This window comes from Ochotona princeps, chromosome 16 (genome assembly GCF_030435755.1).
Source record: "Ochotona princeps isolate mOchPri1 chromosome 16, mOchPri1.hap1, whole genome shotgun sequence".
Lineage (NCBI taxonomy): Eukaryota > Metazoa > Chordata > Mammalia > Lagomorpha > Ochotonidae > Ochotona > Ochotona princeps.
The window spans coordinates 31,954,764-32,098,942 of record NC_080847.1 but is presented as its reverse complement, the minus strand read 5'-3'; positions in this window follow the sequence as shown (position 1 = coordinate 32,098,942).

The window sequence follows — 144,179 nt, the reverse complement described above, 5'->3', positions numbered from 1 at the left end:
GATGATGGGGCAGCGTGGTGCTTGTGTGAAAACAACTCCATTGATATTTCTGTCTTCACACAACTTCACGATTACACCCGTTTCCTACAAAGTCCAGGTTTGTCACTCTGCGCAAAATAGCCGTAGAAAGTGTTGCTCTGAAATAGAGCTTATTGTGCTTTCACTCACACAATGCTGTAGCTTCTCCTTTAAAAGGCAGCCAACTCCACCTTCAGAGCCAACATCAGTGCCTAAGCCATTTTCAGCTGCGCTTGAGAAACAAGCCTCAGGCTCCACTTCCAGCATTAAGTACATGTTCGCTACAATGACGCAACTCAGCATGTTTATAAAGCTTACATTCAAGATGATTGGAAAGTGTGGTGCTTCTGTGAAACCAATTCCATTGAGGTCTCTCACATCACACAACGTCACGGTTACACTCGCTTTACATGAAAACACACCTTGGTCACAGCGTGCCTAATGGCCTTAGAACTCATTGCTGTGAAATTGAGCTGATTGAGTCTTCCACTCATAGCAATGCTCTTGCTGTTCCTTTGAAAGGCAGCCAACTCCACACCCAAAGAGAAATTCAATGCCAAAGCCATTTTCAGCTGCGCTTCAAAATCCAACCTTCTGGCACCAGCTCCATCAAAATGTACATGTTCGCTAGAGGGTTGAAACTCAGCATATGGATGAAGCTTATACTCAAGATGACTGGACAGTGTGGTGCTTCTGTGGAACCAACTCCATTGAGGTATCTCACCTCCCATTCCTTCATGATTCTACCCTTCTCCCAGGAAAACCCAGTTTTGAAATCTGTGTGTAATGGCCTTAGTGTGCATTGTAGTGAAATAGGGCTGCTTGAGTCTCCAAACAAAGCAATGCTCTAGCTGCTTTTTTGAAACGCAGCCAACTCAACGCCCAGAGAGAAATTCAACGCCTAAGCCATTTTCAGCTGTGCTTGAAAACCAAGCATCTGTCTCCAGTTCCATCAAAATGTACTTGTTAGCTATGGCGATGAAACTCAGCATGACCGGGCAGCGTGGTGTTTGTGTGACACCAACTTCTTTGAACTCTCTCCCTCACACAACTTTCTGATTACACCCATTTCACATGAAAAACCAGTTTTTCACAATCTGCATAATGGTCATACAACTCATTGTAGTTAGTTAAGTAGAGCTGATTGAGTCTTCCAAACAAAGCAATGCTCTAGGTGCTCCTTTGAAAGGCAGCCAACTCCACGCTGGCAGGGAACATCAGCGCTTAAGCCATTTTCAGCTGCGCATGAAAACCAAGCCTCTGGCTCCACTTCCAGCACTAAGTCCAGCTTCGCTATAGTTACGCAGCTCAGCATGTCAATGATGCTTATACTCTAGATGACGGGGCAGCGTTGTGCTTGTGTGAAACCAACTCCATTGAGGTTTCTGTCTTCACACAACTTCACGATTACACCTGTTTCCTACAAAAGCCCAGGTTAGTCACTCTGTGTGAAATAGCCATAGAAAGCGTTGCTGTGAAATAGAGCTTATTGTGCCTTCACTCACACAATTCTCTAGCTGCTCCTTTAAAAGGCAGCCAACTCCACCTTCAGAGAGAACATCAGTGCCAAAGCCATTTTCAGCTGCGCTTGAGAACCAAGCCTCTGGCTTCAAATCCAGCATTAAGTACATGTTCGCTATGGTGATGCAACTCAGCTTGTGGATGAATCTTGTATTCAAGATGACAGGGCAGTGTTGTGCTGCTTGTGTGAAACCTACTCCATTGAGGTCTCTCACATCACACGGCTTCATGATTACACCTGTTTCCTACAAAAAACAGTTTTGTCCCAATGTGCGAAATAGCCATACACAGCAATGCAGTGAAATAGAGCTGATTGAGTCTTCCACTCAATGCAAAGCTCTTGCTGCTCCTTTGCAATGCACTCAAGAAAACGTTCAAAGCAATCTTCAGTGCCAAATCAATTTTCAGCTGTGCCTGAGAAGCAAGCTTCTGTCTCCATGTCCAGCATTAAGTACATGTTCGCTATAATGATGCAACTCAGCATGTGGATGAAGCTTGTATTCAAGAAGACAGGGCAGAATGGTGCTTCTGTGAAACAAACACTTTTGAAGTCTCTCACTTTACACACTTAGAAATATGCCTGCTTCGCATAAAAAACCAGTTTTGGCACAATCAGCATAATGGCCAAAAAATGGATTGCAGTGCAAAGAGCTGATTGAGTCTTATACACAAAGCAATGCTCTAGCGGCTCCTATGAAAGACAGCCAACTTCAAGTTCAGAGGGAACAGCCACGCCTAAGACATTTTCAGCTGCATGTGTATATGAACCCTTTGAAAGGCAGCCAACTCCACGTTCACGGAGAACAACACCAACAAAGCCATTTTCAGCTACGCTTGGAAACAAAGCCTCTGGCTCCAGTTCCAGCACATGTTAGCTAGAGTGAAGCAATTCAGCATGTGGATGAAGCTTATTCTCAAAATGACACGTCAGCATCCCGTTTGTGTGAAAACTACTCCATTGTAGTCTCTCACCTGAGAAACACCTTCACGATTAAACCCGTTTCACATGAAAATCCAGTTTTGTCATACTGTGCATAAGGGCTATAGAATGCATGCAGTTAAAAGAGCTGATTGAGTCTTTCACACAAAGCAATGCTCTAGCTACTCCTATGAAAGGCAGCCAACTTCAAGTTCAGAGGGAACAGCAATGCCTAAGCCATTTTCAGCTGCGTATGTATATGAGCCCTCTGGCTCCAGTTGCAGCACTAAGTACATGTTAGCTGTAGTGATGCAACTGAGAATGTGGATGAAGCTTATTCGCAAGATGACAGGTCAGCATCAAGTGGTGCTTGTGTGAAAAGAAATAATTGAGGTTTTGCACCTAACACGACTGCACGATTACACCCTTTTCGCACGAAAACCCAGTTTTGTCCCACTGTGCATAATGGACACAGAACGCACTGCAATGAAAAGAGCTGACTGAATGTTTCAAAAAAAGCAATGCTCTAGCTGCTCCTTTGAAAGGCAGCCAACTCGACGTTCAGAGAGAACTTCAACACCAAACCCATTTTCAGCTGCGTTGGAAACCAAGCCTCTGGCTCCAGGTCCAGCACTAAGTACATGTTAGCTAGAGTGACGAAACTCAGCATGTGGATGAAACTTGTACTCCGGGTGACAAGTGAGCATGGTGCTTATGTGAATCCAACTCCTTTGAGGTCTCTCACTTCACACAACTTCATGATTACAATCGCTTAGCACGAAAAAACAGTTTTGTCCCAATGTGCAAAATACCCATAGAACACATTAGAGTGAAACAGAGCTTATTGTGCTTCTACTCAAAGCAATGCTCTAGCTGCTCCTTTGAAATGCAGCCAACTCCACGTTCAGAGATAGAATGTCAGCATCAAGCCATTTTGGCTGCACTTGAAACCAAGCGTCTGCAACTAGCTCCTGCAAAAGTTGTATGTTCACTGAGGGATGAAACTCAGAATGTGGATGAAGCTTATACTCAAGATGACAGGGCAGCGTGTTGCTTGTGTGAAACCATCTGCATTGAAATCTCTCACTTTAAACAACTCACAATTACACTCGTTTTGCACGAAAACCCAGTTTTGTCCCACTGTGCAAAATGGACACAAAAGACATTGCTGTGAAAAGAGCTGACTTAATCTGTCACACTAAGTAATCCCCTAGCTGCTCCTTTGAAAGGCAGCCAACTCCACATTTCAGCTGCACTTGGAAACCAAGCCTCTGGCTCCAGTTCCAGCACTAAGCACATGTTAGCTAGAGTGACGCAGCTCAGCATGTGGATGAAGATTATTCTCAAGATGACAGGGCAGCGTGGCGTTTGTGTGAAACCAACTCCATTGAAGTCTCTCACCTGAGAAACAGCTTCACGATTACACCTGATTCGCATGAAAATCCAGTTTTCTCATATTGTGCATAATGGCTATAGAATAATTGCAGTTAAAAGAGCTGATTGCGTCTTTCACACAAAGCAATGCTCTACCTGCTCCTATGAAAGGCAGCCAACTTCAAGTTCAGTGGGAACATCAATGCCTAAGCCATTCTCTGCTGCGTATGTAAATGAACCCTCTGGCTCCAGTTGCAGCACTAAGTACATGTTGGCTAGAGTGATGCAACTGAGCATGTTGATAAAGCTTATACTCAAGATGACAGGGCAGCGTGGCATTTGTGTGAAACCAACTCCATTGACGTCTCTCACTTGACACAACTACACGTTTACAATCGCTTAGCATGAAAACCCAGTTTTGTCTCACTGTGCATAATAGACACAGAATGCATGGAGTGAAAATGCTGATTCAGTCTTCCACACAACGCAATGCTCTAACTGATCCTTTGAAAGGCAGCCAACTCCACATTCAGAGAGAACTTCAGCGCCAAAGCCATTTTCAGCTGGGCTTGGAAACCAAGCCTCTTTCTCCAGTTCCAGCACTAAGTACATGTTAGCTAGAGTGACGCAGCTCAGCATATGGATGAAGCTTATTCTGAAAATGACGGGGCAGCATCGCGTTTGTGTGAAACCAACTCCATTGAAGTCTCTCACTTTAAACAACTCATGATTACACTCGTTTTGCATGAAAACCCGGTTTTGTCACACAGTGAAAATAGACACAAAGGCTTTGCTGTGAAAAGAGCTGACTTAGTCTGCTACACAACGCAATGCTCTAGCTGCTTTTTTGTTTTTTTTTTTTAAGATTTATTTATTTATTTATTTTATTACAAAGTCAGATATACTGAGAGGAGGAGAGATAGAAAGGAAGTGGAGCTGCCGGGATTAGAACCAGCGGCCACATGGGATCAAGGCAAGGACCTTAGCCACTAGGCCATGCTGCCAAGCCCTCTAGCTGCTTTTTTGAATGGCAGCCAAATCCACGTTCAGGGAGAACATCACCACCAAAGCCATTTTCACCTGCGCTTAAAACCAAGCATCTGGCTCCAGTTCCAGCACTAAGTACATGTTAACTGTAGTGATGCAACTCAGCATGTGGATGAAGCTTATACACAAGATGACTGGGCAGCGTGGTACTTGTGTGAAACCAACTCCATTGAGGTCTCTCACTTCACACAATTACACATTTACAATCGCTTAGCACGAAAAACAAGTTTTGTCACACTGTGCATAATAGACACAGAATGCATGGAGTGAAAATGCTGATTCAGTCTTCCACACCACGCAATGCTCCAGCTGCTTTTTTGAATGGCAGCCAACTCCACGTTCAGAGAGAACTTCAGCGCCAAAGCCATTTTCAGCTACGCTTGGAAACCAAGCCTCTGGCTCCAGTTCCAGCACATATTAGCTAGAGTGACTCAACTCAGCATGTGGATGAAGATTATTCTCAAGATGACAGGGCAGCGTGGCGTTTGTGTGAAACCAACTCCATTGTAGTCTCACACCTGAGAAACAGCTTCACGATTACACCTGATTCGCATGAAAATCCAGTTTTGTCATACTGTGCATAATGGCTATAGAATGCATGCAGTTAAAAGAGCTGATTGCGTCTTTCACACAAAGCAATGCTCTAGCTGCTCCTATGAAAGGCAGCCAACTTCAAGTTCACTGGGTACATCAAAGCCTAAGACATTTTCAGCTGCATGTGTAAATGAACCCTCTGGCTCCAGTTGCAGCACTAAGTACATGTTAGCTGTAGTGACGCAACTGAGCATGTGGATGAAGCTTATTCTCAAGATGACTGAGTTTATTGTACTTGTGTGACACCAACTCCATTGAGGTCTCTCACTTCACACAATTACACGTTTACAATCGCTTTGCACGAAAAACAAGTTTTGTCACACTGTGCATAATAGACACAGAATGCATGGAGTGAAAATGCTGATTCAGTCTTCCACACAACGCAATGCTCCAGCTGCTCCTTTGAAAGGCAGCCAACTCCACCTTCAGAGAGAACTTCAGCGCCAAAGCCATTTTCAGCTACACTTGGAAACCCAGCCTTTGGCTCCATTTCCAGCACATGTTAGCAAAGTGAAGCAACTCAGCATGTGGATGAAGATTATTCTCAAGATGACAGGGCAGCGTGGCGTTTGTGTGAAACCAACTGCCGGAGTGCAGCTCCAGCCGAGAGTTCAGAGCTCGGGAAGGGTGCGTGGAGTCGGCGATAAAGAAAGACACAGACACTGACACTTGGTGCGTTCTCACAACAGCCCAAGAAAAAGCTGTCCTTTTTATTTACTCAAAACCTCACAAGCTTCTGCACAAGCAACTAATTGTTCTATTTTTTTACTTCATGACTAAGGGGCCATGTACAGACATTCGGTCATTCCGTCTGCACTTCAGGGCTAAGCCGATGTCCGCAGAGATAATTCTTTAAAACACTTTATTCATATTCTTCAAAGCAAGCCATTATTCATTCTTTAACAGTAGCCATGGAGCGGCAGCCAGGACTCCAAGGCCAAGGCACATGCGATTACCTGCTAATCAGTAGTACATTCCTACCAAATTTCTATTTCTACAACTTGCCCATTATTCAATGGGAAAATAGTTTACAAGGGAAAAAATATAATTCTAAAAACAAAAATTACAAATATTAAATCCCCCTACAACTATAAGCTCTACAACCCCATACACAATAAAACAATAATCAAAAGCACTTTTCTTTAATAAAAGCATCCTTAATTCCTCTAGCTAAAAATTATAAAAGCGGATAAAACAGCTACATTTTCTATACTCCAAAAAATTGCAAAAACAGGCTAGCCTATAAGATAACAATAACTATATTTATTGCCACAGCAATTTCAGCTCTCACTCTCATCACTTGCATTAATATTTAGGATATTTTCAAGCCCCCTCCCAGAAGGAGTGCTGCATGTCTAGACAAAATTCTGAGGCAATGGTTAAGTACCCAATAAAGTGTTTTAAAATGGCATGGGCTTAATTGTACTCCCGTGTGTAAATTGTCAAAGGACCACTCACCAAGACATTATCAGTGACATTAACCCTCAAGCTCACGTTGGTGGCAAAAGCCATCCCACAGGGGCAAACGATGCCTCAATAGATTACAGAATTCTTAGTGGGGTGCTTGAGTTTCCATGTAAAAAGGTGGTGAGACTGATTCAAGGTGGTCAGAGAGAAATCCGCCGGGCCCTGCCAAACAGCTGGAAGCTCCCCCGGGCCCTGCCAAGCAGGGGAGCTGTTCTCTTCACACCTTCGTGCCATCCACACCTACTGCACGGACCCCGGCAACCAACTCCATTGTAGTCTCTCACCTGAGAAACAGCTTCACGATTAAACCCGTTTCACATGAAAATCCAGTTTTGTCATACTGTGCATAATGGTTATAGAATGCATGCAGTTAAAGGAGCTGATTGAGTCTTTCACACAAAGCAATGCTCTAGCTACTCCTATGAAAGACAGCCAACTTCAAGTTCAGAGGGAACAGCAAAGCCTAAGCCATTCTCAGCTGCGTATGTATATGAAACCTGCTGCTCCAGTTGCAGCACTAAGTACATGTTGGCTAGAGTGATGCAACTGAGCATGTGGATGAAGCTTATTCTCAAGATGACAGGGCAGCGTGGTGCTTGTGTGAAAAGAAATAATTGAGGTTTTGCACCTAACACGACTGCACGATTACACCCGTTTCGCATGAAAACCCAGTTTTGTCCCACTGTGCATAATGGACACAGAACGCACTGCAATGAAAAGAGCTGATTGACTGTTTCACACAAAGCAATGCTCCAGCTCTCCTTTGAAATGCAGCCAACTCCACGTTCAGAGAGAACTTAAATGCCATAGCCATTTTCAGCTGCATTGGAAACCAAGCCTCTGGCTCCAGTTCCAGCACTAAGCACATGTTAGCTAGAGTGACACAACTCAACATGTGGATGAAGATTATTCTCAAGATGACTGTGGCAGCTTGGCGTTTGTGTAAAACTACTCCATTGAAGTCTCTCACCTGAGAAACAGCTTCACGATTACTCCTGATTCGCATGAAAATCCAGTTTTGTCATACTGTGCATAATGGCTATAGAATGCATGCAGTTAAAAGAGCTGATTGAGTCTTTCACACAAAGCAATGCTCTAGCTGCTCCTATGAAAGGCAGCCAACTTCAAGTTCACTGGGTACATCAAAGCCTAAGACATTTTCAGCTGCATATGTAAATGAACCCTCTGGCTCCAGTTGCAGCACTAAGTACATGTTAACTGTAGTGATGCAACTCAGCATGTGGATGAAGCTTATACTCTAGATGACTGGGTTCGTATTACTTGTGTGAAACCAACTCCATTGAGGTCTCTCACTTCACACAGTTACACGTTTACAATCGCTTAGCACGAAAAACAAGTTTTGTCACACTGTGCATAATAGACACAGAATGCATGGAGTGAAAATGCTGATTCAGTCTTCCACACAACGCAATGCTCCAGCTGCTCCTTTGAAAGGCAGCCAACTCCACCTTCAGAGAGAACTTCAGCGCCAAAGCCATTTTCAGCTATGCTTGGAAACCCAGCCTTTGGCTCCATTTCCAGCACTAAGTACATATTAGCTAGAGTGACGCAGCTCAGCATGTGGATGAAGCTTATTCTCAAAATGACAGGGCAGCATGCTGTTTGTGTGAATCCAACTCCATTGTAGTCTCACACCTGAGAAACACCTTCACGATTAAACCCGTTTCACATGAAAATCCAGTTTTGTCATACTGTGCATAATGGCTATAGAATGCATTGCAGTTAAAAGAGCTGATTGAGTCTTTCACACAAAGCAATGCTCTAGCTACTCCTATGAAAGGCAGCCAACTTCAAGTTCAGAGGGAACAGCAATGCCTAAGCCATTCTCAGCTGCGTATGTATATGAGCCCTCTGGCTCCAGTTGCAGCACTAAGTACATGTTAGCTGTAGTGATGCAATTGAGCATGTGGATGAAGCTTATTCTCAAGATGACAGGGCAGCGTGGTGCTTGTGTGGAAAGAAATAATTGAGGTTTTGCACCTAACACGACTGCACGATTACACCCTTTTTGCACGAAAACCCAGTTTTGTCCCACTGTGCATAATGGACACAGAACGCACTGCAATGAAAAGAGCTGATTGACTGTTTCACACAAAGCAATGCTCTAGCTGCTCCTTTGAAATGCAGCCAACTCGACGTTCAGAGAGAACTTAAACGCCAAAGCCGTTTTCAGCTGCGTTGGAAACCAAGCCTCTGGCTCCAGAGCAGCACTAAGTACATGCTAGCTAGAGTGACTCAACTCAGCATGTGGATGAAACTTATACTCAAGATGATTGTGCAGCGTGGTGCTTATGTGAATCCAACTACTTTGAGGTCTCTCACTTCACACAACTTCATGATTACAATCGCTTAGCACGAAAAAACAGTTTTGTCCCAATGTGAGAAATACCCATAGAACACATTAGAGTGAAACAGAGTATATTGTGCTTCTACTCAAAGCAATGCTCTAGCTGCTCCTTTGAAATGCAGCCAACTCCACATTCAGAGATAGAATGTCAGCATCAAGCCATTTTTGGCTGCACTTGAAACCAAGCGTCTGGCACCAGCTCCTGGAAAGGTTGCATGTTCACTGAGGGATGAAACCCAGAATGTGGATGAAGCTTATACTCAAGATGACAGGGCAGCGTGTTGCTTGTGTGAAACCACCTCCATTGAAATCTCTCACTTTAAACAACTCATGATTACACTCATTTTGCATGAAAACCCGGTTTTATCACACTGTGCAAAATGGACTCAAAGGCATTGCTGTGAGAAGAGCTGACTTAGTCTGCCACACAAAGCAATGCTCTAGGTGCTTTTTTTGACAGGCAGCCAACTCCACGTTCAGGGAGAACATCACCAAAGCCATTTTCAGCAGCGCTTGGAAGCCAAGCCTCTGGCTCCAGTTTGAGCACTAAGTACATGTTAGCTATAATGTCGCAACTCAGCATGTGGATGAAGCTTGTACTCAAGATGACTTGGCAACTTGGTGCTTGTGTGAAATCAACTACATAGAGGTTTCACATTCCACACAACCTCATGATTACACCTGATTCACAGGAGAATCCAGTTTTGTCTTACTGTGCATAATGGCCATCGAATGCATTGCCATTAAAAGAGCTGATTGAGAGACTCGGACTGAAAAAGATGGCCGACTGCAGAGAGCTGGTGTAGGGTAGAGTAGGGAAGGAGGGGAGCCGATCCAGCAGAGAAACAGGCCAGGAGGCGCGAAACTGTAGGGGGAAGAGCAAGAAGGTCACTGGAGTTCACTAAAGCAAGAAGATCTACACAGCGTGAAGGAACAGCCACAAAAAGTAGGAAAGAAAATACAGCACGCTGCGAGAAACCTGGTGAGTCACGATCCCAGGCAGGGGGAAGGCGGCAGAGGCTCAACCGCCCCAGGGAAAACAGAGGCGGCTGGAAGGATAGGCGCCCACACCGACAGGGGCACCAGTCCCCTGGAAGGCAGGAGCCCCCAGAGGAGGCTACTGGACGGATCATTGGGTGCATTATCCCTGCAGAAGTGGAGGAAAAGCAGGGGAGATTTCCCAGAGGCTTGCCTACCCGCTGCTCAGCGGCTTTGGGAGAGTGCAGAGGGAACAGGAGCGGCGCTATGGGACTGGGGCTCAGAGATCCCCATATTGGCTCCGAGCTGTGGACTGGCTGCGGGAGAGTCCGTGGATCTTGTTGCTGGACTCGCCCGGAGCCCCAGAGGCTGGGCAACGCTCGACAGGGCCTCACGTCCTGGGCAGAGGAGCAGACTAGTGGGGGCACGTCTCACCTGAAGGGCTCTGTGCCTCTCAGAGATCCGCTTCCACCCTTGAGAGAGTGCAGCTGAGGAAGTGGCTTCTTCAGGGCAGAGTCCCCAGCTGGGCTCAGCTAGAGAGGCCAGACCAGAGCCAGCTCAGCTGAACTGGCCGGACAGGTTTTCCCAGCAGGAGCCCGCTCCGAAAGACCTGCCCACGGTGTTGCAGCCCTCTGCGGAGCAGCCCTTCCGAGTTTGGCACTGGGGCTGAGGAGATCTCCAGCCCAGCACAGGCCGGGGTTGGGGATTTTAGACTCCGAGCAGCAGGAGCCCTTGCTGTGCTAACCTCAAGCCCTGAAGGAGAGTCTCGGCTCAGCACTGAGGCAGAGACCCCCGCTATATTAGCCTTGTGACCCAAGCCCAGGCGCGGCTCAGCAGAGTGAATCTGTAGGGCACTGCCTTTGAGAGGGATCCACAGGGGAAGGGGCCTGGCACTAGGGCTGGCCCACAAAGCCTCCTGACCCAGCTCGGGGCTGTGATCTACAGACCCTGAAAGCAGCTGGTGACTCAGGCAGTAAGCCCTGCTGGGCTCAGCCGGAGACCCCAAACCAGAGCCGGCTCAGCTGAATCACCGCTAAAATCTCAAAACAACAAGAAGCAAAAACACAATGAGGAGAAGCATCAGAAAAAGCAATGACCCAGAGGAAAGATCAAGCACTCCCTCCCAATACAACCAAAAACTAATCCCAATATCTGAGATGCAAGATGAAGACATAGAGGAACTATCAGATAAGGACTTTAAGAAGCTAATGATGAAATTCGTCAGAGAGAGTGAAAAGCGCTGGGAAGAGTCTAAGGCATTCGAAAACCATATCACTGCAGAAATAAATCAAGTCAAAAAGGGAATCCTCGATATAGAGCACAAAATTGAAAGCCTAACCAACAGAATGAACACAGCAGAGGACAGAATATCAGAATTGGAAGACAATCAGAATGAAAGGCAGCAGCTCATCAAACAGTTGGAGACAAATCTAGAGAAAGCCAATAGGTCCATACAGGAAATGAAAGACAACCTCAAAAAATCAAATATTAGAATAATAGGCCTTCCCGAAGGAGTGGAAAAGGAGACAGGCTTGCAACGGGTGCTCAATGAGATAATACAGGAGAACTTCCAGAATACTGGAAATATAAATCCAGCACAAATCCAGGAAGGACAAAGAACCCCCAGTAGATACAACCCAAACAAATTGTCTCCCAGACATGTGGTCCTCAAGCTACCTTCAAGTGAATACAAGGAAACCATTCTAAGACAAGTAAGAAAAAAGGATAAGATTACTTTCAGGGAAAGGGAAATCAGGATCACAGCTGACCTATAAGAAGAAACGCTCCAAGCAAGGAGAGAATGGGGTAAAACCTATCAAATCCTGAAACAAAACAACTGCCAACCAAGAATAATGTACCCAGCAAAGCTCTCATTTATATTTGAGAATGAAATCAAATACTTCAACAGTAAAGAGAAACTCGAAGAATACATCAACACGAAACCAGCTCTGGAAAATCTCCTCAGGAAGGTGCTAAACCCAGAAAGAAAAAATACAAACCAAAATCAAAGATGGCAAATGGGAAGACCTCCCCACTAAAATCTATACAAGAAAAGTCAACCAATCAGAAACTCTAATAGTCGCAAATACACACTTGCACACTTACACTCATGGCAGCCCAAAACCAATTCCTCTCAATATTCTCTCTAAACACAAATGGCTTAAACTCACCAATCAAAAGGCATAGATTAACGGAATGGATCATCAAACAGCACCCAACTATATGTTGCCTACAAGAGACACATCTAACCAGAAAATCCTGTAAGAAATTTAAAGTGAAAGGATGGAAAAAGACATTTCATGCCAATGGACGAGAAAAAAAGGCTGGTGTAGCTGTTCTAATCTCAGATGACCTAGACTTCAAGCTGACAGACATCAAAAAGGACAGAGAAGGACATTATATATTGGTGAAGGGACTGATCCATCAAGAAGTAATTACAATCGTGAACATATATGCACCTAATTCCAATGTGCCTAGCTTCGTGAAGCAACTACTTACGGACTTAAGGGGAGACATAGTTACACACACAATAATAGTGGGCGACCTTAACACCCCGCTAACAACTATAGACAGATCAACAAAACAAAAACTCAACAAAGAAACAACAGAGCTCGTACAAACATTAGAACAACTAGACTTGGTAGACATTTATAGAATTTTTTATCCTAAGACCACAGATTATACATTTTTTTCAGCAGTGCATGGCACCTTCTCCAGGATCGACCACATGATAGGACACAAAGCAAATCTAAATAACTTCAAAAAGATAGGAATCATACCATGTACCCTCTCAGACCACCACGGAATGAAACTGGAAATCAGCAATTCAAAATGCCCAAGGAAATACAGAAACTCTTGGAGGTTGAACAATATGCTATTAAACGAACAATGGGTCAGGGAAGAAATTAAAGATGAGATCAAAAAATTTATGGAAACCAATGAAAACTCTGATACAACATTCCAAAACTTGTGGGACACTGCCAAAGCAGTGCTACGGGGTAAACTCATCGCAATTGGAGCTCATGTCAAGGCCCAAGAAAGTCGCCAAATACAGGAACTAACCACACACCTCCAGGAATTGGAAAAGCAGCAGCAGATGAGCCCCACACACAACAGGAAACAAGAAATCATCAAAACAAGGGAGGAAATCAACCAGATAGAAATAAAAAAAAACCACACACAAAATCAACGAATCAAAAAGCTGGTTCCTTGAGAAGATAAGCAAAATAGACACCCCGCTGGCCCGTCTGACAAAGAAAAAACAAGAGAAAGCAAGAATTAACAGCATCAAAGATGAAAAAGGCAACATAACAACAGACATTACAACCATTAAGAACATAATCAGAAATTACTACAAAGCACTGTACTCCAACAAATCAGAAGACCACCAAGAAATGGAAAAGTTCTTAGACTCACACAACCTGCCAAAACTTAGCCCAGAGGCAACAATCAACCTGAACAAACCCATAACTGAAGCAGAGATTGAATCAGTGATTAAAGACCTCCCAACAAAGAAAAGCCCAGGCCCAGACGGCTTCACTCCAGAATTCTACAAAACATTCCGAACAGAACTAACCCCAATCCTCTACAAACTCTTCAAAACAATAGAAAAGGAGGCAACACTTCCAAACTCATTCTATGAAGCCAACATTACCTTAATCCCAAAACTGGGCAGAGATCCTACAGAGAAAGAAAACTACAGACCTATCTCTTTGATGAACATTGATGCTAAGATTCTCAACAAAATCCTAGCCAACAGAATTCAAAAACACATCAGACAGATCATTCATCCAGATCAAGTAGGATTCATCCCTGGAATGCAGGGATGGTTCAACATTCGCAAATCCATAAATGTGATACACCACATCCAAAAACTGAAAAACAAGAATCACATGATAGTATCAATAGATGCAGAAAAAGCTTTCGACAAAATTCAGCACAACTTCCTGCTAAAGACTCTAACCAAGGTAGGCATAGATGGAAAAATCCACAACATAATTAAAGCCATATATGAAAAACCCAATGCCAGCATCATACTGAATGGAGAAAAACTGGAACCCTTCCCACTGAGATCTGGAACAAGACAGGGATGTCCACTTTCTCCGCTGTTATTCAACATAGTTCTAGAGGTACTCGCTGAGGCCATAAGACAAGAAAAAGAAATCAAAGGAATCCAAATGGGAAATGAAGAAGTCAAGCTTTCACTATATGCAGATGACATGATTCTTTATATGGAAGAGCCAAAAGGCTCAACACAGAGACTACTAGAACTTGTACGAGAGTTCGGTAGAGTGGCAGGGTACAAAATTAATGAACAAAAATCAACAGCCATAGTGTATGCGAACAGCCCCAAGATGGAAAAAGATATAACCAGCAAGATACCATTCAAAGTAACAAAGGAAAGCATGAAGTATCTGGGAATTAACCTAACCAAAAATGTAGGAGACCTATTTGAAGAAAACTGCAAACTACTTAAAAAAGAAATTGAACAAGATCTAGAAAGATGGAGTAACATCCCATGCTCCTGGATAGGTAAAATCAATATCATTAAAATGTCTATACTGCCAAAAGCAATATATACATTCAACACAATCCCAATCAAATTGCCCAAAACATTCTTCACAGATCTGGAAACAATGATTCAAAGGTTCATCTGGAAACACAAAAAACCACGAATAGCTAGAACCATTCTCAAGAACAGGAAGTTAGCAGGGGGAATCACAGTTCCGGACCTCTGGACATACTATAGGGAAGTGGTTATCAAAACAGCCTGGTGCTGGCAAAAAAATAGAGAAGAAGATCAATGGAGCAGAATAGAAACACCAGATGGGAACCCACAGAAATACAGCCAAATAATCTTTGACAAAAAGACAAACGACAACCCAGGCAAATGGGAAGGTCTGTTCAATAAATGCTGTTGGGACAACTGGTTGATAGCCTGCAGAAACAAAAAGATAGACCCACATCTTTCACCATATACTAAGATCAAATCCAAATGGATAAAAGATTTAAACCTACATCCAGAAACCTTCAAACTTTTGGAAGAAAATGTTGGAAACACACTGCAAGACTTAGGTGTAGGCCCTCACTTCCTAAAAAAGACTCCAAATGCAGTAGAAATCAAGACCAAAATAAACAATTGGGACCTCATCAAACTAAGAAGCTTCTGTACAGCTAGAGAAACAATCAACAAAGTAAAAAGGCAACCCACAGAATGGGAGAAGACCTTCGCACACGACTTAGGTGATAGAGGGCTAATATCCAGAATATACAAAGAGCTACAAAACAACCAAAATGTCAAAACAAACAAGCCACTCAAGAAATGGGCATGGGAAATGGGCAAACATTTCACAAAGGAACAAACCCAAATGGCAAATAAACATATGAAAAAATGCTCAAGTTCCCTGGCAATAAGGGAAATCCAAATTAAAACATCAATGAGGTACCACCTAATGCCAGTAAGACTGGCCCACATGAATAAAAGCACCAACAACACTTGTTGGCGAGGTTGCGGGGAAAAGGGAACCCTACTCCACTGCTGGTGGGGCTGCAGGCTGGTACAGCCTCTATGGAAATCAGTATGGAGAACATTCAAACAACTCAAATACAACATACCGTATGACCCGGCAATAGCACTCCTAGGAATATATCCAGAACACTTGTTTTATGAGAAACCAACATGCACTCCTCTGTTCATAGCAGCACAATCAGTAATTGCAAAAACATGGAAGCAGCCAAAATGCCCATCAACAGAGTATTGGATAAGAAAGCTATGGTTCATCTACTCCATGGAATACTACTCAGCTATTAAAAAAAACAAAATGCAGTTCTTTGTGGCCAAATGGGCCAAACTGGAAACCATAATGCTAAGGGAAATGAGCCAATCCCAAAAGGTGAAATACCACATGTTTGCCTTAATTTAAGATGATATGATCTTATGTATAACATGTTATGTTTTGAATGTTATATGTTGTGTATAAACTAAATTGAAGTATAGGTGAGGTGGTCACAGAAGGTGGCTGGGAACTCGCATTTACTTTTAACATATTGGTTACTCATTACTATGTCAATTAATTCCATGGTGATGTAAATTTTTGCTGATGGTATGTTGGAGCTTTTAATTGATCGGGATGATACTCTGCTGGCTCTGTCTTCAGACCAGAGAGTGTATACCTAAGAAGCCTTTGAACTTGACTGGACAATAAGATGCTGGACTCTATGTTTGGTATATGCTTGCAATGGGGGAATCTCAACTGAACTTGAACTGTGGTTATGCAACAAGGTGGAGGAATCCACCATGGTGGGAGGGTTTGGGGAGGGGTGGGGAGAATTCCAGTACCTATGAAACTGTGTCACATAATACAATGTAATTAATGAATTTAAAATAAAATTAAAAAAAAAATAAAAGAGCTGATTGAGTCTTTCACACAAAGCAATGCTCTAGCTGCTCCTTTGAAAGGCAGCCAACTTCAACTTCAGGGAGAACATCACCGCCAAAGCCATTTTCAGCAGCGCTTGGGAACCAAGCTTCTGGCACCAGTTCCAGCACTAAGTACATGTTAGCTAGAGTGACGCAACTCAGCATGTGGATGAAGCTTATTCTCAAGATGACTGGGCAGGGCGGTTATTGTATGATACCAACTCCTTTGAAGTCTCTCACCTGGGGAACAGCTTCACAATTACATTCATTTCACACGGAATACTAGTTTTGTCCCACTGTGCTAATGGCCATAGAATGCATTGCAGTAAAATAGAGCTGATTCAGTCTTCCACACAAAGCAATGCTCTAGCTAATCCTTCTAAATGCAGTCAACTCCACATTCAGAGAGGACAGCAGTGCCAAAGCCATTTTCAGCTGCGCTTGGAAACTAAGCCTTTGGCACCTGCTCCATCAAAAAGTACACGTTAGCTTTATACGGATGAAATTCACCATGTGAATGAAGCTTATACTCAAGATGACTGAGCAAAATAGCTGAGAAATAGCTTTACGGTTATACTCATTTCACATGAAAATCCAGTTTTGTCACACTATGCATTATGGCCATGGAAAGCATTCTAGTGAAAAGAGCTGATTATGTTTTTCACATGAAGCAATGTTCTAGCTGTTCCTTTGAAATGCAGCAAACTCCACCTTAGGAAGAACATCAGTTCCAAAACCATTTTCAGCTGTGCTTGGAAACCAAGCCTCTGGCTCCAGTTCCAGCACTAAGTACATGTTAGCTGGAGTGTAGCAACTCAGCATGTGGATGAAGCTTATACTCAAGATGGCAGGGCAGGGTGGTGCTTGTGTGAAACCAAAACCATGAAGGTCTCTCACTTCACAAACTTCACGATTACAATCGCTTAGCATGAAAATCCAGTTTTGTCACACAGTGCATAATGGCCATAGAATGCATTGCAGTGAAATAGAGCTGATTGAGTCTTTCACACAAAGCAATGCTCTAGCTGCTTTTTTGAAAGGCAGCAAACTCCACCTTAGGAAGAACATCAGTTCCAAAACCATTTTCAGCTGTGCTTGGAAACCAAGCGTCTGGCTCCAGTTACAGCACTAAGTACATGTTAGGTATAGTGACGCCACCAAAAGCATGTGGATGAAGCTTATTCTCAAGATAACATGGCAGCGTGGTGCTTGTGTGAAACCAACTCTAATAAGGTCTCTCACCTCACACAACTTAAAGATTACTTCCGTTTTGAACGACAGCGCAGTTTCGTCATAGTGTGCATATTGGCCATAGAACGCATTGCTGTGAAAAGAGCTGATTGAATCTTTCACACAAAGCAATGCTCTAGCTGCTCCTTTGAAAGGCAGCCAACTTCAAGTTCAGGGAGAACATCAGTGCCAGAGTCATTTTCAGCTGCGTTTCAAAACCCAACGTCTGGCTCCAGTTCCAGCACTAGGGACCTGTTACCTATAGCGAAGCAACACAGCATGTGGATGAAGCTTTTTTTAAAGATGACTGGGCCGCGTGGTGCTTATATGAACCCAAATCCATTGAAATCTCTCACGTGAGAAACAGCTTCACGATTACCCCCATTTCACACAATAAGCCAGTTTTGCCACACAGTGTCTATGGCCATGGAAAGCATGGTAGTGAAATAGAGCCGATTGAATCTTTCACACAAAGTAATGCTCTAGCTCCTCCTTTGAAATGCAGCCAACTCCAACCTCAGAGAAATAATCAGCACCAAAGCCATTTTCAGCTGCGCATGAAAACCAAGCCTCTGGCTCCAGAGCAGCACTAAGTACATGTTACCTAGAGCGAAGCAACTCAGCATGTGGATAAAACTTATTCTCAAGATGATTTTGCAGCGTGGCGTTTGTGTGAAACCAACTCCATTGAAGTCTCTCACCTGAGAAACAGCTTCACGATTACACCTATTTCGCATGAAAAACGGGTTTTTTCACACTTTGGCTAATGGCCATAGAATGCATCTCTGTGAAAAGATCTGATTGAGTCTTTCACACAAAGCGATGCTCTAGCTGCTCCTTTGAAAGGCAACAACTCCACGTTCAGAGGGAACATCCGCGTCAAAGCCATTTTTACCTATGCTTGAAAACCAAGGCTCTGGCACATGCTCCATCAACATGTACATGTCAGCTCTAGTGACACAACTCAGCATGTGGATGAAGCTTATACTCAAGATGACTGGGCAGCAGAGTGCTTGTGTGAAATAAACTCCATTGAAGTCTCTCACCTGACACTACTTCACGATTACACCCGATTTGCATGAAAATCTAGTTTTGACATTCTGTGTATAATGACCATAGAACGCATTGTAGTGAAATAGAGCTGATTTAGTCTTCTACACAAAGCAGTGCTCTAGCTGCTCCTTTGAAATGCAGTCAACTTCACGTTCAGAGAGAACATCAGCGCCAAAGCCATTTTTACGTATGCTTGAAAACCAAGGCTCTGGCCCATGCTTAGCCAAATGCACATGTTTGCTATAGGGATGTAACTCAGCTTCTGCATGGAGCTTATACTCAAAATGACTGCACAGTGTGGTGCTTGTGAAAAACCAACATCATTGATTTCACTCAGCTCACACACTGGCACGATTCCACCCGTTTCGCAGGAACACATAGTTTTGTCCCTCTGTGCGTAATGGGCATAGAACGCATTGCAGTGAAATAGAGCTGATTGAGTCTTCCACACAAAGCAATACTGTAGCTGCTCCTTTGAAATCCAGCCAACTCCACGTTCAGAGAGAACTTCAACGCCAAAGCCATTTTCAGCTAATCATGAAAATGAATTCTTTGGCACCATATGCAGCACTAAGTGCATGTTAGGTATAAGAAACACACTCATCTTCTGGTTGAAATGAATACTGAAGATGAATGAGCGGAGTGTTTTTTCTAAGAGACCAACTCTATTGAGGTTTCTCACCTCACACATTCAGAAGTACATCCAACTTTTTTGGAAAGCCATGGTAGTAATTCTATGTGTAAAGCCCTTGGAACACATTGAAATGAAGCTTCTTGAGATTCCCGCAGAAAAGACTGCTCCTGCTGCTCCTTTTTAAATGCGTCCAACTCAACATTCATAGATAATTTCAGTGCCAAAGCAATTTTAGCTATCCTTAAAAACCAATGGTATGGCACTATGTACAGCACGTTGAACATGTTAATTATTGGAAATGAACTATTCATGATGGTTGAACATATACCAAAAATGAATGAGCAGAGTGTTTTTGTGTGAGACCAACTCTGCATTCTGAAAGAACTTCAGTGCTAACGCAAATTTCAGCTAGCCCTGAATATCAATGCTTTTGACCCATGAACAACAGTGTATACTAAATAGCTATTGGGAATGAACTCATCATGTTGGTGAAGGGTATATTCAAAACGTATGGGCATTTGTTCTTATGTGAAATGAACTCCATTTGGGTTAGAAAACTTATAAACCATTGCAATTACTCTGAGCATTTGTGGACACCCTGTTTAATCTTTTGATGCCTAATGTCCATGGTGGGCATTTTCTCGAAATGAAGCTTGTTGAGCTTCCCACACAAAGGAAAACGGTAGGTGATCCTTTGAAATACAATCAGCTCCACATTTGGAGAGAATTTCAGCATCAAAGGGATTTTCAGGTAGAATTCAAAACCAACGCTTTGGCACCACATACAGCACTATGCACATCTTAGCCATAGGGAAGGAACTCAGTATGTTGGTGAAGGTTATATTCAAGATGAATCTGCAAACTGGCTCCTGTGTGAGACCAACTGCATTTGGTTCCTAACTTCATACACCATCAGGCTTCCAAGCAGCTCTCATGGGTACCACGGGTTTGTCTCTCTATGGTAATGCCCATTGAGGTATTTGTATTGAAAGTAAGCTTGTTGCACATCCCACACAAACGAATCCTCTAGGTTCTAATAGGACATCCTATCAACTCCTCAATTATACAGGTCATCAGTGCTCAAGCAATTTTCAGCTAGCCTTGAAAACCACAGCTCTGCATCACATACAGCACCTTGTACACATTAGCTACAGGTAAGGAACACAGCAAACTGGAGAAGAGTATATTCAAAATGAATGTACAGAGTTGTTCTTCTCTGGAATCAACTCCTTTTGTGTCTCCAAATTCACACAAAATCTGGCCTAAAACCAACTCTCATGGAAACACATTTTTGTCACTCTATGTGTAATGCCCTTTGAGCACAGTGTATTGAAATGAAGTTTGTTGAGCATTCCACACAGAGGAATTCTCTAGCTGCTCGTTTCAAATGCATCCAACTCCAAATTCAGAGAGAACTTAAGTCACACCAATTTTCAGCTAGACTTCAAAACCTATGCTTTGGTACCACATACAGCACTATGTACATGTTAGCTACAGGGAAGGAACTCAGCATGTTGGTGAAGTGAATATTCCAAATGAATGAACAGAGTGTTTTTTGTGTGAGGCCAATTCCATTTTGGTGCGTAATCTCACACCCCATCTCGATTGCATCCCACTCAAGGACATCCAGTCTTGTCATTCTATACCTAACGCCCATGGAACACATTGCATTGAAATGATTATTTTTTGAGCATCCCACACAAATAGTCCAGCTGCACATAGGCCATGCTACCAACTCCTCAATCAGAGAACCTCAGTGCCAAATTGATTTTCTACTAGCCTTGAAAAGGATTGCTCTGATACCATATATTGCACAATATACATAGTATCTTTAGGGAAATAATATACTTTTTTCTTGAACGCTATATTGCTGAATTTTCAGTGTTTGTATGTGTTGCCAACTCCATTTGGCTTACTAACCTCACACACCATCCCACTTACAAACAGCTGTAACAGAAACCCAGTTTTGCCACTCTATGCCTAATGTCAATGGAGCACATTTTGTTGACATGAAAATTGTTGAGCATCCCACACAAACGAATGCTCTAGCTGCTCACAAACCATGGTCCTCAGTCCACATTCAGAGAGAACTTCAGTGCCAAAATAATTTTCAGCTATCCTTTAAATCCATGGCTTTGGCACCTCATACTGCAGTAACTACAAATTAGAGACAGGGAATGAACGCAGCATATTGGTGAAGTGTAGACTCACGATGAAAGAGCAGCATGGTGTTTGTGTGACCCAAGTCATTAACCTCACACACCTTCATGATTATACCCAGCTCTCACAGAAACCAAGGTTTGTCACTCTGTATAGTTCCCATGAGCGCATTGTATTGAAATAAAACTTGTTGATCGTCTTACACAAATGAATGCTCTAGCTGCACGTAGGCCATGCTACAACTCTTTGCCTGCAAGCAATTTTCGGCTAGTCTGGAAAACCAATGCTTTGGTACAACATATTGCATTTTGTACATATTAGCTATAGAACAAAACTCAGCATGTCATTGAAGGGTATATTTTAGATAAATTAACAGAGTGTTTCTTGTGTGAATCCAACTCTTTCTGGGTGAGTAACCCCCCACATAATCATGATTATAGCCAGCTCTCAATCAAACCCAGTTTTATGATTTTATTTCTAATGCCCATGGAGTGCATTGTATTGAAATGAAGCTTGTTAAGCATCCCACACTAAGGAATGCTCTAGCTGCAGCTTTGACATGCAATCAACTCCACATTCAGTGAGAACTTTCAGAGAGAACTTTCAGCTTGCCTTGAAAACCCATTCTCTGATTTAGTAGAGTGGCAGGATACAAAATTAATGAACAAAAATCAACAGCCATAGTGTATGCAAACAGCCCCAAGATGAAAGAAGATCTAACGAACAAGTTACCATTCAAAATAACAGAGAAAAAGTATGAAGTATCTAGGAATAAATTTAACCAAAAGCGTAAAAGACCTTTATGAAGAAAATTACAAAACACTTAAAAAACAAATAGAACAAGACCTCAAAAGATGGAGTAACATCCCATGCTCCTGGATAGGCAAAATTAATATCATCAAAATGTCTATACTACCAAAAGCAATATATACATTCAATGCAATCCCAAAGTACCCACAACACTCTTCATTGAACTGGAAAAAATGATACACAGGTTCATCTGGAAACACAAAAAACCTTGAATAGCTAGAACCATTCTCAAGAACAGGAAGATAGGAGGGGGAATCACAGTCCTGGACCTCTGGACATACTATAGGGCAGTGGTTATCAAAACAGCCTGGTGCTGGCATAAAGATAGAGAGGAAGATTAATGGAACAGAATAGAAACAACAGAAGGAAACCCACACAGATACAGCCAATTAATCTTTGACAAAAAGGCAGACAACAGTTCAAGCAAATGGGAAGGTCTGTTCAATAAATGCTGTTGGGACAACTGGTTGATAGCCTGCAGAAACCAAAAGATAGACCCACATCTCTCACCATACACTAAGATCAAATCTAAATGGATAAAAGATTTAAACCTACATCCAGAAACCTTCAAACCTTTGGAAGAAAATGTTGGAAACACACTGCAAGACTTAGGTGTAGGCCCTGACTTCCTAAAAAGGACTCCAAAACCACTAGCAATCAAGACCAAAATAAACAAATGGGACTTCATCAAACTAAGAAGCTTCTGCACAGTAAGAGAAACAATCAACAAAGCAAAAAAGCAACCTACAAAATGGGAGATCTTTGCACACTACATAGGTGATAGAGGACTAATCTCCAGAATATACAACGATCTCCAGAGAAACCAGAACACCTGAACAAACTACTCAAGGAATGGGAATGGGAAATGGGCAGACATTTCACAAAAGAACAAACCCAAATGGCAAACAAACATATGAAAAAAATGCTCAAGTTCCTTGGCAATAAGGGAAATCCAAGTGAAGACAACAATGAGGTACCACCTAACTCCAGTAAGGATGGCACACATACAAGAAAAACTACCAACACTTGCTGGTGAGGATGTAGGGAAAAGGGAACCCTACTGCACTGCTGGTGGGACTGCACACTTGTACAGCCTCTATGGAAATCAGTATGGAGAATACTCAAACAACTGAAAATCAGCATACCATATGATCCAACAATAGCACTCCTAGGAATATATCCAAAACACCTGGTACACAAAAAACTAACATGCACACTTATGTTCATAGCAGCACAATCTATAATTGCAAAAACACATGGAAGCAACCAAAATGCCAATCAACAGAAGACTGGATAAGAAAGCTATGGTTTATTTACTCCATGGAATACTACACAGCTATTAAAAAAAATGAAATGCAGTTCTTTGTGGCCAAATGGGCTCAACTGGAATCCATTATGCTAAGAGAAATGAATCAATCCCCAAAGGTTAAATACCACGTTTGCCTTAATTTCAGATGAAAAGCTGTCAATCTGGAAGATAGTACCTGTATATTATAATATTGTTGCAATCTCTAACAGCCTGTATCCAATGCAGCAAGATAATGCGATGTAATCTATAAATCAACAATTAATGTCAGACTGCTTATGATCTACATTGAAAAACTGTAAAACCTAAAACACCCTTAATACCCTATGTTTCTCCGTAAAGGGGAGGGAATGCAGGGAAATCTTCCATATCCCTAAAATGAGTGAGGAAAAAGTATAATATAGCTTATCAAGATCAAATCTGGTAATTCATAGACAACAGACTCAAATTGGCACTAGACAATAGTAAAGCTACTATACTAAGGCATGAGGCGGGAATCGGGAGCGATCCTGACAGCCTCTTAACAGGAGGTCAGGTGCGTGGAGCAGGGGTGGTACTCCAGAGTGGAGCAGGTAGACAGGAGGCGGCTCGGATCCCAACCCTGAAGACTCCCAGATCTTCACCACAGATTATCAACACGAGCAACAAGGACAATATCCCAACTGCCAAGGAGGCCATGCGGAATTGGAGTGCCCTCAGAAGCCGAGAACTCTGAGGTCACCCACCCCCAGCCGGAGCTTCCGCAGGGGATGGAAGAAGTCCTAATACTACCGTGCAGAAACCAACGTCATCGGAATGACAATCAGAAGCCCTGAGCGGTTTGCCAAAACAGAAGAATAATAAATGTCCTTTGGGACCAGGGGAGGGGAGCTTTATCTGGTCCTGGCCTGGTTCTGGCTCTGGACCCCCACCCTCCCTCGCAGTGACCATCGGGATCACTCCGGAAACCCCTCAAAACAAACATACAAGCAAACTAAGAAAAACCTAGAATAAATAGACAAACAGCAACAAGTAAAGCTTAGAATCAGATAGGAAAGAGCTAGCATGGATTTACTCATACCTCACTAGGTGGGACACAAAGATTAGTCACTTCTCACCATGGTATTGAAGATTTCTCTGCACACCTCTCCTAAAAAATGCTCTGCACCTTAATTGTTGACAAATGTCTTGTTAGAGTTATAAGCCAGTTTAGACTATCCTAAAATTCGCCAAGTTCAGCAAAATTATGCTTCAACACAACAAACGGCTAAATACTAAAATGAAAATAGACACAAGACAACTGAATAGTACCCATAGCCATTTTTACGGGTATAGCAGCCAGTTCTGTATACAAACTAAAATTGAAATATCAATGAGCTAATCACAGGATGTGGCTAAGAACTTGCATTTTTTTAACATATTGGTTACTCAAAATCATGTCAATTCCATGTTGTAAATTGTTGTTGACGTTATGTTGGGACTCTTAATCGACTGGGATGATATTCTGCCAGCTTTACCTTCAGACCAGAGATGGGCTCACCAAGAAACTATTTAACTTATATGGACAATAAGATGCTGGACTCTATGCTTGGTATATGTTTGCAAAGAAAGAATCTTGATTGAATTTGAACTGTAATACTGCAACAAGGTAGAAGAATCCACCATGGGAGAAGGGCATGGGGAGGAGTTGGGGGAAACCCAGAGCCTATGAAACTGTCACATAATGCAATGTAATTAATAAAAAAAAGAAAGAAAACCAATTCTCTGGCACCACCTACTGCACTATTAGCTATAGAGAAGGAACTCAGCATGTTGGTTAAGGGTAATTTCAAAATTAATGAGCACAGTTTTTTTTTTTATCAACTCCATTTGGGTCATTAACCTCACACACCATCTTGATAATCCAGCTCTCACAGAAACCCAGGTTTTTTTTTTAATTAAATTTATTCATTAATTACATTGTGTTGTAATTACATAGAATCTGGGATTCTTCTTTCACCCTCCCCCCATGGTGGAGAAACCCAGGTTTGTAACTCTGCATAATTCCCATTGTGCACATTGTACTGAAATGTAGCTTGTCGATGATCACACACAAGTGAAGGGTGTAGATTCTTGCTCTACTCGCTATGAACTCCATATCTGGAGAGATCTTCCATGTCAAAGGTGTTTTTAGGTGGCATGGACAATTCTTTGCACCACATACATCATACTGAATGTGCATGTTAAATGGAAATCTTATGGTCCACTGTGTCAGCCACAGGACACTAAAAGGTTCTCTCTTGCTTCAATTGGTAAGATTGACAGCATTTCAGAATTATTGAAATAATTTGGGCAGAGTTGTTTGAGTATGCACCCCTTCAGGATGCTGGATTGATACTGGTGGGGCATTCCCTTTCCCTGGGTATTGGGGTGGTTGGTAGACTTGATATGGCTTCACCCTTTGTCTCTTGCCTTTCCCGCAACATAGGAACCAGAAGGGAAAACTGGAAATGATGATCACGCACCTTTCTTCCTAATCCTCAATCCCTCCCTGCCTGATCAGCTTCTTGAAGAGAGGTTTGGGTTGGATATCGTATGTGGTGCATTGGCTGTAAAAATTTTTCCTCCGTTGCATCACCCACCTCTCTCTTGAAAGTGTGGATTGGGAGATTAATCAGTGTAGAAAAGGTTTGTGGTCCTTTGAGGAGCAGCAGGTTGTCTTTCTGGGTGCACCACTGTGACTCAGAAGGCCAAGCTGGACACAGCACATTGCCCCAAGTCAGGACTCTGGCTGGGACACCAGTGGGTTCCTCTGGTCTGGTTTAGGAAACTTCAGGTAAGGACTCTAAAAGAATTGTATTGAATTCATGTGGCCACCAAGGCATTAGGGCCTTGAGATCTCTAGTCCAGTAAAACACTGTTCATTTCTTGTCTTGTCTCTGTGCATTTGTCATTTAATACCATGGGACAGATTCTACTTCTAGCCCTGTGGAATGGGTGAAACAATTCAAGGGTTTTGAAGAGAAGGAAGCTGAATCCGGAGACTCTTTAAAGACAAACTAACAGCTTTTTGCTTTGCTGAGTGGCCCTCATTTCAGCTTGATTGGTTTATGAATGGAGCCAACTTCTAAGACGTTAGACTGTAACTGTAACAGTAGAATTACTCACCTTGGCTCTAACCTACTTATTGACTTGGAATCATCTGGGAACCTCACCAGTGAGTGGAAATTGGCTGTTGCTGATTTCATCTATTTGGGTGTCAACCCATCTGGGGATGTTGGAAGATGGAAGCAGCTTAACTTGTGCAACTAAGTCTATGGTAAAGATATCACCCCAGATATCTGGTTATCTGTCATCAACAGTTAAGAGATGTTTTTGCTATTTCTGTGTGTGTCAGAATCTGTCTGTCTGGTATCTGTCCCGCTGTTCTGTGGTGTCTGATTTTCTTCTGTCATCAATATGGGACAAAGTGTGTCATCTTTTCCCACTGACCCTTCCCTCACCTGTTTTCTCAGAAACTTCAGTGAAATTAAGCAACGTACAGGAGTTGACTTTGTTATTAATGTTTTTGACCTTCAGAAACTTTGTGAATGAGAATGGCTGGCTTTCAATTTGCTGTTGTAAATGTGTTCTGTTCTATGCTTTGTCTTGTGCTAGTCTATAACCTGACTAAATGGATAAATATTATTTTGTGGCCACTTGTATATTTGTTCGGCTTGGGATTTTCTCTGACTTTGGGATTTTCAGATGGGCCTCTGCAGATCTCAAAGTATTACAGAAAAAGAGTCAGAAAACTGTGTCTTTCTTCTGGAAAAGGCAATAGCTAATTTGTCTCTTTGGATTGTATACAATGTATTACCAAAATGTGACATATTATTCTATCACACAAATGTACTTAATTACTGAGAAAATTTCAATGTTCCCATTGTTATTATTGTTATCTTGTTCAAAGGGCACAAAAGTTGTAAAATCTTTTTACTTATGAGGAGCAGAATCATATTGACAGAGATGCTTGGAAGTTAATTTTGGGGCCAGATGGGTAATCACAGCTTAGCTGGCCTGGCTCCAAGCTTCCTTCCGCATTGCTTAACTCAACTGAGACCTAAACCTCAATCTAGATTAAGGGGGCTCTTGAACAATATCCCCAAACTCTACTGAGAGGGGTCCAAGTGGTGGCTAGGAAGCCAATTAACTTTTCTAAGGTAATATGGACTGCTTAGATGCCTCATAAACCCCCTGTGGTGTATCTTGAGCATCTCCTAGAGGCACACCACTTGTGCACCCTGATAGATCCTAAAGTGCCTGAGAGCAGGTACACCATAGATGTAGCCTGTGTATTCTAGTTGGTCCCTGATGTTTAGTATAAGTTACAAAACATAAAAGAATTTAAGGAAAAGTTGTTATCTGGTAGAGGTAGCCTTAAAGGTCTACCCTTAAACTAAGACAAGAATAATCAATTTTGAAAAAGGAACTATCACTCATCCCTTCCTTGTGATGCTGAAGTGTCCATAGAATCTCTGCCATCTGACCCAACACATGATTGCCGAGACATTCTGAATTCTCTGACAAATCATCAAGTTGGCCCAACCTGGATAAGATCCTGATTATGGATGGAAGCAGTAACATCATCAAGGAGATTAGGTATGTGGGGGCAGTGGTAGTAACAAGAACAAATCATATGGACACTAGGACATGAGACACCTGCCCAGAAGGCTGAATTAACTGCTCTGATTCAGGCCCTGAGATACAGCAGAGACAAAGCTGTAAACATCTGCATCAATCACAGGTATGTCTTTGGCACTGTCCATGTCTGTGGGGCCCTTTATCAGGAAAGGGGACTCTTACCAAGCAAAGAGGTCACACAAAAACCAATGAGTGTCCCTTCAGATGCTCCTAGTCCTACAGGAATGAACACTACCACAGACTCCCCAGTATTTGAGTGAGAAAATGGGTGTCAAAAGAACTCGTAGGACAGAGACCAACTCCAAAGGATGGATATACATCCCTGGTGGGAAAATTACATTGCTGGAAACCTTGGGACTGAGTTGTTGCAGAGTCACCATTACACCACCACACTAGATTTAAAAATCTCAACAAGACTCATCTTAGTGCCACATCTACATCCAGGTAAACCCAGGATTATAAGGTGAGTCAACTCCAGGAACTGGCCTGTGAGCAAGCACTCCAGATAAGTATTGGGAGATTAATTTCACTGAGATTCTACTAGGAAAATATGGGTGGCTAACAGACACTTTCTTTGGCTGGGTAGTCATTCTCCACCAAAACAGAAACAGCTCAGGTAGTAGCCAAGAAGTTAGTCTCTGAAACTGTGCCCCAGTTTGGCCTTCCTCTGTGAGGTTCAACAATGGCCTGGTGTTCATTGCCCAAATCACATAAGTGTGAAGGTCTTAAATTGTAGTTGGATGCTACACTGTGCATATAGGCCTCAGAGTTCAGGACAAAAAAGATAAACATGACCTTAACAGAAACTTTAACTAAATTAGAGACTGGCGAAACTGGATGAGCCTCATTCCCTTTGCCCTCCTGTGAGCCTATTGCACCCCTTATGTACAAGACTTCACCCTGCATGAAACCATGTTTAGGAGGTCACTGCCCTTAGTCTGAATCATTCAAGAGGCTGAATGATTGGTTGAGTTAAATAATGATTTCCTCCTTAAGTCATTACAGACTCTAGAGATTGTTCTTCAGCAGACTCATAGCCTGGTAAAGGCAGCACATCCAAAGTCAATGAGGACAGTACCTGACTGATACCTATGAACCCCAGCCCAGCAGCTGGGTGTGGATTAAGAGACATTGGCCTGCCACCTTCAAGCAACACTGGAACGGATTCCTGCCTATAATTCTGACCACTCCAACTGCGACAAAAGTAGCAGGAAAATATCACTGGATTCATCACACAAAGAGAAAGGCCTCCTCAGACTCAGTGCTAGGAAAAATGGACTGTAAAGCCCTTGGAAGACCCACTAAAGATAAGGTTTTCCTGAGAGACTTTCTAATCCTGATAATTTCATTAACTGTAACTGCTAATGGGATAAATGGGGGTGGGCTATCCGTGAACCAACTAGTCAGTTATTCTTGGGCACTAAGACTTTGGGTGGGACCCTTAGATGGAATTTGAGACCGCCCAGGCCTGCTGAGATCTTGGCCACACCTTCAGGTGGGCAGTACCAGCATTGCCCATCCATTTTCTAACTAGTTAAGAGACACCAATGGGGAATATCTTACCTGTATTTTTCCCTGCCCAACAAGACAGGGGTCAGGGAATGCTTAAAATCCCAAGACTCTTCCTCAAACCTTTGGTGTCTCTCTCTCCCTCCTCTTATGAGAGGTACCCCACCTCCCAGCCTTCTCTCTGGAGGTGCTTTCCCCTTCCCTCTCCCTTTCCTGCTCACCTGGTCCCTTCGCAAATAACCTTTTCTGTCTGCAACAGATTTCTGGCTTTTTATTTCTATGCTAATCTGAGGAAAGAACCCATCAGGCATTTCTGGTAACATTCCAAAATGGGGAATGAACAAAGAGACTTAGACGGGAGCCATATGGCCCAACTCAAACAACGTTCACAAGGTCTGTATGGCTTCTCTCAAGTGGGGCTACACCCGTGGAAGTGACCCTTGGCACCCCATGGCTCTGCACGAACACAGAGGACCCCCATCACAGCCTAGCTACAGTCAAATCTCCATAGGTATTGTATTAATGGGGGGTGGTGTTAGAAAGGTTGGCCTTCAGAGGCCCTATTCCCTAACCACCTATTTGCCCCATCCTATCAGCTTCATTTTCTTTCAGGAGCAAGGCCATAAGTGTGTATGTTCAGAGGAAACCTGGAGAAGGACTGGCAGTCTCTGGCAGAGGCCACTCCTCTGCATGACTAGAAACTTCCCAGGTGGATTCCAAATCCCAACCGCTCAAATGATACCCTAGTGCTCACCTGGTCCCTTCGCAAATAACCTTTTCTGTCAACAACAGATTTCTGGCTTTTTATTTCTATGCTAATCTAAGGAAAGAACCCATCAGGCATTTCTGGTAGCAGAATTTACCTTGCTCAAATGGGGGATTCAAGATTTCTTCTCAGGGCCCAACACAGTAAGATTAAGAAACAACCTCAACAACAGCAAAACAACAACACCACCACCAAAGTTATTAGTATTAAAGTGTTTTCCTGGTGCCTTGACTGGCCCTCTAATCCTAATATTTCTAGGACTGCTCCTTGGCCCATGTATTATGAACTGTTTAACATGTCCAGGCAATAAAGTTCCTGGTACTCAGAATCCACTACCCATATTAGTAATCAGAACAGAGAGTCCATGATTTGACTCACCACCATACCCTCCAAAAAAGCAGTTGGGAATGTGACAGGGTGAAAAATTATACAGTGAGTGTATGGCACAGACATCAGTCAGATTAGACTGACCCTCCTGCCCTAGGAAGGAACCAGTTCTAGGGACAGAGCCCCATAAAAGTGCTCGTCCCATTAAAGAACGAATCAGGTCCTAGGAACTGAGCCCCATGAAATATGGAGCCAACATTTTCAAACATCAAGTAAACAAGACGGTTTTGACCTCTTTGAATTGTAAATTTCAGTGTCTAACTTAGAAGACTTCCTAAACTCATTGGCCAAGATAGTCCTTCAACACAGACAAGGACTAGACCTATTGTTTTTACAACAAGAAGGCCTTTGTATGGTTAAAAACCTGCTGTTTTATGCAAATCACTTCAGAATAATTTATGTTATTATTGAACCAAGTTTCTCTGCAGGACAGAGACAGTTAACTATAAAACAAGGAATTAATATGATTAAATGTACCATCCTCAGGTCTCATAATAACTCCATTCCTGTAATAGATGAGGAGTCAAAACTTTGATTCTAATTACTAGAAAAGGTGGAATGTAAAATCCGATCACAAAATGGAGTCACTTTGGTTCAGGCCTGCATAAGTTTGTTAACCTGCCCTTTACACTTTGCCAGCTTCATGCTTTTTGGACCAGATCACAAGGAACAACACGCCCTGTCATTAATGAGCAGATCTTGGTTCCAACATATAATTTATTCACCCACTTTTCCTATGGCTGCCTCCTGTGACTGCTCAATTCACCTGGTTCCTGTTGCTGTATAACTCATTTTTTTCCATAAAAATCATCTAACTCTCACCTCAGGATAACTCTGAAGAAAAGGAGAGCTGATTCCAGCAAGTTGGTCTGTTTACCTGCCTCCTCAATAAGCCTTGCTGCTTTGGAGAGCTGCCTGGCCTGCATTTCTTGGGGAGAAGCTTGGGTAGGGTGCAAAAATTGGGCCTCAGACTTCTAGGAGTAACTCCCATTTACTGTATAAAGCTACATTAAAATACCTACTGCAGTCTATCTGACTCTTCTTCTGGGCCTCAGGTAAAGTGGGGCACAGAAGCAAACTTTGGGATGTCAGCCAAGCAGAGATTCGATCATATTTCTAAATCTTTAATGGATTGAGCTAGAGATAATTAGTCACAGGATAGTTTTAACTATGAAGGAAGATAATGCCCAGCAAGCAATTAGGCTTTTGGGTCTCCTAAGTTACCCATCCCTGTATAAGGTCTGGAAATTAAGCTATATAGCCTAAAAGGCCTTTTAGAGTTTTAGAGGAAGTAGAGGAGAAGTAAAGAAGAAGTCAAAATTAACACGCTGATTACTCTCAGTAGCAATATCAAATGAAAACCGTTAAATAACAGATTCAGCAAACATTTACCTGAAGGTCTGATGTTTTCTGTAAATTTGAGACAAAAGTACTTGTTCAAGTAGTATATTGGAAAAGGCAATGAAAATATAACATGCATAATCTGATAGGATAATGAACTTGGACACAAGCATATTAGTGGCTTGAAAATATTTTCAAGGAGATTATGATGTGGCCATTTCTCATTTGATTTCAGGGGACATTAAGATCAAATAGTGTTACAGTAAAGCAACACACATCCCCCTTTTTCTTCCTCTCTTTTCCCCAGAATACATCCTAGAGGACTGTAAGAGTAAAGTACCAAACTATTTTAACAAAAAGACATACATCAAGACAGATAAAGGTGGCCACCACAATTGCTCAATTTTAATAATCTAATGGTCCATAATGATGTCTCATATAGACCCTGATCCAAGAAGTTGCACTGTGTCCACCCCTCCTGAGTCCCAGATGAGTACTCAAAACGCATAGATCAGATAGTGTGATATCTGTATATGGGCAAAAGTCAGTGCAAACCCTGTGAGCCATGAAGCCAGGATTGGCAGCTTCAGCCATGTTAAACATCACAGTGGCCACCCCTTCCAAGCTACAGAGTCAGATTCCAGAATGCAGGATGCCCACTTCCTCCTAACTGAGGCCTTAAAATATTTCAGGGTGCAAGAGAGATCATGTCAGATAAACTGGGATTTACTAAGGAGTCTTTATAAACCAAGCTTGGTTATAGCAGTGCCCGCTAAAACTAGTATGTGAAAAGTCCTTGACAGGAAAAAAAAATGATCATTACTGAAAACCTGTATTTCAGTTTTCCCAGCAATATAAATTATCCAAAGAGATACACAGTTAACAAACACAGTTAACAGTTCATAAAACTATAAGCATTTACCTTTTTCTGGCTTTTTGGTCCAAATTCATTATCATTAGGCATTACTTGTCCTAGAAATTTTGGAAATACACAAGTTTGAATCAATCTTCTGTAAAATGTTTGAGACATCTGCAATAGTAGTATTTTCATATGACAAAATTTTGCCCGACTTGGCATTTGACAATATCTTTAATATAATCCACAAGGCTGCTCAGTTTTTATACCTACTAAATGAAAGATACAGCCTTTCATATTTTCAGGAGTCTTCACTGAAAACACCAAAGCCCCCAAAGTTGAAACTCTTGAATTTCTAGATGCCTGTCAAGGATGCCAAGAAGGCTTATAATATCTGGCTGAAATAGAATCTCATTATACAACATATTATAGATTAGATTTAATCATTGGTATTAATGGATTACTTAAATACCTTTAAAATTAGTCCATAACTTGTATCAATCTTAAGCAATGTGAACTTAAAGATCACCTCACTATAAAATCTTATCTCACATTCTGAGACATGCCAACAAAGTCAGATCTAGAGCTTGCTGGAGCAAACTAAAAAAAAAAAAAAAAAAAAATCAAATCATTAATTGGATTAAAAAACACATTTAAAAGGTGATGTTATAATAACATGTGCTTTTAAGACTTTGTTGCTTTAACAGAGGATTAAATTTTAATTCCATGCACCAATGATTAGTATTTTAAAAATGCTGCAAATGACATTTTAAAGACTATGAACAATTGTATCACATGTAAATCATACAAGATGTCTTCCTTTCACTTCCTCCATGGTTTCCCAATCCCTATTCTTTAAGTGTTTTGTCCTCTTCACCTTTGCAGCCTAACACAAACATTTTCTTTCAGGACAGAATACTTTACAAGCCACGCCCTTTTTATTTTATTCAAAAACTCCTTCCTTTACAACCTTTTTCATCAAAAACACATTTCTTTTTTTTTGAGATTTTTTTTTTATTTTTATTACAAAGTCAGATATACTGAGAGGAGGAGAGATAGAGAGGAGGTGGAGCTGCCAGGATTAGAACCAGCGGCCATGTGGGATCAAGGCGAGGACCTCAGCCACTAGGCCACGCTGCCGAGCCCCAAAAACACATTTCTATGCTTGCAGTTATTTGTTATCTGATATAAAGAACAGCAGATAGAAGCACAGGGGTGCATCTCACACCTGGAAACAAGTTAACAGTGGATTAGATCTTACTTTTATACCCATTCATACTTGGTGTAATTGTTACATTCTTTAGAGAATGCCTTACACAATGCCATACGAGTAATATTTAATTGTGCACAAACATTGTTTGTGGGCTCTGTTTAGTTTATCCCCTATCGCACCCCTCTTGGCTAAAAAGGGGAGGGGTAGAAGGGACTCAACAAAGAGAGAAAAGAAATAACAAAGTGAAGCATCCCTTCAAGTGACTGCAGCTGTGGGGAGAGTGAAAGGAGGCTGCAGGAGAGGGAGAGGGTGAAAGAGTTTAACCCAGAATTTGCAGGTTGGGAGGAGGGACCCTTGTAGAGGCTGCTTGCCACTGTGAAATGGCAGGCCAAGGAAGATCATCAACTTTTAATTGGCATTTCCACTAGCAGCAGGGTTTAAGTCTGTACGCACAAATTAAATATGATACTCGTATTTTGTAATCCTGTGATTTTAAGGGTCTATAGCTGGTTCTGCCAAGTTTTCCTGACCACAGTCCTAATCTATCATAATAAATTTTCAATTTACATACCTGTGCCTAATATAGGTCTGAAGGGATGTAGAAAATATTTTAGGGCATTCGTCCTTAGTAGTACTATTGCGATATTTTTGCTTTGTTACAGGATCTGATTCACTTTAGGTATTTATCCTTTCTTGTAGAACGTGTGAGAGCACATTTGGTTCATCTCTTCTCGTTGATTGCATACAGTTTTTCTTGAACGCAGAACTCAATTTGGTCTCCTGTAATTGTCACATACTTGTGAGGCTCAAGGAAGGTAATTTCTCTCTCTCTCTCTCTCTCTCTCTCTCTCTCTCTGTTGATTCTGGGTATGGATAGGACTTCTCTGGGATTTAACTCCATCCTGTGAAGAAAGATGCATTGGTGAAAAGCAAATAATCAGAATTTGTACTGAGAAGTTGTGGTACCCTCTGAACTGTAAAAATAGGCCAGAGTGATTATAGTGAAAGAAGTTGATATGCTGATATAATGAAACATGCCTTGCAGAAGAGTAAGAACTTAATCCTGCTGCTAGTGGAAATGCCAATTAAAAGTTGATGATCTTCCTTGGCAATTAATTGTACTACCCACTATTCATACCGCCCTGGGATCTCCCTTATCCCCTCCCCAACTTCTTTGTCACCCCACTGAGTTCCCTATATCATTACTAAGTATAGTTCTTCATACACGGTCACCTGTCCATCATTGTGGGCATGGACAACGGCAGAGTTCAGCATCCCATTATCAAGATATAGTAAACAGTTTCATTGGGAGTCCACCTTTGTCTGGAAGTAAAGATGCATGGTACATTTTATTCTCACAATTGGATATGTTAGTCTTCATTACACAGCTACTGTACATCCCCTTAAATGAAAAGCCACAAAATAAAATAAAATCAACAACAGGAAGAAAAACGAAATTAGCAGCACCGTGAAGTTAAATAACATGCTACTGATTGAGTAATGTGTCGCTCAAGAAATGAAACAGAAAATCAAGAACCTTATTGAAAGAAATGATGCTACTGTATGATCTGTGAGTCATTGAAGAATTTAATCAGAAGAAAGTGTTTTGAAGAGATGCAACTAACAAAGATAAAAACATCAAAATCCATGGGATACAGCCTCTGCTGATTTTTGCTGTTGAAATTTCTCTTCTAGACAACAAATAGATGGGTTTTATTTTTTAATCCAGTCTACTACTCTATGACATTTGATTGAGCTTAAGCCATTTACATTCAGGGTTAATATGTATGGATGGTACTTTGGTCCTGTCATTTTAGGAATAGGTCGTTCATTGGTTTAGTCTTCTGTTGTTATTTTACTGGGATGTTCTTCAAATTTGCCTTTGGTTTTGGTAGGTGCTAGTCCTCTTCTCTGTCAAAAAGGTTACATGATGTGGAAGGATCCCTTGACTGGTCAGCGGGAAGGCCCAGATCCCATCCTCATATGGGGGCAAGGATCGGTGTGTGTTTTCCCAGAAAACAAAAATGGTCCACAGTGGATTCCTGAGAGGCTTGTCAGGCAAGCGCCTTCAGCTGAATCTTGTGAAAGCTCGGGTACTGGCCATGGTGATGGCATTTGAGTGGAAGATCGATGGGACAGACAAGTATGTTGGGCTTTCGTAAAGCACACCTCGTTTATGTGTTCTTCCAATGAGTACCTAGGTCCTGATATTTCCTGCCAGTTTCTCCTTTAACCAGACTACCAGACTGTCTAGTGTGCGATCCCAGTTGTTGGGGGTTTGGCCCTCCCTTTATAAATAGCTCAATTTCTGCCTGTGTTTTTTCTTATCATTCTCCTGTTATTTCCATGGGAGAAATACCCACCTTTTCTATGTGGCAGCTTTGTTGGGTATGGGCATGCACTGGCGTGTGCCCTGTTTTCCCTTTTTCAGGGATGCACTTATTCCTATGGAATTTATTAGTTCTATCACTCCTCTGGATTGAGGACTCGCTCACGTTGGTGCACCTCAGCTCCTTGAATTTTAAGCTTGTGTCCACATGTGTTATCCCCATGTTTCTCTCTTACATACAGGAAATGCCTATGAAGCGAATGACACCACATTCAATTGCACCCTGACAGCGTGTTGGAATGGCAATTGTGATACTGCTATTATCATGAGGCTGCCGGGAATCCTGCCTGTGACTGTTGGGGCTAACAGAGAGGCCTCTGTTGGCCTGATAAGCTTAAAGGAGATTTTGGCATGACATCAACCATCATAGTCAGCATTGTCCTGGCATTGGCAATCACCACCATAGCAGCAGTGACCCTAGGACACCCTACAGTGACTGCTGAGACCACAAACAAGCTTGCAGAATTAACTGCCTGAGTTATGGAACAACGGAACTGTATTAATGAATACATGCAGATGGGCATGTTTATGTTGTAACTGAGGGTTGATTTGTTGGTGAAGGAACAGCAGATGCTGTGAGATACGGTAAGGGCCTCTTGTGCTCCATTATGCCTTTATGTATGTTACATCTGTACAATGCTATGTTTCCCAAGTCTAGGAACTGCTGTCTGCTTATTGCTACCACGTTAAAGATTCTCCCAGCCATGTAACAGGGTTACCAGCCTCCCAAGTATGGTTTGTGTAGCTGTAGCAGGCAACGCATTGAATGACAGCGAGTGAAGGGTAAGATGGACCAGGCACTGACCAACCTAATAGAGGGACTCTGTCATACTACAGAGATACCCGATTATGGGTAAGGCTGATTACCTAAGAGTCCAAAACCTAAGACAGGCACATTCAAGTCTGCTTTAAAACAAAAAAGGGGGATCTATTGTGGACTAAGGAGTTAATTAGTGCTCCTTAAGATGAGGAGTAACAGGAAATGGGCTTGTAGCTAAAAGCATCTAGTCTAATCAGACTCATTGGCATCCTATTGTTTGGTAAAGGGCTTGGGGGAAAGAGTATAAAAGGAGTAATAAAAGGAGACTTCGTGGAGACTTCCACCATCACTGGTCTTCCATAGGTGCTTCATCCCCAGACCCTCTCCATGTCTGTGTTACTGACTCTGCTGGCCAGAACAAGAGCAGATGTTTTCAATGGTAGCTGAGAATCACTTAGGCAACGAATTTGTCCCTAGCAATGGAGTGTCAGTGTGGTGAGTGAAAATCTACACCCTTGTTTTGTGTGGGTTCTCAACATGCTTGATTTCATTATACTGGGCTCAAAGGGCATTGGACGAAAAGGGATCAAACAGGATTTTCAGGAGAGCTGCTTGTAAGCCTGATTGTATGTGAAGTTAATGACTGAAATTGAGTAGTTTTGGCACTGAAAGACCTGTGCTGCTCCTTCAGGATGATGCCATTCACCAGCACCCTGAATTCCCTAGGTATCACATGCACATTCAGCAGTATGTGGTGCCAGAGCAGTTGTTTTCCATGGTAACATAAGGGTGTTTGAGCCCCAAATTTGTGTCTGTATGTGGAATTCTTAGCACATTGAGTGAGAATCCATATCATTGTTTTGTGTGTGGTGCTCAGCTTGATTTTATTATACTAGGCTCAATGGGCATTAGATGAGATGTGGTAAAACAGGGTTTCCTGGAAGAGCTGCTTGTAAGCCTGATTGCATGTGAAGTTGGAAGACCTGTGCTGCTCATTCAGAACAATGCTATTCACAAAAACACTGAGTTCCCTTGGTGTCACATGCACATTCAGCAGTGTGTGTTGCCAGAGCAATTGCTTTCAATGATAGATGAAAATTGATTAGGTGCTGAACTTGTATCTGGATATGGAGTTCTTAGCCCCTTGAGTGAGATTCTATAAACTTGCTTTTTTTATTATTAATTATTTTGCCTTATGTGACAGTTTCATAGGCTCTGGGAATCCCCCCTCTCCACGCCCCTCCCCCCTGGTGGATTCCTCCACCTTGATGTAGTATTACAGTTCAAATTCAATCAAGATTCTTTCCTTGCAAACGTGTACCAAGCATAGAATCCAGCTACTTGTTGTCCAGATGGGTTAAACAGTTTCTTGGGGATACCATTTCTGGTCCGAAGTTAGAGCTGGTAGAATATCATCCCAGTCAATTAAGAGTCCCAATATGACATCAACAGCAGTTTGCAACATTATGGAATTGACATGGTTGTGAGTAACCAGTATGTTAAAAAAAAAAAAAAAGCAAGTTCTTAACCACAACCTATGATTAGCTCATTGACATTTCAATTTTAGTTTATATACAGGACCGACTGCTATATACCTTAAAATGGCTATAACGTACCATTCAGCTGTCTCGTGTCTATTTCATTTTAGTATTTAGCCATTTGTTGTGTTGAAGTATAATTTTGCTGACCTTGGTAGATTTTAGCGTAATCTAGACTGGCTTGCAACTCTAACAAGACATTTGTCGACAATTAAGGTGCAGAACATTTTGTCCATTCTGTTCTTGCTTGTAAAGTCTCTTCAGAGAAGTCAGCAGTGATCCTGATTGGTTTTCCCCTGTATGTGATCTTTTCTCTGCTTCGTACTTGTCTCAGGATTCTTTCTTTGTCTTCATTGGAGTGGAACTTGAGCACCATATGTCTGGGTGAAGATCGCTTTGGGTCATATCTGCTGGGAGTCCTCTGACCGTCCTGGATTTGGGCTGGGTTCATGTTCCAAGTGTTTTGGAAGTTTTCCTGTATAATTTCGTTGAGCACCATTTGCATTCCTGACTCTTTTTCCGCTCCTTCTGGAAGGCCAATAATCCTAATATTTGATTTTCTGAGGTTGTCTTTCATTTCTTGTATGGTCTTATTGGCTTTGTTCAGACTTGTCTCCAGCTGTTTAATGAACTGGGTATGTTCGTTTTGTGTGTCTTCAGTTTCAGAGATCCTCTCTTCTGCTGTATTTGTTCTGTTGGTTAGGCTCTCAATTTTGTGCTCTAAGTCAAGGATTTTACTTTTCATTTGCTGTATTTCTGAGGTTATGTGGTTCTTGAATTCCTTGAAGTCCTCCCAATTCTTCTCATTGTCTCTGACATATTTTAACATTATTTTTTTGAATTCCTTGTCTGGTAGATCTTCTATGTCTTCATCTCGCATCTCCGAAATAGACATTGGCTTTTGATTCTTTATTGGTAGGGTGTTGGCACTCTCATCTGGATCATTACCTTTTCTGGTATTTCTTCCCATTGTGTTAGTGTTTCTTTTTTGAGAGACCTAGGCACCAGTGTGCTGAGGGGTCTCCAAGCACTATCCTGTAGAGATCGGAGTCTGCAGGCGTGGAGTAGCAGGGTGTGGGAATTTTCAAGGCACTTTTGGTGCGTCTCCAGAACACTGGACTTCAGGGCGCCACTTCCAAGGTCCAGCGGATTCAAAGCACACTCTCAGCTCGTCCCCTACAGGTATGCTACCACAGGGCGTGGGGGAGTGAAGGCACTCTCTGTGTGCGCCCCCTGTGCGCAGGATCACAAGGCTCGGAGCACGGGACTATAGGGCGTGGGGTATTCCAGGTGCTCTCTGGAGGCGCCTCCTGCGCAGGCCCGCCCACCCCAGCGCTTGCAGGGGACTGACGGCCCCAGCGCTAGCACGGGACTGCCCAGCCCAGAGGCGTGCTTGGGTTCCTGTGGGATAGCACCGCCCAGCTGAGTGCCACACCGCAAAGGCACGGGGGAGTATTCAGTGTGCCTTTTGCCTTTCTCCCAGACACAGCTTTGGCAGTTTCAAGGCACTCTCCCGGTGTCTCTAGATGCTGGAGTCTCGGGGGGGAGGGGCGGGGAGACGAGCACCAATTGTGTTCAGGCTCTGTGCATGCCCCTGGGGGGCCAACTCCCGAAGCCTCCAACCCACCACTGTCCCCACCCAACTCACTCAAACCTCAGGTTCTTGCAGTTTGCCTCTTCCTCTGGTGGGAACCCTCGCCGTGGATGCGTCTCTCAGCTACTGCGTCTGTTGCTGGTCGTGGTGGGTGTACGCGGGTGGAACCTGGAGGCTGCGGCGGTCCCGGCGGGGCTTGGCGAACAGGGTGGGCAGATGCCAGTGGGTCCCGGTGACTCAGGGTCCTGGTGTATGCAGCGGGGGGAGTCCTGGCGGGTCCTGGTGACCAGGGTGAGCAGATGCCAGCAGGTCCCGATCACCGCCGGTCCTCGCGGCCACAGCGTGTGCTGGTCGGTCGGCGGCTTTCAGCGTCTGCGGGTGGGTCGGTCGGCGGCTTTCAGCGTCTGCATTCAAACGTGACTCAGCAGGTCAGGAGCAGAAAGTCGTCTTCCCTGCCCTTCATTTTGTTTTTCCCTGGTTGCTCTTCAGAGTTGTGTGGATTTTTTTGGTTCCACACTGTCCAGGGAACTTCACGTTCTTCTCCGTGTAGTTCTATGCTGCTCCACATATGCTTTTGTCGCGTTCTAGCCCTCTCTGTCTGTGAGCTCTCTCACAGTCTTCCTCTTACGTAGGCCATCTTGCGAGTCTCCAAAGATCTTCCAAATCCTGAATCAGAACAACTGTCAACCAAGAATATTGTACCCAGCAAAGATCTCATTCGTATTTGAGAACGAAATCAAATACTTTCACAGCAAAGAGAAATTAGAAGAATATGCCAGCACAAAACCAGCTCTACAAAATCTCCTTAGAAATGCACTAAATCCAGAAAAAAAGGAGGTGAATCATAAGCAAAGATGGCAAACAGGAAGATCTCCCCACTAAAGTCCACACAAGGAAGGGCAATTACACAGATATCAACACCCGCAAAAACAAGTATGACAGGGCAAAATCACAACCTCTCAATTTTAACTCTAAACACAAATGGCCTGAACTCACCAATCAAAAGACATAGATTAACAGAATGGATTATCAAACAGCACCCAACTATCTGTTGCCTACAAGAGACACATCTAACCAGAAGAGATTCGAAGAAGCTGAAAGTGAAAGGTTGGAAACAGATATTTCATGCCAATGGACGAGAAAAAAAGGCCGGGGTAGCTGTCTTAATTTCAGATGATGTGGACTTCAATCTGACACACATCAAAAAGGACAGGGAGGACATTATATATTGGTGAAGGGACTGATCCATCAGGAAGTAATTACCATTGTGAACATATATGCACCAAATTCAAACGCACCTAGCTACGTGAAGCAATTACTCACGGACTTAAGGGAAGACATAGATATGCACACAATAATAGTGGGTGATCTTAACACCCCACTAACAACAATAGACAGATCAACAAAACAAAAACTCAACAAAGAAACAACAGAGCTCATACAAACAATAGAACAACTGGACTTGGTTGACATTTATAGAATTTTTTACCCTAAGGCCACAGATTATACATTTTTTTCAGCAGTGCATGGCACCTTCTCCAGGATCGACCACATGATAGGACACAAAGCAAACCTAAATAACTTCAAAAAGATAGGAATCATACCATGTACCCTCTCAGACCACCATGGAATGAAGCTGGAAATCAGCAATTCAAAATGCCCAAGGAAATACAGAAACTCTTGGAGGCTGAACAATATGCTATTAAACGAACAATGGATCAGAGAAGAAATTAAAGATGAGATCAAAACATTTATGGAAACCAATGAAAACTCTGACACAACATTCCAAAATTTGTGGGACACAGCCAAAGCAGTGCTACGGGGTAAACTCATCGCAATTGGAGCTCATGTCAAGGCCCAAGAGAGGCGCCAAATACAAGAACTAAACACACACCTCCAGGAATTGGAAAAACAACAGCAGAAGTGCCCCACACACAATAGGAAACAAGAAATCATCAAAACAAGGGAGGAAATCAACCAGATAGAAATAAAAAAAAACCATACACAAAATCAATGAATCAAAAAGCTGGTTTTTTGAGAAGATAAACAAGATAGACACCCCACTGGCCCGACTGACAAAGAAAAAACAAGAGAAGGCAAGAATTAACAGCATCAAAGATGAAAAAGGCAACATAACAACAGACATTACAACCATTAAGAACATAATCAGAAATTACTACAAAGCACTGTACTCCAACAAATCAGAAGACCACCAAGAAATGGAAAAGTTCTTAGACTTCTACCACCTGCCAAAACTTAGCCCAGAGGCAACAATCAACCTGAACAAACCCATAACTGAAATAGAGATTGAATCAGTGATTAAAGACCTCCCAACAAAGAAAAGCCCAGGCCCAGACGGCTTCACTCCAGAATTCTACAAAACATTCCGAACAGAACTAACCCCAATCCTCTACAAACTCTTCAAAACAATAGAAAAAGAGGCAACCCTTCCGAACTCATTCTATGAAGCCAACATTACCTTAATCCCAAAACCAGACAGAGAACTAACAGAGAAGGAAAACTACAGACCTATCTCTTTGATGAACATTGATGCTAAGATTCTCAACAAAATCCTAGCCAACAGAATTCAAAAACACATCAGACAGATCGTTCATCCAGATCAAGTAGGATTCATCCCTGGAATGCAGGGATGGTTCAACATTCGCAAATCCATAAATGTGATACACTACATCCAAAAACTGAAAAACAAGAATCACATGATAGTATCAATAGATGCAGAAAAAGCTTTCGACAAAATCCAACACCACTTCCTACTAAAAACCCTAACCAAGGTAGGCATAGATGGAAAAATCCACAACATAATTAAAGCCATATATGAAAAACCCAACGCCAGCATCATACTGAATGGAGAAAAGCTGGAACCCTTCCCACTGAGATCTGGAACAAGACAGGGATGTCCACTTTCTCCACTACTATTCAACATAGTCCTAGAGGTACTTGCTGAGGCCATAAGACAAGAAAAAGAAATCAGGGGAATCCAAATGGGAAACGAAGAAGTCAAGCTTTCACTATATGCAGATGATATGATTCTTTATGTAGAAGAGCCAAGAGACTCAATACAGAGACTGCTAGAACTTGTACGAGAGTTTGGTAGAGTGGCAGGGTACAAAATTAATGAACAAAAATCAACAGCCATAGTGTATGCGAACAGCCCCAAGATGGAAAAAGACTTAACCAGCAAGATACCATTCAAAATAACAGAGAAAAGTATGAAATATCTGGGAATAAATCTAACCAAAAATGTAGGAGACTTATTTGAAGAAAACTACAAACTACTTAAAAATGAAATTGAACAAGACCTCAAAGGATGGAGTAACATCCCATGCTCCTGGATAGGTAAAATCAATATCATTAAAATGTCTATACTGCCAAAAGCAATATATACATTCAATGCAATCCCAATCAAATTGCCAAAACATTCTTCATGGAAGTGGAAACAATGATCCAAAGGTTCATCTGGAAGCACAAAAAACCACGGATAGCTAGAACCATCCTGAAGAACAGGAAGTTAGCAGGGGGAATCACAGTTCCGGACCTCTGGACATACTATAGGGCAGTGGTTATCAAAACAGCGTGGTACTGGCACAAAGATAGAGAGGAAGATCAATGGAGCAGAATAGAAACACCAGATGGGAACCCACAGAAATACAGCCAAATAATCTTTGACAAAAAGACAAATGACAACCCAGGCAAATGGGAAGGTCTGTTCAATAAATGCTGTTGGGACAACTGGTTAATAGCCTGCAGAAACAAAAAAATAGATCCACATCTCTCACCATACACTAAGATCAGATCTAAATGGATAAAAGATCTAAACCTACATCCAGAAACCTTCAAACTTTTGGAAGAAAATGTTGGAAACACACTGGAACACTTAGGGGTAGGCCCTCACTTCCTAACAAAGACTCCAAATGCAGTAGAAATCAAGACCAAAATAAACAATTGGGACCTCATCAAACTAAGAAGCTTCTGTACAGCTAGAGAAACAATCAACAAAGTAAAAAGGCAACCTACAGAATGGGAGAAGATCTTTGCACACGACATAGGTGATAGAGGGCTGATCTCCAGAATATACAAAGAGCTACAAAACAACCAAAATGTCAAAACAAACAAGCCACTCAAGAAATGGGCATGGGAAATGGGCAAACACTTCACAAAGGAACAAACCCAAATGGCAAATAAACATATGAAAAAATGCTCAAGTTCCCTGGCAATAAGGGAAATCCAAATTAAAACATCAATGAGGTACCACCTAACGCCAGTAAGACTGGCCCACATGAATAAAAGCACCAACAACACTTGTTGGCGAGGTTGCGGGGAAAAGGGATCCCTACTCCACTGCTGGTGGGGCTGCAGGCTGGTACAGCCTCTATGGAAATCAGTATGGAGAATATTCAAACAACTCAAATTCAACATACCGTATGATCCAGCAATAACACTCCTAGGAATATATCCAGAACAATTGTTTTATGAGAAACCAACATGCACTCCTATGCTCATAGCAGCACAATCAGTAATTGCAAAAACATGGAAGCAGCCAAAATGCCCATCAGCAGAGGATTGGATAAGAAAGCTATGGTTCATCTACTCCATGGAATACTACTCAGCTATTAAAAAAAACAAAATGCAGTTCTTTGTGGCCAAATGGGCCAAACTGGAAACCATAATGCTAAGGGAAATGAGCCAATCCCAAAAGGTTAAATACCACATGTTTGCCTTAATTTAAGATGATATGATGTTATGTATAACATGTTATGTTTTGAATGTTATATGTTGTGTATAAACTAAATTGAAGTATAGGTGAGGTGGTCACAGAAGGTGGCTGGGAACTCGTATTTACTTTCAACATGTTGGTTACTCATTACTATGTCAATTAATTCCATAATGATGTAAATTTTTGCTGATGGTATGTTGGAGCTTTCAATTGACTGGGATAATACTCTGCTAGCTCTGTCTTCAGACCAGAGAGGGTATACCTAAGAAGACGTTGAACTTGACTGGACAATAAGATGCTGGACTCTATGTTGGTGTATGCTTGCAATGGGGGAATCTCAACTGAACTTGAGCTGTGGTTATGCAACAAGGTGGAGGAGTCCACCATGGTGGGAGGGTTTGGGCAGTTGTGGGTGTACCCAAGTATCTATGTAACTGTGTCACATAATACAATGTAATTAATGAAGTTAAATAAAAAAAAAAAAAACTCTGAAAAAAAAAAAAGAACATTTTGAGGGGGGGGTGTGCAGGGAAATCCCCAACACCATGGTGAGGAGTGACTAATCTTTGTGTCCCACCCAGTGATTCATGAGCCAATCCACGCTAGCTCTTTCCTGTCAGATTCCAAGCTCTACTTTTTGTTGTTTGTCTATTTATTTTAGTTTTTTTTAGTTTGTATGGTTGTTTGTTTGCTATGAGGGGTTTTTGGAGCGATCCCAATGGTCATCACTAGGGAGAGTGGGGGTCCAGAGTTGGAGCCAGGCTCGGATCAGAGAAAGCTCTCCTTCCTGGTCCTGAAGGATGTTTATCGTTCTTCTGTTTCTGTGAACCGCTCAGGGCTTCTGGTTGTCTTTCCGATGACGCTGTACAACCTTGCTTTTTGTTAGATTTTCAACATGCATTCTTTCAGTATTGTAGACTCTATGGGCATTAGATGGAAAGTGGCAAAACTGGTTTTCCTTGGAGAGTTGTTTATAAGCCTGATGATCTATGAAGTTAGTGACCTGTGATGTTTCTTCCGTTCTATGCCATTCACTAACACACTTAGGTTCTGTGATTTCCATGGTTAGCTGAAAAGCTCTTGGGCACTGAAGTTCTCTCCAAATGTGGAATTCCTACCACTTTGAATGAGATTCTACATTTTTCTTTTGTGTGGGTTGCTCAAAATTCTTCATTTCAATACAGTGAGCTCTTTGAGCAGTGGACACAAATGACAACACAGATTTTCCAGGAGAGCTGCTTTTAAGCCTGATGTTATTCAATGTCAGTGACACAAATGGAATAGTTCTGCCACAGGAACACCGTGTTCTTCCTTCAGGGCCACACTATTCACCAACACACTGAATTTCCTAGATGTCACATGCACATTCATCAGTATGTGGTGCTAGAACTTTTGTTTTCAATGGTAGCTTGAGAATCTCTTAGGTGTTGAATTTATCTTTGGATGCAGAGTTTTTAGTGCATTGAGTGAGAATCTATATCTTAAAATCTTCAGTTCATTTTTCATATTTTTATTTATTTGTTTAACTTTCTTTAATTTTGTTAATCTTTACATGATTAATTTGGGCACAAAAGCTCAAGAGTTACAAAATGTTTCCACATTGTGTGTATGTGTGTGTGTGTATATGGGGTAAGGAAGGAGATAAAGGGAGAAACCTCTCCCATCTTCCCACCCCATCCTAACATCCCCAACAAAGGAATGCTCCAAGGGCACTGCTCAAGTGGTTTCAATAGTTCAACACTTACGAATTGCTGCCAATCTCGCTATTCAAAGCATGATGAAATATCTCCAGAACTCACTGGCTGACAGTCCATCTTTGGATCTCTGCTCAGATCACTGCCAGTACCTGGCTGTGGCAGTTGATCCATTTGTTCTGTGCTCTGTCCTCTGATGTGGTACCAAGTGTCTCCTGCAGGCTCCACTGGACCACCATTTCCTCCATATGCACTTGGATATACTCTCTACTGTTCCATATGAGTCTCTGAGGAGGCTCAGCTTTGACATATGAGCTCCAGGGTCAGACCATGGAACCTGCAATTCTGTGCATGATTGGGGTTCTGAGATCAGCAGTTCAGTTGAAGTGATCCCCAAAGAAACATCATGAGGTGATCCCAGACCTGATTCTTGTCCATGAATGACAGTATAGAGTTTGGCAGTCTGTCACCCCAGTCACCTTATGCCTATGCTGGTGATTGCAATTACTGGGCCAGTTCTGTTTCCAGATCTGTCTTCTACATGAACCAATGTGTGTTGCAGTCAAGCCTGTTTCTGCCCACCTCACACAAGGCCCTGATGCAAACCAGTAGGAGCTGTAGCCTAGTCAGGGCAACTCCCATTAACCCCCACCAGGCCTGATCCCCTACCCTGGTTCCCATACTTGCTAGTATGTACAGCAGACTTGTCCAGTCTTTCCAAATCCAATTTAGCTCTTAACATATGACAACAGGCATTGAAACCTAGTTTAAGCAAACCAGCCCTACTTTCCAGCCCACACACGTGTTGACAGGTGCCATTCTCTCTAGCAACCTCTGCTCAGTCCTAGTTTTCATGCTCCAGTGGGAGTGGCAACCTAAGAGGGTGCCCACTCTTTCCCTCCTTGGCCCACTCCCAGATCATATGCTCTCCAGGTGGTTCTGCAGTTTAACTTGACAGAATTAGTCCCCAGTGCAAACCTCTGCCAGCTGACGCTGCAGCAAAATGAAACCAACACTCACAAACTCACTCTGATTTATGCTTGCACTGTTAAGAACAGTCAGACCAGCCTGGTTATTTCCTGATTTAGCTCACAGGAGATCCACAGGTGTTGTAGCCCTGCCTGATCTGGTATGCCCGCATTCGAACTCATGCTTTTCAGTGGGAGTGGTTGTCTAAGGCAAGCCTTCCATTTTCCTCCTACCAGCTTTGCCCCCTCCCCCACTGGTTCTCACATGTGCTGGTTGGGTACTGTGACCCAGTTTGGCATGGCCCACCTCTTCTCAGCATTTGTCATTGGGTGTTGTAACTTGGACCAGTCCACATCCAATTCCAGCTGACTGTGGTAGGGGTTACAGCTTAGCCCAGCCAAGCCAGTCTCCTGTCCCAGCCCTTATGTCTACTGGTATGTGTTGCAACTGAATCTGGCCCAACCTGCACTCTGTTCTGCTGCTCAGATTTGCCAGCAGGTGATGTGAACTGGTTCAGCATGGTCTGCCCCTGAGCTGTGCCAAATGTATGCCGGTGGGTACCTTTCCCTGGCCTGGTCTGGGTTGTTCCCTATTGTGATTCTTGTGCTCACGTGCAGGAACCGTGTCCTGACAGAGGAGTTTCCCAAGCTCCTTCATCAAAATCTCTTGCCTATGGCAGATTTTGCACATATCAGTGGATCCATGGGCCAGCACTTATTTAGTTCCCCTCCTATCCTGGCAGTAACAGTGGCCTTTCCTGACTTTCAACCCAATCTGGTTCTTACTGTTGTATGTTTCAGCCCAGCCAAGGCTCGTCCATACCCAAATACAGCTCACACATGGCTCAGTAGGGGTAGCCTAATACATCCTGCATCTACCCTGATTCTCCAGGGCACTAGTTAGTGCTGGAGTCTAGCCAGGCTTGATGTGCCCAGTCCCAGTTCACACTTGTGCCAAGGGACACTGCAGCCATATCAAGACCAAAGCACAACCCTCACTCTGGCCCCTGAACTCACCAGTAGGATCCCTAATTCAGCTAGGGTGTCCTTTTAGAACACAACCAGGTGTGTTTCCAGCCATAGATTGCGTACATGCCAGTGGTTGCTCTCAGTTGACATAGTCCCTCATCTGTCTTGGCCTTTGCCTTCATTGCTGTGGCCTGGCAACCCTGGCTCATGCAAATCTGTTGGTGTAAGAGCCTAGCACAGCATGACCTGTGCTCCAGCCTAATTTCCTTTTTATTTCTTTTTTATTAATTACGTTGCATTATGTGATAGTTTCATAGGCTCTCCAGCCTGATTTCTGTTTTTGCTTTCCATTAGACTAAGCTGAAATAACGTGTTTGCGGAAGAGCTGCTTGTAAATCTGACAGTATGTGACATTTGCAAGCCAAATTGATTTTTTTTTTTTTTGTTTTGCCACTGGATGACCTCTGCTGCTCCTTTGGGATGATGCCATTCATCAACACACTGAATTCTATGTTTGTCACTTGCATCTTCAGCCATATGCGTTGCCAGAGCAGTTATTTTAAATGATAGCTAAAAATGGCTTGGGTGCTGAACTTGTCTCTCGGTGTGGAGTTCTTAGTGCATTGAGAATCTACATCGCAGTTTTTTGTGTGTGATGGGTAGAACTTCTCCTTGGATTTAACTCCACCCTGTGAAGAAAGTTGGATTAGTGAAGAGAAAATAATCAGAATTTGTATTGAGAAGTTGTGGTACCCTCTGAACTGTAAAAATAGGCCAGAGTGATTATAGTGAAAGAACTTGATATGCTGATATTATAAAACATACCTTTAAATTTTTAAAGAATTTAAACCCTGCTGCTAGTGGAAGTGCTAATTAAAATTTGATGATCTTCCTTGGCAATTAATTGTACTACCCACTATTCATACTGCCCTGCTATTTCACAGTGGCAAGCAGCCTCTACAGGGGTCCCTCCTCCCACCCTACAAATTCTGGGTTAAACTCTTTCACCCTCTCCCTCTCCTGCAGCCTCCTTTCACTCTCCCCACAGCTGCAGCCACTTGAAGGGATGTTTCACTTTGTGCACAATTAAATATTACTCGTACGGCATTGTTTAAGTCATTCTCTAAAGAATGTAGCATTTACACATGTGTCCAAAATGGCACATGTGACACATGTTTCACAAATGTCCAAAGTCCTGCACACGTGTCCAAAATAACTCATGTGACAAATGTGACACACGTGTCCAAAATGAGGCTCACATGTCCAAAATGATGCACATGATGCACGTATTCAAAATGACACACATGATACACATGTGCAAAATGATTCACGTGACACACATGACACAGGTTCCCAAAACGACACACATATCAAAAATTACATATGTGACACACGTGACCAACATGACACATGCATGTCCAAAATAACACACGTGATATATTTTGGAAAATGACAGACATATGTCCTCTAAACCTTTAGTAAAATGAAAAAACCTTTCCACAGGAGAATAAAAAGAACGTGCTTTTCTTCTAACTCCTGAGAGAGAGTATGCTTTGTTTTTCCACAGAGTCCATGCTTGCCAATTTGGATACAGGATTGGCTGATTAGACATCATGTCCCATCTACCTCAACTCCCATGTCAGCCACACAAGAGATGCCATCCGCTGCTTCCTCCACCAACACTCCCATTCTGCATGGTTCATGTTGCCTGCCTGAATCATCTTCCTCCAAGACAAATGAATCAAGTTTATTGTTGCCAATTACTTTAATTATTCTTTATGCCTGCCACATTTGTTATTTTAAGACATAACTACTCATATGTACTATTGCCTGAAAATTTTTAGAGATTTTTATTTATTTTTTGTATTTGAAAGGCTGATGTACAGAGAGGAGGAGAGACAGAGAGGAAGATCTTCCATCCGATGATTCACTCCCCAAGTGAGCGCAATGGCTGGTGCGCCGATCCAAAGCCAGGAGCCAGGAACTTCTTCTAGGTCTCTCACATGAGTGCAGGGTCACAAGGCTTTGGGCCACCCTTGACTGCTTTCCCAGGCCGCAAGCAGGGAGCTGGATGGGAAGTGGAGCTGCTGGGATTAGAACCAGCGCCCATATGAGATATTGGTGCATTCAAGGTGAGGACTTTAGCCCCTAGGCCATGGTGCCGGGCCCTATTGCCTGAAAATTTAGCTTCTATAGATTTGTCACATTCTCAATGTTTTATAGTTTTCTTAATTATAGTTATCATTCCATTTATTATTCTTATAGTACCTCTTGCAGCCTCTACCGCTATCTTAGTGCAACAAGTTCATATAACTGATCATGTTAATTATCTTTCTTATAATATTAGTTAAGACTTATTCACACAAAACAGTATTGATAAAAATTTAGAGATAAAAAGGCTCACATTTACATTAGCAATAAAATTTAACACTTAAAACTAGATTTAGTTCCGCTTGCGATAACAAATATAAATGAATTTGTATTACTTCTCTTTATTATAATGGTTCACATATGTCTTGGGATGACATTAAAACTCTTCTTCAAGTGCTAGAGTCTAGCTCCAGCTGAGTTCGGTACTCGAGAAGGGTGTGTGGGTGAGGCGTAAAAAGGAAAAAATTGGACCACTATGATTTCATGATCATAATGGGCAATGCGGGAAAGCAGTCCGCTTTATTTATATAGAAACAGTCAAACTCTGGCTCAAACATTTTATGTCATGGTCAAGTGGGTATTTCCTAGGAAAATTCTGCCATTTGTTTCACCTTAAAGCAGAATGTTATCCATCCTGCCACTGTGGTCAGGGAGTTCTCAGTAGATGGTGCATATCAATCAGTAACACATTCCTACTACAATCCTCATTCTACAACTTAATCTTGAATCAGTTAAGGGAGGAAATGCATCACAGAAGGAAGGACCTTAAGATCAAAGAAAGAGGGAGAGAATAGATTCCCACTACAACTGGGGATGCAACACCCTTGATTAGAATAAGCTCAATTACGGCAGAGACAGCAATATTAAAAAGCCCTTTTGCTAAAACAGTATCAGCAACATCAACTTCAAAGCTCACATTGGTGATAAACATTAACTCTGCAGAGGCAGACAATGCCTAAATAGGTTACAGAATTCTCAGCGGGATTATAGGTATCCATGCAAAGGAAGGTGAAGTTGCATTTAGGTGCTTGTAGAGACACCTGCTGGGCCCTGCCGTGCGGCGGGAAATTCCTTGAGGTCATGCCTGCAATGGAACAATACTCTACACATCTTCATGTCTTCCACACCCACACCACAGACCCCAACATTCAAGGTATATGGAACAGTACCTCCACTGCTCTTAGTATTCAAGATTAACACTCCCAAATTTCTGCCATCTCACATTCTCATCTTCAAGCCCTTTCTGCAGGAAATGTTACTAACCAATTTTATTGATTATTTATTATTTAACTTCATTAATTACATTGTATTATGTGACACAGTTACATAGATACTTGGGTTCTCCCACCCCTCCCCAAACCCTCCCACCATGGTGGATTCCTCCACCTTGTTGCATAACCACAGCTCAAGTTCAGTTGAGATTCCCCCATTGCAAGAGTATACCAAACATAGAGTCCAGCATCTTATTGTCCAGTCAAGTTCAACAGCTTCTTAGCTATACCCTCTCTGGTCTGAAGACAGAGCCAGCAGAGTATCATCCCAGTCAATTGAAAGCTCCAACATACCATCAGCAAAAATTTACATCATTATGGAATTAATTGACATAGTAATGAGTAACCAATATGTTAAAAGTAAATGCGAGTTCCCAGCCACCTTCTGTGACCACCTCACCTATACTTCAATTTAGTTTATACACAACATATAACATTCAAAACATAACATGTTATACATAACATCATATCATCTTAAATTAAGGCAAACATGTGGTATTTAACCTTTTGGGATTGGCTCATTTCCTTTAGCATTAAGGTTTCCAGTTTGGCCCATTTGGCCACAAAGAACTGCATTTTGTTTTTTTTAATAGCTGAGTAGTATTCCATGGAGTAGATGTACCATAGCTTTCTTATCCAATCCTCTGTTGATGGGCATTTTGGTTGCTTTTTAAACTAATCAATTTTTGTTTCTGGAAAAACATTTACCTCATTTTTTATTAATTTAGGAACCACATTGGGAGAACTTTGTACCCTTCAACTCAATTATAAAAGAGGGGCAGATGTGGGGAGTCATGCAGTTGGGTTGGACAGCATGGGTCTGTGATGAGCACCACTCTTAGTTTAGCAAGGCTATGAGGAGTTTCTGGCTATGTGGCAAGGCCCAGCAGAATGTCTCTGGTCACCTCATTGCTGCCTCACCCCATTGTATGGACATTCAATCACCTCTCTGATGTTTTATAGAATTCTTCTGAGGGTTTTGTTGTTGGCTTTCTGCTGATGTGAAATGATTCCTGTAACTGATACAACACCTCAAACTGATCACTCATGTTATGATAAAAGCATCTTTAGCTAAAAGTATACAATAGTACAATTGAGCCCACAATGTCTCCAAACATCCTGTTATGTGCCCACCTTTGTTCTGAAGTTTGCCCTAATAAAAATAATGTTTTCCTTAAAATATAGCTTGATAATATCTTGGAACAGATGGTAATCACGGAGGTACAAAGAGTTTGTTTACCATGCTCCTCGAACTGTTACAACGCTTGATATGACACATTTTGGTTTCTCACCACAGAAAACAGAAAGTATATGGACCACCTTCTAAACAGAGACAAATGTGAACCCCCTAAAAATGGCTTAAAATCTCAACCTTATATTGGCACTTTTATTTAGGGAAAGAAAACAGTTCCTAAAGATAAAAGGAAGTTTCTTGTTAAGGCCCTCTGTTTGTAGATTGGCTGAGTTGCCTTTATCTCTTTCACTGCCCTATAACAAAAGAAAAAAATAAATCAACATTAAGAACAAAAACCATTGAATCAGCAATAGATGAAGGTGACGGTAATTAACACATGATTTGACTATAAGATTTAGCAAAGTATCTATGTTATATGCTTTTATAAATTCCTTTCATTTATGATCTTTTCTTTTAACTCTGTACTCTTAACATTTTAAGCAATACTAGTTAATTTGTGTTTGGTAAAAATTGATCTTGAATAAAAATCAATCACTTGTCACTATGTAACCACATGTGCTGTCAACCGTGGAGTTCCTGGCTCCTGCCAGGTCACTGCAGGTTTGAGTGAGCAAAGGCTTGCTGAAATATTTTCTCTAAAGTAAAATAACAGTAGTGTTTTTTATTAGGATTGATTTTGTTATTCTTTTCTTGTTTTTTTTGTTTTTTAATGCATTTTATTATTGTTGTTATTTTATAATACAGTTTCATATTCCCTTATCCCTCCCCAGTTCCCTCCCCCGCAGTTCCTCTATTTCATTACTAACATATAGTTCTTCATACTCAGTCATATGTTCATCATTGTGGGCATGGACAATGGCCATACTATTGTCAAGATATAGTAAACAGTTTCATTGTAAGTCCATCTTTGTCTGGAAACAGAAATGCATACCAGACTACATCCTCACATCTGAATGTTAGTCTCCATTTCACAGCTACTGTACATCCCCTTAAATGAAAAGTCATGATTCAAAATCAACAATAGAAAATAGGAAATTTACAATGCCATGAAGTTAAATGACATGTTACTAGATATGACAGTCTCCATTACACAACTACTGTACATCCCCTTAAATGAAAAGTCATGATACAAAATCACCAATGAAAAGAAAAATAGAAATTTACAATGCCTGAAGTTAAATGACATGTTACTAGATATGGCAGTCTCCATTACACAGCTACTATACATCCCCTTAAATGAAGAGCCACAAACAAAATCAACATCTGGGAGAAAAAAGAAATTAACAACACCAAAAAGTTAAATAACATGCTATTGAATGACTAACGTGTAGCTGAAGAAATGAAAATCAAGAACCTTCTTGAAGAAAATTATGCCACTGCATGATCTACAAGTCATTGAATGATTTAATCAGAACGCAGTGTTCTTGAAGAGATGAAACTAACAGAAAACAACAAAACCCATGTGATACATTTTCCGCTAATCTTTATTGAAGTGTGTCTCCTCCAGACAATAAGCAGATGGGTTTTGTTTTTTAATCCAGTGTACTAATCTATGACGTTTACATTCAGAGTTTAATATACATGGGTGTTACGTTGGTTCTGTCACTTTAGGAACGGGTTGTTCATTGATTTGGTCTTCTCTTGTCATTTTACTGGGATGTTCTTCCTGTTTGCCTTTGGTTTTGGTAGGTGCTATTCCTTTCCTCTGTCAACAGAACATCTTGAAGTATCATTTGTAGGGCAGGTTTGAAAGAGGCAAATTCTTTTAACTTTTCTTTACTGTGGACGGATTTTATTTCATTTTCAAAGATAAAAGAAAGCTTTGGTGGATATGTTATCCTGGGCCGAAAATTTTTTTCTTTTAGAATCTGGAATATGTCACTCCATTCTCTTCTTGCCGGTAGAGTTTCCTGTGAGACATCACCTGTGATTTTAATTGGTTTTCCTTTAGATGTCAATTGATTTTTTTTGCGTGCACATTTAAGAATCTTTTCCTTATGTTCAATTGAAGAGAGCTTGATTATCATATGTCGTGGTGAAGATCGCTTTTGGTCAAGCCTGTTGGGAGTTCTGTGCCTCTCCTGGATATTGTTTCCCAATTCTTTCTCCAGATTAGAGAAATTTTCCTTTATTGTTTCATTAAATACATTTGCAAACTCAGCTTCTCTTTCTGCACCTTCTGGGACTCCCATAACTCTTACATTTGGCCTCTTAATAGTGTCTTTCAATTCTTGAATACTTTTTTTGGCCTGATCCAGCTGTGCTTCCAGCTTTTTGTTTGCTTCCCCTGATGACAGGAAATACCTTCCAATTCTGAGATTCTTTCTTCTGCTTGCTTGCTTCTATTTTGGAGACTCCACTGTATTCTTAATTTGCTCTACTGTGTCCTTAATTTCTGATATACCAACCTTGATTTGCTTTATTGCCTCCTTAAATTCTTTGAACTCTTGTATGTGCTTCTCATTGTTGATTAGAATCTTCAAAATGAGTCTTATGGATTCTGTGTGTCCCATTTTCTCGATGTCTTCCTCAGTTAACTCTGAGGTTGGCATAGGGTTTTGCTCCCTTGCAAGGGAGTTTTTGGCAATATTCATTGTGCCTTTGTCTCTTCTTTTGCTCTTGATCATTGTACTTCGGGTTAGCAGAGTCTTCTGCTTGGAGTAGGTTTCTAAGCTGTGTCACCCACAGGTCTACAATGAAATTTTACTTATTGCGGTTGGTATACAACTTTTCTTGCAGCCACTTGTACCACAACCTCCACCAAGTTCCAGGTCTGGGTTCTTATGTCAGATTTCCACCATGGTCTCCACAGCCCCAGCTCTGGCTCACCACTCTCCACCTCCTGTGATACCGTGCTGAGGCTGCACCATTGTCTCTGCAACCTTTCTCCCACTTCCGGTTGTAGCAGGTCCCAGGTGTCCTATATAATTAGGCTGTTGGTGGAGCTGATCTTGTTCTACCTGTTGGCCATTAGGTCTGGGTGCCACATGGACCTATTTTGACAATATGATGCCACAGTCAGTATTATTTTCCTGCAGGACCAGTGCAATCATGGACCTCAGCAACTTCTCGCGAGACCAGTTCATGCACAGTTCACTGTTGTCCCCTGCAGTCCCAAAGCTATTGCCACAGTGGCCAAAATGGCGCCTGATGTACAGCCACTAAGGTTCTTGATTTGCTGGCCATCAGATCCAAGGGCTATCCCCAGACCTGCCCTGGGTGGAGCCCATAGAATGCCACGTCATTCCAGTTCACCGAGACAGAAATGAGTTTACTCCCAGCTCAGTGTATGCTCAGTCCTTTCTCTTGCCTTTGCCTTCCTATACAAAATTGTGCCCAATTCGGCTCTAGGGGGCTTACTGGACTGTGAAATCCAGTCTGTTCTCGCACTGCCCATCTGAGATCTGCTGCTCTGTCTCTGCTTCTGGTTTAATCAAACCGACCAGCAGAACGGACAGTTCTTTGTCTGGGTTCACCATCCAATCTCCCAGTGAAAGTCCCTTCTCACCTGGTTGCTGGTGGAGTTCTGGCTGCTGGTGGAGGTCAGATCACCATGCTGGAGTATCAGTCACTGCAACACCACACTGTTATGTCCGCTGCTTTCCTGTGTCTGTCAGTCTCCAGGTACCCCTCTGCTGTTGTTCTGTCCTCTCCTATTTCCTGGAATATGTCCACTCTGCTTCATCCTGATTAAATGTCTTTCCGTCTGTATAAACGTGTCCTTACCCTATTCCGCCATCTTGATTCTCAATTTTGTTATTCTTTTGAAATGAAGTAAAAATGAAACAATTGAATGCTGTGCAAAAGCTTGTGATGATTTCTGTATAAATAAAGAAGGCAACTTTTCTGAGTTGTCCATTATGAACATCACGCTGTAATGGTTCATGCCTTCACTGCCTCTTCTTCTATCTCTTCTTATCATCTCACCGATCCACACATCCCTAGCAAGCTCTAGAGTCAGCCAGAGTATGCCTCTGGCAACATGTGTCCTTAATGACACACATGACATACGTGTTTAAAATTATATATGTGACACAATGCCCAAAATCACGCACGTGATACATGTATCCAAAATGACTCACGTGACACATGTGACACACATGTCTACAATGATACAATTGTCCAAAATGATGCTTGTGACATGTGTGTCCAAAATGACGCATGAGGCACATGTTATACACATATCCAAAACAACAGACATGACACACTTGTCCAAAATGATGCACATGACAAGTGTCCTTAATGACGTATGTGACACACATGTTACACATGTCCTTAATGATGCATGTGACAGCCGTGTCCAAAACTACACACATGTCCAAAATGATGCACATGACACACGTGCCCAAAATGACGCACATGACACATGTGACACATGTGTCCAAAATCTAATCTTAGTGTTAGTCATAACCCTAAGCCTAACATAAATCTAAAAATAACCCAAGCAATAGGCCTAACCCTAACTCTAATCTCAGCTCTAGGCCTAACCCAAATCCAACCACAACACTTAGCCCTGACCCGAACCATAAACCTAAACCTAACACCAGTTCTAGCCCTAACCCTAACCTATACCATAGCATTAACACTACCAATATCCCTAACACCAGCCCTAGTCTTACACTAACCCTAAATCTAACCCTAACCTTAGCCATAGTCCAAACCCTAACCCTATCCCTATCCTTAGGTGTAACACGAACCCTTACACTAGACCTAGACCTAACCATAAACTTAACCCTAAACGTAGTGCTAGCCCTAACACAAACCTTAGCCCTTGGCCTAACCCTAACCCAAGACAAAACACTAACCTAAACCTAGACCAAGCCAAGCCTAACCCTTACCCTAACAATAGCAATAGTCCTAACCCTAACCCTTAACCTAAACATATTAGTAAACCTAGCCCTAGCCCCAGCCTTTGCCAAAGCCCTAAGCCTAGGTATAGCCGTATCACAAGGCCTAGCCCCAGACTTAGCCCTAACCCTAAACATAACAATAAGCCTAACCCTAAACCTAAAACACTAACCCTAGCCCTAGCCCTGTTCTTAACCCTAAACCTTACCCTAACATCAGCCCTAGACCTATCCTTAACCCTAACATTAGTCCTAGCCCTAACCATAATCCTAGACCTATCACTAATCCTAACATTAGGACATAGCCCTAACCTTTCTCTAGCCATAGCCCAGTCTTAACCCTAACCCTGACATCAGCCCAAGACCTAACAATAACCATAAGCTAGCTCCTGCCTTTACCGTAACACTAGACCTAACACTAATCATAGACTTTGCCTGAACCCTAACCCTAACCCTAACCCTAGTCTAGCCCTAACATCAACCCTAACCCTAACTCTAACCCTGGCTCTGGCCTTAGCCCTAAACCTGCATCTATCCTAGGACTAACACTAATCCTAACCCTAACCCTGACCCTTGTACTAGCCCTATCCCTAACTGTAGCTCAAACCCTAACCCTAACCCTAACTTTGGTTATAGAACAGCCATACACCTAACCCTAATGCCAGCCTTAACACTTGCCCTAAACATAGCCCTAGCCCTAGCCCAAGCCATCGCCCTGGACATATGCTAAACATAGCTCTAAACCTAACCCTAGTCTTAGACCTAGGCATACCCTAGCCATACACAAGACCTAACACTATCCCAAGCACCAACATTAACCCTAGCCCTAGCCCAAAACCTAACCCTAGCACTAGGCCACACTCTAGCCAAAATCCTAACCCTAAACCATTACCTAACACTAAACCTAACACTATCCCTAAACCTAGCCCTAGCAATAACCCTAACACTAACTCTAGCCCTAGCCCTAGTCCAAACCTTAACACTAGCCCTAGCCGAACCCTAAACCTAGCCCTAGCCCGAACCATAAACCTAACCCTAACCCTAGTCTTAGGCCTAATCCAATCCTAGGTCTAAGCCTAGAACTAGCCTTAACCCTATCACTAACCCCAGACTTAGCCATAATGCTAGCCATAATCCTAGCCCTAAACCTAATCCCAAACCTAACCCTACCCTAGTTGTAGCCATAACCCTAGGCCTCGTCTTAGCCCTTGTCCTAGTTCTAACTTTAGCCCTAGCCCTAACCCTAAACCTACTCATACCCCAAGCCCTGTCTCTAACCCTAACCATAGCCGTGGTCTTAAACCTAGCCATAGTCCTAGTCCTAGCCCTAGCTCTAGCCCTAGCGCCAACCCTAACCCTAGCTCTAGACCTAACCAGAGGCCTAAACCTAGCCCTAGTCTTAGCCCTAGATCTAGCGCTAAACCTGACTCGAGAGTTACCATTAACCCTATACCCAGCCCTAGCCCTAAACCTAACCCTAGCCCTAATCCTAACCCAAGTCCCAGCCCTAGTCCTAGTCCTTGGCATAGGCCTAGTCCTATCCTTAGCTCAAGCCCTAGCCCTAATGCTAACCATAGCACTGGCCCTAACCCTAACACTAACTCTAGCCTAGCCTAGCCCTATCCCTAGGACTAGTCCAAGCCCTAACACTAGCACTAACCGTAACCCTAAACCCAATCTAACTCTAACCCTAGCCTACCCATAGCCATAGCCCTGCCACTAGCACTGAATCGAATCCTAGACTTCTCAATAGCACTACCCCTAAACCTAGCACTAACCCTATCCCTAACCATAGCTCTAGCCCTAAATCTAGCCCCAATCAAACCCTTGGCCTAACCCTAACCTAACAATAGTCCTAACCTAGCCCTAGCCCTAATCATAGTCCTAACACTAGCTGTAGTCCTAGCCTGAGCCCCAACCATAGCCCTAACCCTAACCCGGCCCTAGCACTAGCCCTAATCATAGCAATAGCATTAACTCTAGCCTTAGCACTAACTGTAACCCTAGCCCTAGACCTAGACATAGACCTAGCCCTAGACTTAAACATAACCCTAACCCTAGGCATAACCCCAACCCCATCCCTAACCCTAACCTAATCCTAGTCCTAAGCCCAGTCTTAGCCCTAACCCTAACTCTAGAACTAGCAATAGAATTAGCACAAGTGCTAGCCATAGAACTAACCCTAAACTTGACCCTAGCACAATCCCAGCCTTAGCCTGAGGTCTAACCCTAAACCTAACCTTAGCCTTACCCCTAGTCTTAACCCTAACCCTAACCCTAGACCTAGTCCAAGCCCTATCATTAACCCTAACAATACCCTTCTCTAGCCCTAGCTGTGGCCCTAACCCTAGCCCTAATTCTACTCATAGCCCTAGCCATAATCCTAGACCTAGACCTAAACCTAGCACTATCCCTAGCCCTAGCCCTATCGCTTGCTTAAGCCCTAGCCCTAACATTTGGCCTAGCCCTGGCACTAGCTCTAACCCTAAACCTAACTCTTGCCCTACACATAGCTCTAGTGCTAGCCCTAGCCCTAATGCTAAACATAGCCTGAGCCCTAACCATAACTCTAACTCTAGCTTAGCCCTAGCCCATACCCTAGTCCTAGTGCTAGCCCTAGGCTTAACGCTAACACTAACCCCAGCACTAGCCCTAGCCGTAACCCTAACACTAGACATAGCCTTAGCTTAAGACCTAGCTCTAGCTTTAAGCCTAACTGTAGCCCTTATCCTAGCCCTAGTTTTAACCCTAAACCTAACACTAGCCTTAGCCCTAGCCCTAATCCTAACCCTAGCCTATTCCAAGTCATAGCCCTGCCAGTAGCACTAAACCTATCCCTAGCCTTATTAAACCTAGTGTGAGCCCTAACACTAGCACTAACCATAGCCCAATTTCTAGCCCCAGACCTAACTCTGAAACAAACCCTAGTCTTTGGCATAGCCCAAGCCATAGGCCTGGCCCTAACTCTAGTTCTAGCCTTAGACATAACTGTTAACCTAAGCCTAATCCTAGGCCCATTCCTAGTCCTAACCCTAAGCCCAACTCTAGCATAGCCGTGGCCATAACCCTTGCACAGGTCCTAACCTATACCTTGAGCCCTAACACTAGCCCAAGCCTTATCCTAAGTCTTACCCCTAGCCTTAAAACTAATACTAGACTTAGCTCTAGTCCTTGCCATAAACTTAGCCCTAAGCCTAACCCTAAACCTAACCCTAGCTCTAGCCTTAACCATAAACCTAGAAATGACTTCAGCCATAACCCTAGCCCCAGCCCTAGCCTAGGTGTAACCCTGGCCCTATCCCACACCCTAGCCATAGTCCGAACCTAGCCTTGATTCTAGCCCTACCCTGAGCCCTAGCACTAACCCTAACCCTAACCCTAACCCTGGCCCAAACTCTAACCTTACGCTAAGTCTAATCATAGCCTGACTAGGTAGCCCTATCCCTAGGCTTAGACATAGCCTTAGCCCTAAACCTAAATCTAGTCCTAGTCCTAATCCTAAACTTAGCCCTAGCCCTAACCTTAACACTAGCTCTAGCACTAACCTTAGCCCTAGCCTTAGGTCAAGACCTAGCCTTACATTTAATCCTGAATCTAAACTCAGACCTAGCGCTAGACGAGGCTCAAGGCCCAACAATAACCATAGAACTAGTCATACCCATGACCCTAATCCTGGCCCAAGCCTTAACTCTAACCCTATCCCTAGTACTAACCCCAGACCTAACACTTGCCCTAGCCCTATTCTTAGCAAAGCCCAAGCCTTAAACATAACTCTCGTCTCAACCATAGCCCTAAGCATAACCCTAGCCTTAACCATAACCCTAGTTCTAGCCCTAATACTGGCCCAAGTGCTAACTCCAGCCCTAAACCTAACACTAACTCTAGCCCAGTCCTAGCCCTAGGGCTAGCTCTAAACCAAGCACTAGCCCTAGCCTCAGACCAAGCACTAGCCCTAAACCTAACTCTAGCCCTAACCCTAGCCCCAGTCCTAACACTAGCCCTAGCTTAGGCCTAGCCATAGCCCTGTCACTAGCAATAAACCTAACCCTAACATCAATAGCTCTAAACCTAACCCTATCCCTAACTATATCCCTAACCTTATCAATAGCTCTAAACCTAACCCTAGCCCTAGACCAAGCCCAAGCCCTACACTTAACTCCAAGTCCTACTCCTAGACGAGGCACTAGGCCTAACCATAACCATAGCACTTGTCATAACCCTAACCCTAACCCTAGCCTTAGACTTAACTCTAACAATAACCCTAGCCCTAGTACTAGACCTAGCCCTAGCCCTAACCCTAAATCTAGTGCTAGCTCTAACACTAATGCTAGCCATAGTCCATTCTCTAGCCCTAGATGTAACCCTAAACTAAACCATAGCCCTAGCCATAGCCCAACCCTAGACCTAACCCTAAACCTAGACCTGGGCTTAGGCCTAACTGCTAACTTAACCCTAACCCAAAACATAGGCCCAGTCCTACCCCTAAGCCTAAGCCTAACTCTAGCATCTATTTAGACCTAGCTCTAACCCTAACCATAGGCCTAACTCTAACACTAACCCTAAGCCTAGAACTAGCATAGCCATAGCGCTAGACCTAACCCTATCCCTCAACTTAACCTTAAGCCTAACCCTATCCCTCAACTTAAGCTTAGGCCTAAACCTAATCCTTAAGCTATCCCTAGTGTTAGCCATAGTTTTAGTACTAGACCAATCCATATAAGTAAACTTAAAGCTTAGACCAAGCTGAAGCATTAGTTCATGCCCAAGCCCTAAACATAAACTTTTTGTTAACTCTTGCCCTAGGCCTAAACCTAAACTAAACACTTGCCCTAGCCCTAGCCCTATCCATAGCCTAGGCCTATTCTTAAACCTAAACTAGACTTGGCCTTAGCACTAAGTATAACCTTAGCCCTAATCCTAGCCCTAACACTAACCCTAACCCTAACCCTAACCCTAACCCTAAGCTTAACTCTAGCTCAGGCCTGACCCTAGCACTATGCCCAACTCTAGCCCTTGCCCTAAAACTAGACCTAGCCCTAGTCTTGTACCTAAACCTAGCGTAATCCTAGTCCTATCCCTGGCCCTATCCCAAATCCTAGCCTAGCCCTATCCATAGCCCTGACACTAACACCAAACCTAACCCTAGCCTTATTAATATACCTAACCCTAGCCCTATCTCTAACTCAGGCTCTAGCACTAACCATAGCTCTAGAATTAGACAAGCTCTAGCTCTCTCCTTAACCCTAAATCTAACACAAGTCCTAGCACTAGACGAAACTCCAGGACTGAACATAGACTTAGCCATAGCGCTAAACCTAACCCTACACCTAGATTTAACTTTAATTTTAACACCAGTCTTAGCACTAGTCCTAACACTAAACCTAGAGCTAACCCTAACACTAGCCTAAGCCCAAGCATTAGACGTAGAACTATTCCTAAACCTAAACCTAAACCTGCACCTAAACCTAACCATAGACCCAAACCTAACTTTAACAATAGCCCTAGCCCTAGACATACACAAAGCCCTATAACTAGCCCTAGCAAAAACCTATCCCTAGACTAAGCCCTAGCAAAAGAATTAACCTAGACCTAACCATAACCGCCTGGAAAGGTGATGTTATGTTAAGTTAATGGACCAGGTGGAGTTGTTTTGGCACTGGAAGAGCTGTGCGGCTGCTTCTTACAGTTACCATTCACCAACACACTGAGTTGACTAGGTGTCACTTTCACTTTCACACATCTGTGCTGCCAGAGCAGTTGTTTCCGTGGTAGCTGAAAATGGCGTGGACACTGAACTTGTCTCTTGTAGGGCAATTCTAGCGCCTTGAGTGAGGAGCTCCATCTTTGTTTTGTGTAGGTGCTGAACCTGCTTGATTCCATCAACCTGAGCTCAATGGACATTGGAAGGAAATGATCAAACAGGGTTTCAGTAGATCTGCTTGGAAAGTTGATGGTATGTGAAGTTAATGAGCCAAATGGAGTAGGTTTGGCACTGGAAGACCTGTGCTGCTGCTTCGGAGAGTTGCCATTCACCAACACACTGAGTTCCCTAGATGTCACTTCCACTTTCAGACATCTGTGCTGCCAGAGTAGTTGGTTTCCATGGTAGGTGGAAATGACTTGGACACTGAACTTGTCTCTGGCTGTGCAGTTCTTAGCACCTTGAGTGATGATCTCCGTCTTTGCTTTCTGTAGGTGCTCAACCTGCTTGACTACATCACCCTGGGCTCAATGGGCAGTGAACAAGAAGTGACAAAACAGGATTTCAGAAGTTATGCTTGCAAATGTGATGGTTTGTGAAGTTAATGAGCCAGGTGGAGTTGCTTCGGCACTGAAAGAGCTGTGCTGCTGCTTCGGGCAGTTGCCCTTCACCAACACACTGAGTTCCCTAGGTATCACATACACTTTCAGAGATATATGTTGCCACAGCAGTTGGTTTCCATGGTAGCTGGAAATGGCATGGGCAGTGAACTTGTCTCTTGCTGTGCAGTTCTTAGTGCTTTGAGTGAGGATCTCCATCTTTGTTTTGTGTAGGTGCTCAACCTGCTTGATTCCATCAAACTGAGCTTAATGGGCATTGGACAGGAAGTGAACAAACAGGGTTGCAGGAGATCTGATTTGGAAAGGTGATGGTATGTGAAATAAATGAGCCAGGTGGAGTTGTTTTCGCACTGGAAGACCTGTGCTGATGCTTCGGGCAATTGCCATTCACCAACACACTGATTTCCCTTAGTGTCACTTTCACTTTCATACATCTGTGCTGCCAGAGCAGTTGGTTTACATGGTGCTGGAAATGTCTTGGGTGCTGAACTTCGCTGTGGCTGTGCAGTTCTTCATGCCTTGAGTGAGGATCTCCGTCTTTGTTTTGTATAGGTACACAACTGCTTGATTCCATGAAACTAGACTCACTTTCTTTGGACATGAAGAGAAAAAAATCAGGGATTCCAGGTACTCCGCTTGGAAATGTGATGGTGTGTGAAATTAATGAGCCAGGTTGAGTTGTTTTGGCACTGGAAAACCAGAGCTGCTGCTACGGGCAGTTGCCATTCCCCAACACACTGAGTTCCCTAGGTGTCACATCCAATTTCAGACATATATGCTGCCAGAGCAGTTGCTTTCCATAGTAGTGGAAATGTTTTGGGTGCTGATCTTGTCTCTGGCTGTGGAGTTCTTCGTGCTTTTAGTGTGGATCTCCATCCTTGTTTTGTGTAGGTGCTCAACCTGCTTAATTATATCACCCTGGTCTCACATTCTTTGAACATGAAGTGAAAAAAGCAGGCATTCCAGGTGCTCTGCTTTTAAATGTGATGGTATGTGAAATTAATGAGCCAGATGTAGTTGGTTTGGCACTGGAAGACCTGTGCTGCTTCTTCGGGCAGTTGATATTCACCAACACACTGAGTTCCTAGGTGTTACATCCACTTTAAACATATAAGCTGCAAGAGCAGTTGATTTACATGGTCGATGGAAATGGCATGGGCACTGAACTTTTCTCTGGCTATGGAGTTCTTTGTGCATTTAATAAGGATCTCCATCTTTGGTTTCTGTAGGTACTCAACATGCTTGATTCCATCAAACTGGACTCACATTCTTTGGACATGAAGAGAAAAAAGCAGGCATTCCAGGTGATCCGCTTGGTAATGTGATGGTATGTGAAATTAATGGGCCCGATGGAGTTGGTTTGGCCCTGGAAAACCTGTGCTGCTGCTTCGGGCAGTTGCCTCTCACCCACACTGAGTTCCCTTGGTGTCACTTTCACTTTCAGACATCTGTGCTGCCACAGCAGTAGCTTTCCACAGTACTGGAAATGGCTTGGGTACTGAACATGCCTCTTGCTGTGCAGTTCTTCATGCCTTGAGTGAGGATCTCCATCTTTGTTTTTTTTTACGAGCTCAACCTGCTTGATTCCATTAAACGGGACTCATATTCATTGGACTTGAAGTGAAAAAATCAGGGATGGCCGGTGATGTGCTTTGAAATGTGATGGTATGTGAAATTAATGGGCCAGATGGAGTTTCTTTGCACTGGAAGACCTATGCTGCTGCTTCGGGCATTTGCCCTTCACCAACACACTGAGTTCCCAAGGTGTCACATCCATTTAAAGACATCTATGCTGCCAAAGTAGTTGGTATCCATGGTAAGTGGAAATGACTTGGGCGCTGAACTTGTCTCTTGCTGTGCAGTTCTTCATGCCTTGAGTGAGGATTTCCATCTTTGTTTTGTGTAGGTCCTCAACCTGCTTAATTCCATCAAACTGGCTTCAATGGGCATTGGACAGGAAGTAACCAAACAGGATTTCAGGAGATCTGTTAGGATAGCTGATGGTATGTGAAATTAATGAGCCAGGTTGAGTTGTTTTGGCACTGAACGACCTGTGCTGCTGCTTTGGGTAGTTGCCATTCACCAACACACTGAGTTCCCAAGGTGTCACATCCATTTAAAGACATCTATGCTGTGTGGGATGCTGGACTCTGTATGGTGTAAACTTTTAATTAGGGAATCTCAACGGAACTTGAGCTGTGGTTATGCATCAAGGTGAAGGAATTCATGATGGGGGAAGGGTTTGGGTTGAAGGGGGGGAAATCCCAGTCATGTAATGCAATGTAATTAATGAATAAATGAATATTAAAGAAAAAAAAAAGACATCTATGCTGCCAAAGTAGTTGGTATCCATGGTAAGTGGAAATGACTTGGGCGCTGAACTTGTCTCTTGCTGTGCAGTTCTTTATGCCTTGAGTGAGGATCTCCGTCTTTGTGTAGGTGCTCAAGCTGCTTGTTTCCATGAAACTGGACTCACATTCTTTGGAAATGAAGTGAAAAAATCAGGAATTCCAAATGACCCGCTTGGGAATGTGATGGTATGTGAAGTTAATGAGCCAGGAGGAATTGGTTTGGCACTAGAAGACCTATGCTGCATCTTCTTCGGGCAGTTGCCATTCAGCAACACACTGAGTTCCCTAGGTGTCACATCCACTTTCAGACATATATGCTGCAAGAGCAGTTGGTTTCCATGGTAGGTGGAAATGACTTGGGCACTGAACTTACCTCTGGCTGTACAGTTCTTAGCACCTTGAGTGAAGATCTCCACCTTTGTTTTTTGTAGGTGGTGAACATGCTTGATTCCATCACCCTGGGCTCTATGGGCATTGGACAGGAAGTGACCAAACCGGGTTTCAGGATATCTGATTTGAAACGTTGATGATATGTGAAGTTAATGTGCCAGGTGGAGTTGCTTTGGCACTGGAAGACCTGTGCTGCTGTTTCAGGCAATTGTCATTCACCAACACACTGAGTTCCCTAGGTGTCACATCCACTTTCAGACATATGTGCTGCCAGAGCAGTTGCTTTCCTTTGTAGGTGGAAATGACTTGGGCACTGAACTTGTCTCTTGCTGTGCAGTTCTTCATGCCTTGAGTGAGGATCTCCATCTTTGTTTTGTGTAGGTCCTCAACCTGCTTGATTCCATTAAACTGGGCTCAATCGGCATTGGACAGGATGTGACCAAATAGGGTTTCAGGAGATCTGATTTGGAAAGGTGATGGTATGTGAAATAAATGAGCCAGGTGGAGTTGTTTTCGCACTGGAAGACCTGTGCTGCTGCTTCAGGCTTTTGCCATTCACCAACACACTGAGTTCCCTAGGTGTCACATCCTCTTTCAGACCTATGTACTTCCAGAGCAGTTGCTTTCCATTGTAGTGGAAACTGCTTGGGCGCTGAACTTCTCTCTGGCTGTGGAGTTCTTCATGCCTTGTCTGAGGATCTCCGTCTTTGTTTTGTGTGGGTGCTCAACCAGCTTGATTCCAACATCCTTGTCTCACATTCTTTCGACATGAAGTGAAAAAAGCAGGGATTCCAGGTGATCCGCCTTAAAATGTGATGGTGTGTGAAATTAATGAGCCAGGTAGAGTTTGTTTGGCACTGGAAGGCCTGTGCTGCAGCTTCGGGCAGTTACCCTTCAGCAACACACTGAGTTCCCTAGGTTTCACTTCCACTTTCAGACATCTGTGCTGCCAGAGTAGTTGCTTTCCATGGTAGGTGGAAATGACTTGGACATTGAATTTGTCTCTGGCTGTGCAGTTCTTAGCACCTTGAGTGATGATCTCCATCTTTGCTTTCTGTAGGTGCTCAACCTGCTTGATTCCATCAACCTGGGCTCACTGGCCTATGGACAGGAAGTGACCAAACAGGATTTCAGAAGTTATGCTTGGAAATGTGATGGTATGTGAATTTAATGAGCCAGGTGGAGTTGTTTTGGCCCTGAAAGTGCTGTGCTGTTTTTTCGTACATTTGCCCTTCACCAACACACTGAGTTCCCTAGGTGTCACTTTCACTTTCACACATCTGTGCTGCCAGAACTGTTGCCTTCCATGGTAGGCGGAAATGACTTGGGCACTGAACTTGTCTCTTGCTGTCAGTTCTTAGCGCCTTACATGAGGATCTCCATCTTAGTTTTGTGTAGGTGCTCAACCTGTTTGATTCCATTAAACTGGGATCAATAGGCATTGGACAGGAAGTGAACAAAAGGGTTTCAGGAAATCTGATTTGGAAATGTGATGGTATGTGAAGTTAATGAGCCAAGTGGAGTTGGTTTGGCACTGGAAGACCTGTGCTGCTGCTTCGGGCACTGGACATTCACCAACACACTGAGTTCCCTAGGCATCACTTCCACTTTCACACATATGTGCTGTCATAGCAGTTGCTTTCCATTATAGCGGCAAATGGCTTGGGCGCTGAACTTCTCTGTGGCTGTGGAATTTTTAGCTCCTTGAATAAGGATCTCCATGTTAGTTTTGCGTAGGTGCTCACCTGCTTGTTTGCATCACACTGTTCTCACATTTTTGTACAGGAACTGAACAAACAGGGATTCCAGTTTATCAGCTTTGAATAGTAAAGGTATGTGAAATTAATGAGCCAGGTGGAGTTGTTTTGGCACTAGAAGACCTGTGCTGTTGTTTCGGGCAGTTGCCATTCACCAACACCCTGAGTTCCCTAGGTGTTACTTTCACTTTCAGACATATGTGCTGCTACAGCAGTTGGTTTACATGGTAGTGGAAATGGATTGGGGCCTGAGCTTCTTTCTGCCTATGGAGTTTTTAGTGCCTTGAGCAAGGATCTCCATCTTTGTTTTGTGTGGATGGTCAATCTGCTTTATTCCATCAACCTGGCCGCAATGGGAATTGGACAGGAAGTGACCCAAAAGGGTTTGCAGGAAATCCACTTCGAAAGCTGATGGTGTGTGAAGTTAATGACCAGGTAGAGTTGTTTTGGCACTGGAAGACCTGTGCTGCTGCTTCTTCGGCCTGTGCCATTCACCAACACACTGAGTTCCCTAGGTGTCACTTAAACTTTCAGACATCTGTGCTGCCAGAGCAGTTGGTTTCCATGGTTGCTGGAAAGGGCTTGGGTGCTGATCTTGTCTCTGCCTGGGGAGCTGTTAGCGCCTTGAGTGAGGATGATTCTTGGTTTGTGTAGGTGCTAACCTGCTTGATTCCATCAAAATCAGCTCAATATTCTTAGGACAGGTGGGGACCAAACAGGGTTTGCTGGAGATATTTTTTAAAATGTGATGTCTTGTGAAGTAAATGAGCCAGGTGCAGTTGTTTTGGCACTGGAAGACCTGTGCTGCTGTTTCGGGCAATTGTCATTCACCAACACACTGAGTTCCCTAGGTGTCACATCCACTTTCAGACATCTGTGTTGCCAGAGCAGCTGGTTTCCATGGTAGCTGGAAATGAAATGGCTTGGGCGGTGAACTTGTCTCTGGCTGGGGAGCTCTTAGGGGCTTTACTGTGAGTGGATCTACATCTTTTTTTTTTTTTTGCGTGAGTGCTAAATGTGCATGATTTCATCACCCTGGGCTCAATGGGCCGTGGACAGGGTGTCCAAACCGGGTTTTATGAGATCTGCATTGGTTAGCTGATGCTATGTGAAAGTAATGTGCCAGGTGGAGTTGTTTTGGCCCTGGAAGACCTGTGCTGCTGCTTTGGGCAGTTGCCCTTCACCAACACACTGAGTTCCCTAGGTGTCACATCCACTTTCAGTCATATGTGCTGCCAGAGCAGTTGCTTTCCTTTGTAGGTGGAAATGACTTGGGCGCTGAGCTTCTCGCTGGCTGTGGAGTTCTTCGTGCCTTGAGTGAGGATCTCCATCTATGTTTTGTGTAGGTGCTCAACCCGCTTGATTCCATCACCCTGGGATCAACATTTCTTAGAGAGTAGGTGACCAAATAGCAATTCCAGGTGATCCGCCTTAAAATATGATGGTTGGTGAAATTAATGAGCCAGGTGAAGTTGTTTTGGCACTTGTAAAGCTATGTGCTGCTTTGGGCAGTTGACATTCACCAACACAGTGAGTTCCCTAGGTATCACATCCACTTTCAGACATCTGTGCTGCCAGAGCAGTTGATTTTCATAGTAGGTGGAAATGGGCAGCGCACTATAATTGTCTCTGGCTGTGGAGTTCTTCATGCCTTGGTTGAGGATCTCCATTTTTGTTTTGTGTAGGTGCTCTACCTGCTTGTTTACATCAAACTGGGCTCGATGGGCAGTGGACAGGACAATGAGGGTTTGCAGGAGATCTGCTTGGTAATGTGATGGTATGTGAATTTAATGAGTTAAATGAAGTTGTTTTGGCACTTGGAAACCTCAGGTGCTGCTTCGGGCAGTTGCAGTCACCAACACACTGAGTTCCCTAGGTGTCACATCCACTTGCAGACATCTGTGCTGCCACAGTAGTTTCTTTACATGGTACTGGAAATGTTTTGGTCACTGAACCTCTCTATGGCTGTGGAGTTCTTCATGCCTTGAGTATCTCCATCTTTGTTGTATTTAGGTTCTCAACCTGCTTGATTCCATCAACCTGGGCTAAATGTGATTTGGACAAGTAATGACCAAACAGGTTTTTCAGAAGATCTGCTTCGAAAGGTGATGATATATGAAGTTGATGAGCCAGGTGGAGTTATTTTGTCACTGGAAGACCTGTGCTGCTGCTTTGGGCAGTTGCCATTTACTAACGCACTGAGTTTCCTAGGTGTCACATCCATTTTCAGACATATGTGCTGCCAAAGCAGTTGCTTCCCATAAGTGGAAATGGCTTGGGAGCTGAACTTCTCTCTGGCTGTGGAGTTTTTAGTGCCCTGACTGAGGATCTACATCCTTTTTTTTTCTATGTGCTCAACCTGCTTGATTCCATCACCCTGGGCTCAATGTCCAGTGGACAGGAAGTGACCAAACAGGTTTTCCAGAAGATCTGCTTCGAAAGGTGAAGGTACGTGAAATTAATGAGCCAGGTGGAGTTGTTTGGCACTGGGAAACCTGTGCCGCTGCTTCGGGTAGTTGCCATTCACTAACACATTGAGTTATTGAGTTACCCAGGAGTCACTTCCTCTTTCAATCATATGTTTGCCAGAGCAGTTGTGTTCCATGGTAGGTGGAAATGGATTGGGCGCTGAACTTCTCTCTATGTGGGGTTTTTCGTACCTTGAGTGAGGATCTGCATCTTTGTTTTGTTAGGTACTCAACCTACTTGATTCCATCACCTTGGGCTCAACATTTCTTGGACAGTAGGTGACCAAACAGGGATTCCAGGAGATCAGCGTAGAAAGCTGATGATATGTGAAGTTTAGGAGACAGGTGGAGTTGTTTTGGCACTGGAACACCTGTCCTGCAGCTTCGGGCAGTTGCCATTCAAAAACACACTGAGTTCCCTAGGTGTCACTTTCACTTTCAGACATATGGCTGCCAGAGCAGGTGCTTTCCATGGTAGGAGGAAATGACTTCCGCGCTGAGCTTGTCTCTGGCTGTGAATTTTTTGCGCCTTGTGTGAGGATCTCCATCTTTGTTTTGTGTAGGTGCTCAATGTGTTGATCCCATCAAAATGGGCTCACATTCTTTGGACATGAAGTGAAAAAAGCAGGGATTCCAGATGATCCGCCTTAAAATGTGAAGTTATGTGATGTAAATGAGCCAGGTGGTGTTGTTTTGGCCCTGGAAGACCTGTGCTGCTGCTACAGGAGGTTGCCATTCAAAACCACATTGAGTTCGCTAGGTGTCACATCCACTTGCAGACATCTGTGCTAGCAGAGCAGTTGCTTTCCATGGCAGGTGGAAATGACTTGGGCGCTGAACATGTCTCTTGTTGTGCAGTTCTTCGTGCCTTGAGTGAGGATCTACATCTTTGTTGTATTTAGGTTCTCAACCTGCTTGATTCCACCAACCTGGGCTCAACATGCTTTCCACATGAGTAAAAAGAGTAGGATTTCTGGGAGATCAGGTTTGAAAGCTGATGGTGTGTGAAGTTAATGAGCTAGGTGGAGCTGTTTTAGCACTGGAAGACCTGTGCTGCTGCTTTGGGAAGTTGCTATTCATCAACACGCTGAGTTTCCTAGGTGTCACTTCCACTTTCAGAGAAATGCGCAGCCAGAACTTTTAGTTTCTGGTAGGTGGAAATGGTTTGGGCGATGAACTTGTCTCTGACTGTGGAGTTTTGAACGGCTTGGTGAGTGTCTTTTGTTGGTATGTCTGGGTGCTAACCTGCTTGATTCCATCAAACTAGGCTCACATTCCTTGGATGTGAAGTGAAAAAAGCACGGATTCCAGGTGATCCGCATTAAAATGTGATGGCATGTAAAATTAATGAACCCAGTGGAGTAGGTTTGGCACAAAAAGAGCTGTGCTGCTGCTTCAGGCAGTTGCCATTCACCAACACTGTGTTGCCTAGGAGTCACATCCACCTTCAGACATCTGTGCTGCCAGAGCAGTTGCTTTCCATGGTTGTGGAAATGGCTAGTGCACTGAATTTTTCTTTGGCTTTGGATTTCTTCGTGCCTTGGGTGAGGATCTCCATTCCTGTTTTGTGTAGGTGCTGTACCTGCTTGATTCCATCAAACTGGGCTCCATGGGCAGTGTACAGGTAGTGACCACATAGGGTTTTAGGAGATCTGCTTGGAAAGGTGATGGTATGTGAAGGTAATGAGGTAGATGGAGTTCTTTTGACAATTGAAAACCTGTGCTGCTGCTTCGGGCTGTGGCCAATCACCAACACACTGAGTTCCCTAGAAGTCACATCCGCTTTCAGACATCTGTGCTGCCAGAGCTGTTACATTACAGGGTGCTGGAAATGGTTTTGTCACTGTACTTGTCTCTGTCTGTGGAGTTCTTCATGCCTTATGTGAGGATCTCCATCTTTGTTTTATTTAGGTTCTCAACCTGCTTGATTCCATCAAACTGGGCTAAGTGTGCATTGAACAAGAAATAACCAAACAGGTTTTTCAGAAGATCTGCGTCGAAAGATGATGTTATGTGAAGTTGATGTTTGCCTTAATTTAAGATGTTGATGTTTGCCTTAATTTAAGATGATATGATGTTATGTATAACATGTTATGGTTTGAATGTTGTATGTTGTGTATAAACTAAAATTGAAGTATAGGTGAGGTGGTCACAGAAGGTGGCTGGGAACTCGCATTTACTTTTAATATATTGGTTACTCATTTCTATGTCAATTAATTCCATAATGATGTAAATTTTTGCTGATGGTATGTTGGAGCTTTCAATTGATCGGGATGATACTCTGCTGGCTCTGTCTTCAGACCAGAGAGGGTATAGCTAAGAAGCTGTTGAACTTGACTGGACAATAAGATGCTGGACTCTGTTTGGTATATGCTTGCAGTGGGGGAATCTCAACTGAACTTGAACTATGGTTATGCAACAAGGTGGAGGAATCCACCATGGTGGGAGGGTTTGGGGAGGGGTGGGGAGAACCCAAGTACTTTTGTAACTGTGTCACATATTACAATGTAATTAATGAAGTAAAAATAATAAATAAATAAATAAAAAGAAATTTAAAGTGAAGGGATGGAATAAGACATTTCATGCCAATGGATGAGAAAAAAAGGCTGGCGTAGCTGTCCTAATCTCAGATGACCTAGACTTTAAGCTGACAGACATCAAAAAGGACAGAGAAGGACATTATATATTGGTGAAGGGATTGATCCACCAGGAAGTAATTACAATCTTGAACATATATGCACCTAATTCCAATGCACCTAGCTACGTGAAGCAATTACTTACAGACTTAAGGGGAGACATAGATATACACACAATAATAGTGGGCGATTTTAACACTCCGCTAACAACTATAGACAGATCAACAAAACAAAAACTCAACAAAGAAACAACAGAGCTCATACAAATATTAGAACAACTGGACTTAGTAAACATCTATAGAACTTTTTATCCTAAGACCACAGATTATACATTTTTTTCAGCAGTGCATGCCACCTTATCCAGAATCGACCACGTGATAGGACACAAAGCAAATCTAAATAACTTCAAAAAGATAGGAATCATGCCATGTACCCTCTCAGAACTCCACGGAATGAAACTGGAAATCAGCAATTCAAAATGCCCAAGGAAATACAGAAACTCTTGGACGTTGAACAATATGCTATTAAACGAACTATGGGTCAGGGAAGAAATTAAAGATGAGATCAAAAAATTTATGGAAACCAATGAAAACTCTGATACAACATTCCAAAACTTGTGGGACACGGCCAAAGCAGTGCTGTGGGGTAAATTCATCGCAATTGGAGCTCATGTCAAGGCCCAAGAGAGGCGCCAAATACAGGAACTAACCACACCTCCAGGAATTGTAAAAGCAGCAGCAGATGAGCCTCACACACAACAGGAAACAAGAAATCATCAAAACAAGGGAGGAAATCAACCAGATAGAAATAAAAAAAAAAACCATACACAAAATCAATGAATCAAAAAGCTGGTTCCTTGAGAAGATAAGCAAAATAGACACCCCGCTGGCCCGACTGACAAAGAAAAAACAAAAGAAAGCAAGAATTAACAGCATCAAAGATGAAAAAGGCAACATAACAACAGACATTACAACCATTAAGAACATAATTAGAAATTACTACAAAGCACTGTACTCCAACAAATCAGAAGATCACCAAGAAATGGAAAAGTTCTTAAACTCACACAACCTGCCAAAACTTAGCCCAGAGGCAACAAACGACATGAACAAACCCATAAATGAAGAAGAGATTGAATCAGTGATTAAAGACCTCCCAACAAAGAAAAGCCCAGGCCCAGACGGCTTCACTCCAGAATTCTACAAAACATTCCGACAGAACTAACCCCAATCCTCTACAAACTCTTCAAAACAATAGAAAAAGAAGCAACCCTTCCAAACTCATTCTATGAAGCCAACATTACCTTAATCCCAAAACCAGACGGATATCCTACAGAGAAAGAAAACTACAGACCTATCTCTCTGATGAATATTGATGCTAAGATACTCAACAAAATCCTAGCCAATAGAATTCAAAAACACATCCGACAGATCATTCATCCGGATCAAGTAGGATTCATCCCTGGAATGCAGGGTGGTTCAACATAAGGAAATCCATAAATGTGATACACCACATCCAAAAACTGAAAAACAAGAACCACATGATAGTATCAATAGATGCAGAAAAAGCTTTCGACAAAATCCAACACAACTTCCTGCTAAAAACCCTACCAAGGTAGGCATAGATGGAAAAATCCACAACATAATTAAAGCCATATATGAAAAACCCAACGCCAGCATCATACTGAATGGAGAAAAACTGGAACGCTTCCCACTGAGATATGGAACAAGACAGGGATGTCCACTTTCTCCACAACTATTCAACATAGTCCTAGAGATACTTGCTGAGGCCATAAGACAAGAAAAAGAAATTAAAGGAATCCAAATGCGAAATGAACAAGTCAAGCTTTCACTATATGCAGATGACATGATTCTTTACATGAAAGAGCCAAGAGGCTCAACGCAGAGATTCCAAGAACTTATACGAGAGTTCGGTAGAGTGGCAGGGTACAAAATTAATGAACAAAAATCAACAGCCATAGTGTATGCAAATAGCCCCAAGTTGGAAAAAGATCTAACCAGCAAATACCATTGAAAATAACAGAGAAAAGAATGAAGTATCTAGGAATAAACCTAACCAAAAATGTAGGAGACCTATTTGAGGAAAACTACAAACTACTTAAACAAGAAATTGAACAAGACCTCAAAAGATGGAGTAACATCCCATGGTCCTGGATAGGTAAAATCAATATCATTAAAATGTCTATATTGCCAAAAAGCAATATACACATTCAACGCAATTCCAATCAAATTGCCCAAAACATTCTTCACAGAACTGGAAACAATGATCCAAAGGTTCATCTGGAAAAACAAAAAGCCACGAATAGCTAGAACCATCCTGAAGAACAGGAAGTTAGCAGGGGGAATCACAATTCCAGACCTCTGGACATACTACAGGCCAGTGGTTAACAAAACAGCCTGGTACTGGCACAAAGATAGAGAGGAAGATCAATGGAGCAGAATAGAAACACCAGACGGGACCCCACACAGATACAGTTAAGTAATCTTTGACAAAAGGACAAACGATAATCCAGGCAAATGGGAAGGTCTGTTCAATAAATGCTGTTGGGACAACTGGTTGATAGCCTGTAGAAACAAAAAGATAGACCCACATCTCTCACCATACACCAAGATCAAATCTAAATGGATAAAAGATCTAAACCTACATCCAGAAACCTTCAAACTTTTGGAAGAAAATGTTGGAAATACTCTGCAAGATCTAGGGGTAGGTCCCTACTTCCTAAAAAGGACTCCAAAAGCAATAGAAATCAAGACCAGAATAAACAAATGGGACCTCATCAAACTAAGAAGCTTCTGTACAGCAAAGGAAACAATCAACAAAGTAAAAAAACAACCTACAGAATGGGAGAAGATCTTTGCGCACTACACAGGTGATAGAGGGCTAATCTCAAGAATATACAAAGAGCTACAAAACAACCAAAACATCAAAACAAACAAGCCACTCAAGAAGTGGGCACGGGAAATGGGCAGACACTTCACAAAAGAACAAACCCAAATGGCAAATAAACATGTGAAAACATGCTCAAGCTCCCTGGCAGTAAGGGAAATCCAAATTAAAACATCAATGAGGTACCACCTAATGCCAGTAAGACTGGCCCACATGAATAAAAGCACCAACAACACTTGTTGGCGAGGTTGTGGGGAAAAGGGAACCCTACTCCACTGCTGGTGGGGCTTCAGGCTGGTACAGCCTCTATGGAAATCAGTATGGAGAACATTCAAACAACTCAAAATCAACATACCGTATGATCCAGAAATAGCACTCCTAGGAATATATTCAGAGCACTTGTTTTATGAGAAACCAACATGCACTCCTCTGTTCATAGGAGCACAATCTGTAATTGCAAAAACATGGAAGCAGCCAAAATGCCCATCAACAAAGGATTGGATAGAAAAGTTATGGTTCATCTACTCCATGGAATACTACTCAGCTATTAAAAAAAACAAAATGCAGTTCTTTGTGGCCAAATGGGCCAAACTGGAAACCATAATGCTAAGGGAAATGAGCCAATCCCAAAAGGTTAAATACCACATGTTTGCCTTAATTTAAGATGATATGATGTTATGTATAACATATTATGTTATGTATGTTATATGTTGTGTATAAACTAAAATTGAAATGTGAATTTGGAGGGGGTCACAGAAGGTGGTTAAGAACTTGCATTTACCCTTAACATATTGGTTACTCATTACTATGTCAATTAATTCCATGGTGATGGAAATTTTCGCTGATGGTATGTTGGAGCTTGTGATTGACTGGGATGATACTCTGCTGGCTCTGTTTTCAGACCAGAGAGGGTATACCTAAGAAGCTGATGAACTTGACTGGACAATAAGATGCTGGGCTCTATGTTTGGTATATGCTTGCAATGGGGGATTTTCAACTGAACTTGAACTATAGTTATACAACAAGGTGGAGGAATCCACCATGGTGGGAGGGTTTGGGGAGGGGTGGGGGGAATCCAAGTACCTATGAAACTGTGTCACATAATACAATGTAATTAATGAATTAATAAAATTGAAAAAAAAAAGAAATTGAACAAGACCTCAAAAGATGGAATAACATCCCATGCTCCTGGATAGGTAAAATCAATATCATTAAAATGTCTATACTGCCAAAAGCAATATATACATTCAACGCAATCCCAATCAAATTGCCCAAAACATTCTTCACAGATCTGGAAACAATGATCAAAGGTTCATCTGGAAACACAAAAAACCACAAATAACTATGAAACTTTGTTACATAATACAATGTAACTAATGTATTAAAAATAATAATTAGTAAAAGAAAGCTATGGTTCATCTACTCCATGGAATACTACTCATCTATTAAAAAAAAAAAAAAAAAAAAAAAAACGAAATGCAGTTCTTTGTGGCCAAATGGGCCTTACTGGAATCCATTATGCTAAGAGAAATGAACCAATCCCCAAAAGTTAAATACCACATATTTGACTTAATTTGAGATGGAAAGATGACAATATGGACGATAGTACCTGTATATTGTAATATTATTGCAATCTCTAACAGCCTGTATCCAATGCAATAAAATAATGTGATGTAATCTATAAACCAACAATTAATGTCAGACTGCTTATGATCTGCATCGAAAAATTGTAAAACCTAATACACCCTCAACACCCTATGTTACTCTGTAATGGGTAGGGAATGCAGGGAAGTCTTTCAAAACCATAAAAAGAGTGAATATAAAGTACAATATAGCCTATCAAGATCAAATCTGGTAATTCATAGACAACAGACTCGAAGCAGCACTAGACAATAGTAAAATTACTATACCAATGCATGGGGGGGGGGAATCAGGAGCAATCCTGACAACCTCTTAACAGGAGGACATGTGCGTGGAGAAAGGGGGGCACTCCAGAGTGGAGCAGGTGGAAAGGAGGAGGCTTGGATCCCAACCATGAAGACTCCCAGACCTTCACCACAAACTATTAATACGAGCAACAAGGACTATATCCCAATTGCCAAGGAGGCCACGCAGAATTGGATGCCCTCGGAGGCCGAGTACTCTGAGGTCACCCACCCCCAACGGGAGCTTCCGCAGGGAATGGAAGAAGTGCAAACACTACCGTGCAGAAACCAATGCCATCGGAAAGACAACCAGAAGCCCTGAGCGGTCCACTGAAACAGAAGAAAAAAAAAGTCCCCTGGGACAAGGGAAGAGAGTTTCTCTGGTCCTAACCTGGATACAGATCTGGACCCCCACCCTCCCTCGCAATGACCATCAGGATTGCTCCGAAACCCCTCATAGCAAACAATCATACAAACTAAAAAAAAAAACTAAAATAAATTGACAAACAACAAAAAGTAGAGCTTGGAATCTGACAGGAAAGAGCTGGTGTGGATTTGCTCAAGCCTCGCTGGGTGGGACACAAAAATTAGTCACTCCTCACCATGGTGTTGAGGATTTTCCTGCACACCCCCCCCAAAATGTTCTGCACCTTTATTGTCGACAAATGTCTTGTTAGAGTTATAAGCCAGTCTAGATTATCCTAAAATCTGCCAAGATCAGCAAAATTATACTTCAATACAACAAATGCAAAATACTAAAATGAAATAGACACGAGACAGCTGAATGGTACCTTATAGCCATTTTAAGGTATATAGCAGCCGGTCCTGCATATAAACTAAAATTAAAATGTAAATGAGCTAATCCTAGGTTGTGGTTAAGAACTTGCTTTTTTTTTTTTTTTTAACATACTGGTTACTCAAAACCATGTCAATCCCATAATGTTGCAAATTGCTGTTGATGTTATATTGGGACTCTTAATTGACTGTGATGATATTCTACCAGCTCTAACTTCGGACCGGAAATGGTCTCCCCAAGAAACTGTTCAACCCTTCTGGACAATAAGTAACTGGACTCTATGCTTGGTATACATTAGCAAGGAAAGAGTCTTGATTGAATTTGAACTGCAATACTACATCAAGGTGGAGGAATATAACAGGGAGGAAGGGGGGTGTGAGATTCCCAGAGACTATGAAACTGTCACATAATGCAAAATAATTAATAAAAAATTTAAAAAAAACATTAACCCTAACCCTAACAATAACCCTAAACCTAACCCTAACCCTAATCCTTAACCCTAACATTCACCCTAACCACAAACATAAACCTTAAACCTAACAATAACACTAATTATAAAACCTAACACTTACCCTAAACCTTATGCCTAAACCTAACCATAACTCGAATCCCAAACCTAAACTTTAACCTTAACTCTAAACCTTACCAGAAGTTTATCCCTAACCCTAATCCTAAATCTAACCCTAACACTTACCCTGTCTGCTTCATGCCCAGTAAGCGCACTGTACTGAAATGAAGCTTGGTGAGAATCCAACACATGTAGCTCCAAATGCGGGTTTCACGTGGCACCAACCAACTCCACATTCAGAGACAACTTCAGTACCAAAGCCGTTTTCAGCAAGGCCTTTAGACAAAGGCACTAGATGCAAATGTTTGTGTAAGAACTAATTAGATTAAGGCAGGACTGCATGTTGGTGAGGGGCATATTGAAGAAGAATCAGCCGAGTGGATCTTGTGGGAGAACAACTCCATTTGGCTCACAAACTTCACACACCATCAGGCTTACAGGCAGATCTCAAGGAACTCAGTTTCTGTGCTGTATGTTTAAACTTCATTGAGAGCACAGGAGTGAAATGAATATTGCTAAGCATCCCACACAAATGAATGCTCTACATTTGGGTTTCACAGGCTAAGAACTCCACATTGAAAGACAACTTCATCGTCAAAGCAATTATCAGCTAGCCTGAAGTACTAACAAATGAATGCTCCACATTCGGGTTTCACAGGCTACCAACCCCACATTGAGAGGCAACTACAGTGCCAAAGTAGTTTTCAGCTAGCCCAAATACTAGCATTCTAGATGAAAATGTTGGTAAAGACTTAACTTAATCAAGGCCACTCTGCTTGTTAACTTCATACACCATCAGGCTTACAAGCAGCTCTCAAGAAAACTCAGATTTCACGTGGTGTGCTTAAAGTGCATTGCGCAAGTTGGAGTGAAGAGAATCTAGGCGAGCTCCCAAACAAATAAATGCTCCAGAAGTGGGTTTCACAGGCTATTCAGAGACAACTTCAGCCCAAAACCGTTTTCAGCTAGCTCATCTGCAATGGCTCTGGACATAAATGTTAGTTTAAGCACTAATTAGATTAAGCTCACAGAGCATGTTGGTGAAGGGCATATTGAAGAAGAATCAGCCAAGTGGTATTTATGGGAGAACAATGCCATTTGGCTCACTAACTTCACACACCATCAGGCTTACAAGAAGCTCTCAAGGAAACTCAGTTTTCATGCTTTATGCTTAATGCCCATTGTTAGCACTGTAGTGAAATAAATCTTAATGAGCATCTGACACAAACGAATGCCCCACTTACCGGTTTTACAAGCTAAGAACTCCACATTCAGAGACAACCTCACTGCCAAAGCCGTTTTCAGCTAGCCCTAAGTATAAAGAATCTAGATGCAAATTTTTGCAAAGACCTAATAAGACCAAGGGAACACTGCATGTTGGTGAAGTTCATATTGAAGAAGAATCAGCAGAGTGGTTCTTGTAAGAGAACAACTCCATTTGGCTCACTAACTTCACACACTATCTTGGTTTCAAGCAGCTCTCAAGGAAACTCAGTTTTCACATCAAATGCTGAAAACCCATTGAGCGCATTGTGCTGACATGAATCTTGGTGAGCATTCCACAGAAATCAATTCTCCACATGCGGGTTTCACAGGCTATGAACTCCACATTCAGAGACAACTTCTGCGAGAAAGCAGTTTTCAGCTAGCCCAAGCACAGAGATTATAGACGCAAATATTGGTGTAGACCTAATTAAATGAAGGTACCCTGCATATTGGTGAAGTTCATATTGAGGAAGAATCAGCAGAGTGGTTCTTGTGGGAGAACAATTCCATTTGGCTCACTAACTTCACACACCATCAGGCTTACAAGAAGCTCTCAAGAAAACTCAGTTTTCACACTGAATGTTTCAAGCTCATAGAGCGCATTGTACTGACATGAATCTTGGTGAGCATCCCATACATCCAATGCTCCACATGCGGGTTTCACTGGCTACCAACTACACATTGAGAGACAACTTCAGCGCCAAAGTAGTTTTCAGCTATCCCTAAGTACTAACATTGTAGATGCAAATGTGGGTGAAGATTTAATTTAATCAAGGCAACTCTGCTTGCTAACTTCTCACACCATCAGGCTTAAAAGCAGTTCTAATGAAAACTCAGGTTTCATACTGTATGCTTAAAGTCCATTGAGAGCATTGGAGAGAAATGAATCTTGGTAAGCATCCCACACAAAGGAATGCTCCACATTCGGGTTTCGCAGGTTACCAACTCCACATTCAAAAAAACTTCAGCCCCAAAGCCGTTTTCAGCTAGCCTAAATACAAAGGCTCTAGACACAAACGTTACTTTTACAGCTAATGAAATACAGCAACCCTGCATCTTGGTTAAGGACATATTGAAGAAGAATCAGCAGAGTGGTTCTGGAGGGAGAACAGCTCCATTAGGCTCACTAACTACTCACACCATCAGCTTACAAGCAACTCTCAAGGAAACGCAGTTTTCACGGTCTACACTTAATGTCCATTGAGTGAATGGTGGTGAAATGAAGCTTTTTAAAAAAGATATATATATATATATATATATATATATGTATATATATATATATATATATATATATATTCATTTTTATTACAACGTCAAACAGAGTAGAAGAGCAAGAGAGATTTTCTGTCAGATGATTCATTTCCCACGTTAGCTGCAATGGCGAGTGCTGCACTGATGCAAAGCCAAGAACCAGGAACCCTAACCCTAAACCTACCACTACTCCTAATCCGAACCCTAACAATAACCCTAACCCTAATCCTTAACCCTAACACTCACCCTAACCACAAACATAAACCTTAAACCTAACAATAACACTAATTATAAAACCTAACACTTACCCTAAACCTTATGCCTAAACCTAACCATAACTCGAATCCCAAACCTAAACTTTAACCTTAACTCTAAACCTTACCCGAAGTTTATCCCTAACCCTAACCCTAAATCTAACCCTAACACTTACTCTGTCTGCTTCATGCCCAGTAAGCGCACTGTACTGAAATGAAGCTTGGTAAGAATCCAACACATGTAGCTCCAAATGCGGGTTTCACGTGGCACCAACCAACTCCACATTCAGAGACAACTTCAGTACCAAAGCCGTTTTCAGCAAGGCCTTTAGACAAAGGCACTAGATGCAAATGTTTGTGTAAGAACTAATTAGATTAAGGCAGGACTGCATGTTGGTGAGGGGCATATTGAAGAAGAATCAGCCGAGTGGATCTTGTGGGAGAACAACTCCATTTGGCTCACAAACTTCACACACCATCAGGCTTACAGGCAGATCTCAAGGAACTCAGTTTTTGTGCTGTATGTTTAATGCCCGTTGTGCGAATTGTACTGAAATGAAGCTTGGTGAGCATCCCACAGAAACAAATCCCCCACATGCGGGTTCCATGTGCCACCAACTCCACATCCAGAGACAACCTCATTGAGAAAGCCGTTTTCAGCTAACCTTTAATACAAAGGATCTAGACGTAAATATTGGTGTAAGAGATAATTAAGTATTGAAATGTCAATGAGCTAATCATAGGTTGTGGTTAGGACTTGCTTTATTTTTTTTTAACATACTGGTTACTCAAAACCATGTCATTTACATAATATTGCAAATTGCTGTTGATGTTATATTGGGACTCTTAATTGACTGTGATGATATTCTGCCAGCTCTAACTTCGGACCAGAAATGGTCTCCCCAGGAAACTGTTCAACCATCTGGACAGTAAGTAGCTGGACTCTATGTTTGGTATATGTTTGCAAGGAAAGAATCTTGATTGAATTTGAACTGTAATACTGCATCAAGGTGGAGGAATCCACCAGGGGGGAGGGGTGGGGGATTCTCAGAGCCTATGAAACTGTCATATAATGCAAAATAATTAATAATATATATTTATATACATATATATACATATATGTATATATATATATAAAGAGATAATTAAGTAAAGGCAATTCTGCATATTGGTGAAGCGCACATTGAAGAAGAATCAGCTGAGTGGTTCTTGTGGGAGAACATCTCCATTTAGCTCACTAACTTCACACACCATCAGGCTTGCAAACAGCTCTAAAGGAAATGCAGTTAACAGGATGTACACATACTCTCCGTTGAGCGCAGGGTACTGAAATGAAGATATTTATAATATTTATTTTTTTGTATCACCAAGTCACATATGAAGAGGAGAGATTGAGAGGAAGATATTCCTTTCAATGATTCAACTTAGCCGGAACAGCCGGATCTATGCTGATTCTAAACTGGGAACCAGACACCCTACCCCTAACTTGAATCCTAATTCAAACACTAACGCTATACCTAACCCTGACTCTAACACTAAACCTAACCCTGTGCTGCATTGATCCGAAGCAGGGAGAGTAAACCTTAACCTAACATTAACCCTAACACTAATCCTAACCCTAATGGTAACCCTAATCCTAACCCTAAACTTAAAGCCTAACCATACCTCTAGCACTAACTTTAAACCCTGACCATAACTCTATCCTTAACCTAACCCTAACACTAAGTCAAAACCCTAACACTAACCCTAAACCAAGCCCTCAAACATAACTCTAAACCTAATCATAACACTAACACTAACCCTGAACATAAACCCTAACCCTAACCTTAACCCAAAACTAAACCTTAAGCCTAACAATAAACCTAACTGTAAACCCAATCCAACCCTGAATCTAACCCTAACCCTAACAAAGAATTTAACGCTAAATCTAATCCTAACTCTAACCCTATATGCTTAATGCCGATTGAGTGCATTGGACTGAAAGGAAGCGTGGTGAGCATCCCACACAAATGAAGGCTCCACATACGGGTTTCACATGCCACCAACTCAACATATTGAAAACTTCAGCACCAAAGCCGTTTTCAGATAGCCCTAAATACAAAGGATCTAGACGCAAATGTTGGTGTAAGGGATTATTAGTTCAAGCTAAACCTGCATGTTGGTGAAGGACATATTGAAGAAGAATCAGCCAAGTGGTTCTTGTGCAGAAACAACTTCATTTGGCTCACAACTTCTAATATCATCAGGCATACAAGCAGCTCTCATGGAAACTCAATTTTCACACTGCATGCTTAATGTCCATTGAGTGCATGGTACTGAAGAAGCTTTTGTTTTTTAAGATTTTTTTATTTATTTTTGTAACAAAGTCAGATATACAGAGAGGAGGAGAATTCAAGAAGATCTTCCATCCAATGATTCAGTCCCGAAGTGAGCGGCAATGGCCAGTGCTGCGATGATCAAATGCAGGGGACCAGGAACCCTTACCCTAACCCTATCCCTAACACTAACCCTAACCCTAACCCTAATCCTAACCCTAACTCTAACCCTAACAATAAACCCTAACCCTAACCCTAACGCTAACGCTAAACCTCACCCTAACACTAAGCCCTAACCCAAATCTTAACGCTAATCCTAATCCTAACCCGAAACCTAATCTTAACCTTAACCCTACCCGTGACTGTAACGCTAACCCTAACCCTAACACAAACACTAACGCTAAACCATAGCCCTAACATAAACCCTAACTCTAACCTTAACAATAACGCTCACCCTAAAACATAACCAACCCTAACCATTAACCTAACCCTATTTTTACGCTAACTCTAATGCTAAAACTAACCCTAACCCTAAAACTAAACCTAACCCACACCCTAAAACCTAACCAAAAATTAATGCTAATCCTAACCCAAACCCTAAAGCTAACCCTAAATCTAACCCTAGCTAATTAGATCGAGGCAACACTGCATGTTGGTGAAGGGCATATTGAACAAGAATCAGCTGAGTGGTTCTTGTAGGGAAAGAACTCCATTTGGCTCACTAATTTCACACACCATCAGTTTTATAATCAGCTCTCATGAAACTCAGTTTTCACATTCTATAGTTAACACCCATTGATCACAGAGTAGTGAAATGAACCTTGGTAAGTCTCCCACACAAACGAATGCTCCAATACGGGTTTCACATGCCACCAACTCCACATTCAGAGACAACTACAACGCCAAAGCCGTTTTCACCTAGCCATAAATACAAAGGCTCTAAACAAACGTTCCTGGTGCAAGAGCTAATTAGCCAAGACAACACTGCATTGTGTGAAGGGCATATTGAAGAAGAATCAGCCGAGTGGTTCCTGTGGGAGAACAACTCCATTTGGCTCACTAACTTCACACCATCAGGCTTTCAAGCAGCTCTCAAGGAAACTCCTTTTCACACTGTATGCTTCATGCTCATTGAGAGCATTGGACTGAAATGAAGCGTGGTGAGCATGACACAAAAACAAATCCTCTACATGCAGGTTTCACGTTCCAACACCGCATTCAGAGACAACTTCAGCGCCAAAGCTGTCTTCTGCTAGCTGTAAAGACAAAGGCTCTAGGTGCAAATGTTGCTGTAAGAACTGATTAGATCAAGGCAATAAAGCATGCAGGTGAATGGCATATTGAAGAAGAATCATTCCAGTGGTTTTTGTGGGAGAACAAGTGCATTTGACTCACTAATTTCTCACACCATCAGGCTTACAAACAACTCTCAAGAAAATTTAGTTTTCACATTCTAGGCTTAATGTCCATTGAGCGAATGGTACTGAAATGAGGCTTTTTTTAGTTTCTTTCTTTCATTTTAATAACAAAAATCAGATATACAGAGAGTAGGAGAGAAAGAGAGGAAGATCTTCCGTGCAATGATTCACTCCCCAAATGAGTGGTAATAGTGGGTGCTGCGATGATCCGCTTCAGGGAATCAGTAACCAGACTCTTACGCTAATCCTAACCCTAATGGTAACCCTAAACCTAATGCTTACCCTAACCCTAACCCTCACCTCAAAAAACAACCAATCCCTAAACCTAATCAAAACTTAACCCAAACCCTAAACCCTAACCCTAATCTTAACACTAAACCTAACCCTAACCCTAAAAATAACCCTGACCCTAACCCTAACTGAAACACTAACGTCAAACCCTAACACTAACCAAATCTTTAACTTTAACCCTAAACCTAACGAACACCCTAAAATCTAACCCAAACCCTAATACTAACCCTAAACCTAACCCTAAACTTTATGCTAACCCTAATGCTAATACTCACCCTAACCCTATCCCTAAATTTAACCCTCACCCTAAACCCTAACTAAAATTTGATGCTAATCCTAACACAAACTTTAAACCTAATCCTCAACCTAACCCTAAATCAAACCCTAAACGTGTATGCTTCATGCCCATTGATCGCAATGTACTGAAATGCAGCTTGGTGAGCATCCAACACAAACGAATGCTCTACAGGCAGGTTTCACATGCCACCAAGCCAAATTCAAACACAACCTCAGTACCAATGACGTTTTGTGCCAGCACTAAATACAAAGGCTCTAAATGCACATGATGATGTAAGAGCTAATTAGACCAAGGGGATACTGAATCTTAGTGAAAGGCATATTAAATAAAGAATCAGCCGAGTGGTTCTTGTGGGACAACAACTCCATTTGGCTCATGAACTTCACACACCATCAATCTTACAAGCAGCTCTAAAGAAAACTCAGTTTTCACAAATATGCTTAATGGTCATTGATTGCATTGTACTGAAATGAAGCTTTTTTGTTAAGATTCATTTATTTTTATTACAAAATCAGATATACAGAGAGGAGGATAGATAAAGAGGAAGATCTTTCTTTCAATGATTCACTCCCCAAGAGATCCGCAATGGCCGGTGTTGCGCTGATCTAAAGCCAGGTACCAAGAACACTAACCCTAATTCTAACCATAATGCTAACGCTAATCCTAACCCTACATCTAACCCTAAAGCTAACCCTAAACCCTAACAGAACACTTCACACTAACCCTAAACATGCACTCTCACCCTAACCCTAATTCTAACACTAAAATTAAACCTAACCCTAAACACTAACCATAAACCCTAACCATAAACCCTAACCCTAATGCTAATCCTAATATTAACCCTAACCATAACCCTAAATCTCACCCTAACCCTAACACTTTATGCTTCATGCCCTTTGAGCACAAAGTACTGAAATGAAACTGGGTGAGCATCCCACACAAACGAAAGCTCCTCATGAGGGTTTCATGTGTGTTTCAACTCCACATTCAGAGTAAAACTTCAGCGCCAACACTGCATGTTCATGAAGGGCATATTGCAGAAGAATCAACCTAGTGCTTCTTGTGAGACAACAACTCCATTTGGCTCACTAATATCTCACACAATCAGTTTTACAAGCAGCTCCCAAGGAAACTCAGTTATCACGCTTCATGCTTAATGCCTTTTGACCACATTGTACGGAAATGAAGCTTGGTGAGCATCCCACACAAAAGAATATTCCACATGCGGATTTCAGGTGCCACCAACTCCACATTCAGAGACAAAGTCGTTTACTGCTAGACATAATGACAAAGGCTCTAGAACCAAATGTTGGTGAAAGAGCTGATTTGATAAAGGTAAAACTGCGTGTTGTTGAAGGGCATATTGAAGAAGAATCAGCCGAGTGGTTCTTGTGGGAGAACAACTCCATTTGACTCACTAACTTCTCAAGAAAACTCAGTTTTCACTTTCTGAGCTTAATGTCCATTGAGCGTATAGTACTGAAATGAAGCTTTGGTTTTAAGATTTTGTAATTTATTCTTGTAACAAAATCAGATATACAGAGAGGTTGAGAATTCAAAAGAAGATGTTCCGTCTGATGATTCACTCCCCAAGTGAGTGGCAAAGCTCGGTGCTGCAATAGTCCAATGCCGGGAACCAGGAACCCTAACCCTAACCATAAGCCTCACCGTAATGCTAACCCTAACCGTAAACCTAACCCTAAACCCTAGACTTAACCCTAACACTAACCCTAAACCTCAACCTAACCCTAAGCCCTAACCGAAACCTTAACGCAAACCCTAAACCTAACCCTAAACCTAACACTAACCTAAACATAACCCTACCCGTAACCCTAACACTAACACTAACCCTAACTCTAACCCTAACCCAAACACTAACACTGACACTAAACCCTAACCCTAAGCAAAAACCCTAACTCAAACCCTAACAGTAATGCTCACACTAAAATCTACCGCAAACCCTGACTCTAACTCTAACCCAAAATTTCATGCTAACACTAACCGTAACCCTAACTCAGTTTTCACACTGCATGCTTAATGCCTTTGGACCACATTGCACTGAAATGAACCTTGGTAAGCATCACACACAAACAAATGCTACACATGCGGGTTTCACATGCCACCAACTCCACATTCAGAGACAACTTCAGCGCCAAAGCCGTTTTCACCAAACCATAAATACAAAGGCTCTAAACAAAAATTCTTGGTGTAAGAGCTAATTAGCCAAGACAACACTGCATTCTTCTAAAGGGCATACTGAAGAAGAATCAACCGAGTGGTTCTACTAGGATAACAACTCCATTTGGCTAACTAACTTCACACACCATCAGGCTTACAAGAAGCTCTCAAGGAAAAGTATGTTTCACGTTCTATGCATAATGTCTTTTGAGAGCATTGGACTGAAATGCAGCTTGGTGAGATTCCTATACAAAGGAAAGCCCAACATACAGGTTTCACATACTTCCAACACCACATTCAAAGACAACTTCAACGCCAAAGCTGTTTCATGCTAGCTGTAAAGAAAAAGGCTCTAGGTGCAAATGTTGCTGTAAGAACTGATTAGATCAAGGCAATAAAGCATGTAGGTGAATGGCATATTGAAGAAGAATCATTCCGGTGGTTTTTGTGGGAGAACAAGTGCATTTGACTCACTAATTTCTCACACCATCAGGCTTACAAACAACTCTCAAGAAAATTTAGTTTTCACATTCTAGGCTTAATGTCCATTGAGCGAATGGTACTGGAATGATGTTTTTATCTATTTATTTCATTTTTACAACAAAATCAGATATACAGAGAGTAGGAGAGAAAGAGAGGAAGATCTTCCGTGCAATGATTCACTCCCCAAGTGAGCGGCAAGGGCGGAAGTTGCACTTATCCAAACCAGAAACCTGAACCACTAATCTTAAAACTAATCCTAATCACAACCCTAACCCAAACCTTAACGTTAAACCTAAACCTAACCAAAACCTAACCCTAACCCTCACACTAATCCTAACCCTAACCTAACCCTAATGCTATCTCTAACCCTAATCCTAACCCCAAACTCTAATCGTAACAATAACCCAAAATCTTTTCCCTAACCCTAACCCTAACACTAATCCTAACACTAACTCTAAACCCTAATAAAAACCCTAATCCAAAATTTTACGCTAACGCTAAACTTAAAACTAAACCTAACCCTAACCACAAACCTAAACCTAACACTACCCTAACCCTAACACTTATCATAACCATAACCAAAATATTAACATTAACACTCAACCTAAACCTAAACTAACACTAACCTTAACCCTAATTCTAATGCTAACTCTAACACTAACCCTAAACAATAAACATAACAGTAACCCAAAATTCGAACCCTAACCTTAGCCCTAAAACCTAACCCTAAACCTAACACTAACCCTAAATCCTAACACTAACCCTAACACTAGCCATAACACTAAACCCTAATCCAAACCCTAACCCTAACCTTTATGCTAACCCTAACACTAACACTAAGCATAACCCTAACCCTAATCATAAACCTAACCCTAACCCTAACCCTAACACCAACCCTAACCCGAACCCTACCCTAGACCTAACTTTAGCCCTCACCCTAACTCTAACTCTGACCTTAACTCTAAACCTACCCCTAAACGCTAACCCTAACCCTAACACTGTATGTTTCATGCCCATTGTGTGCAATGTACTGAAATGAATCTTGGTGATCATCCAACACAAACGAATGCTCCACATGCGGGTTTCACGTGCCACCAACTCCACATTCAGAGACAACTTCAGCGCCAAAGCCGTTTTCAGATAGCCCTAAATACAAAAGTTCTGGAGTCACATATTGATCTGTGAGCGTATTAGATCAAGGCAACAATGCATGTTAGTGAAGGGCATATTGAAAAAGAATCAGCCAAGTGTTTCTTGTGGTAGAACAATTCCATTTGGCTCACAAACTTCACACACCATCAGGATTACAAGCAGCTATCAAGGAAACTCAGGTTTTCACACAGTATGCTTAATGCCCATTGAGTGCATTGTACTGAAATGAAGGTTGACGAGCATCCTACACCAATGAATGCTCCACATGCGTGTTTCACAGGCTACTAAGTATACATTCACAAACAACGTCAGCACCAAAACCATTTTCAGCAAATGCTAAATACAAATGTTCTGGAAACATATATTTGTCTAGGAGTATATTGGTTCAAAGCAACAGTGCCTGTTGGTTAGGGCATATTGAAGAAAAATCAGCCGAGTGATTCTTGTGCGAGAACAACTCTGTTCAGTTCACTAACTTCACACACCATCAGGCTTACAAGCAGCTCTCAAGGAAACTCAGTTTTCACACTGTATGCTTCATGCTCATTGAGTGCATAGGACTGAAATGCAGCTTGCTGAACATCCTACGCAAACGAATGCTCCACATGCAGGTTTCACGTGCCACCAAGTTCACATTCAAAGAGAACTTCAGTGCCAAAGCCGTTTTCAAATGGACCTAAATACCAAGGCTTGAATCAAAAATGTTGGTGCAAGACCAGTTTGGATCAAGGCAACACTGCATGTTGGAAACGCGCATATTGAAGATGAATCAGCCAAGTAGTTCTTGTGGGAGAACAACTCCATTTGGCTCACTAACTTAACACACCATAAGGCTTGCAAGCAGCTCTCAAGAAAACTCAGACTTCAAGCTGTATGCTTAAAGGCCATTGAGCACATTGACTGTAATGAAGAAATGAAGTTTGATGAGCATCCCACACAAACAAATATTCCACACACTGGTTTCACAAGACACTAACTCCACATTCAGAGGCAACCTCAGCGCCAAAGCTATTTTCAGGAAACCATAAATGCCAAGTCTCTAGAAGCAAATATTGGTGTAAAAGCTAATTAGAGCAAGGCAACACTCCATGTTAGTGAAGGACATATTGAAGAAAAATCAGCACACTGGTTCTTGTGGGAGAACCTCTACATTTGTGTCTCTAACTGCACACACCATCAGGCTTACAATGAGGGTATGGGGGCCAGAGCAGTTGTTTTCAATTCGAGCTGAAAACGTTTGGCTCTGAACTACTGTCTGAATATTGAGTTCTTAGCACATTGGGTGAGAATCTTCATCTTCTTTAGGGTTTGGAGCTCAACGTGCTTGATTTCATTCTACTGTTCTCAAGGTCTGGAAATGAAGTGACAAACACAGTATCTGAGATAATTGCAACAAAAGCTGATTGTAAGTGAAGTAAATGTCCCAAAGAATGTAGTTTTAACACTGAAAGACGTGTGCTGCTCCTTCGGGACGATGCCTTTGACGAATATTTGAGTTCCATTGGTGTCATATGCACATTCAGTATTATGTGAGGCAAGAGCAGCTGTTTTCAATGGGAGCTGAAAATGACTTGGGCGCTGAACTTCTCTCTGGATGTGGAGTTCATAGCACGTTGAGTGAGAATACCCAACCTTTGTTGGCAACGCCTGTGTCGCCACGTATCCCGAGCTGAGAGGAGGGACTAGGGTTACAAAAAAGACAACGTGCAGTACACAGAATGCCGATCTATGACAGATTGATCTTTATTGCAACTCCAGGCTTTCTTTTATACTCTCCCTAGCTCCTCCCAGTGTTTATCCAGTCCTCAAGTGGCCACCCTAAATCCTCGAGTTCCTCCCAGTAGTGGCCACCCTAAATCCCTTGAGTTCCTCCCAGTGTTTATCCAATCCTCTAGTGGCCACCCTAAATCCCTTGAGTTCCTCCCAGTGTTTATCTAATCCCTTGGCAGATAACTTGACAAATAGGAAGCAGGAACTTGCGGTTAAGCCAGTGGCTAGATGTATCAGGCCAAAATTGCCCATCCTGTTACCCTCTGAGAAACATGCTAGGCTGTGAAGTTAATCCTTGGGAGACCGGGGCCTCAAACCTTGTTTGGTTTGAGGAGCTCAACATGCTTGAATTCATTCTACTGGGCTGATTGGTCATTGGAAGAGAAGTTACTAACACGATTTCTGAATACTTGCACAGAAAGATGATGGTATTTGAAATGAATGGCACAAATGGAGTAGTTTTGCACTGGAAGACCTGTGCTGCTCCTTGGGGGATACGCCATTGACGAAGATCTTGAGTTTCCTAGGTGTCCCATGCACATTCACCAGTATGTGGTGCCTGAGCAATTGTTTTCAATGGGAGCTGAAAATGACTTGGGTGCTGAACCTCTCTCTGGATGTGGAGATCTTAGGGCTTTGAATCACAATTTCCATTTTTGTTTTGTGTGTGGAGCTCAACATGCTTGATTTCATTATACTGTGCTGATTGGGCATTGTAAGTGAAGTAACAAAGACGGGATCCGAGATAGTTGAAACAAAAGCTGATAATAAATGACGTGAATGTCCCAAATAGAGTAGCTTTGACACTGGAAGACCTGTTCTGCTCCTCGGGACGATGCCGTTGAAGAAGATCTTGAGTTCCCAAGGAGTTCCATGCAGATTCATTGGTATGTGGTGCCTGAGCAGTTGTGTTCAATGGGAACTGAAAATTACTTGGGCGCTGAACTTCTCTCTGGGTGTGGAGTTCTTAGCGCATTGAGTGAGAATCTCCATCCTTGCTGTGTGTGGAGCTGAACATGCTTGATTTGATTTTACTGGGCTGATTGCACATGGCAAGAGAAGTGACACACATGATTTGCGGGAATGCTGCAACAAAAGCTGATGGTATGTGAAGGGAAGGGCCCAAATGGAATAGTTTTGGCACGGAAAGACCTGTGCTACTCTTTGGGACGATGTTATTGACGAAGATCTTGAGTTTGCAAAGTGTCCTATGCACATTGAGCAGTATGTGGGGTCATTCAAGTTGTTTTCAATGGGAGCTGGAAAAGGCTTGAGCACTGAACTTATCTCTGAATGTGGAGTTCTTTCTGCATTAAGTGAGAATATGCATCCTTGATTTGTGTGTGAGCTCAAGATGCTGGATTTCATTCTTCTGGACTGATTGGACATGGCAAGAGAAGTGACAAACAGGGTTTCTGAGGTAGCCGCAACGAAAGCTAATAATATGATAAGTGAATGGCCTAAATGGAGTAGATTTGACAATAGAAGACCTGGGCAGCTGCTTTTGGACGATGCCATTGACTAAGATCTTTAGCTCCCTTGGTGTCCCACGCACATTCAGCATTATGTTGGGCCAGAGCAGTTGTTTTCAGTTGTGGCTTGAAAAGACTTGGACGCTGAACTTCTCTCTGAATGTGTAGTTCTTACCGCAGTGAGTAAGAATCTCGACACTTGTTTTGTGTTCAGCTCAACATGATTGATTTCATGAGACTGTGCTGATTGGGCAAGGCAAGAAAAGTCACAGACACAGTTTGCGGGAATGTTGTAATGAAAGCTGATGTTATGTGAAGTGAATGGCCCAAATGGACTCATTTTGGTACTGAAAGGCCTGGCATGCGCCTTTGGGACAATGGCATTGAAGAAGATTTTGAATTCTCTACGTGTCCCATGCACAATCATCAGTATGTGTGGTCATAGCATTTGCTTTTAATGGGTGCTGAAAATGCTTTGGGAGCTGAACTTCTCTCTGGATTGGAGTTCTTAGCATGTTGAGTGAGAATCTCCGTCCTTGTTTTGTGTGTGGAACTCCACATGCTTGATTTCATGATACTGGGCTGCTTTTGCATGGGAAGAGAAGTGACAAACACAATTTTCGGGAATGTTGTAATGAAAGCTGATGCTTTGTGAAGTGAATGGCCCAAATGTGGTAGTTTTGGCACTGGAAGACTGTGCCATACCGCGGGACATTCACCCTTGTCGAAGACCCTGCAAGATCGAGGGATGGGGGAAAGAGATAAAGAGGAAAATAACCACAAAACAAGAGTCTGATCAAGTGGCATTTTTTATTTTCACATGTCGTCTGATATACTCAGTCAGGTGGGACCTTTAGAGAAGGGAGGATAGGGTAGGCAAGCAATTAGGGTTAGTCAAATGTTAGTGCAGTCAGGATTCCAGGCGCAGCAGGGCGATGGAGTTAGACTTGATAAGGTGGGATATTGGCAGGGTGAAAAGGTCATGAGACCAAAGGGTACAGAGTTACAAGGAGTGTTGCTATGGTAACCAAGTCTCCTAGTTGGGGGATGGGTCTTAACTATTCCCTGGGGCGAGTCTTGGGGGGAGTAACTATGTTCAGGGGGGAAAGTCAGTTATATGTTTAACTTTAATATATGTTCCTGGTCTTGGGAGCTGCTTAGGTCTTTATCCATGGCTTCATGGGTCTCTGCCTGTATGCATGGCTTCCCACAGAAGACCTGTTCTGCTACTTAGGACAATGCCATTCACGAAGATCTTGAGTTACCTACGTGTCCCATGCACATGCAGGAGTATGTGGGGCCAAGTTAGTTGTTTTCAGTGGGAGCTGAAAATGGCTTGGGTGCTGAACTTCTCTCTGGATGTGGAGGTTTGAGTGCTTGAGTGAGAATCTCCATCCTTGTTTTGTGCGTGGAGCTCAACATGCTTAGATATCATGATACTGGGCTGATTGGGCATGGCAAGAGAAGTGACAAACACGGTTTCCGAATACTTGCAACAAAAGCTGATTATATGTGACATAAACGGCCCAAATGGAGTAGTTTTGACACTGGAAGACCTGTGGTGCTCCTTAGGGACTTTGACATTGACTAAGATCTTGAGTTCCTTGGGGTTCGTTGCACATTGAGCAGGATGTGGTGCCAGAGCAGTTGTTTGCAGGGGAAACTGTAAAAGGCTAGTGTGCTGAACTTCTCTCTGAATGTGGAGTTCTTAGCAAATGGAGGGAGAATCTCCATACTTGATTTGTGTGTGGAGCAACATTATTGGTTTCATTCTACTGGGCTGATTGGGCATGGCAAGAGAAGTGACAAAATGGTTTGTCAAAATGTTATAATGAAAGCTGATGGTATGTGAAGTGAACAGCCCAAATGGAGTAGTTTTGATCCTGAAAGACCTATACCCCTCACTCAGGACAACACCATTGATGAAGATCTTGAGTTCCCTAGGTGTACCATGCACATGCAATGGTATGTGGGGCCAGACCAGTTGTTTTCTTTTTTTATTATTAATTACATTGCATTATGTGACAGTTTCATAGGCTCTGGGAATCCCCCCACCCCTCCCCATGCCCTTCCCCCATGGTGGATTCCTCCACCTTGTTGCAGTATTACAGTTCAAATTCAATCAAGATTCTTTCTTTGCAAACATATACCAAGCATAGAGTCCAGCAACTTATTGTCCAGATGAATTGAACAGTTTCTTGGGGAGACCATTTCTGGTCTGAAGGTAGAACTGGTAGAATATCATCCCAGTCAATTAAGATCCCCCACATAACATCAACAACAATTTACAACATTATGGAATTGACATGGTTTTGAGTAACCAGTATGTTAAAAAAAAAAATGCAAGTTCTTAACCACAGCCTATGATTAGCTCATTGACATTTCAATTTTAGTTTATATACAGAACCAGCTGCTATACACCTTAAAATGGCTATAGGGTACTATTCAGCTGTCTTGTGTGTATTTTCATTTTAGTATTTAGCCGTTTGTTGTGTTGAAGTATAATTTTGCTGATCTTGGCAGATTTTAGGATAATCTAGACTGGCTTATAACTCTAACAAGACATTTGTCGACAATTAAGGGGCAGAACATTTTGGGGGGGTTTTTTTGGAGGGGTGTGCAGAGAAATCTTCAACACCATGGTGAGGAGTGACTAATTTTTGTGTCCCACCCAGCGAGGCTTGAGCAAATCCACACCAGCTCTTTCCTGTCAGATTCCAAGCTCTACTTTTTGTTGTTTGTCTATTTATTTAGGTTTTTTTAGTTTGTATGTTTGTTTGTTTGCTATGAGGGGTTTCCAGAGCAATCCCGATGGTAATTGCAAGGGAGGGTGGGGGTCCAGATCTGTATCCAGGTTAGGACCAGATAAAGCTCTCTTTCCTGGTCCCAGGGGACTTTTATGGTTCTTCTGTTTCTGTGGACCACTCAGGGCTTCTGGTTGTCGTTCCGATGGCTTTGGTTTCTGCACGGTAGTGTTTGGACTTCTTCCATTCCCTGCGGAAGTTCTGGCTGGGGGTGGGTGACCTCAGAATTCTCGGCCTCTCAGAGCACTCCAATTCCCTGTGGCCTCCTTGGCAATTGGGATATAGTCCTTGTTGCTCGTATTAATAGTTTGTGGTGAAGGTCTGGGAGTCTTCATGGTTGGGATCCAAGCCTCCTCCTTTCCACCTGCTCCACTCTGGAGTTCCCCCCTTTCTCCACACACATGTCCTCCTGTTAAGAGGTTGTCAGGATTGCTCCTGATTCCCCCCCACCCCCATGCATTGGTATAGTAATTTTACTATTGTCTAGTGCTGCTTCGAGTCTGTTGTCTATGAATTACCAGATTTGATCTTGATAGGCTATATTGTACTTTATATTCACTCTTTTTATGGTTTTGAAAGACTTCCCTGCATTCCCTACCCATTACAGAGTAACATAGGGTGTTGAGGGTGTATTAGGTTTTACAGTTTTTCGATGCAGATCATAAGCAGTCTGACATTAATTGTTGGTTTATAGATTACATCACATTATTTTATTGCATTGGATACAGGCTGTTAGAGATTGCAATAATATTACAATATACAGGTACTATCTTCCATATTGTCATCTTTCCATCTCAAATTAAGTCAAATATGTGGTATTTAACTTTTGGGGATTGGTTCATTTCTCTTAGCATAATGGATTCCAGTCAGGCTCATTTGGCCACAAAGAACTGCATTTCGTTTTTTTTAATAGCTGAGTAGTATTCCATAGAGTAGATGAACCATAGCTTTCTTATCCAGTCTTCTGTTGATGGGCATTTTGGTTGCTTCCAAGTTTTTGCAATTACAGATTTCCTGTTAAGAACATAGCTGTGCATGTTGGTTTCTTGTGTAGCAGATGTTTTGGATATATCCCTAGGAGTGATATTGCTGGATAATATGGTATGTTGATTTTCAGGTGTTTGAGTATTCGCCAAACTTATTTCCATAGAGGCTGTACAAGTCTGCAGTCCCACCAGCAGTGGAGAAGGGTTGCCTTTTCCCCACATCATCGCCAGCAAGTGTTGATGGTATTATGTATGTGTGTCATCCTTACTGGCATTAGGTGGTACCTCACTGATGTTTTCATTTGGATTTCCCTTATTTCCAGGGAGCTTGAGCATTTTTTCATATGTTTGTTTGCCATTTCAGTTTGTTCTTTTGTGAAATGTCTGCCCATTTCTCGTGCCCAATTCCTGAGTAATTTGTTTGTTTGTTTTGGTGTTGGGTTTCTTTGGAGATCTCTGCATATTCTGGAGATTAGCCCTCTATCTCCTATGTAGTGTGCAAAGATCTTCTCCCATTCTGTAGGTTGTTTTTTTACTTTGTTGATTGTTTCCCTTGCTGTACAGAAGCTTCTTAGTTTGATGAAGTCCCAATTGTTTATTTTGGTCTTGATTGGGAGTGCTTTTGGAGTCCTTCTTAGGAAGTCAGGGACTACTCCTTAGTCTTGCAGTGTGTTTCCAACATTTTTTCCAAAAGTTTAAGGTTTCTGGATGTAGGTTTATGTCTTTTATCCATTTAGATTTGATCTTAGTATATGGTGAGAGATGTGGGTCTATCTTTTTTTCTGCAGGCTATCAACCAGTTGTCCCAACAGCATTTATTGAACAGACCTTCCCATTTGCCTGGATTGTTGTCTGTCTTTTTGTCAAAGATTAATTGACTGTATCTGTTGTTTCTATTCTGCTCCATTGATCTTCCTCTCTATCTTTGTGCCAGTACCAGGCTGTTTTGATAACCACTGCCTTATAGTATATCCATAGATCCGGTACTGTGATTCACCCTGTTAAGTTCCTACTCTTCAGAGTGGTTCTGGCTATTCATGTTATTTTGTGTTTCCAGATGAATCGTTGTATCATTTATTCGAGTTCTATGAAGAATGTTTTGGGTACTTTGATTGGGATTGCATTGAATGTATACATTGTTTTGGTAGTATAGACATTTTGATGATATTAATTTTGCCTATCCAGGAGCATGGGATGTTTCTCCATCTTTTGAGGTCTTGTTCTATTTGTTTTTTAAGTGTTTTGTAATTTTCTTCATAAAAGTCTTCAACACTTTTGGTTAAAATTTATTCCTAGATACTTCATGCTTTTCTCTGTTATTTTGAATGGTAACTTGTTGGTTAGATCTTTTTCCATCTTGGGGCTGTTCGCATACACTATGGCTGTTGATTTTTGTTCATTAATTTTGTATCCTGCCACTCTGCCAAATTCTCATATGAGTTCTAGGAGTCTTTGTATTGAGTTTTTTTTTGGTTCTTCAATGTAAAGAATCATGTTGTCTGCGAATAATGAAAGCTTGACTTCTTCATTTCCAATTTGGATTCCTTTGATTTCTTTTTCTTGTCTTATGGCCTCTGCAAGTACCTCTAGGACTATGTTGAATAGCAGTGGTGATAGTGGGCAACCTTGTCTTGTTCCAGATCTCAGTGGGAAGGGATCCGGTTTTTCTCTATTTAGTATGATGCTGCCGTTGGGTTTTTCATATATGGCTTTAATTATGTTGTGGATTTTTCCATCTATGCCTACCTTGGTTAGGGTTTTTAACATGAAGTGGTATTGAATTTTGTCAAAGGCTTTTTCTGCACCTATTGATACTATTATATGGTTTTTGTTCTTCAGGTTTTGGATGTGATGTATCACATTTATGGATTTCCTTATGTTGAGCCATCCCTGCATTCCCTGGATGAAACCTACTTGTTCGGGATGGATGATCTGTCTGATATTTTTTTAATTCTATTGACTAGGATTTTGTTGAGAATCTTAGCATGAATTTTCATCAGGGAGATTGGTCTCTAGTTTTCCTGCTCTGCTAATTCTCTATTTGGTTTTGTAATTAAGGTGATGTTGGCTTCATAGAATGAGTTTGGAAGGGTTGCTTCCTTTTCTATTGTTTTGAAGAGTTTGTGGAGGATTGGGGTTAGCTCTGGTTGGAATGTTTTGTAGAATTCTGCAGTAAAGCCATCTGGGCCTGGGCTTTTCTTTGTTGGGAGCTCTTTAATCACTGATTCTATCTCTGCTTCAGTTATGGGTTTATTCAGGTCTTCTGTTGCTTCTGGGGTGAGTTTTGGTAAGTGGTGGGAGTCTAGGAATCTTTCCATTTCCAAGTGGTTATCTGATTTATTTCTAGCATAGTTCTTTGTAATAATTTCTAATTATTTCATTAATGGTTTTGGTGTCAGGTATTATGTTGCCTTTTTCATCTTTGATGCTGCTAATTCTTGGTTTTTGTTTTGTTTTGTTTTGTTTTGTTAATCAGGCCAGTGGGGTGTCGACTTTATTTATCTTCTCAAGGAACCAGCTTTTTGATTCATTTATTTTCTGTATAGTTTTTTTAATTTCTTTCTGATTTAGTTCTTGTCTTGTTTTGATAATTTCTTGTTTCCTCTTGTTTGTGGAGTCCTTCTGCTGCTGCATTTCCAGTTCCTGGAGGTGTGTGCTTAATTCCTGTATTTGTTGCCTTTCTTGGGCCTTGACATGCGCACTAATTGCAATAAACTTACCACGTACACTGCTCTGGCAGTGTCCCATATGTTTTGGATTTTTGTATCTGAGTTTTCATTGGTTTCCATAAATTTTTTGATCTCATTTTTCATTTCTTCTTGTTGAGAGCGCCTAACGATCTATGGGGCTGTCTAGCACAGCACCGCAGACCAATGCCCTGACGAGGGCAGTGGCAAACAAGTTCAGGAAGTGTCTTCCCCTTGGGGCGTGGTTGCGTGTCCTGCCTGCGGGAGTGACCTTTTAGCTGATTGGTCGCTTCCCACGTGCAGGGGTGACCTTTTAGCTGATTGGTCGCTTCCCACGTGCAGGGGTGACCTTTTAGCTGATTGGCTAGGTGTTATATATAAGCAGGTTGAGTCCTGGAGAGCAGACAGAGTAGGAGAGCAGACAGAGTGAGAGCGCAGACAGAGTAGGAGAGCAGACAGAGTGAGAGCGCAGACAGAGTGGAGAGCAGACAGAGTGGAGAGCAGACAGAGTAGGAGAGCAGACAGAGTGAGAGAGCAGACAGAATGAGAGAGCAGACAGAGTGGAGGGCAGACAGAGTGAGAGAGCAGACAGAGTGGAGGGCAGACAGAGTAGAGGAGCACACAGGGTAGAGGAGCAGACAGAGCAGAGAGAAAGAAGGAGCAGACGGCTTTCCTGTTTGCATGGTGCCTGATGGAATAAAGAGTTTCTACACAGCCACTCAGCGTCGGGTTTTCTTCCGCGGGTCTGGAGATTCCCCGACATCTTCTCTGACCCATTGTTCATGTAATAGCATATTGTTCAGCCTCCAAGAGTTTACGTGTTTCCTGGGATATTTTGAATTGTTGATTTCCAGTTTCATTCTGTGATGTTCTGATAAGGTACATGGTATGATTCTGATATTTTTGTAGTTAGCTAAACTTGCTTTGTGTCCTATTATGTGGTCTATCCTGGAGAAGGTGCCATGCACTGCTGAGAAGAAGGTGTAGTCTGTGGCCTTAGGATGAAATATTCTATAGATGTCTACTAGGTCCAGTTGTTCTATTGCTTGTGTGAGTTCTGCAGCTTCTCTATTGAATTTTTGCAGTGTTGATCTATCTATTGGTGTTAGTGGGGTATTCAGATCTCCCAGAATTATCGTATGTTCATCTGTATCTCCCTTTAAGTCCAAAAGTAATTGTTTCACATAGCTGGGTGCATCTGGACTAGAAGCATAAATGTTAAGAATGGCGATTGGTTCCTGTTGGATCCTTCCTTTCAAGAAAATATGCCGCCCTTCCCTGTGCGTTTTGATGTTCGTCACTTTGAAGTCCATATCATTGGAGAATAGGAGTCCTACACCAGCTTTTTTTCTCGTCCATTGGCATGGAATATTTGTTTCCACCCTTTCACTTTTAGTTTCTTGGAGTTTTTTCTGGTTAGATGTGTTTCTTGCAAGCAGCATATAGTTGGGTCCTGTTTTTTAACCCAGTCTACTAATCTGTGCCTTTTGATTGATAAATTTAAGCCATTCGTGTTGAGGGTTAATATTGAGAAATTATAATTTTGCCGTACCATATGCATGTGTTTTTGAGGTTGTTGGTAATTGATTGTCTTTCTTTGTGTGGACTTTATTGAGGTCTCCCAATTTGCCATCCTTGCTTATGGCTTGCTTCCTTTTTCTCTGGGAGTAGCGCATTTCTGAGGAGATTTTGTAGAGTTGGTTTTGTGTTAGCATATTCTTCTAGTTTCTCTTTGCTGTGGAAGTATCTAATTTAATTCTCAAATACAAATGAAATCTTTGCTGGGTACAGTATTCTTGGTTGACCGTTGTTCTGTTTCAGTACTTCAAAGATTTTGTTCCACTCCCTTCTTGCCTGGAGCGTCTGTTCTGAGAAGTCGGCAGTGATCCTGATGGCCCTGCCCCTAAATGTATGCTTATCTTTGGTTCGTGCTAACCTTAGTATTCTTTCTTTGTATTCGTGGGTGGGTAACTTGATTACCACGTGTCTTGGGGAAGATCGTTTTGGGTCAAATCTGTGGGGAGTCCTCTGACCTTCCTGGATTTGGACTGGGCTCATGTTACAGGTATTTTGGAAGTTCTCCTGCATAATTTCCTCAAGTACTGGTTGTATGCCTGTCTCTCTTTTGGCTCCTTCTGGGAGCCCCATGATTCTGATATTTGACTTCTTGATGTTGTCATTCATCTCTTGGATCGTCTTGGTCGCCTTGTGTAGTTATGACTCTAATTGGTTAATAATCTGCCTGCTTTCATTCTGGGAATCTTCCAAGTTGGATATCCTGTCTTCTGCTGCTGTAATTCTGTTGGCTAAGCTCTCAAATTTGTGCTTCAAGTCTAGGATCTTGTTTTTGAGTAATTTTGTTTCTGTGATTATGTGGTTTTTGAAATATTTGAGCTCCTCCCATCGTTTTTTATTGTCTCTGAAGAGTTTTATAATTATTTTTCTGAACTCCTTATCAGAGACATGTTCAATTTCTTCATCTGTAATCTGTACTATTGGCCAGGCTTTATGGTGGCTTTTTGGGGTGGCATTAGCTGCTTCTGGTTCCTTAATTCTCTTATGATTCTGTCCCATTTCTGCGATTCAAGGTGTTGTTGGATTCTAACCCTTGACCTCTGCTGCCACCTAGTGGGTGGCCAGAGGTCTTGCTGGCCTAGGTTTTTGCTTTCCTTCTGGACCAGGAAGTTTTTGTTTCCCTTCTGGGCTAGAGGTTTCAGTGCCTCAGATTTCAGTGCGGTATTTGGCTGCAGTGTAGTTCCAACCCGTGCACCTAGGCACCCAGGTCTCGTCTCTTGGGGTTTTTTGTGGGGTTTTTTTTGTTTTGTTTTGTTTTATTTTGTTTTGTTTTGTTTTTTTGTCTGAGGCGCGGGATCTGGCAGCCCCCGCTCCGCTGTCTCTTTTCTCTGACTGGGTTGGCCCCGAATTTAGATTAGCTGTGATCCCGGGGATTTCACCATCACCGCCGCTTCAGGGTCCTAACATCCTCCCGGGTCTGTGGTATTTCTTCATGGGGGAGTGTGTGTTGGGTAGCCGTCCCTGTCTTTGCCTGGGTCCCCCCAAGGTTATTAATATTGCCACCAATGCTAGGGGTTTCAGCGCTTCTGAAGTTTCTAGCCGCCATTGGAGGGTTTTTTTGTAAAGATTTCTTGCAGTTGCCTGTATTTCCTCCAGTTAAAATTCCCACCAGCCTTTCCCCTGCTGGGGTCATGATTCACCCTTTTTGAGCCGCCGAAAGAGCCACCGAGTGCTGCCTTGGCTTTTTTGCTGTTGTTGTTTTTAGTTAATTCTCCAGGTTGAGTGGATCTTGTTGATTCTGCAGTGTCCTGGGAAGTTTGCCGCCTGTTTATACTATTTTAAACTATCCTTGTTCCTTCTTCTGGCACGTTTTGGCCCTCTCTCTCTGCCTTCCCCCTTACATCAACCCTCCATGGTTGGCCATTTTTTCCTCCCCAGTTGTTTTCAATGGGAGCCAATAATAGCTAGGGCAATGAAATTCACCCTGGATGTGGAGTTCTTACTAGATTGAGCTACAATCTCCATTCTTGTTTTGTGTTGAGATCAACATGCTTGATTTCGTGATATTGTGCTGATTAGGCATGGCAACAGAAGTGACAAACACAGTTTGCGGGAATGTTGTAATGAAAGCTGATGGAATGTGAAGTGAATGGCACAAGTGGAGCTGTTTTGGCACTGGAAGACCTGTACCACTCCTTCGGGACAATGCCATTGACGGAGATCTTGAGTTCCCTAGGTGTTACATGCATATTTAGGAGTATGTTGGGCCAGAGCAGATGTTTTCAATGGGAGCTGAAAATCACTTACGCACTAAACTTCTCTCTGAATGTGAAGTTCTCAGCGCATTGATGGTAAATCTCCACTCATGTTTTGTGTGTGGAACTCCTCATGCTTAATTTCATTCTACTGAGCATATAGGGCATGAAAACATAAGTGACAAACACAGTTTGCAGGAATGTTGTACCGAAAGCTGAAGGTATGTGAAGTGCATTGCCCAAATGGAGTAGTGTTGGCCCTAGAAGACCTATAAAGCTCCTTGAGGAAGGTGCCATTCACAAAGATCTTAAGTTCCTTAGGGGTCCCAGGCATATTCAGTGGTATGTGGGGCCAGGTCACTTGTTTTCAATGTAAGCTGAAAATGGTTTGGGCATGGATGTTCGCTATGGATGTTGAGTTCTTACTGCATTGAGTTAAAATCTCCATCCTTGTTTTGTGTGTGAAGCTTAGCATGCTTGATTTCATTCTACTGGGCTAAGCGGGCATGAAAACAGATGTGATAAACACGGTTTTTGAGATAATTGTAATGAAGGCTGATGGTATGTGAAGTGAATGGTCCAAATGGAGTACTTTTGGTCCTGGAAGACCTATAACGCTACTTCAGGATGATGCCATTGACGAAGATTTAGAGTCCCCTATGTGTCCCATGCACATTGAGCAGTACGTGGGATAAGATCAGTTGTTTTCAATGGGAGCTGAAAATGGCTTGGGCACTGAACATCTCTCTGGATGTGGAGTTCTTAGTGCATTGAGTGAGAATCTCCATCTATGTTTTTTGTGTGCAGCTCAACATGCTTAATTTCATCTCACTGGGCTGATTGGGCATCGGAAAAGAAGTGACAAATAAGGTTTTTGAGATAGTTGTAACAAAAGCTGATGGTATGTGACATGAATTGTCCAAATGGAGTAATTTTGGTCCTGGAAGACCTATACTGATCTTTCAATTCGATGCCATTGACACAGATCTTGAGTTCCCTAGGTGTCTCATGCACATTGAGCTGTATGAGATTCCGGAGCGGTTGCTTTCAATGGGAGCTGAAAATGGCTTGGGCGCTGATTTTCTCTCTGGATGTGGAGTTCTTAGCACATTGAATGTGAATCTCCATCCTTGTTTTTTTAATTTATTTATTATTATTAATTCATTAATTATATTGTATTATGTGACACAATTTCATAGGTACTTGGATTCTCCCCACCCCTCCCTAAACCCTCCCACCACGGTCATGCTTGTTTTTTGTGTAGAGATCAACATGCATGATTTCATGATACTGGGCTGATTGAGCATGGCAAGAGAAGTGACAAAAACGGATTGCAGGAATGTTGTAACAAAAGCTGATGGCATGTGAAGTGAATGGCCCAAATGGAGTAGTTTTGGCACTGAAAGACCTGGGTTGCTCCATCCAGATGATGCCATTGACGAAGATCTTGAGTTCCCTAGGTATCCCATGCACATTGAGCAGTATGTGGGGCCAGAGCAGTTGTTTTCTTTTTTTTTTTTTCTTTTTTTTTTTTTTAATTATTTATTATTTAACTTCAGTAATTACATTGTATTATGTGACACAGTTACATAGATACTTGGGTTCTCCCCACCCCTCCCCAAACCCTCCCACCATGGTGGATTCCTCCACCTTGTTGCATAACCACAGCTCAAGTTCAGTTGAGATTTCCCCATTGCAAGCATATACCAAACATAGAGTCCAGTATCTTATTGTCCCGTCAAGTTCAACGGCTTCTTAGGTATACCCTCTCTGGTCTGATGACAGAGCCAGCAGAGTATCATCCCAGTCAATTGAAAGCTCCAACATACCATCAGCAAAAATTTACATCATTATGGAATTAATTGACATAGTAATGAGTAACCAATATGTTAAAAGTAAATGCGAGTTCCCAGCCACCTTCTGTGACCAACTCACCTATACTTCAAGCAGTTGTTTTCTTTTTTTTTTTTTTATAATAATAATAATTTTATTTGCTAATTTACTTTTTTTTTTTGTTTGTTTGTTTGTTTGTTTTTATTGTTAATTATTTTGCATTATGTGACAGTTTCATAGGCTCTGGGAATCCCCCCCTCCCTCCCCTTCCCCTCCCCCCGGTGGATTCCTCCACCTTGATGCAGTATTACAGTTCAAATTCAATCAAGATTCTTTCATTGCAAACATATACCAAGCATAGAGTCCAGCTACTTATTGTCCAGATTGGTTGAACAGTTTCTTGGGGAGACCTTTTCTGGTCTGAAGTTTGAGCTGGCAGAATATCATCACAGTCAATTAAGAGTCCCAATATAACATCAACAGCAATTTGCAATGTTATGGAGTTGACATGGTTTTGAGTAACCAGTGTATTAAAAAGAAAAAAAAAAAAAGTCCTAGCCACAACCTATGATTAGCTCATTGACATTTCAATTTTAGTTCATATACAGAACCGGCTGCTCTATACCTTAAAATGGCCATAAGGCACCATTCAGCTGTTTCGTGTCCATTTCATCTTAGTATTTAGCCAGTTGTTGTGTTGAAGTAAAATTTTGCTGATCTTGGCAGATTTTAGGATAATCCAGACTGGCTTGTAACTCTAACAAGATATATGTCAACATTTTAGGTGCAGAACATTTTTTTTTTGGGGGGGGGGTGTGCAGGAAAATCCTCAACACCACGGTGAGGAGTAAAACTAATCTTTGTGACCCACCCAGCGAGGCATGAGCCAATCCATGCCAGCTCTTTCCTGTCAGATTTCAAGTTCTACTTTCTGTTGTTTATTTATTTTAGGTTTTTTTTTTTTTTTTTTTTTTTTTTTTAGTTTGTATGATTGTTTGTTTGCTGTGAGGGGTTTTCGAAGCGATCCCGATGGTCATTGCGAGGGACGGGGGGTCCAGAGGTGGAGCCAGGCTAGGACCAGAGAAAGCTCTCCTCCCTGGTCCCGAAGGACGTTTATTGTTCTTCTGTTTCTGCAGACCACTCAGGGCTTCTGGTTGTCTTTCCGATGACGTTGGTTTCTGCACGGTAGTGTTTGGACTTCTTCCATCCCCTGTGGAAGCTCCGGTTGGGGGTGGGTGACCTCAGAGTACTCGGCCTCCGAGGGCATCCAATTCCCTGTGGCCTCCTTGGCAGTTGGGATATAGTCCTTGTTGCTCGTATTAATAGTTTGTGGTGAAGGTCTGGGAGTCTTCATGGTTGGGATCCAAGCTTCCTCCTTACCACCTGCTCCACTCTGGAGTGCCCCCCTGCTCCACGCACATGACCTCCTTAGTGCAATCTCTTATAACCTGTATCCAATGCAATAAGATAAGGCGATATAATCTATAAACCAACAATTAATGTCAGAATACTTAAGATCTACATCAAAAAACTGTAAAACCTACTATACCCTCAATACGCTATGTTAACCTGTAATGGGGGGGGAGTGCAGGGAAATCTTTCAGGACCATAAAAAGAGTGAGAAAAAAGTACAATATAGCCTATCAAGATCAAATCTGGTAATTCATAGATAACAGACTCAAAGCGGCACTAAACAACACTAAAACTACTATACCAATGCATGAGGGGGGAATCGGGTGCGATCCTGACAAGCAGTTGTTTTCAATGGGAGTTGAAAATGGCTTGGGTGCTGAACTTCTCTCTGGATGTGGAGTTCTTAGTGCATTGAGTGAGAATCTCCATCCTTGTTTTGTGTATGCTCAACATGCTTGATTTCATGATACTGGGCTGATTGGCATGGGAAGAGAAGTGACAAACAAGGATTCTGAAATATGTTATATTGAAAGCTGATGGGGTGTCACTCTCTCCCTCCTGTTTCGAGAGGCACCCCATTTCCCGGCTCCTCGGAGGTGCTTTCCCCTTTCTCTCCCTTCTATGCTCACCTGGTTGGTTCGCAAATAAACTTTTCTGTTTGCAAAAGATTCCCGGCTTTTTTTTCTTTTCTGTACTAAGCTAAGGAAAGGACCCACCGGGCATTTCTGGTAACATGTTTTCCTTGGAGCCCAACGTGGGGCTCAAAAAAAGTGACTTAGACAGGAACCACACAGCCCAACTCAACCGAGAGAAGACTTCACAAGATGGGATCTCACAATTTGTGAGTGGACTCCCGGACTCCTCTTGGTTGTATCCTTAGAAATTGGGACATATTTGGCTCCCGGATTGTGAGCAAGAAGGACTTGATCTTTTTCTGCATGAAGGCGTGGCCAAAATACTCCCTTGCTAATGGCAAAACTTGGCCTCCCACAGGGAGTCTTAATTACCAAACTATTTCAGAACTGGACAATTTTTGTAGACGTTGGGGAAGGTAGAAATTTCCTATGTTTGAATGTTTCTCCATCTCTGGGATCACATTAACAATGGCAGAATAGAAAAAACCTAAATCAGACAACTGGGGAGTTGGCTATTTCAGATTCAAAGAAAAAAGGTTATTTGCAAGTGAATAAAGAGTCTCCTCCCTCATTGAAGAAACCACCCGAAGGGATTCCATCAGCCCATCCTTCACTGAGACCTAATCTCTTCTTATCTTATCCGGAGGAGCCCTGCCTCCCTTATCCACAGGCATCAAAGGAAAAGTCTTCAAGGCCTTATCTAGAGTGAAAGGAGAAGCCATGCTTTCTCTTCAAGCTGTGGGGGTAGCAGAATTTGGGATACAGATAGGTTTTAAGCCTTTCTCGCTTGGAGTACTCAAGGAAATAAAAAATTATTTGGGCAGTTACACCGACAACCCCGAGCAATATGTACAAACTTTTGAACGACTCCAGTCAGTATATGACCTAGCTTGGAAGGATGTAATGTTACTGTTAGATAACACTCTGACCTCCTTAGAGAAAGAGAGGGTGCTAGAAAAGGCTCATGAGGCTGGAAACAATTACTATGCAGCTCAACAGTAAAGCATCAGAGACAAGGCAAACATCCCCATTGGAGCAGAGGCAATCCCTACAAAGAATCCCAACTAGGACCCACAAGATGAAAGACATGAATGGGAAGGAAATCACTTCATTTATTGTATTTAAGAGGGATTAAGAAGAGCAAAGGTTAAGCCTTTGAACTATAGCCAGCTCACCACTGTTCATCAGGGGGAGACTGAGCCACCAATAACCTTTCTAGAACGCCTCAAGGGGGCGATTGTGAAGTTCACCAACTTAGACACAGATACAGTGGAGTGATCCTCAAGGACAAGTTCTTTGTGCAGTCTGCCCCAGATATCAGGAGAAAGCTCCAAAAGCTTTTGGCAGACCCTGATAAGTCCTGCTTGGACCAATTGATCCAGGCAGCCAATTCTGTTTACTATAACCGAGACTTAGAGAAGCAAAGGCAGAAAGACAGGCGCCACAGTGAAATGCTGGCTGCTCTGGATGCATCCATCCCAGGGAAAAGGACCTCAAGGTGCTGCTACAACTGTGGGAAGCCAGATCATTTTCAGAGGGAGTGCCCTCGAACCAAAGGCAGGGAGTTTCCTCCGGGACCATGTCCCATCTGCAAGGGGGATCATTGGAAATCAGATTGCCCCCAGCTCTGGAGGGATCAGGGGTCTGCTGACCAGGACCCCTAGTGACAGGTACCAGGGACTCCCATCCAGGCTCCCACTACCTGGGTTCTCACTGAGGAACTTTGGGTCTCCCTGATGGTGAACTCTCAAAAGGTCAATTTCTTACTGGACACAGGCGCTCAATTTTCTGCCTTGCCTTTCTCTGTTGGCCGAGATCCGTTCAAAGAAACTATGAGACATCTCTGGCCATGGGCTTGTACTTGGGGAGATCTCCACTTCTACCACTCTTTACTTGCTATTCCTCTGACACCTGCCCCTTTATTAGGGATGAGATATATTGGTGAAGGTCCTTGTAGGCTTAGTCTTGGCCCCCGATGTACAAGGTTATTTTCCGTCCTGGGGTAGGTATTGACTCTATGGTCTAAGGTAGGCACCCCCTGTCAACCAGATTCTGCAGAACCAACCTGGGAAGCACTGGAGGATTTAAAGCTGCTTTTCAAAAAGGCACCAAACAGATAAGTGTTTTCTATGTGTTCTCCACATCTTGTCACCGGGACGATCATCGCAGCTAGCAGGATGGGGCCCTAACTAAGAACATTATTTTGCAGGCTTATAGAATCAGGGCCATTGTTGAGCAAGCTTGTCAACTTGAGGTTATCACACAAAAGCCTAAGTCTAGCACAACGCAGGAAACAGAAGAAGATTTTTCACAACTGGACACAAGCTGTTCTAATGGGAGACATCCCAAAGGTGTGGAAGGTCGACTGAGTGTGAGTCAAGTGTGCTGATCTAATCCTTGCCTCCTTCCTCTGACTGTGGTCTTAAGTGCACAGCTGGATGCCACAGGCTAGCCATAAGTATCCTCATTTCAGTACTCCCAGCACATGCTACTCTGACGAGTGTGTCTAAGTGCAAAACCAGGATATACTTTAACTGGCAGAAGTCCCAGAACTAGCATGGTGCAGGAAATGGGAGGCTGAACAGTGATATTTCAGTCTCAGCCACCTTAGATACTGCAATTTCTTTGAGCCCCAGAACTTGCTACACCACAGCCTGCCTGCTTGCTTTAAACTTTTCAATGGAGAGAATTACTCTGTGGCCATCGTTCGACCTGTGCTGACTCCTGCTCCACATAGAGCACGCAACTGGCTTCTCAATTGTCTTATGTTTGTTTCCTGATTAGGAGTCTTCAGACTCCAGGTGGCCTTGAACATGCAAATTTGTATGACAACAACTTCTGCCATGGCAACTTGGATGACCCAGACCATCTCTCTGGATCCCACACCTCTAGGGGCCCCTTACCTAAACAACAACCCAATTCAGCACGAAGTAGCCAGAAGACAACGTTGCCCCTTATCCTTACAGAAGTAGGTTGTGGGATTAAAGAGAGGGGTCTGAGACCATCCAGGCCTGCTGAGGTCATAACCACACCTTCAGGTGGGCGGAACCAGCATTGCCCAACCATTTTCTAATTAATTAAGAGACCACCAATGGGGAACATCTTACCTGTAGGTTCCCCAAACAACAAGGAGGGGTCAGGGAATGCTTAAAATCCCAAGACACTTGCTCAAACCTTTGGTGCTCTCTCTATCTCCCCTTTCCAGAGGCACCACACATACCGGCTTTGGAGGTGCTTTGCCCTTCCTCCCCATTCTCTCCTCCACTGGTCCCTTCACAAATAAATTTTCTGTTTGCAACAGAAAAAAAAAAGGATGGTATGTGAAGTGAATGGCCCAAATGGAGTAGTTTTGGCCATAGAAGATCTTTGCTAATCCATCAGGACAATGCCATTCCTGAAGATCTTGAGATCTTTAGGTGTCCCATGCACATTCAGCAATATGTGGGGCAGGAGCAGCTGTTTTCAATGGGAGCAGAAAACAGCTTGGGCATTAAGCTTCCCTCTGGGAGTGGAATTCTAAACGCATTAAGTGAGAATCTATACCTTTGTTCTGTGTGTGGAGCTCAACATGCTTGATTTCAATCTACTGGGATGATTGTTCGTGGTAAGAGAAGTGACCAACACAGTTTCAGAGATAGTTGTAACGAAAGCTGATGGTATGTGAAGTGAATGGCACAAATGGAGTAGTTTTGGCCCTGGAAGATCTGGGCTGCTCCTCCAGGAAGATGTCATTTGCGATGATCTTGAGTTCCCTAGGTACCCCATGCACATTGAGCAGTATGTGATTCCAGAGCAGTTGTCTTCAATGGGAACTGAAAATGGCTTGGGTGCTGAACTTCTCTCAGAATGCGGAGTTCTTATCACATTGAGTGAGAATCTACATCTATGTTTTGTGTGTGGAGTTTTCATGATACGGGCTAATTGGGCTTGTTAAGAGAAGTGACTAACATGATTTCTGAGATTGTTACAACTGAAGCTGATAGTATGTGAAGTGAATGGCTCAAATGAAGTAGCTTTCACATAGGAAGACCTGTGCTGCTCCTTCGGGACGATGCCATTGACAAAGACCTTGATTTCCCTAGGTGTCCCATGCAAATTCAATATTATATTGGGCCAGAGAAGTTGTTTTCAATGGGAGCTGAAAATGCCTTGGGCACTGAAATTCTCTCTGGATGTGGAGTTCTTTGTGCGTTGAGTAGGAATCTCCATCCTTGCTTTGTGTGTGGTTCTCAAAATGGTTCATTTTATTATACAGATTGGGCATGAAAGAGAATTGACAAACAAGGTTTCTGATATAGTTGCAATGAAAGCTGATGGTATGTGAAGTGAATGGCCCAAATGGAGTAGTTTTGGCACTGGAAGACCTGAGCTGCTCCTTTGGGACTGTACGATTCCCGAAGATCTTGAGTTACCTATGTGTCCAATGTGCATTAAGCAATATGTGGGCCAAGAGCAATTGTTTTTAATGTAAGCTGAGATTGCCTTGGGCACTGAACTTGGCTCTGGATGCGGAGTTCTTAGCACATTGAGTTAGAATCTCCATCCTTGTTTTGTGTGTGGAGGTCAACGTGCTTGATTTCATTATGCTGGACTGATTGGGCATGAGAAAAGCAGTGAGAACACAGTTTCCAAGATAGTTTTAATTAAGGTGATGGTATGTGAAGTGAGTGGCCCAAAGGGAGTAGTTTTGACACTGGAAGACCTGTGCTCCTCCTTCGGGAAAATGCCATTCATGATGATCTTGAGTTACCTACGCGTCCCATGCATATTCAGTAGTTCATGGCCAGAGCAGTTGTATTCAATGGTAGCTGAAAACAGCTTGGGTGCTGTACTTCTCTCTGAATGTGGAGTTTTGTGTGCATTGAGTGAGACTCTCCATCCTTGTTTTGTGTGTGGAGGCCAACATGCTTGGATTTCATTCTACTAGGCTGATTGAGCATGGGAAATAGAGACAAACACGGTGTCTAAGAGAGTTGAAATGAAAGCTGATGGTATTTGAAGTAAATATCCCAAATGGAGTAGTTTCATCACTTGAAGACCTATGCTGCTCCTTGTGGAAGATGCCATTGATGAAGTTCATGAATTCCCTAGGTTTTCCATGCACACCTAGCAGTATGTGGTGCCCAGAGGAATTGTTTTCAATGGGAGCTGAAAATGGGCTTCGGCACTGAACTTCTCTCTGGATGTGGAGTTCTTAGCACATTGAGTGAGAATCTCCATCCTTGTTTTGTGTTTGGAGCTCAATATGCTTGATTTCATTCTACTGTGCAGAATGCGTGTGGAAAGAAATGTGAGAAACTGGTTTCTGAGATAGTTGTAATGAAAGCTGATGGTATGTGAAGTGAATGGCCCAAATGGAGTAGTTTTGTCACTTGAAGACCTGTGCTGCTCCTTCCAGACGATGCCATTGACGAAGATCATATTTCTCTAGGTGTCCCATGCACATTGAGCAGTATGTGGTGTGAGGAGCGGCCGACCCCACACGGTTGAGGGGCTTCAAGAAGGCGGCTGGCCGAGTGCCAGGAAGCGGGACTTGTCCCACTAGTAGGCAGACAGAAAGTCGCAAGGATAGACTAATTCTCCCTTGCTGTGATTGCTGGCCTATCAGATAGCGCCCTGTGAACCACGGGCAGAAGTGATTGGTGGAAGAACTGTATATAAGTGTTGGCAACACCCGTGTCGCCATGTACCCCGAGCTGAGAGGAGGGACTAGGGTTACAAAAAAGACAATGCAGTGAGACAGCACAAGGCAACACACAGTACACCAAATGCCATCGATGATAGATTGATCTTTATTGAAACTCCAGGCTTTCTTTTATACTCTGCCTAGCTCCTCCCAGTGTTTATCCAGTCCTCAAGTGGCCACCCTAAATCCTTCGAGTTCCTCCCAGTAGTGGCCACCCTAAATCCCTTGAGCTCCTCCCAGTGTTTATCCAATCCTCTAGTGGTCACCCTAAATCCCTTGAGTTCCTCCCAGTGTCTATCCAATCCCTTGGCAGATAACTTGACAAATAGGAAGCAGGAACTTGTGGTTAAGCCAGGGGCTAGATGTATCAGGCCAAAATTGCTCTTCCTGTTACCCTCTGAGAAGCAAGCTAAGCTGTGGAGTTAATCCTTGGGAGACCGGGGCCTGCATGTCCCCCTTTTTTTGTTTTTTTAATGGACTCCTGTCTTAGGTTGTCCAGCAGTCAGTTGACGCCTTACCCGTCATGGGGAGCCCCACCTGGGGAATCCCTGTCTTAGGTTGGTCATCAGCGCTGCCAGATCTTACCCGTCTCTGGCTGCCCATCACACCATGTTCAACCAAACTTGAGCACTAGGGTTTTCCACAGCTAAAGCCATCATGGTTTGTCAAATAATGACCTGCTCCCAGGCTTGTTGCCTGCATAGGCGGCAAAGAAGAGTAAACAGTACTGCAATCATGGCTACGACCATCAGCCCTATGGCCAAGATTCCGCTTTGTTCCTAAAACATCCATGCTGCCAGTTAAATGCCATTTCACAGGGGTAACACATATATGATGGTAAATCGGGGAGCAGCTGCAGATCTGCGGTTCCCATGGGCAGGATACCACGAAGTTGCACCACTGCTGTCACGGTCTCCTATCCTGCAAGAACATCATTAGGAGTGGGATCATGCTGAGTTGGAGCCAAGGAAATTTGCCATGTAAGTCTCTCGGGAACACATCTAGGTGTTTCTTCATCCTGGGGAAAAACACAAATGGAGCCTCGCCCCCACGTTAGTACTGGATCTGGTCCTCACCATTTATTTGTGGCCAGATCTTTCCATTTTACTTGGCCTTTATTCTCATTAGCAGGGCGAAGCCAATGGCGCTCTGCAGGAGCTACATCATTAGTGACAGTTAAAAAATTTAACACATAGATGGCAGATGCCAGTAAGGAATAGGGTGAGCTGCAATGCTCAGCCACATCCCCCTTCTTTATTTTTTTCTAGATAAACTTTTAGGGTGCGGTTGGCAGGTTCAACAATGGCTTGACCCTGAGGATTATAAGGGATGCCTGTTTTGTGAGTTATATTAAAATCTTGGCAGAACTTCTTAAAACCCTGGCTAACATAGGCCGGTCCATTATCGGTCTTAATTTGTTTGGGGACCCCCATATAGGCAAAGGCCTGTAAACAATGGGCTTTAACATCTTTTAATTTCTCTCCTGAATGAGCGGAGGCACATATTACATGGGAATAAGTATCAACTGAAACATGCACATATTGAAGTTTTCCAAAGGAAGGTACGTGGGTAACATCCATTTGCCACACATGATTGGGCAATAACCCTCTGGGATTAACCCCTAGGGATGGGACAGAACAATATTGAGCGCAGACTTCACAATTGGTGACAATCTGGGTGGCTTGTTCTCTAGTCACCTTAGCATGTAATCTCAGGGAAGCTGCATTGAGATGGAACCTTTTATGAAGGCGCACTGCCTGTTCATAAGGGTCCATGGTCAGGGATATGTGCAACACCCGAGTCAACGAATCTGCCCGTGCATTACCCTCACTTAGGGGGCCAGGCAAAGAGGTGTACGCTCTTATATGCCCAACAAATAAGGGACAATTGCGCTGCCAAATCTGCTGCTGTAATTGTAAAAGAAGCAAATAAACTGAGGAGGTCGGGGTTATACAGGCTGCGGTTTCTAAAGGTAAAATAACATGAGCCACATAGCAGCTATCTGTGTATAAATTCAGGGGCTCATCATGATAAATTTGAAGGGCAAAAAGAACAGCGGCTATTTCGGCGGCTTGAGCTGATTTGTGAGAGATGGAAACAGCCCGTTCTTCATGTCCAGAAACTATAGCAGCCTTGCCTTTAGCCGACCCATCAGTAAAAACCACACGGGCTCCTAATATGGGTTGTTGTCTAATTATTTTTGGAAAAACAACTGGATGTCTTTTAAAAAACTGTACTAAGGGATGGGAAGGATAATGATTAATTAACTGAGAAGAAACCGTGGCACAAAAGACAGACCAATCATCAATATTATTCTGCAACCATACCACCTGTTGGGAATCATGGGGGATGGAGATGAAATCAGGATATTTTCCAAAAATTTGCGGGCTGATCTTACATGCCTTATACAACAGAGATACAACAGCAGTGTGATATGATTGCACAATTTGTCCAGTGGATGCTGGGGAGTGGATCCAATATATAGGTCCAGTCTGCCAAAACACTGCTGTAGGCGCATGATTGGAAGGAAAGACCAACAACCGCATTGGTGCCTTATAATCCACATAACTAACATGAGCATTATGAATGGCCTGCTGGACTAACTGCAGACATTCCCTGCCTTCTTTGGACAATTGTCTGGGTGAGGAAGGATCTGGATCACCTTTAAGAATATCGAAAAGGGGCTTGAGTTGCCCAGTGGAAATATGCAAAATTGGTCGGATCCAATTAATATCACCCAACAAACTCTGTAGATCATTCAAAGTCTTCACATCACTTAATCTGATGGTCAAATTCTGAGGGGTGACACCAGTTGGTAAAAGTTGATGGCCTAAATACTGATAAGGAAAATCTGTCTGAATTTTATTCGGGGCAACAATTAACCCAGCTGTGGCTAAAACCTGATAAATACATTGTGCTGCTGAGGACAGAATGGAACGGGTTTCAGCAGCGATCAAAAGATCATCCATATAATGAATTAAATAAATATTTGGAAATTGTGATCTAATTCCTTGTAAGGCCTTATCCACATATATCTGACAAATGGTAGGGCTGTTCATCATCCCTTGTGGGAGCACGACCCAATGGAAATGTTGGGAAGGAGCCTTTAAATTGATGGACGGTAAGGTAAAGGCAAAATGTGGAGCATCTTCTGGATGCAAAGAAATGGAGAAAAAGCAGTCTTTTAAATCTAACACAAGCATATGCCAATCTTTTGGTATTCCCACAGGAGATGGCAAACCAGGTTGCGTGGCCCCCATAGGGGCCATAACGGCATTTACTGCACGTAAATCTTGTAAAAGCCTCCATTTATTATTTTTCTTTTTAATAACAAAAATTGGGGTGTTCCAAGGAGAGGTGGATGGAACAATATGTCCAGCCTCAAGCTGTTCCTTTACCAATTCAATTGCAGCCTCTAATTTTAACCCTGTCACAGACTGGTTGGGGGTCACCTTGAAGATGTCTGCCCAAACCTTTTCCAGGAAAGTATCCCTGTCTATTAAGCATATTTGGCACAGGCTGAGAGGTCAATACAACATTCATGGCACTCAACAAATCTCGTCCCCACAGATTGATAGGAATATGTGGTAAGACATACGGCTGGGGCTCGGCAGCATGGCCTAGTGGCTAAGGTCCTCGCCTTGATCCCATATGGCCGCTGGTTCTAATCCCGGCAGCTCCACTTCCTCTCTGTCTCTCCTCCTCTCAGTATATCTGACTTTGTAATGAAAATAAAATAAATCTTAAAAAAAAAAAAAAAAAAAAAAAAAAAGACATACGGCTGGAAAATGCCTGAATGCCCCTCTTGATCCTTCCACCTTAACAACCTGGCGCTTTTCTGTGGCTGAGAAGTTCCTATCCCTTGGAGAACGGTTGGGGTGGCCTCTAATGGCCAGGAACTTGGCCACTGTGCCTGGGATATAACTGTACTATCAGCCCCGGTATCAAGCAAACCTGTGAATTTTCTCCCTTCTATTTCTAACTGTAAGGTGGGTCGGGTTTGCATGTCGGAGACCCAACATGCCAAGGGGCCAGAATCTCCAAATCCTCCTTGTCTATCTCTCTTAAGAATGGGGTTGTCAAAAAAAAAAAAAAAAAAAAAGAATGGGGTTGTCAGTTGGAACCTTGGGGATCAAGATCAGCTGGGCAAATCTAGCTCCTGGTGGGATGATTATAGTGCCTTTGGCTGATTCTGCCATGACTTCTATTTCTGCGGGGGTATCCTCATCTATCACTCCTGGGAGTACCCTGATTCCATGCATAGTAGCACTACTTCTTCCTAGGATCAGGCCCAAGGTATTCTTAGGCAAGGGGCCCCTGACTCCTGTTTTTATCCGTTGGGGCCCCAGGAGCAGGGTCAATACCTCTCCGGAGGTGGCACAGAGGTCCAGTCCTGCGCTACCTGGTGTTGTTCTGAGGAGGGTTGAAATGTCGGTGTTCCTAGCCGTGGGAGAGGGACTCTGAAAGAAGTCTGCGCTGTTCCAGAAGTTACAGGTGTCTGCTGGGCTCCGTACACCTGAGGTTGGGGGGCCCGGAGCGGGCCCCTGACCCCGTTTCCCAATAGGGGATTGCCTTGGGCATCATATCTGGACCTACAATCACTGCTCCAATGATAGCCTTTACGGCATCTTGGACAAAGATCTGGGGCCTGCAAGGATTGCAGGGGTAATTTTCCTTGTCGCGGAATTTTGGGGCAGTGTTTTTTAAAATGTCCAGGCTGTCCACATCTTAAACAGGTTTTGGGAGGCGCCCTAGGGTGGGGCTGAGGGTGTTGAACAGCTGCTGCTATCACTTGCCCAAGGGCATGGATGGAGTCAATATGTCTGCAAATTTTAAGATAATCATGCAGGGACTTATCTCTGTGGGACCTGAGAGCATCCTGGTAATATTTATTAGCATTCTCAAAGGCTATATGCTTAATTACTGGCATTGCTGGTTCCACATTACCAAAGATCTTAGTAGCAGCCTGCATAATACGGTCCATAAATTCTTGAAAAGGTTCTGTAGGGCCTTGCAAGACCTTGGAAAGCTGGTCTCCTGTATTAGCATTAGGCAAAGCCTTCCAGGCTCCAAGGGCTGCATTTGCTATCTGTGCATAAACTCCTAGGTCATAATTAACTTGTTGTTGGATGCCCTCAAAAGGTCCAGTGCCAGTAAGCATTTCAAGGCTTCGATCTGCATGTCCCCCAGCTGCGTTCTGCTCAGCAAAAAATCTGCACCTATCTTGAAAGTCCCCTCTCCATAGGAGAAAGTCGCCACCATCGAGAGCAGAGCGGCACAATCACATCCAATCACTAGGAGTAAGATTCAAACTCGAAAAGGATTCTATGAGTGCAAGAGTAAAGGGTACCTGGGCACCATAATCTTTAACAGCCTGCTTTACATTTTTGAGGTCTTTAAATTGAAGGGGCTGATGCTCCCTGCGAGGGGGACCTCCTCGAACTGGGATCTCTATTACAGGGAAGCATCGAACCCCACCCACAGGCTGATCAGTGAGGCCGTCACTCCATGGCCGCGTGGGGTAATTATTGGGTGAATGGCCCGCGGCTTCCTCCTCAGGAGGAGCGGTAGGGGTCACAAAATTAGGGACATATGGTGGTGGTCTGGAACTGGACAGTTTGCCAGAGGAACGTGCACCTATTCCTGCCTTCTTTAACTTTCTTTTAATGTCCCTAATTTCCCGCTTTAAGAAAACCTTCTCCTTATCCTTAATTTTCCGCTTTAAGAAAACCTCCTCATCTCGTTTGTCCTCACTCTCATCTGAAGAAGAGGCTTCGGTCTCCTCTAAAGAAGAGACCTCACTCTCTAAAGAAGAGACCTCACTCTCCTCTAAAGAAGAGGTCTCACTCGGGGTGGCCTCACTCGAGGCCGCCTCATTCCAGGCTTCCAAGGACCATAGAACTTCCCACCCCTGGATTGCTTCAAAAGTAGTCTGTACTTCTCTTAACTGTCTCTCAACTTTCACTTTATCAGTAAATAATGAATCACGGACTAAGCGCCACAAAGAAAAGTTAACAATGGGGAAATTATCTGGGTCTTTTTGTAAACAGGATTGTAAATTGGCCTTAACCTGTTCCCAAGCGGGAATACTCAAGTTGCCTGAAACAATAAACCAAGGACTGCTAGATTGAATGGCTGTAACAAAATTTCTAATCATTTTAAATTTAACTGGCATCCCCAGTTGATGTAGAAGTTCTTCAAGCTCGGTGGCCAATTTATCCCAGGAGAAGGCAGAACCCATTTTATCGTCCTTTTCACTGGATAAATTAAACACCAAGACCTAACTATACTTCAAAATAAATCTAAAACCTGATTGTATTTCAAAATGAAACTCCCTCTCCTACCAGTTTAGGAGAGACTTACAATACGTCCCACTTACCTGAATCAGCTGGCCAGCCTCCCGGGACGACCCTTCGTTGTTTCCTCTCTTTCTCAATCTCGGTGGAACCTCCAGATGTTGGCAACGTCCATGTCGCCACGTACCCCGAGCTGAGAGGAGGGACTAGGGTTACAAAAAAGACAATGCAGTGAGACAGCACAAGGCAACACGCAGTACACCAAATGCCGATCCATGATAGATTGATCTTTATTGAAACTCCAGGCTTTCTTTTATACTCTGCCTAGCTCCTCCCAGTGCTTATCCAGTCCTCAAGTGGCCACCCTAAATCCCTTGAGTTCCTCCCAGTGTCTATCCAATCCCTTGGCAGATAACTTGACAAATAGGAAGCAGGAACTTGCGATTAAGCCAGTGGCTAGATGTATCAGGCCAAAATTGCTCATCCTGTTACCCTCAGAAACAAGCTAAGCTGTGGAGTTAATCCTTGGGAGACCGGGGCCTGCATATAAGCAGCTCGCTTTCGGCAATAAACCCCTTTTGGTTCGCCCTCTTCTTTTGGTTCATCTCTCTCCTGTTTGGTTCATGATATTCTGGTGGCCTGTATAGGGAGAATACAGAAACGGGAAGAAATGTGGGAAGAAGGGTGGTGAAAAACAGGAGGAAGGGTGACAGAAGAAGAGGGTAGAAAAGCTTAGACCAATGGTTACAGGAGCAGCGAAGGTTTTGAATGCAGCCGCTTTTGCCAGTTTTTCCCGGACTTCCAAGAGTATGACTTGGCATTTTAGTGTCTCCGCTGCTGGGCGGGGGTGACATGTAGGGACAGAGCAGTTGTTTACAACTGTCCTGAAGTTAAATGACATGTTAAGAGAAACGACAGTCTCCTTTGCACAGCTACTATATATCCCCTTAAATGAAGAGCTGCAAAACAATATCAACACCAAGGAGAAAAAAAAAAGTAACAATATCAAGAAGTTAAATAACATGCTATTAAATGACTAATGTGTAGCTGAAGCAATGAAAATCAAGAACCTTCTTGACAAAAATGATGCCTCCGCATGATCTATGAGTCATTGACTGATTTAACCAGAAGAAAGTGTTTTGAAGAGATGAAACCAACAGAAAACAACAAAACCCATGTGATACAGTTTCGGCTGATCTTTGTTGAAGTGTGTCTTCTTCAGACAATAAAAAGATGTGTTTTTTTAATCCAGTCTACTAATCTATGACATTGGATGGAGCTTAAGCCATTTACATTCAGAGTTTAATATAAATGGGTGTTCACTTTGGTTTTCTCATTTTAGGATTGGGTTGTTCATTGGTTTAGTCTTCTCTTGTCATATTACTGGGATATTCTTCCCATTTGCCTTTGGTTTTGTTTGGTGCTATTCCTCTTCTCAGTGAAGAGAACATCTTGAACTATCATTTGTAGGGCAGGTTTTGGAAGAGGCAAATTCTTTTAGCTTTTCTTTACTGTGGAAGAATTTTATTTCATTTTGAAACATGAAAGAAAGGTTTGCTGGGTACGTTAACCTAGTGTTGGCAACACCCACATCACTGTCACCACGTACCCCGAGCCGAGCGGAGGGGCTAGGGTTACAGACAGACAACACATAAGACAACACAAGACAACACGCAGTGGGTCACTCTTGTACACAGAATGCCAACTTTATTTGGGGTCCGCCTGCATCTTATAGTCTGCTTAGTCCCTCCCAGTATTATCCCAATGTTCAAGCAACACCTTAGCCCCCCTGAGGGCATCTTAACAAAAGGCAAGTAAGGAAGAGCTAACTTGCAGTCAAGCCAGGGGCTAAATGCATTAGGCCAAGATTTCCCACTGTGTTACCTCTTAAAAACAAGCTAAGCTGTGGAGTTAACCCTTGGGAAACCAGGGCCTAAAACCTAGGCCGACAATTGTTTTCTTTTAGAATCTGGAATATGTCACTCCATTCTCTTCTTGCCTGTAGAATTTCCTGAGAGATCTCCTGTGAGCTTTATTGGCATTCCTTTATGCATTAATTGATTTTTTTCACATGCACATTTAAGGATCTTTTCCTTATGTTCAATTGAAGAGAGCTTGATGACCATATGTTGTGGTGAAGATCGCTTTTGATCAAGCCTGTCGGGAGTTCTGTGCCCCTCCTGGAACTTGTTTTCCAATTCTTTCTCCAGATTAGGGAAAATTTCCTTTATTATTTCATTGAATACATTTGCAAACTCAGCTTCTCTTTCTGCACCTTCTGGGACTCTCATAATCCCTATATTTGGCCTGTTAATATTGTCTTTCAATTCTTGAATACTTCTTTTGGCCTGATTCAGCTCGCCTTCCAGCTTTTTGTTTGCTTCCCCCTGGTGACAGGAAATACCTTCTAATTCTGAGATTCTTTCTTTTGCTTGCTTCATTCTATTTTGGAGACTCTCCACTGTACTTTTAATTTACTCTACTGTGTTCTTCATTTCTGATATGCCAGCCTTGACTTGCTTTATTGCTTCCTTAAATTCTTTGAACTCTTGTACGTGCTTCTCATTGCTGATCAGAAGCTTTAAAATGAGTCTTATGGATGCTGTGTGCCCCCATTTTCTTAATGTCTTCCTCAGTTAACTCTGAGGTTGGCATAGGATTTTGCTCCTTTGTAAATTAGTTATTGGTAATATTTATTGTGCTTTTGTCTCTTCTTTTTCTCTTGATCATTGTACTTCTGGTTAGCAGAGTCTTCTCCTTTTGGAGATTTCTAAGCTGTGTCACCCACAGGTCTGCAGTTTAATTTTACTCATTGCATTTGGTACACAACTCTTTGCTTGCAGTCAATTGTGCCACACCCTCTAGCGAGTTCCAGTTCTGGGTTCTTATGTCAGATTTCCACCGTGGTCTCCACAGCCCCAGCTCTTGACTCACAACTCTCCACCTCCTGTGACACCATGTTGAGTCTGCACTGTTGTCTTTGCAAGCTCTCTCCCACTTACGTTTGGAGCAGGTCACAGGATTAGAGATACACCAGGTTTCCTATATAATTAGGTGGTTGGTGACGCTAAATTATTGGAACCTGTTGGACGTTCGGTCTGGGTGCCACATGGACATATTTTGGCCAGTATGATGCCAGAGTCAGTTTTATTTTCCTGCGGGACCAGTGCAATCCACAGACCTCAGGCAGTTCAAGCAAGCTCAGCACATGCGTAGTTCACTGTAGTTCCTTGCAGTCCCAAAGCTTGACGCAGTGTACAAAATGGCTCCTGATGTACCACCACTATAGTTCTTGATTTGCTGGCCGTCAGATCCAAGAGCTACCCAGACCTGCCCCGGGTGGAACCCATAGCATACCATGTCGCTGCAGCTCACCAATTCAGAAATGAGCTAACTCCCATCTCAGTGTATGCTCCGTCCTTTCCCTAGCCTTTTCCTTCTTATGCAAATTCGCACCCAATTCAGCTCTAGGAGGCTCATTGAGCTATGAAATCCACCCTGTTCTCACACTGCCCATCTGAGATCTGCTGCCTGTCTCTGTTCCTGGTCAAATCAAATGGACCAGCAGGACCCACAGGTCTTTGTCTGGGTTCACTTCCCGATCTCCCAGTGAACGTCCCTTCCCACCTGGTTGCTGGTGGAGTTCAGATCGCCGTGCTGGAGTGTCCGTCACTGCAACATCACACTGTTGTGCCCACTGCTGTCCTGTGATGTCATTCTCCAGGTACCCCCTCTGCTGTTGTTCTGTCCATTCCGATTTCCTGAAATATGTCCTCTCTGTAACATCCTGATTAAACGTTTCTCCGTCAATTTAAACGTGTCCTTCCCTATTTCGTCATCTTGATTCTCAGAGCAGCTATTTTCAATGGGAGCTGAAAATGGCCTGAGTGCTGAACTGCTCTCTCTGGATGTGGAGTTCTTAGTGCATCAAGTGAGAATCTCCACCCTTGTTTTGTGTGTGGAGCTCAACATGCTTGATTTCATTCTACTGGGCTGATTGGTTGGAAAATTGCACTGACAATCATGGTTTGCAGGAATCTAATAATGAAAGCTGATGATATATGAAGTGATTGGCCCAAATGGAGTAGTTTTGGCACTGAAAGGCCTGTGTTGCTCTTTTTGTGAGATTCCATTCACAAAGATCTTGATTTCCCTTGGTGTCCTTTGCACTATGAGAAATATGTGGGCCAGAGCAGTTGTTTTCTTTTTTTTAAGATTTACTCATTTTTATTACATAATCAGATATTACAAAGTCAGAGGAGGAGAGATACAGAAGAAGATCTTCCATCCAATGATTCATTCCCTAAGTGAGCACAACGGCTGGTACTGTGCCGATTCGTAGCTGGGAACCAGCTAGGTCTCCCACATGGGTGCAAGGTCCCAAAGCTTTGGGCTGACCTTGGGTGCTCTCCCAGGACACAGGCAGGGAGTTGGATAGGTATCGGGGTCTTTCGTCCCGCAGAAGAATTCATCCGATACTCCAGGCTCTATATCCAGAGGCACTTTATTTTCCAACCAGTCTGTTTTCTAGCCAGTCGACTCGACTTCCACTACCTCCTGTTTTTCTTCTGTTTCTCTCTGCTTCATTCCCCAGTCTCCTTGTCGTGCCTAGTCTTCTCCTGTCCCTCCGTCCATCCCAGTCATACCCTGTCCTCCGTCTCAGAGCGTCCGTCTCCGTCTTCCTGTCCTGTCCCCCCTTTTTTCCTGGAACCCTCACCGCTATATACAATCCTAGTCCAATCAGTTTAAAGGTCAGGCATGTGGCAGGCATGCCAATCATAGCTCTGATAATGCGTAGCACACGCGCCAAGCATACAGCTATGGGCCAATCAGAAGGCACTTTCTGAAACCTGTGTACCGCCAAGCTCCGAGAGGAGGAGAGGTCTCAGCGCCATGTTAGGGCACATGTGCAGTGCTCCCGACAGATGGGAGGTGCAGCTGCCATGATTAGAACTGGTGCTCATATGGGATCCCGGGGCACGATCAAGGTGAGGACTTAAGGCGCTAGGTCACGCTGCAGGCCCCATAGCAGTTGTTTTCAATGTAAACTGAAAATGGCTTGGGCACTGACCTTCTCTTTGAAAGTGGAGTTGTTTGCTCATTGAGTGAGAATTTCTGTCCTTGTTTTGTGTGGAGTCGACATGCTTGATTTGGTAATACTAGGCAGATTGGGCATGACAAGAAAAATGACAAGCATAGTTTGCAGGAATGTTATAACGAAAGCTAATGGTAGGTGAAGCGAATGGCCCAAATGGAGCACTTTGGGCACTGGAAGACCTGTGCTGATTCCTCAGGACGATGTCATTGACAATGACCTTGAGTTCCCTAGGTGTCCCATGCACATAGAGCAGGATATGCGACCAGAGCAGTTGTTTTCAATGGGAGCCGAAAATGGGAGCGCTGAACTGCTCTCTGGATTTGGAGTTCTTAGCGCATTCAGCGTGAAATCTCCACCCTTGTTTTATTTGTGCAGCTCAATATGCCTATTGTCATTGTACTGTGCTGACTGCACATGAAAAGAAAAGTGAAAAACAGTTGGTATGAATGATGCAATAAAAGCTAATGGAATGTGAAGTGAATGGCCCAAATGGAGTAGTTCTTGTGCTGGATGATCTGTGCTTCTCATTTAGTACAATGCCATTGACGAAGTCTTGAGTTCCCTATGTGTACCTTGCTCAATGAGGAGTATGCTGGGCCATAGCAGTTATTTTCAATGGGAGATGAAAATGGCTTGGACGATGAACTTCTCTCTAGATATGGAGTTCTTGTCCATTGAGTGAGACTCTCCATCCTTGTTTTGTGTGTGGAGCTCTACATGTTTGATTTCGTTATACAGGTCTGATTGAACATGGCAAGAGAATGGACAAACAAGGTTTCTGAGATAGCTGTAACAAAAGCTGATGGTATGTGAAGTGAATGGCACAAATGGTGTAGGTTTAGCACTGGCAGACCTGTACTGCTTCGTGGGGACAATGCCATTGACAAAGATCTTGAGATACCTAGGTGTCCCATGCACATTCACCAGTATGTGGGGCCAGAGCAGTTGTTTTCTTTCTTTTTTTATTATATTTTTTATTGCCTTTCATTTTGTAACAATATTTCATAGGCTCTGAGGTTCCCCCATGCCTTCCCCATGCCCCCTATTGTGGATTGCTCCACCTTATTTCAGTATTACAGTTCAAATCTTGTCTTTTTTCTTTCAATGCAAGCATGTGCCATGCATGGAGTCCAGTATCTTATTTTTCAGCTCAATTCAACAGTTTCTTGGACAGACCAACTCTGGTTTGAAGACATAGTTGGGCAGAATATCATTCTGACCAATAAAATTCCATAAGATAACATCAACAACAGTTTCCAACATTATGGGATTAATTAACATTGTATTGAGTGACTGATATGTTAGACAATTCGAGTTCTTAGCCATCTCCTGAGACTACTTCATGAAGATTTCAATTATAGTTTGTATAGAACTGGCTTCTATCTACCTTGAATTTGCTATAGGATACCATTCAGCTATCTCATGTCCATTTTCATTTTAGCATTTAGCAGTTTATTATGTTGAAGCATAATTTTTACTGAACTTGGCAGATTTTAGGGCAATCTAAACTGGCTTATACCTTTAGCAAGGCATGTGACACCCATTGAGGCATAGAACACTTTTGGGAGTGGTGTGCAGAGAAATCCTCCATACCTTAGTTATGTGTAGTTTATTTTCGTGTCTTATCTAATAAGGTAAGTGTGAGTCCCCACTGATCGTTTCCTGTCTAGCTCTAAGCTTTCCTAGATGTTCTCTGTCTATTCCAATGTTTTTGTTGTCTGCTTTGTTTTGTTTTGGCGAGGGCTCCAGGGCAACCCTGATGGTCATTGTAAGAGAGGGAGGGGATCCAGTACTGGAACTAAGCAAGGACCAGAGAGAGCTCCTCTCCCTTGTCTCAGAGGGAGTTTATTTCTTTTCTGTTTCTGTAGACTGCTCAGGGTCCTGATTGCTGTTCTGGTGACATTGGGCTCTTAGAGGAGGGATTTGGACTTCTATCCAATGGTGGGCGATTCAAGTGGGGGCAGAAGACCTCAGAGTACTTAGCCTCTGGACTCCCACCAATTCCCTGTGGTCTCCTTGGCAGTTGGGATGTAGTCCTTGGAGCCAATACTGGTAGTCCTTGGTGAGGATTTGGAAGTCTCCAGGGTTGGAATACAAGTCTCTTCTTGTCCTCGTGCTCCACTCTGGAATCCCCCCTCCCCCCGCTCTGTGCATATGACCTCCTGTTAAGAAGTTGTCAGGTTCACCCTTAACTCCCCCCATGTCTTTGTAGCTTTACTATTGTCTAATGCTGATTCAAGTCTGAGGCCTACAAGTTACCTGTTACGTTCTTGATAGGTTATGCTTTACATCTGCCTCACACATTCTAGGGAGATAGACGATCTCTCTGCTCTCCCCATTACTGAGAAGCATAGGGTCTTTTTAAAATTTATTTATTTTCACTTTATCTGAGAGAGAGGAAAAGAGAGATTTTATATCTGCTAGTCAATCCCCAAGTGTATACAACATCTATAGCTAGGCCATGCCAACACCTAAAACATGGAATTCCATTCAGGTTTGCCATACAGGTTGCAAGGACTCAACTATTGTAAATATGTCTTGTATATGCAATACTCACACACACAAGAGAGGGGGATTGAGATGGACAGGGGCAGGGAGAAAGCAATCGACAACTTCAGACATGCATCGGCATGACAGGGAATTTAAGGTGCTCAGGAATGGGCGTCCTCAAATAGACAAATTCACATAGGTGAGCACTAAGTTTTCAGAGATCAAAGCTAATTTGTAGAAAGTAATTATTCTCAAATTCACAAACTTTAGTTATCTGCATCCTACCTACTTGGTATATTTCTTGCCAATGGCTTACAGTTTATCTTGATGCTCACATAACAGATGCTTAACAATTGTGTTCCTAATACTTTCAAACATTTAGATATACCATGCATATAATAAACTGAGTTTGTATCTAAATGTAGAATTACAAGTGGTACAAAGTCTGGCACTTTGTAATATCTTCTTTTTTATCTTTCTTTTTTTCTTTTTTTTATTAAGTTTATTCATTAATTACATTGTGTTGTAATTTCATAGGAACTGGGATTCTCCCCACACCTCCCCACACCCTCCCCACACCCTCCCCACATGGTGGGTTCCTCCACCTTGTTGCTTAATCATGGTTCAAGTTCAGTCGAGATTCCCTCTTTGCAAGCATATGCCAAGCATAGAGTCCAGCATCTTATAGTCCAGTCAAGTCCAACTACTTATTGGGGAGACCCTCTCTGGTCTGATGGCAGAGCCAGCAGAGTAGCATTCCAATCAAATAAAAGCACTAACATACCATCAACAACAATTGACATCATTATCGAAATAATTGACATAGTATTGAGCAGCCAACATGTTGAAAATAAATGCGCTTTCTTAACCACATTCTGTGACCACCCCATTCACATTTCCATTTTAGTTTATATACGATATATGACATAACATCCATAACATAACATGTTATGCATAACATCATATCATCTTAAATTAAGGCAAACATGTGGTATCTAACTTTTTGGGATTGGCTCTTTTCCCTTAGCATTATGGTTTCCAGTTTGGCCCTTTTGGCCACAAAGAACTGCATTTTGTTTTTTTTAATAGCTGAGTAGTATTCCATGGAGTAGATGAACCATAGCTTTCTTATCCAATCCTCTGTTGATGGGCATTTTGGCTGCTTCCATGTTTTTTTAATTACTGATTGTGCTGCTATGAACATAGGAGTGCATGTTAGTTTCTCATAAAACAAGTGTTCTGGATATATTCCTAGGAGTGCTATTGCTGGATCATACGGTATGTTGAATTTGACTTGTTTGAATATTCTCCATACTGATTTCCATAGAGGCTGTACCAATTTGCAGCCCCACCACAGTGGAGTAGGGTTCCCTTTTCCCCGCAGCCTCAGCAGCAAGTGTTGTTAGTGTTTTTCATGTGGGCCACTCTTACTGGCGTTAGGTGGTACCTCATTGATGTTTTAATTTGGATTTCCCTTATTGCCAGGGAGCTTGAGCATGTTTTCATATGTTTATTTGCCATTTGGGATTGTTCCTTTGTGAAATGTCTGCCAATTTTCCATGCCCATTTCTTGAGTAGTTTGTTTTGGTGTTTTGGCTGTTTCGTAGTTCTTTGTATATTCTGGAGATTAGCCCTCTATCACCTACATAGTGTGCGAAGATCTTCTCTCATTCTGTGGGCTGAAGCATAGGGTCTTAAAATTGCATTAGGTTTTGCAGTTGTTTGATGAAGATCGTTAGCAGTTTGCCTCACAATGATTGTTGGTTCATTGATTACACCACAATATGTTGTTGCATGTGTTACAGGTTGTTAGGTTGAAATAATACTACATTTTACAGGTACCATTTTTCAGCTTGACAGCATTTCAGCTTAAATTAAGGCAAAGATGTGGTATCTGACCTTTTGGGATTGACTCATTTCCCTTAGCATAATGGTTTCCAGTTGGGCCCATTTAGCCACAAAGAACTGCATTTCATCTTTTTTTAATAGCTAAGTAGTATTCCATGGAGTAAATAAACCATAGCTTTCTTATCCAGTCTTCTGTTGATGGGCATTTCGGCTGCTTCCAAGTTTTGCAATTATTGACTGTGCCCATTTTTGTGTGGTTTGTTTGTTTTGGTGTTTTGGTTTCTCTGGAGATCTTTGTATATTCTGAAGATTTGTCCTCTATCACCAATGTAGTGTGCAAAGATCTTCTCCCAATCTTTGGGTTGTTATTTTTTACTTTGTTGATTGTTTCCCTTGCTGTGCAGAAGCTTCTTAGTTTGATATAGTCCCATTTGCTAATTTTGGTCTTGATTGCTATTGCTATTGGTGTTCTATTTAGAAAGTCAGGGCCTATTACTAAGTCTTGCAGTGTATTTCCAACATTTTCTTCCAGACGTTTGAAGGTTTCTGGGTTCAGCTTTAGGTCTTATATGCATTTAGATTTGATCTTAGTGTATGGTGAGAGATGTGGGTCTATCTTCTGGTTTCTGCAGGCTATCAACCAGTTGTCCCTGCAGCATTTATTGAAGAGATCTTTCCATTTGTCTGGATTGTCATCTGTTTTTTTCTCAAAGATTATTTGGTTGTATCTGTGTGGGTTCCCATCTGTTGTTTCTATTCTGCTCCATTGGTCCTCCTCTCTATCTCTGTGCCAGTACCAGGCTGTTTTGACAACCACCACTCTGCAGTATCCAGAGGTCTGGTACTGTGATTCCCCCTGTTAAGTTTCTATTCTTCAGAGTGGTTCTGGCTGTTCGTGGTTTTTTGTGTTTCCAGATGAATCATTGTATCATTTTTTCGAGTTCTATGAAGAATGTTTTGGGTACTTTGATTGGGATTGCGTTGAATGTATATTGCTTCTGGTATGATGGACATGTTGATGATATTGATTTTCCATATCCAGGAGAATGGGATGTTTCTCCATCTTTAGAAGTCTTCTTCAATTTCTTTTTAAGTAGTTTGTAGTTTTCTTCAAAGAGGTCTCCTACATTTTTGGATAGGTTTATTCCCAGATACTTCATGCTTTTCTCTGCTATTTTGAATGGTAAATTGTTGGTTAGATCTTTTTCCATCTTGGGGCTGTTTGCATACACTATGGTGACTGTTTTTTGTTCATTTATTTTGTACCCTGCCACTCTACCAAACTCTCATATAAGTTCTATTAGTCTCTGTATTGAGTCTCTTGGTTCTTCTATGTAAAGGATCATGTTATATGCACACAGTGAAAGCTTGACTTCTTCATTTCGCATTTGGATTCCTTTGATTTCTTTGACTTGTCTTATGGCCACTTTGAGTACCTCTAGGACTATGTCAAATAGTAGTGATGATAGCAGACATCCTTGTCTTGTTCCAGATCTCAGTGGGAAGGGTTCCAATTTTCCTCCATTCAGTCTGATGCTGGCATTGGGTTTTTCTTACATTGCTTTGATTATGTTGTGGATTATTCCTTCTATGCCTACCATGGCTAGGGTTTTTAGCATGATGTGGTGTTGGATTTTGTCGAAAGCTTTTTCTGTGTCAATTGACACTACTATATGATTTTTGTTCTTCAGTTTTTGGATGTGGTGTATTACATTTATGGATTTTTGAATGTTGAACCATCCCTGCATGCTAGGGATGAATCCTACTTGGTCGGGATGAATGATCTGTCTGATTTTTTTTTAATTCTATTGGCTAGGATTTTATTAAGAATCTTAGCATCAATGTTCATCAGAGAAACAAGTCTGTAGTTTTCCTTCTCTGTTAGTTCTCTATCCAGTTTTGGTATGAAGGTTATGTTGGCTTCATAGAGTGAGTTTCGAAGGGCTGCTTCCTTCTCTATTGCTTTGAAGAGTTTGTGGAGGATTGGGGTTAGTTCTGTTCAGAATGTTTTGTGGAATTCTGTAGTGAAACCATCTGGACCTGGGCTTTTCTTCTTTGGGAGATCTTTATTCACTAATTTGATCTCTGCCTCACATATAGCTTTGTTCAGGTCCTCTGTTGCCTCTGGTCTAAGTCTTGGTAAGTGGTGAAAGTCTAAGAACCTTTTCATTTCCTGACGATCTTCTGATTTGTTGGAGTACAATTGCTCATATTAGTTTCTGATTATTTCATTAATGGTTTTGGTGTCAGCTATTATGTTGCCTTTTTCATCTTTCATGCTATTAATTCTCATTTTCTCTTGTTTTTTTCTTTGTCAAATGGGCCAGTGCGCTAATTTTTTTTATCTTCTCAAAGAACCAGTTTTTTGATTTATTGATTTTGTGTATAGATTTTTTTATTTCTATTTGGTTTATTTCCTGCCTTGTTTTGATCATTTCTTGTTTCCTTTTGTTTGAAGGGCCTTTCTGTTGCTGTTTCTCTAATTTCTAGAAGTGTGTGTTTGATCCTTGTAATTGGTATCTTTTGTGGGCTTTGACATAGGCACCGATGGCTATAAACTTACCATGCAACACTGCTTTGGCAGTGTCCCACAAATTTTGGAATGTTGTATTTGAGTTTTCGTTAGTTTCCATAAATTTTTTGATCTTGTCCTTTATTTCTTCTCTGACCAAGTGTTCACTTAGTAGCATATTGTTCAGCCTCCATGTGTTTACGTGCTTCCTGGGGCATTTTGATTTATTGATTTCTGGTTTTACTCCTTTGTGGTTTGAGAAGGTGCATGGTATGATTCCGATTTTTTTGAAGTTAGTGAGGCTTGCTTTGTGCCCTATCATGTGGTCAATTCTGGAGAAGTTGCCATACACTGCTGAAAAAAACGTATATTCTGTTTCCATGGTGTGGAGGATTCTGTAAATGCCTACCAAGTCCATTATGTTCTGCGTAAGTTCTGCTGTTTCTCTGGTAAGTTTCAGTTTCATTGATATTAACAGGGTGTTGAGGTCTCCCACGATTATTGTGTGTGCATCTATGTCCCTCTTAAGTCCATCAGCAATTGCTTCATGTAGCTGGGTGCACCTGTGTTTGGTGCATAGATGTTTATAATAGTAATCATTTCCTGCTGGAAGTTTCCCCTTCAGCAATATGAAGTGTCCATCTCTATCTCTTTTGATGTTTGTCACGTTGAAGTCTAAGTCATCTGAGATTAGAACAGCTACTCCTGCCTTTTTTCTCTTCTATTGGCGTGAAATATCTTTTTCCATCCCTTCACTTTCATTTCTTAGCATTTTTTCTGGCTAGATGTGTCTCTTGTAGGCAACATGTGGTTGGGTTCTTGTTTCTTGATCCATTCTGTTAATCTGCATCTTTTTATTCATGAATTTACTCCATTTGTGTTTAGGGATAGTAAGGAGAGGTTGTGATTTTGAGCTGCCATGAGGATGTGTAAGCGTGCAAGTGTGTATTTGCGTCTATTAGTATCTCTGATTGATTGATTTCCTCATATAGATTTTAGTGGGGAGGGCTTCCCATTTGCCATCTTTGATTTTGGTTTTCATTTTTTCTTTCTGGATTAGCACCTTCCTAAGGAGATTTTCTAGAGCTGGTTTCATGCTGACATATTCTTTGAGTTTCTCTTTACTGTTGAAGAATTTAATTTCATTCTCAAAAACAAATGAGAACTTCACTGGGTACATTATTCTTGGTTGGCAGTTGTTTTTTCGCTTCAGGATTTGAAAGATTTTATCCCATTCTCTCCTTGCTTGGAGTGTTTCTTCTGAGAGTTCGGCTGTGATTCTGATTTGCCTTCCTCTGAAAGTAATCTTATCCTTTCTTCTTACTTGTCTTAGAATAGTTTCCTTGTATTTGCTTGAGGGGAGTTTAGGACCACATGCCTGGGTGAGGATCTCTTTGGGTCAAATCTATTGGGAGTTATCTGTCCTTCCTGGATTTGTGCTGGATTTATATTTCCAGTGTTCTGAAAGTTCTCCTGTATTATCTCATTGAGCACGAGTTACAAGCCTATCTCTTTTTCCACTCCTTCAAGAAGTACCATTATTCTAATATGTGACTTTTTGAGGTTGTCTTTCATTTCCTGCATGGACCTGTTGGCTTTGTTCAGGTTTGTCTCCAACTGTTTGATGAGCTGCTGATTTTCATTCTGATTGTCTTCCAATTCTGATATTCTGTCCTCTACTGTATTCATTCTGTTGGTTAGGCTCTCAATTTTGTGCTCTAGATGGAGGATTCCCTTTTTTGACTTGATTTACTACTGCAATGACATGGTTTTAGAATTCCTTGGACTCTTCCCAATGCTTCTCACTGTCTCTGATGAATTTTATTATTATTTTCTTAAATTCCTTATCTGGTAATTCCTCGATGTCTTCATCTCACATCACAGAGATTGAGATTAGTTTTTTTGTTTGTTTGTTTGTTTGTTTGTTTGTTTTTTGTGGGGAAGTGCTTGATATTTCTTCTGAGTCATTACTTTTCCTGATACATCTCAGTGTGTTGCTGTTTCTTGTCAGTTTGGGATTTTAGCCTCTGGCTTGTTTGTCCACAGCCACTGCCCTGAGTGCTGTAGCCTAGAGGGGGTGTGATCGAACTACTGCTGCTTGGAATGTTGGCAGAAATCTAATTCTTCTTACTCTGTTGGAGACACTAGCCAATGGTTGGCATGGGTGTTGGGTTGTTTCTTTTTCCCCTGGGTTTATCTCTCTGCAACCTGGTTCCATTGCAGCTAGTTGTTTAGGGGTTGTCTTGCATGTGCCAATGGGGTTAGAGTGTAGATGAGAGACTTTGTAACCTTGGGCTCCTTGTTTTTGTTCTAGGTAGATGTAGAGTGTGCAGTTCCACACCCTAATACACTCTCACAATTGTGCTACCCTTTTGGGAAGCAAGCTGCTGTAGCCCCGCTTGCCTATGACTCTGCTCGGGTCAGCAAACTCTGTTGGGTGGTGCCACAGCCTCCAGTGCTTGAGCTGAGTACAGCAGAGGATTCGGCCAGAGTCTTCAGCTGCCTGTGGCTTGGAGTCTGCAGCCCCAAGCTGTGTCAGAAAGCTCTGCGGACCCAGCCCTAGTGCAAGGCTCCTCTTACTGTTAAATTCTCTCAAAGGTGCTCTGCTGTTCGGAAGCACGCAGCCGTGTCCCTGCTAGCCTGTGCCTCTGTCCGGGTCAGCAGATCTGCCGAGTAGCACCCCACCTCTGGGGCTCTGGATGATTACAGCAGGAAATTCTGCCAGAGCCACCAGCACCTAGTCCACAGTTCAGCGCTGATGCGAATTTCTGCAGCCCAGCTCCAGAGCGTGTCTCCAGTCCCCTCTGCATTTTCTCAAAGGTGCTGACTTGTTGGGAGGCGCTGCTTGGACCACTCTCACCCTGCTTTCCATCTAAGTCTGCACGGGTTGATGGCGCTAATGTTCAATCCTGCAGTCAACTCTACAGTTTCCCACACTCCAGTGGCCTGTAGATCCTGCTGGTGAGGATACTTGTTTTTCTAGCTGCCATTGTCTTCCATGGATTGGTTGAGACTCCTCCAACATTCCCCCTGCCTGGGAATGCAACTCACAAAGTTTCTCGTTTTGTGTTGCCCCTCGTTTCTTTTTTATTCTGGCTGACCTTCCATGCTGCATAGACCTCCCCATTTCAGTGAAGTCCAGCAACTGCCCGGCTATCCCCCCCTCCTGCAATTCTGTCTCTGCTGGTTTGTTCCTCTGCTGGATCAATCCTCTATCTCCATTATTCACCCTATACCAGCTCTCTGCGGATGGCGATGTTCCAAGAGGAAGAGCATTTGTTTTCAATGGGAGCTGAAAATGGCTTGGACACTCAATTGCTCTCTGGATGTGGAGTTCTGAGTGCATTGAGTGAGAATCTCAATCCTAGTTTTGTGTGTGGAGCTCAACATGCTTGATTTCATTCTACTGCACTGATTTGGCATGGCAAGAGAAGTGACAAACACGATTTATGATTCGTGCAATGTACGTTGATGGTATGTAAAGTGAATGGCCAAAATGGAGCAGTTTCTGCACTGGAAGACCTGTGCTGCTCCTTCAGGAGGATGCGACTGACGAAGACCTTCAGTGCCCTAGGGGTCCCATGCACATTGAGGAGTATGTGGGGCCAGAGCTGTTGTTTTCAATGGGAGCTATAAATGGCTTGGGCGCTGAACTTCTCTCTGGATGTGGAGTTCTTAGTGCATTGAGTGAGAATCTCCACCTTTATTTTGTGTGGGGGGCTAAATCTGATTGATTTCATTCTATTGGGCTGATTGCGCATGGCAAGAGAAGTGACAAACATGGTTTCTGGGAATGTTGGAAGGAAAGCTGATGGTATGTGAAATGTGTGTGGAGCTCAACATGCTTAATTTCATTCTACTCATCTGATTGGGTAGGAAAAGAAAAGTACCAAATACAGTTTCCGAGCTAATTGCAAGGAAAGTCCATGGTATGTGAACTGAAAGGCCCAAATGGAGTAGGTTTGCCTCTGGAAGATCTGTGCTGCTCCTTCAGGATGCTACCTTTCATGAGGATCCTCTAGTTCCCCAGGTGTCTCATTCACATTGAGCACCAGCTGGGGCCAGAGCAGTTGTTCTCAATGGGAGCTGAAAATGGCTTGTGCACTGAACTCTCTGAAAGCGGAGTCATTAGCACCTTGAATGAGAATATCCATCCCTGTTTTGTAAGTGGAGCTCAACAGGCTTAATTTCATTCTACTGGGCACTTTCAGCATGGGAAGAGAAGTGACAAACAAGGTTTCTGAATATTTGTAGTGTAAGCTGATGGTATGTGAAATGAATGGTTCAAATGGAGCAATTTTGGCAAAGAAAGATCTGGGATGCTCCTATGGGACGATGCCTTTGAGGAAGATCTTCAGTTTTCTAGGTTTTCCTTGCATATTGAGAAGTATGTGGTGCCAGAGAAGTTGTTTTCAAAGGGAGAGTAAAATGGCTAGGGTTCTGAACTTCTCTCTGGCTGTGAAGTTCTTAGCACATTAAGTGAGAATCTCCATCCTGGTTTTGTGTGTGGAGCTTAACATACTTGATTTCATGATATTTCTCTGCTTCGGCATGGCAAGACAAGTGAGAAACACTGTTTCTGAAATAGTTGTAGCAATAGCTGTTGGTATGTGAAATGAATGGCCCAAATGGAGCAGGTTTGGCACTGAAAGACCTGTGCTGCTCCTTCGGGACGATGCAATTAACTAAGATCTTGTGTCCCCTAGGTGTCCCATTTGCTTACAGCAATACGTGGGACTAGAGCAGTTGTTTTCAATGGGAGCTGAAAATTATTTGGGCTCCGTACTTCTCTCCGGCTGTGTAGTTCTCAGGGCATTGAGTAAGAATCTCCAGTCTTGTTTTGTTTTTGGAGCTCAAGATGCTTGATTTCATTCTACTTGTCTGATTGGGCATGGCAAGAGAACTGACAAACATGGGTTCTGAGATAGTTGTAGCAAAAGCTGATCGTATGTGAAATGAATGGCCCAAATAGAATTGTTTTGGCACTGCAAGACCTGTGCTGCTCTTTCTGGATGATTTCATTTGTGAAGTGCTAGAGTTCTATAGGTGTCCCATGCATATTCAGGAGTATTTGGGGCCAGAGCAGTTGTTTTCAGTGAGAGCTGAGAATGACTAGGGTGCTGAACTTCTCTCTGAATGTGGAGTTCCAAGTGCAAAGAGTGAGAATCTCCATCCTTGTTTTTGTGTGAAGCTCAACATGCTAGATTTTATGATAGTGGGCTGATTGGGCATGGCAAGAGAAGTGACAACACAGTTTCCTAAGCAGCCGTTGGACTTGACTGGACAATAAGATGCTGGACTCTATGTTTGATATACGCTTGCAATGGGGGAATCTCAACTGAACTTGAGCTGTGGTTATGCAACAAGGTGGAGGAATCCACCATGGTGGGAGGGTTTGGGGAGGGGTGGGGAGAACCCAAGTATCTATGTAATTGTGTCACATAATACAATGTAATTACTGAAGTTAAATAATAAATATATAAAAAAAAAAAAAAAACCACAGTTTCCTAAATTTGCCACAAATGTTGATTGTATTTCAAGGGAATCACCTACATAGAGTAGTTTTTGCATTGGGAGACCTGTGCTGCTCCTTCGGACTATGCCATTGATGAAGGTCTTGAGTTCCCTAGGTGTCCCATGCACACTGAGCATTATGTGGGGCAGAGCAATTATTTTCAATGGGAACTGAAAATGACTTGGTCACAGAACTTTGCAGTGAAAGTGGAGTTGTTAGCGCATTGAATGTGAAACTCCAAGCTAGTATTGTGTGTGGAGCTCATCATGCTTGATTTCGTTCTAATTATTTCCTTTCACAAGGAAGTAGAAGTGACAAACAAGATTTGCGTGAATGTTGTAACAAAGGCTGATGGTATGTGAAGTGTAGGGCTCATATGGAGTAGTTTGTCATTGTAAGGCCTGTGCTGCTCCTTCAGGACAATGCCATTTATGAAGTCCTTTTGTTCCCTAGCTGTCCCATGCACATTGAGCAGTATGTGGGGCCAGAGCAATTGTTTTCTTTTTTTTTAATATTTATTTTTATTACAAAGTCAGATATACAGAGAAGAGGAGAGAGAGAGAGGAAGATCTTCCATCCGATGATTCACTCCCCAAGTAAGCTGCAACAGCTGGTGCGTGCCGATCTGAAGCCGTGAACCTGGAACCTCTTCCAGGTCTCCCACACGGGCGCAGGATCCCAATGCATTGGGCCGTCCTCGACCGCCCTCCCATGCCACAAGCAAGAACCTGTATGGGAAGTGGAGCTTCCGGGATTAGAACTGGCTTCTTATGGGATCCCGGGGCGTTCAAGGTGAGGACTTTAGCTGCTAGGCCACGCGGCCGGGCCCAGAGCAATTGTTTTCAATTGGAGCTGAAAATGGCTTGGGCACTGAACTTCTCTCTGGCTGTGGAGTTCTTAGCACATTGAGTGAGAACCCCCATTCTTGTTTTGTGTGAGGAACACAGCATATTTGATTTCATTCTACTGTGCAGAATGCGTGTGGGAAGTGAAGTGACAAACACAGTTTGTTGAACTCTTTTAATAATAGCTGATGATACATGAAGTGAATTGACCAAACGGAGTAGTTTTTGCACTACAAGACCTGTGCTGCTCCTTCTGTACGATGCCATTCAGAAAGCCCTTTAGTTCATTAGGTGTCCCATGCACATTGCGAAATATGTAGGGCCAGAACAATTGTCTTCAATGGGAGCTGAAAATTGCTTGGGCGCTGATCTTCTCTCTGGATATGGATTTCTAAGAGCATTGAGTGACAATCCCCATTCTTGTTTTGTGTGAGGTGCTCAATTTGCTTGATTTCGTTCTATTGTGCTGATTGTGCATGGGAAGAGAAGTGACAAACACAGTTTATGGAACTCTTGTAACGATAACTGATGGTATGTGAAGCGAATGGCACAAATGAGTAGGTTGGCACTGAAAGATCTGTGCTGCTCCTTCAGGATGATTCCATTGACAAAGATCTTGAGTTCCCAAGGTGTCACATGCACTTTGAGCAGCATGTTGGACCAGAGCAGTTTTTTTCAATGGGAGCTGAAAATGGCTTGGACGCTGAACTTCTCTCTGGATGTGCAAGTCATAGCGCTTTGAGTGAGAATCCAAATTCTTGTGTTGTGTGAGGAACTCAACATGCTTGATTTCATTCTACTGCACTGATTTGGCATGGCAAGAGAAGTGACAAACATGATTTCTGAGATAGTTGTAGTAAAATCTGATGCTATGTGAAGTGAATGGCCCAAAGGGAGTGGTTTTACCACTTGCGCACCTGGGCAACACCTCTGGATGATGCCTTTTACAATGATTTTGAATTTTTGGGGTCCCATGCAAGTTGAGGTGTATGTGAGGCCAGAATAGTTGTTTTCAATCTGAGCTGAGAAAGGCTGCGGCATTGAACGTCTGTCTCTGGATGTGGAGTTCTTGCAGTTTGAGCAAGAATCTCCATCATTGTTTTGTGTGTGGAGCTCAACACGCTTGATCTCATTCTACTGGTCTGTTTGTGCATGGCAAGAGAAGTGACAAACACAATTTGCGGGAATTAGGCAATGAAAGCTGATTTTATGTGAAGTGCATTGCCCAAATATAGTAGTTTTGTCACTGGAAGACCTGTGCTGCTCCTTCGGGACGATGCCATTGACGACGATCTGAGTTCCCTAGGTGTAGCATGCACATTGAGCGATATGTGTGGCCAAACAGTTGTTTTCAATGTGAGCTGAAAATGCCATTGATGTAAATCTTAAGTTTCCCAGGGGTCCCAAGCACATTGATGAGTAAGTTGGGCCAGAGCAGTTGTTTTCAATGGGAGCTGAAAATGGCTTGGGCGACTAACTTCGCTCTGGGTGTGGAGTTCTAAGTGCACTGAGTGAGAATCTTCATCCTTATTTTGTGTGTGGAGTTCAACATGCTTGATTTCATTCTACTATGCTGATTGCACATGGGAACAGAAGTGACAAACATGGCTTGTGGAATTCGTGTAACGAAAGCTGATGGTATGTGAAGTGCATGACCTAAATGGAGTAGTTTTGGCACTGGAAGACCTGTGCGGCCCCTCCTGGAAGATTGCATTCATGAAGGTAGAGAGTTCCCTAGGTGTCCCAAGCACATTCACATGTATGTGGGGACAGAACTTGTTTCGTTGGAACTGAAAATGGTTTGTGACACTGAAATTATCTCTTGTTGGAGAGTTCTTAGTGCATGCAGCGAGAGTCTCCATCCCTGTGTTGCATGTGGAGCTCAACATGCTTAATTTCATTGTACTGTGATGATTGGACATGGCAACAGAAGTGACAAACACAGTTTGTGGAACTCTTGCAATGATAACTGATGGTATGTGAAATGAATGGTCCAAATGGAGTACGTTGGCTTTGGAAAACCTTTGTTGCTCCTTCAGGATGATGCCATTGATGAAGATCTTGAGTTCCTTAGGTGTCCCTTGCACATGCAGGAGTATGTGGGGCCAGACCAGTTGTTTTCAATGGGAGCTGAAAATGGCCTGAGCACTGAACTTCTCTCTGGATGTGGAGCTCTCAGAGAATTGAGTGAGAATCTCCATCCTTGTTTTCTGTGTGGAGCTCAACATGCTTGATTTCATGATACTGGGCTGATTGGCCATGGCAAGAGAAGTGACAAACACGGTTTTCCAAGATAGTTGCAACAAAAACTGATGGTATGTGAAGTGAATGGCACAAATGGAGTGGTTTTGGCTTTGAAAGACCTGTGATGCTAATTCAGATGTTGCCTTTGACGAAGATCTTGAGTTCCCTAGGTATCCCATGCACATTCAGCATTATGTGGGGCCAGAGCAGTTGTTTTCAATGGGAGCTGAGAATGGCTTGGAATGCTGAACTTCTCTCTGGATGTGGAGTTCGTAGAGCATTGAGTGAGAATCTCCATTCTTGTTTTTGTGTGTGAAGTTCAACATGTTTGATTTCATTCTACTCGGCTGATTGGAGATGGCTAGTCAAGTAAGAATCAAGGTTTCTGAGATAGTTGCAACGAAAGCTGATGCTATGTGAAGTGAATGGTCCAAATGGAGTCAATTTGGAACTGTAAGACCTTTGTTGCTCCTTCAGGATGATGCCATTGATGAAGATGCTGATTTCCCTAGGAGTCCAATTTGCATACAGCAGTGTGTATCACCAGAGCTGTTGTTTTCAGTGGGAGCTGAAAATGGCTTGGGACGATGAACTTCTCTCTGGATGTGGAGTTCTTAGCGCATTGAGTGAGAATCTCCATCCTTGTTTTGTGTGAGGAGCTCAGCATGCTTGATTTCATTCTACTGGGCTGATTAGACATGGCAAGAGAAGTGACAAACACGGTTTTTAAGATCGTTGCAATGATAACTGATGCTATGTGAAGTGAATGGCCCAAATGAAATCGTTTTGGCCCTGAAAGACCTGTGGTGCTCCTCCAGAACGATGCCATTCACGAAGATCTTGCATTATCTGGGTATCACATGTAGATTGAGCATAATATGGGGCACGAGCATTCGATTTCACTGGGAGCTGAAAACGGCTTTATCACTGAAATTCTTTCTGAAAGTGGAGTTCTTAGTGCATGCAGTGGCAAATCTCCATCCTTGTTTTATGTATGGAGCTTAACATGCTTGTTTAACTCTATTGTGCTGATTGGGCATAGGAAGAGTAGTGGCAAACACTTACGAAAGAGTTGAACCAAAGCTGAAGGTGTGCATAGTTTTGGCACTGGACAGCCTGTGCTTCTCCTTTGGGACAATGCCATTGACAAACAACTTCAGTTCCCCAGGAGTGCCATGCACAATCAGCAGTATGTGGGGCCAGAGCAATTGTTTTCTTTTTTTAAATTAAATTTATTCATTGATTACATTGTGTTGTAATTACATAGAATCTGGGATTCTCCTCCCCACACCCTCCCCACATGGTGGGTTCCTCCACCCTGCTGCATAACCATAGTTCAAGTTCAGTTGAAATTCCCTCTTTGCAAGTATATGCCAAGCATAGAGTCCAACATCTTATAGTCCAGTCAAGTCCAACTACTTATTGCGTAGACCCTCTCTGGTCTGAGGGCAGAGACAGCAGAGTATCATCCCGGTCAAATAAAAGCACTAATATACCATCTGCAGCACTTAACATCGTTATGGAATTAATTGACATGGTATTGAGCAGTCAACATGTTAAAAATAAATGCGATTTCTTAACCATTTTGTGTGACCCCCCCATTCACAGTTCAATTTTAGTTTATATAATACATATGACATAATATCCATAACATAACATGTTATGCTTAACATCATATCATCTTAAATTAAGGCAAACATGTGGTATCTAACCTTTTGGGGAGCAATTGTTTTCAATGGGAGCTGAAAATGGCTTGGGAGCTGAACTTCTCTCTGGATGTGGAATTCTTTGTGTATTGAGTCACAACATGCTTGAATGGCCTTAATGGATCCTTTTTGGCAATGGAAAACCTATGCTCCTTCTGGATGATGTCCCTCATGAAGATCTTGAGTTCCTTACATGTCCCATGCACACTGAGAAGTATGTGGGGCCAGAGCAGTCGTTTTCAATGGGAGCTGAAAACGGCTTGGGACGATGAACTTCTCTCTGGATGTGGAGTTCTTAGTGCATTGAGTGAGAATCTCCATCCTTGTTTTCTGTGTGGAGCTCAACATGCTTGATTTCATTCTACTGCGCTGATTGTGCATGGGAAGAGAAATGACAGCATGGATTCCAAACAACCTGAACCAAAACTGAGGTTTTGTGATGTGAATGGCCCTAATGGTGTATTTTTGGCGTTGGAAGACTTGTGCTGCTCCTTTGCGACAATGCCATTGACGAAGATATTGAGTTCCCTAGGCGTCAAATGCACATTCAGCATTATGTTGACCAGAGCAGCTGTTTTCAGTAGGAGCTGAAAATGGCTTAGGGGCTAAGCTTCTCACAAGATGTGGAGTTCTTAGCGCACTGAGTGAGAATCTCCATTCTTGCTTTGTGTGTGGAGCTCTACATGCTCGATTTCATTCTACTGGGCTGAACAGGCATGGAAAGAGGAATGAGAAACAAGGTATGCATGAATGCTGCAAGGAAAGCTGATGGTATGTGAAGAGAATGTCCCAAATGGTATAGTTTTGGCACTGAAAGGCCTGT